The sequence below is a fragment of the Liolophura sinensis genome, chromosome 10 (genome assembly GCF_032854445.1).
Source record: "Liolophura sinensis isolate JHLJ2023 chromosome 10, CUHK_Ljap_v2, whole genome shotgun sequence".
Classification (NCBI taxonomy): Eukaryota; Metazoa; Mollusca; class Polyplacophora; order Chitonida; family Chitonidae; genus Liolophura; species Liolophura sinensis.
Window position 1 is genome coordinate 22,542,061 of NC_088304.1, and position 144,179 is coordinate 22,686,239.

General features: G+C 39.3%; 2 protein-coding genes across 2 annotated transcripts; one reads left to right on the forward strand and one right to left on the reverse strand.

The window, feature by feature from the left end:
* Positions 1-13,809: 13,809 nt before the first annotated feature.
* LOC135476243 (G protein-coupled receptor kinase 3-like) lies at positions 13,810-109,553 on the reverse strand. The gene is made up of 19 exons (XM_064756194.1): positions 109,309-109,553; positions 107,838-107,914; positions 96,418-96,491; positions 70,867-70,968; positions 61,316-61,402; positions 60,082-60,143; positions 54,629-54,680; positions 51,718-51,809; positions 50,036-50,135; positions 42,066-42,278; positions 31,714-31,808; positions 30,943-31,050; positions 26,762-26,828; positions 22,114-22,214; positions 20,147-20,309; positions 18,854-19,013; positions 17,111-17,265; positions 16,083-16,199; positions 13,810-15,016 (listed from the first exon to the last, which is right to left on the reverse strand). The coding sequence occupies exons 1-19, from the start codon at positions 109,419-109,421 to the stop codon at positions 14,837-14,839; spliced, it is 2,118 nt and encodes a 705-aa protein (XP_064612264.1). The 5' UTR covers positions 109,422-109,553; the 3' UTR covers positions 13,810-14,836.
* A 21,491-nt stretch (positions 109,554-131,044) lies between these two features.
* LOC135477000 (ankyrin repeat and SOCS box protein 8-like) lies at positions 131,045-137,590 on the forward strand. Its single transcript, XM_064757147.1, has 3 exons — positions 131,045-131,175; positions 135,281-135,547; positions 136,955-137,590. Exons 2-3 carry the CDS (start codon positions 135,308-135,310, stop codon positions 137,588-137,590), a joined length of 876 nt encoding a protein of 291 aa, XP_064613217.1. The 5' UTR covers positions 131,045-131,175; positions 135,281-135,307.
* Positions 137,591-144,179: the final 6,589 nt, after the last annotated feature.

A 144,179-nucleotide genomic window follows, 5' to 3' on the forward strand; every position in this document is an offset into this window, starting at 1 on the left:
ATACACTCTGGGGTAACTTGCAAATACACTCTGGGGTAACACATATAAAACGCATCTACAACCTATTGTCATATTACAAAAACGCGCCATTCGAACGATAAGCCTATCAGACCGCCTGACACACACAGCACCAATATTTGCTAGTCTCCAAATATTACCATTGTCTCTCTTGAACACTTACTCGATATTACTCCTTTCCCACAGATTTTTTTATCAGCCTTTTAGAATCCCCAGAAGTCTACATAATCATCTACTGAAACTAAATTTAGTAACGCAGCGAAATACCAGACGTCATGCTCTAGATTTTTACAGACCACTATATCGTTCTAATTTATCTTTTCGTTTGCTCAAAACAGCGGGGCCTAGGGAATGGAACATGCTACCAGATAAACTACGTTGTATCGAGTCTATTTCACTATTTAAAACTAAACTAAAACAACATCTCCTGCAGCAAATAACAAATAAACGTTGTGCCTAGGGTATTGTTTCATTGTGTGTCGGCTTTGTTAATGATGTTATTCACTTTCTCTGTCCGCCATATATAGCATGTATTTGTATATTTCTATCGGGATAGATCAAGCTCCTTGGAGCTTTACTCCCGCCATATGTTTCTTTAATCTTGTATTAGCCTTATGGCATTCTAATATTCGTGTGTCTCGAGTAATATTTATAGCATGGTTTTGTGAGTGTCTGTTCGGGTGATCTCCGTGCTTTGATAAGAAAATTACAGAGCAGACACGAACAGCCGAAATTGTGTTTCCTAATATATCCTATATATTTGTAGTTACTATAAGTTAAAGCGATAAGGCAAGATTTATGCATATGTATATATAGATATGGTGAATAAAGAAATCTGAAATCTGAAGCCTGAAAACGGCAAAGCTGGCAATTGCTGAGTCCATGGCGTCCTCCATCTTTAACACCCTGTAATTTATGCTGAGGGTGTGTTGCCTCTCAACCAATGAGATTCGTTAAAATTGCCGGCTTGTTCGTGTAAACTCGGAACCTACGTCCAACATTCCGGTTTCCTGATCGTCAAGCGGAATCCGAACTGTACTGTTCGCTACCTTCTGAGTTCTACCGGAAATGTACGAACCGCACTTCGGCTGTTACGAACCGCACTTCGGTGGTTTCCGACGGCAATTCTCCTCCTAACACAAAAGACTTCAGGACTAGTTCTTAGGCAAAATGGAGTCACCCACAGCGGATGTTGGCGCTGACTTTATTTATAATTTATCAACTTGAGGTACATATTAGAATTTTTAAATTAAATATTAAAATTTTCTACTCCTTTAAGGGTATTCCTGTAGACCTATTCTCTTAATTATATTACACTTGGTCATGTGAGGACATTGAGCACCACTCCTTGCATTATCCCGGAAAACCTATTTTCTGCAGCACGTGCATGAACACTGGTCAGTTTTCTTAACAGCTAATTCTTTGGCCCCTTGCGACTGGTATTCTTCAGAGCGATATATGTACGTAGTTCCTGGTTTAACTAGAAATCCTGTACCAGAACAGGAATTATACATTTTTATTTATTCAGCGGTATGAAATTTAAATTCATTCTCAGGATGAGTTCGTCATCAGTTTACAGAAAAGGACGCCTTCTGGGGTGGAGACAGAAAGGTCCTTTTTGTATAAAATACAGTGAAAAAAACTGTTGAGGCTGCGAGAGATTAACTCACTCACTCACTCACTCACTCTTGTTTCCGGCTGGTCTTGATAAGAATTCCTGAAATCAAATTGATTTATGGTTATCAAGCACGTCAGAGAAAATGCCTGTGGCCGTTTACTTTTCTTTCCACAAACTATTCCTAAATAAATCATATTGTTTTATTTATTGTCTATTCTTTTAAACGAAATCAATCTTAGCATATACAAAGGAGAAGAGCATTTGAATCAGATTGATATTGATAAATAATGTTTACGAGATAAATCACATCGTATGAACAAGTGATTTGTTTTTCGACGGGTTCCTCAAAAATTGGCCAAATTTATAGATCAAAACGTGGAAGAAAGATTCCACCGTTATTTCCGGTTTTTGGACGTTAACAAAGATCGCGACATTCGCTGGGAAGATTTCGACCAACTGATGAAGAACATTTGTTCGACATACGGAGCAGGTGATGAGAAACTTGATAGATTAAGAGAAGACACCAAGAATTGGTGGACAAAGGTGGGAAGATTGGAAGTCGACGAAGAACTATCTGAAGACAGATATCTACAAACTATGATGGATTTCTTAACCACGAATTTGGCTAAATTTGTCGAAGACTATCGGGAAAGTTGTTTGACGCCATAGACCGTAGGCCTACCCGTGACGACAAGATGTCAGCAGAAGAATTCCACATGTATTTCAAACTATTCAACGTGACCGACTCGGAGGCTCGGAACGGTTAGTCGGTATCCGACACCTGTGATGAGGAGTGTAAGGGCTTACGGGGAGATGCTAGGACCTGGTGGACAAAGTGTGAAACTCTAGCGGTAGACAGACAACTGGCCGTGGATGGATAAGCACCAGCTATGACAGGAATGTTCATCGCGGATTCGACCAAATTCCTCGATGAATATGGTAAACCTTTCTCTGCCGTGTTTGACGCCATAAATCATAACTATGACGACAGGATGTCAGCAGAAAAGTTTTTAAAGTATTTCAAAGTTTTCAACGTAACTGATTTGGAGGCTGTGGAGAGGAATTGTCAGACGATTGACGTCACAAAGAAAGGAATCATCACGCGAAAGGAATGGATCTTGGCTAGTATTAACTACGCTACTCGACAAGACCCAGACTTCGATCATGGCTCCCTGTGCATGTTCAGGTGGTGACCGAGATGTTATCGCACGTCCATGGTATGTTACTTTTTGGTGACTTGGTGCCAGTAATATACACTCCTCAATACCCCCATTAACAGCAGATTCAGTTACAGGATAAGGTAGTATATGTTATAAGGGGACAATAGTTAACGTATATCAGGGGACACAACTCTTATGACCTCTTAACACTACTGGATAGTCTCTCTTGACTTGCGCATCTGATCAGTTTTCTCTTTCTTATAGCGCTTACTACGCATTTAGCAAACTGTGAATACTCTTGAAGAGTTCTACTCTACTTGCCAACATTTTGGTATGTGGTATACTTAGGCCATTTAAAATCGGCGTTTTGAACAGGAAATTTGCAAATTGGTTGGTGTTCAGATCTAGCTTTGGCAGATTCACTGATTTACCCGTTCATGTACATGTGCTGTGTTTCCCAGATAAACCTTCCTGTATATGTGCTGTGTTCTCAGAAAAAACTTCCCGCATATGTGCCGTGTTTCCCAGGTAAACCTTCCTATTTATATGCCGGGTTTCCCAAATAAACCTTCCTACATATGAGCAGTGTTTCCCAGATAAACCTTCCTGTATATGTGCTGTGTTTCCCAGATAACCATTCCTGTATATGTGCTGTGTTTCCCAGATAAACCTTCCTGTATACGTACTGTTTCCCAGATAAACCTTCCTGTATACGTGCTGTGTTTCCCAGATAAACCTTCCTGCATATGAGCTGTTTCCCAGATAATCCTTCCTGTATACGTGCTGTTTCCCAGATAAACCTTCCTGCATGAGCTGTGTTTCCTAGATAAACCTTCCTGCATATGAGCTGTGTTTCCCAGATAACCCTTCCTGTGTATGTGCCATGTTTCCCAGATAAACCTTCCTGTATACGTGCTGTTTCCCAGATAAACCTTTCTGCATATGAGCTGTGTTTCCCCAGATAAACCTTCCTGTATACGTGCTGTTTCCCAGATAAACCTTCCTGCATATGAGCCGTGTTTCCCAGGTAAACCTTCCTATTTATGTGCTGTGTTTCCCAGGTAAACCTTCCTATTTATGTGCTGTGTTTCCCAGATAAACCTTCCTGTATACGTGCCGTGTTTCCCAGATAAACCTTCCTGTATATGTGCTGTGTTTCCCAGATAATCCTTCCTGGATATGAGCCGTGTTTCCCAGGTAAACCTTCCTATTTATGTGCTGTGTTTCCCAGATAAACCTTCCTGTATACGTGCTGTTTCCCAGATAAACCTTCCTGTATACGTGCTGTGTTTCCCAGATAATCCTTCCTGGATATGAGCCGTGTTTCCCAGGTAAACCTTCCTATTTATGTGCTGTGTTTCCCAGGTAAACCTTGGTATAAATGTGCAGTGTTTCCAAGATAACTCTTCCTGTATATGTGGTATGTTTCCCAGATAAACCTCCCTGTATGTGTTCTGTGTTTCCCACATAAACCTTCGTGTATATATGTTATGTTTTCCCACATAAACCTTCTTGTACATATGCTTTGTTTTCCGGGTAAACGTTGTTGTAGGCTCATTTTGAGTAATTTTAGACCAGCGAGGCCGTGTGGTGCGCAACTGGCGCAGTTTTTTCTTGGGTGAGCCATAAACATATATCTCTTCAGTTAGCTGGGTAAACCTTCCTATAACCGTTCTGAAACTGGGTGAATTGCAAAACTGCTAATGCGACAAGTGCAAGTTTGTACATTCGGCTCTATTTTATGTTTTTTTTTATTGATTCTTCATCATTGGAGTTTTGGCGATTCCAAAAAAGAAAACTTAGATAAATCGTGATTTCGTCTAACATGAATGCCATCATATCATCCTCATAAGTGTTAACCCTGAAGATGCATCGTCAGCGCGATGTGGCTTCTTCCTGTCTGTCTAATTTGCATGACAGCACGGTGTTGGTGATCTGGGGCCGATTACGCAAAGAAATCGTACCTACACTCAATTTCAGACCGAACAATTATGTTTACAACTGAAATAAAAAAATAAGCTACGCCACTTGCACAAAGGATTTGTAAGGCAATTGTAAATTTTCAACGATTTGTAAAGTTACAATCGCAATCGTAGGAAAATTTGAACAGTACATAAATGGACATTATGAAATGAATTCTACAGCATAAGGATTCAGGAGCTAACAGCAACAGCGTGGGGGGGGGGGGAATGCTTGTAACATCTTTTTGAGACAACTACATTGTACATCTTGGCAACTGAAGTCGAAAAGTACTAAGTCTACATAAGGCAAGTATTTAAAGTCAACGCTTATTTTGGGGGCGACTGTAAATATTTACATCAGGATCAACCCGATTGCAATTTTTAACTGTAATTTACAACTGTGGTAGCTTATAATCCATTCGTGCAAGTGTGAGTGAGTGAGTGCTTGGGGTTTAACGTCGTACTTAACAATTTTTTCAGTCATATGACGACGAAGGAATCTTTAGGGTGCATGTACGTGTAATGTGCCTCCTTGTAGCAGGATGGATTTCCACCGCTCGTTTATTTAGTGCTGCTTCACTGAGACGACTTACCGAAGGCAAGTAAGCTGCCCCGCCTGAGCCATTATACTGATACGGGTCAACCAGTCGTTGCACCTATCCCCTTCATGCTGAACGCCAAGCGAGGAAGTTACAACTTCCTCTTTTAAAGTCTTAGGTGTGACTCGATCAAGGATTGATCCTGGATCTACCGAAGCGGACGCTCTACCAACTGTGCTATCCGGGCCGGTACCATTCGTGCAAGAGGGTGTCGAATGTAAGCTAAGGCCACGACCGTCACTCGAGTGATACACAATCAAATTGGGATTAGGATCCTTTGTGCAAGCGGCCCCTCATCTTTAGCATGTATCCTCGCTATTAAGGGAATACATTATCAAGATACGAAATACCTAAAAGAATTCGTCAAATATTTTCAGATAAATTAATCACTGTCTTCCTTCAATATCGAAGACAAATGACCAGTGGAATAAGTCAGCACATAGAAAACAGTGTTTGAAGAGGTTAAACGATGAACCGAACAGATAAAGTGAATCAAAAAAAAAAAAAAAAAACAGAACAACACAAAATGAATTTTAACATGGCTTTATTTCGACCGGAAAGTTCAAATATATATATTGCACAAGAAGACCTCTATAATGAAGTACAATGATTTGAATACGAACATTTACATGCTCACAAGTAACACAAGTGGGCCAAGCCTTCGACGACTCTGCGATCCGCAAGTGACAAAATACAGAAATACTAAGAGGATGAGAACAAGAAAATAAATAAAAATGAAAATGAAAACGTCACAACGAACTAAAAGAATTTAAATTAGTTTTGTCACCGAGTACATCTATTCATGGCCGAAATGCAGAATTTCGTAAAAACCTGAAAGAAATGACATTCAAAAAATAACATTTTCGAAAATGACTTAACTTCAAAAAAGCATATTGCTATGTCCAAGAGAGCTGAGGGTCATTGGGCGGGTTGGTTTAGGTATGTCGGGGTCTGGCTGGATGTGAGGGTAGCTAGGGGTGGGATAGTCGGGGATAAGATTCAAGAATCATTGAAAAAAATGAAGTAAAACAACTCTCTCTTAGGCGACCAGTTGGTCTTCATGCTGACTGACATCCATGCCCACCACACTGTATTCTTTAGTCACTTCTAGCGCATGACAAAGTACATGTACGTAATGTACACATTAGTCACTTCCAGTGTAAGACAAAGTATGTACATAGTGTACACATTAGTCACTTCCAGTGCATGACAAAGTACGTGTATGTAATGTACACATTAGTCACTTCCAGCGCATGACAAATGACATGTACATAATGTACACATTAGTCACTTCCAGTGTATGACAAAGTGTATGTACGTAATGTACACATTAGTCACTTCCAGCGCATGACAAATGACATGTACGTAATGTACACATTAGTCACTTCCAGTGTATGACAAAGTGTATGTATGTGGTGTACACATTAGTCACTTCCAGCGCATGACAAAGTACATGTACGTAATGTACACATTAGTCACTTCCAGTGCATGACAAAATGTATGTACGTAATGTACCCATTAGTCACTTCTAGTGCATGACAAAGTACAGGAAAGTAATGTACACATTAGTCACTACCAGCGGATGATAAAGTACATCTACGTAATGTACACATTAGTCACTCCCAGCGGATGACAAAGTACGTGTAAGTAATTTGTTGGTGCCAGCGGATGACAAAGTACAGGAACGTAATGTACACATTAGTCACTACCAGCGCATGACAAAATGTATGTACGTAATGTACACATTAGTCACTTCCAGTGTATGACAAAGTGTATGTATGTGGTGTACACATTAGTCACTACCAGCGCATGACAAAGTACATGTACGTAATGTATACATTAGTCACAAACACTGTCATGAACACTATTGTTAACACTATCAAAAACTTACCTCATGACTTGACATTTGTAGATCAATGTTTTCTACCTTGTAAATCGATATACCCAAATGATTATGATCCATCAAGTTCTCTCAAGGGAGACCGATGTCAGTCACCCGGACAAGGAGGTCTTCTCATGGCTCAACATATGTTAAATCTAGACTGAGAAATGTTTTAAGAACTGCAACCACCCTGAATTAGAGCAAAGAAACGTACCAACGACTGCAAATACCAAGCCATCAGGACCAGGAATGTTTCAAGACCCAAAATAACAATCAAGAAACCCGGTTTAAGAACGGTGCACGGACGCGTGGACAACGAAATGTTTCGACTCTGCCAAAAACTGAGAAATGTTGGCCAAGAAATGATCTCATATGTTCTAAAAAGTACTGTAATACATGCATTAAATACTAGTAGCTGTTCCATGGAAATGACATAAATCTGTACCAGTGTGCAGAGCTAAATGTACATGCAAAAGTACCCGATAACCACTAATCCAGGCTTGGTCATCAAGGAGTTTCTTATTGTAAAAACAGTATTAAAAACTAATCTCCAAACTACACAGGGGTTTTTTTTCTGGCAGTGAGATACACAAACATTTGTCTTCTAACACTGGTACTGTCTGTGCAATCTCTGCCTTATAGACCGTAACTTCATTGCTTTTGCGAGTGAAGGGAATAGATACTATATGTGTATTGCTGTCAATCAGCGCACGTTTTGATCAAACCTGCCATTAGCCCAGAACTGGTATCCGAATATATGTAAATTTATAACACAAAACAGGAAATTCATCTGTTCTACTCTCGAGAATATTTGACAAGCTGCAATCTCACTCATGCTATTTACCCGTCCGGACAATAAGTCACCGATACTCCCTTGAAGTTTACGTCTGAAACAATCAACATCTTCGTTGGATTCACTTGCATGACATTTTTCGTCTATACTTTTAACCATACTGACATCTATTGCCACATGTACAACCAACAACTGGTCAAATACTTCTTAACATGTCGTACACAAACTCAACCTAGTGATAACTTGTATTACTTTCTTTGTTTATACGGCATAACCAGTCAAATATTCTATAACATTTTTAAACTTACAACCAGCTTTTAACACATATTTTTTTTACACTTCAGTCGCTGATTCCAATACACCTTGCACAGGTATGATGAAGAATTCTGTGCTTTGCTTACATCTTGCAACAACACCAGCGTTCATGAAGATTTTAAACAACCTACCATAAATGATCCCAAACACTGAATGGATATACAATGCCACATTGTAACACGACAGCATGAGCTGCTGTACTGTTAGATCAAGTTATATCCAAGTCAAGTGACAGAACCTAATGCTTGTCTTCAATTATATATATATAGGATTTCACTGTGTCCACATTCACAGTTTTCAGGAAATTCTGAATGGGTCAAGCCATCATTAGATTTCAATAGGGTCTTTCCAAACAGGTCCACTAATACAAATTCGTGTTTGTTACTAACTCCTCCAAATAATTCTTTTAAATAATACATTTTGTAGTTTCCACCGAAAGCGTGCACATCTTATGTGATCTAACATATTAATATTGTCATCAACAAAACCCCTACCTATTTGACTAGATGTTGAATCAGACCATGAAGAGACTAGTCGTGCATCCAGAGGAAGAGGTTCAAAACCAGCTCTCTCTTTTGATTCAGAAGCCTCAAAGACGACATGGACATTAAATACCTTTGGCGTACTGCTTAGTCAAAGAAAGAAAAATGCCCAGAAATATAAAAACATCCAGAGGTTCCTCATATATCCGGTCAGACAAGACCCCAATAAATAAGTCATAAATAAAAACATCTACTTTGTACACTGAATAATTCGATTATCTCTTAATGGAGGAAGTTGCTGTGAAGACAGTGATATATTTACACGTAGAACTAAAACATACATTAAATAAGACCTTATAAAAATCTACAATCTATCTATAAATGTAACATAAAACTGTGCAGTAAATGTCACGGCTCAAAGGTTCACTTTCACTCATGGGATTGTCCGTTAACTTTTATCATCATATCTGGGATGGGGATATTCTATCTAACTGGCAGTACAGCTCTACATGGCCCAATACACAGCAATCGTAACTTTTCTGTTTTATTCACACCACAACAATACACTACAGTATGGACTGTGTTCTGTTCAGTGAGGAAATTAACACCGGTAACCTTCTGCATACACAGAACCTGTTGGATGTGATCATCAAACTCTACTACATTGGGTATCGGTTGGGTATGTTCAGAACTGTGTCAGTTATTCCCTATGAGCATATATATTTTACCCAAATAGAGGAATACTAGCAATGCATTAGTGGTGACGAACAGTGCAGGCAGTATGTCGAGGGTAAGGGGACCAAGGTTTTCTGTCTTGCCCACAGTGCTGTTTATATTCCAAATACGCAGGCAAATCTTATCGTCATTGGGTGTACAAGCCCGGAAGGTATATTTTTTTACGAGCAATTTAACGAAGACGGCACTTAAACTAACATGTGCACAGGTGTTCTGTGATTCTATAGAGAGGTAAGCGGTTCACAACTATATCGTGTCACTTTTTGACACCATTTTTGCCTCTCGTATTAACAGAAACCAATGTGAATTTAGTCGACCTTTTTGAATTAAAAATGGTATTTCTAAGATAAAGATCCAAATTACTAGCAAACAGCCACCTACAATCATGTGAACACAAAACTTACATACATTGACTGAGAACACATTTGACAGGCATCATTACAGGGCTCATAAGTTTGGGGAGCTGGCAACACTGTCAGCAAGGAAATCTGCGGTGATATTTGATGCATCGTCTGGTAGACCTTTCAACATATATGGTGACCCGATGAATTCAGTACCAGTCAACCACTTAAAAAGGCAACTCCATGAAAGCAGACCAATTCTGTAAGACGAATCGGAAGCTAGACACGACGTGATCTCCTTACTAACAAACGGCGTGGGTGAAGAAAATGGTCCTCCGAACGTTATTGCACAGGATATTCAAGACCGAGGCCATCTGGACACCTGCCGTTTTACTCGCGCATACATGCCATGTAAAAATCAGTGTACGTATTAAAAAGTATTGTGGTTACTTGGGATTTGCATCAGTTTGGTAGAGCTTAGATTCAATTTTGGTGACCACTCCGGGATTCGAACCACTGAGATGTAATGGTGTGGTAGTTTTAATAAACCCAGCATAGGACCGTTTTGTGGGAGCGCGTTTACACTAAAAAATTCATCTGTTAATTTTAACAGAAAGTCTGCTGTTTAAGTGATACTAGAGTATATTCGGCTACTGTAACCTAATACTGTATCATGTTCAACATAATATTCTGTTAGTCTAACAGAATATTTGTGCCATATTTAACAGAATAATCTGTTGCAATAGCAGAATGCATTCTAGCGTCAATCAGGAAAAAGACTTTCTAATAAAATTAACAGATTAATATTTTGAGTGTAGGTAAAAAAAGGATTGGACATGACGCGATGTTCAATCTGTACTTCTACATAAAAACGCAGTTCACGGACAGGTTTATCACATGTACATAGCGACCGCTGTAAAAACTTTCATTATTACCATATTAAGTGACCTTTGTGATCTAAAATAGCAGTTTTGTGCAATAATCCACATCTCACTTATTCCTGTGAAATTCAATAAAATCCTTGCAGAAAATGAGACAACTGGTAAATGCAGACCAATTCATGATAAAATAAGCAAGCGTTCAATAATCATTGCTGTAGACCTCGGTAACATCACTTGTGTAAATCAACATCATGAAAAGCTGTTTCCTTATTATAAAAATTTGGTCCTTTGCCGACATAACAAATATTATGACTCACAAAATAATTTCAAAATAAAATATAACAAAACAAACAATGTTAAATCCTTTTAACGCACTATTTCCTGATGTAATTAAAATCTATGCAACTTACGCTGCCTGGATTCAGGGCACAAAGATTAAAAGTTCAATAAAACAAGATGCCCATGCGAGTAGTTTCATATTCTAGAAGTTCATCTCGTATCAAATGAACCACATGGGACCATCTGTATACATCCCTTGTTATCAGTCATCGAACAGGGCTAAAAGTTGAACACAGTTTAGGCGTCAAAACCAGCTCAAAGTTGAACACAACTTGTGGCGTCTGGTCCTTATGCGTATGGGTCTATGGAAACGTTTACACTTAATAGGGATTGCCATCAGTGAAATGCTGTATTGAGGGAGCTAAACTTTGATTAACTTCTGTGCACATTGAGATGGTGTTGACATGGTTTGATGTTAGCTGTCAATGAATTACAATCAACATCTCACTACCAAGAGATGGTGGTGACATGACAACATTTCACGACCTAGAGATAGTGGTGACATGACAGCATTTCACTACCAAGATATAGTGGTGACATGACAGCATTTCACGACCAGGAGATAGTGGTGACATGACAGCATTTCACGACCAGGAAATATTGGTGACATGACAGCATTTCTGCCGTGAGTGACCTATTACTTAAGGGCAGATACAGCATAGTGTTTGCATGTCATTTTAAATATTAATGGAGTGTTGGTATCCTGTCATTTCAGCTGTCAATGGACTATTACAATCAAACATGTCAAAACATACAGATAAAGTGTTGACATCATGTCATTTCTGAATTGATTCAATAATTATGAACTTCTCACACTGTTAACAGAGAGAGATATAATAGTGCTGACAACAAGCCATTTCTGTGAGAAAGCTATTATAATCAAATTCTCAGTGTCAGAGAGAAATAGAGATGCCATGTCATTTCTCCTGTGACAAAAAATATTATGATCAACTTTTCACTGTGAGAGAGAAAGAGTGGACATGTCATTTCTGTTGGGAAAAATCTATTATGATCAACTTCTCACTGTGGGAGAGAAAGAATAGATATGTCATAACTGCTGTGAAAGAAAAATATTATGATCAACTTCTCACTGTGAGAGCGAAAGAGTAGACAGGTCATTACTGCTGTGAAAAAAAAAAATATTATGATCAAGTTCTCACTGGGAGAGAGATGTACATTGCATTGTTGACTTAATATCATTTCTTCTTTTAGTGGACTATTTATGATCAACTTCTATATCAATCCACTTCTGCTGTGAGAAAACACACATCATGATCAACTTCTCTCACGACTGACTGACAAATAATGTTGACTACTCGGCGTTTTAGCCACCATTGGCTTATTATGATTGCCTTGTCCATGTCTGACAGACAGCTGTAAAATTCAACCTCAGAAACTTTCTTTAACTTGGTAACATACATGATGTACACCTGTAACATTTTGACACCAGTATAAAGTTGTGAAAACTCTATTAACCTACTTCACGCATGCAGGTTGTGACTAAAAATTCTATACAACATGTGACTTCTTCTAACTTATTATGTAATGTTGATGTCTGATGATTTAATCGAATTTAATTATTAATCAAAGAAAGTAGAAAAACATGGTCAGTCTCCACCTGAAAAATTTGCAGACATTCCTCACATTGCTTTAAGAAAGCTGCTTCAAGACTTGTATCAGTTGGGATAGTCCATCATTCTGACACTCAAATACCTGAAATATGTATATACTGCTTGCTATTAAAATTACACCAACCTTCGTTATGACATAAAAAAATCCCTGAAAAAAATGAAATTAAAAAAAAACACAACAAGAAGAGAAACGAAAGCAAAAATAAACAAACATAAAATCGAGGAGAAAAAAAAAGTAATACAAATATAAAAAAAAACATAGACTGTCCCTTTTCATTTTAAACCATAGACACAAATTTGCCCAACTAAAGGTCGATTTCTCACCTGCCCAAGTCCCTAATCTGATAATCCGTATCTCCCATCAAGTCCATAAGAAAACGAATGATGTTCCTAACAAATACACATCTATATAAGTCCATGTGGTGAGGGTAAACAGCTGGGCAGGTGTGAGTCAGGAATTAATAGCCCGACACACCCAGACTAGTCAAGTAATGTTACAACACGGACTGGACATAACACAACACAAACCAGGGAGGGGTCGAGGAGAGACACACACGGGCCTGCACCGCAGGCTTGAATCCCAGATGTGCCACGCCTTGTGACATGCACACCAGAGGTCACCACCCCATATGTCACAATAAATACTGCAGATCTGCATAAAGAGATGAATTCTGAAGAAAAAATCACATCACAAAAGCTTTGTTTTCTCTCTGGTTATACCCTCCAATATTAATGACTTCTTTAGTACAGATACATGTGTATACGCTGGGACACCCTAGCTGTGGTCGTAAAAAGGTGCGCACAAACGCCCAACGTAAGTTTCAGGGTAGAACACAAAGAGCACTTGATCTGAAAGATCTACTAACAACACATCGCCCAACGCTGAATGGCTCAGTGACAGTTTTGTTTGAGCAATATATATATATATATATATAATTTATATATATATATTCATATTTATATATATATATTTACAAGATATATGCATATTTACATGTAATTGTGGATGAATATCCGGCATCTGTTAACAAATGTTTAATAAATATTACACCTCTACTGTTCGTGTTTTTCCTCTGGAAAACCTTGGTACAAATTCACATTTTATCAATCATGCACAGCTACTGTACTGAAAAAAATGAGGGAGGGGTTAAAAACAGCCCCCACTTCTAATGAACTAATGTTCACACCGATGAGCATTGTATATCATTGACTGTGGACAGCTTGCCAACATGTGGCTTTTCCCCACTTGGCCACTGCTTGGGGTTACCTCCCCTGATACCAAATCAGGTGGCTAATTTGCCTCGCGTGTGAATTCCAGGGCACTTTGGCAACACATTGCTCCGTTCAAGAATAAACACAACGACTGGTAAAATCCTCATCTCCTTCAAAACAACTGAGGAAACCAAGGCCCTTTCCCACGATGACATCTCAGCCACACAATAACCCATGGATCACTTGCAAGAATCGAGACAAAACAAGACAGGACGAGACACGGGACGAGGTCAGAGACAAGTGCCTCTGCACAGAGTCCACAGCGTAGACTGGATTTCTGAAGAAACATGTAGAAGAAAGGAAAAAACAAGAAAACCACTTGTTGTATTAAAAACACGCCATAAATTAAAACTATTCCAGAGCTAAACGTAGCCGCTCTCTGGGTCATACTGCGACAAGCATTGACTCTACTGTGTGTAGCCCAGCGTCGCGATGCTCCTCACACGGCGCAGAAGCCACAACCTGGCCCACCACAGAGACACTGATGTCACTATTGTTAACTACCACTGCTGACAGATCTGCCCTAGGGATTGGTGCTACCAGCACTTGTGCCTGCCTGTCATCACGAGTCAACACGCACTGCACTAACAACTTTGGTCCTCGTCCCTTCGGCTTGTCCACCGCAGGCTCTGACATCCAAACAACGCCCAACGGATTTAATTTGCAGCAATTAAAAAAAAAAAAAAGTGTGGGTTGCCGACTGTAAGGGGAAACAATCCTTGCTGGATACCACTTCTCTTCATACTAGGCTGGGCACAAATGTTACCAAATGTCTGCATATAGTGAGATCTGGGATAGGCTTGGTTCTCCTAGCTGCCGTTGCTATTTCGGTGCTCGAGAGTAGGTTTGAAGTTTTCCGTACTGGGGCTATTTGACAGGTCTGCCCCATACATTCTACTCGCCTTCTTGTTCATATTTGCCATGATTTCTGAGGACAGCTTAAAGCCACTGATGATCTCATCTTTCCACTGGTTTATCAACACACGATCCTGCAATGAAAAACAATGGATAGTATTTTTGACAATTATAGCAAGGAATATACGCCTCTCCTAATTACCCAGCTCCATCGCCCTCTGAGTTAGCTCGAGATAAATTTGAGGTGTAAAACCTTGACTTTTGAGGTACGTACAGGATGTAGACAAATGTTTTCTCGGAAACAGAAAATAGAAAAAAAAAGATGTTAAGAAATCTTCAATGAATAAAGTCGATGTTTTTCAGTTTAGGTATAGCTTATAAATATTGGAAAGAGTTAGCTAAATAAGTCTGTTAGAGGCCTACATGTAAACGTATTTCATTAGAACTTCATTAGCTCCCTACGGGAAATCCACGACCCTCTGCAGGCTGCTGGCAGGCCTTCCCACATACGGTCGGAGAGGAAGCCAGCCTGGGCTGAACTTGAAATCACAATGACTGTATTGGTGGGAGGCTCCTGGGTCATTGTGACGCTAGGGCAAATGGGCTAGGTGTGACAGAGTACTATGTGTAGATGTGCCACCACACAGCCGACATACCAAGACAGACACACATGATCACCATCAAGGCAAAGAAAACACTAAAATTGAGTGCATATCAGATGAAAGACCATCAAACACTGTCAGAAAAATTAGTTTATTTATTAGAATTTTTCCAACTGAGTAACATAGGTTTAAAACATCAGTTTCTACGCTGGTCTGTAGTGATGCCTCTTTGGGGTTTTTGTAGTGACCCACAGGGTATCAGTATTTTCAGGTCCATATCTCCTGAAATAGTTCGTTTCAAGGTCCATTCAGCAAAAGCCTTCAGGTATTTGCATTTTGAAAGAAGAAATCTAACAGTCTACGCATTTTAAGCGGGAAAACCATGATACGCAGTGGTCAGAAAAGGCCACCTTTAAAAACCAAAGTTTTAAATACATTCCACTAATTTCTAACAAACTACATTTCAAAAAATGTAAAGAAATATATCAAACTATTTTTATGACCATAAACATTCTTGCCTACACATGTACTTGTATTTTACGTCTTTGCCCCTTTAAAACTTCCTTCATCAGAATGATGAAAATCAATGTTGACTTACCGGAGATGTTATGGCCAACTTGGTGTCATTCTTCAGTAGTATCACAATACAGTTTTCAGTTTTGTTTAGCTTTTGGAACTCTGGGTAAATTTCCTTAATATCCAACATTGACACGAGCTGAAAGAACAACGCAAATCAGGGCATCATTTTAACACCATTAAGATATGTAACACATAAGGCACATAAATAATAATAATAATGATGATGAACAATGAATAATAACGATATAATAATAATAATGAATAATAACGATATAATAATAATAATGAATAATAATGATATAATAATAATAATGATTCATTTCTGATGCCAAGGCCCACATGAAAAGAAGAATTTAACAAAAGAAGTAAGAGAAATGCCAAAATATCACAAGCATAAATCTAAAGCTCTGAGCTTTACAATGAACAATGCAATGAATGTATGCAATATTCAATATATTCTTGGCCAGTTTAACTTTTTTGGTTATTCTTCTAGTGCACATGATTGAATAATGGGTGCTTTATATGCTGATCAGGGATATGCTGATCAGGGATTTGCTGATCAGGGATATGCTGATCAGGGATATGTTGATCAGGGATATGCTGATCTGGGATATGCTGATCAGGGATATGCTGATCAGGGATTTGCTGATCAGGGATATGCTGATCAGGGATATGCTGATCAGGGATATGCTGATCAGGGATAAGCTGATCAGGGATTTGCTTTAACGTGAAACTTGAGAATTCCTGACTACAGATTTCAAAAACAAATGTGACACCTTTTCAATTCCATTTAAAATATTTATTGATTTATTCATTTATTTGACTGGTGTTTTAATCATTAACCTTCATATGTTTTTTTGAATTATTTTAGCTGAGATTTTACAATAACTTTAATACCCAGAATTTCACATGTCAAGCAATATTTTGACCTTGTTACATTAGAAATAAGAAGTTTAAAGTGACTTGAAAGTTTGGCTACAGTCACAGATTGCTTTGGGACCCCTGGACCTGGGACTTGGTCAGCTGTCTTTGTCAGATGGATCTTACCTCCACTCCCTTGCTCTTCACGACTTGTCCATCTCGGTTCTTGTGGTAAAACTCCAATCTGTTAGGATACAGCTTCAGGTGCTTCTTCTGCCAGGTTTGCAAAAATGGACCACCAAGTTTGAGGACTTCTCCCTCCACAATACAGTCAGTAGGACCTAAAACATCAATCCCAAAATCACTCTCAACCATTCCCGATATCTGAACTGCCATTTGTAGGTGGCAAATCTCCACTTAACTAAACAGCAGCCAGATGCCTGTCATCCCTCTATTAAAATACATGTATCTAAACCGCCCTTTCTACCTGTCCTGTCAAACCTCCCACTTCCTTAGACAGCAGTCAGATACCTGCATCACACCTCTCGTACATGTATCTAAAACGCTCTTTCTACCCGAAAAACCTTCTACTTTCCTAGACAGCAGGCAGATACCTGTGTCACACCTATCATACCTGTGTCTAAAATCCCCATTTTACCCGGGCAAACCTCCCACTTTACTAAACAGCAGCCAGGTACCTGTGTCACACCTCTAAACCACCCTTCTTACATGGGCAAACCTCCCACTTTTCTAAACAGCAGCCAGATATCTGTGTCACACATCTAAGGCATGTATCTAAACCGTCCTTTTTACCCGGGCAAACCCCCCACTTTTCTAAACAACAGCCAGATACCTAAGGCACACCCCTAAGGCATGTATCTAAACTGCCCTTTTTGTGTGTGTGGGCATGTGGCTCAAACTGGAACCCAAACCATAGCTCTGCCGAACAAACAGGCAGTTGATCCATCAGTTCATGTCAGAGCTTCTTTCTTACACGACACCGACACCCCACCTAGTCACATTATACTGACAGCGGGCAAACAAGTCATGTTTCCTTGTTCTAAGTCCTCAGTGCTCAGCGCCAAGCGAGGCACCAAGTACCATTTTTGAAGTCTTTGGTATGACCTGACCACACACAAAAACGCCCAACAGTCACATAATGCCAATGGTGAGTGTGTTTCTCTTGCTTATTTTATTGATGATTGCGTGGCTGTCTCCCACTACCCTACTTGTCCTGCTGGTTTGGACAGTTGCAGGGACAGCACTATTGGTTGTGTTGTTGTTGTTGTTGCTTTTCACACGTATGACTGCACACATGGATGTATGTAGCTTCACTTTTCCAACTACACGATGCTTTGTCTTGTTTTATATATGATGTCTTTTTAGATTGGGCTCTGAAGTGCAGGTTTCCTATATATTGTTTTCTCTGTGAAAACTTTGGAGGAGGACAGTTTCATTATAAATCGACCACGCTACCTTGGACAAATAAAAATATTATATCACTGACTTTCTGATTGTATCATCTAGCTTAAAACTTATTTAATTAATTATCCTAATTTGAATCAAATTTAAGCAGATTTATCACAAGAAAATACAACTACGTGTATGCTTTTCTATTTTGGCACACTTAAGGTCTATATGATAGTGGCCATTTTTATGGGTGGAGGAAACTTGACCGCGTGGTGTAAGCTATCGACCCTTTAGCAAGTTACTGAGGGGTCGTACAGATATCCACACCATATCGGTGGAAGGCAAGTGGTGTTCGAAGCATGTTAAGACTGTGCACATGGTGACATTGCACATTGCTATCAAACACTTATTGCTACAAGCAGTGAGAGCAGCGGAATTCTTTTGCATTTGTGATGAGCTTTTTTTTTTTTGTTACCTGATAACAGAACTTTCCATATCTTCGTGTCGACCACCACTTACCAACATCTTCATCAATCTTAGGTTTCTGCTTCCTCTTCTGCTCAAGTTTGTCCGTGTCAGAGTTGATTGTTTCGAATACTGTTTCGGCCACCTCCTGCTGCCATCGCTCCGAAACGACCAATGGAAAATTTTTGTACAATTCTTGGTCTGCTTCTGTTAGCTGTAAACAGAAAGAAAAAAACAAAACTAGTACAGAATTATTATAAGAAGATTAGATTAATTTAGCAGCTCTACAGACCCGTTATCCTCATGTCAGTGGCTAAGCATTCTAATTTCATTAGTGTTACAAGTTGAAGTGTTTGCTACAGATTACTTAAACTTACAGTCAAACCTGTACTTACCAGCACCATAATGCTTACATTTTTTGAGATATAATATTAGTATATCATTGTTCTATATATCTGCTACATGTAGGCATAAACACTGATCATATCTGAAATTAATACCAATTTGTTATATTAAGACATATATGTTATGTGTTGGTGCGGTCTTTTACCCAGCCTGTGTTATGTGGCCACCTGCTTTGAGCGGCCACTACATTTGTCTCCTGTCAACAGCCACTTACGACACATCTGACTGTACAATTTCAACACTTTTGAATTTATTTATTGATTTGATTAAGGACTACTGACCTCTGAACTCCCAACCTCTTTACTTTATAATACACAACTGCCAGCAAACTGACCTTTTGGCATGTTTAATACTGACGAACTTGTCAGCCATACTGGTAGGAGATAATTGGTCTAGCTTTAACAGGAGTGCACAGACTGCTCAAATAGCCTTGTGAGGGCCACTGACTGATGTAATATTGAAACCAGAGTGAGAATGAGTGGAAATGAGTGAAGCTACAAAAACCTCTATTCCTGCACCATGCAGTTTCACGTGCACCTTTATGAATCATATTTGATTTGATCTGATTGGTGTTTTACGCCGTACTCAAGAATACTTCACTTATACGACGGCGGCCAGCATTATGGTGGGTGGAAACTGGGCACAGCCCGGGGGAAACCCACGACCATCCACAGGTTGCTGACAGACCTTCCCACGTACTGCCGGAGAGGAAGCCAGCATCAGCTGGACTTGAACTCACAGCGACCGCATTGGTGAGAGACTCCTGGGTCATTACGCTGCTCTAGCTTGCTAACCAACTGAGCCACGGAGGCTCCTAATGAATCAGAGATGGATCTGAACACAATGCCTGGTTCACGTCATTAATTCAGGGCCTGGCTGTCACAGCTTACTAATGCTTTAATTATCTGGGCCAGTAGCCAGTCACATCCTGACAAAGCTCACCTTAATTCCTTTGGTGTCTTCCTCATCGAAGGAACCAATATCAAAGGCATCGGCTGCATTGACTTCACCTCGGGGAGGGATAAGAGGGGGCCGATACTTCTGTAGGTAGACCTGCGTCCAATCCATCCCCTTGAAGAACGGGTACTCCCTAACTTCCAGGGCCCTACACAACAGCAAATATAACAATATGAACATGAGGGCTGGTCCAGCAGTATTTATTTATTTATTTCATTGGAGTGTTACGCCGCACTAAAGGACATTTCACTTTTATGATGGCAGCCAGCACTATGGTGAGAAGAAACCGAGTAGAGCCCAGATAGCAGACACCCACTACCATCCACAGGTTGCTGGCAGAGCTGTAGCTCCCCACTACCATCCACAGGTTGCTGGCAGAGCTGTAGCTTCCCACATATAAGTACGACTGGAGAGGAAACCAGCATGAGCTGAGTTTGAGCACACGACCATTGCCTCGTTGAGAGGCTCCTGGGTCATCGTGCTGCGCTTGCATGCTCAGAACTTGGCCACAGAGGCCCCCTTATCCAGCAGCAGGCCTACACTTATTACAACCTGTCTGGCCGATATGAGTAATGGCTATGTGCGTGTTTCTTTGTTTGCTTTGAATCTACTCTCTGTTTCAGAATCTATCACCAACAATCGTTTATATACTGTAGCAGACTGACCTCAAGGCTATAGTGTTTTTTAGTGCTGCCTCACTGGATTGCTCCTACAAAGACACCACTGACACTGGATGCCAGTTATAAAAAAACGATTACGACAAATGCCCAGAGTACAGCCCCAGAGATTCACTTTTTGGTACATTTGTAATGATATGACGCTTGATACATAATATTTCCTACTTTTAATTCATATGGTTTCACAAGTATCACCCTTCATATTTTGACTTATAAGTGGGCGCAAGGTCTAACTTGACTTATACCTAAAGTAGCCTTTCCAGCTTTCTACCCTGCAGTCACCCAGAAATGTACTCTTAGATATCATAAAGCATATTTAAGGTGCAACACATGCCAGTTTTATGATTTGAAGACATTACAGCTTGCCAAGTACATGTATAAAACATGAGAAACATGTGGGACATAGGCCTACATGAGTTTACCTGCTGGTGGCAAGGCTGTGACATGTTGGCTTATCGCAAAAAACATTGTGGCAAATTCTGAGAGGCCAAAATGGCATTTATATTAAAACCTTAATAATTCATTTATTGAAATACACGTAGCAACACCTTGTGTTAGACAGGTGTTTTTATACAAAAACAAACTTTTACATTATTACAAGGTGAGAAATGAACAAACTGTACATATACTATATACATGTTCGTGTAAGGGACCATAGAATATGTAACGTTGTCTTTCCTTATATAAAAAGAGAAATGCGCTGCAGTAAGAATAAATTTTCAGTTCACTAATGATGTTGTCGAATGTAATACCGTCAAAGCAAAGATTTAGAACTTGACAAGATCATTTTTACAACCAGTAGGCTATATAACATGTAAGTAAGAGTTTAAAGATGCTATACTACGGAATTTTTGGCAAAAAGTTGATTAGCGCAAATCCAATCAGATTCTTGCTATTATTGTAGAATAGCCCAAATAATTACCTTTCACAAAACATCAGCTTCATCTTAGAATGTGTTAGCTTTCAAAATCAATAGCTTCATCTTAATATGTGTTAGTTTTCAAACCAACAGTTTCATCTGAGAATGTGCTAGCTTTCAAAATCAATAATGATGTATGTTAACTTTAAGAAGTGGCTCAACAGCAAAATGTTTTTTCAAACTTTAGAATCATTTTAACACTATAAACAGTAAAGGCATCTCTCTGATATCTCTGGTTAATGTAAATTAGAAAATTTTTTTTTATTTCATTGGCGAATATAATATTTTTTGCCTATAATCTCTGGTCCAGTCTTTTTTAGCTTAATAAATAAACTCTTTAGTACACATGTACTGACCCTCTGCCCTGACAGCCTAGCCGGTCCTCAACATTCCGCTGCAGCAAACCTTCCAATAAACTCTTCATTTCAGGAGACATCGAGTCCGGCAACTCCACCGTCTGTAAACAAACAGTACATCCATCCAAAATACAAAACACATCATACATTTATCCCACAGAAATCAAGAAAGGGAAACATCCCTCAGAGTTTTTCTCACACTCCACGGCCAGTCCTTGTCATCCTAGAAGATTACAATTTGTATACATATATTACACCATAAAACAAGAGCAATATGTTAACAATTCTCAGCAAAAATACTTTTCCGAGAACAGATCGTGTTGTCAGCAATAATGAAAGCTCGGTTAGTTCACCATCTGAAAATACAAAGTACAAAGTGAAAATATAAACTCTACAGAAGCCAGGGAAAGTCTAGAGAGCAAATTCATCGGGTAAACAGTGTTGCCTTGGCGTAAGAAATGGACAATGAACTTCTGTGCCCTTTTGGCTTTGTGTTTCTACTGACAGTATTTCTTGTGCTGATTTATTTGATTGGCGTTTTGTTTATACGTCAACCAATTCTGATTGGTGTTTAATGCCATTATTTGTATTTTATTTATTTATTTGTTTATTTATCCGACAGGTATTTTACCCTGTACACAACAATATTTCACTTATTTGATGGCGACAATTGGTATTTTAAGCCGCACTAGATTTGTTCATGTTTTCATTTGACTGCGGTGATGAAGCACTCATGCATACTCGACTCTAAGTACATATACACTTACAGAACATGTAGTAAGACCATGGTCCTCTTTATAGGTTATTTGAGATAACAGGCATTTAACCACTTTTCTACATACATGTACTAGTGCATATTCCTTGAACATAACACTGGTGAGGTTTATGGGTAGAGCATACAAACAGCACAATTCCTAATGCGTACCTGACTTAAGGAAGATGTTTTACCACATGTTTTTATTTATTTATACGATTGGTACTGAAAGCAGTACTCGATCAAGAAAGTTTCAACTGTATTATAGCAGCCATGGATTACATGTATTCAGAGAGTTTGTGGAGATCAAAGTTCTGGCCAGAGTAAACAAATGCCCTTCCCAAGCTATCAGACACAAGGTACGAGTGTCAGAGACAAGGTACGAGTGTCAGAGACAAGGTACGAGTATCAGAGACAAGGTACGAGTGTCAGAGACAAGGCACAAGTGTCAGAGACAAGGCACAAGTATCAGACACAAGGCAAGAGTATCAGACAAATTTTATAAAATAAAAAAAAAATCAGTAAAATTTTGACTGCTCTGTTAATGGAATTCAATTAACATTGTGGACATGGCCCTGACGGACATTTCACTCTGAGTAGTCTGTACGGACTTGGCGAATCACTAGCTGCGTTGAGAGCGACATTTTATATCTGTGATATTTGGCTGTGATGTCAAAACATTCATCAGGTCTTGAATGTTAACATGGCTTCTTGTGGTGGGCATCGGTGCAATGAATCAAATGTTGAGCTTATTTTAAGTGTTAAACTCAATCATGTTTGTCCAACCGGACAGTCATATTTAATGTGGAACAGGCAGGGGGCTGCAGTACTTTGTACGAGCAAGCTAAGATTTCGTTGCACAATTCTTCCTTAGCAAACCCATATACACTAAGAAAATGTCTTTTGAACATCAGCAGGAAAGATAATGCAGTGTACGTCCACAAAGCTTACCACAGCAAAGCGTCAAGCTCAAAACATTCTGCCCTATGAAAACGTAACAGAGCTGAGTTATGTGACATCAAGCTAGCTAATATAGCAGAATGGCGTAACCAAATGCATGGCTAAGTACTGACAATCATTTTCCATAAACATGTATTCTGGTGGTAAGTGTTTTAGATTTTTTTAAAGCACCTCACCAAAAACTTCTTTAGGAATTACTTCGGATTTAGTGGCTGACTTACCATTCCCCTTAATGCAGGAATTGAACCAGTGACCTAATTGATGATAGTGTCAATCAGCTGTGGTTACACAAAACATTTAGCTTAGTGGGTCAACGCGAGTCTTCTCCTGTTTAGAAGCATAATTTAGAAAATTAATATCATCACAGACAAGGCCGTCTGGAAGAGCAGGTGCTTCAGCAGATTTTTTATAACCATCAACCAGCAGTTAATTAGATGTATGAGATGCTTTAAGGTGGCTTACATAATCCAGGTGATTTCGCACAAACAACGTGAACTGTTTTTTCTTGTCTTCAACATTTCCCTGTGCTAATTGCTTTATTTTCTAAAAGTAAAAGCCTCTTGTAATTTAAAAACCAAGAGTTACATCATGCGTAGGTTGTATTGCAGCCCAGCACACTTGTTCTACACCCAAATGCTTTCTTTCTTTTAAATGATTTTAGACCTTGTTCAAATAAGTAAAAAAAACATTTAAAAAGAGAGAGGAAAAAAAACAACCTGTTACATGTGCAGCAGAATGTATTACTCTGGGGTTAATAAGCTGTTTGTCATATATATGATTTGATAGGCTAAAATAGCTATTATACAAATATGAAATACATCTGGCATGATCACCATGCTGTCCAAAGACTGTATATATATATACTCACATACATGACATCAAGTCAATATCACATTAGATTCCTAGTTTCCCTGACACTGCCCACACACTATTTTACCTCCCATACCGGAACACCTTTTTCATATTTTGCCAGAAATGGTCATAAAAAGGCAAGGTCATCATGAACCATGGCAAAAATAATGGTTATGAAAAATGAAAATTATTCTGCTGCCTGCACCAATTTTATAAAATACTGTGCGGAAAACAAGGAATCGAGTGTCCTTGACCTAAAAGACAACTGTTTCCTTTTTCTATATATTATATGTACAAGCCAATGCACTGTTAAGTTATCATATTCGTGGTTCAGCATTTAGGTAGCTTTGGAGACGAAGGCTAAACAGAATGATGAAGCACCCAGTTTCAATTGTGAAGCTCCTGGTGTTTAATACATATACTCAACAAAAATATGAATGCATGAAGCAATTTTAGATTAGTTTCTCTCAGTATTAAATAACGTGTTAACTCAACAATTAGGGTAATTATTCATTATCAGCTGTGGCTTCCATTTCCACCAGATTTTCAAATTTTAAGGCAATAATCCACCTGCTTGATGGTAATGTGAAAACAGAGTGTGCGGTTATCAGAGTTTGCGCTCTTCATGACGCTAATGGTGGACACACTTGGTACTGAGTTCTGTGATTACTCATTGTACATTTTTGTTGAGTACATTTACCTGATTGGTACTTAATGCGTTACTCAAGATATTTTCACTTAAATCAAGGGGTCAGGTATATGGTTATAGGAAAGCGGAGAATCCCGAGTAAACCACTGCCTTTCCCCCAGAACCTGTTAATTTATTTATTTATTTGATTGGTGTTTTATGCCGTACTCAAGAATATTTCACTTATACGACGCCAGCCAGCATTATGGAGGGTGAAAACCGGGCCGAGCCAAGGGGAAACCCTTGCTGCCAAACCTCCCAGTACCTGTTAAGCCTCCTTACTTATACCCACAGATGAAACAATGAGAGCTGATTCAAACAAGATACCTCCTAGGTCAAGGGCCTGATAGTCACAAGGAAACTGAGCTCTATTAAACAGTCTGAGCCAATAAGGCTTCTTGGCTTTTCATAATATTAAGCTTTTTTATTATTACATGGTAATTAAATTATACATGTACGTAGATGTGAAATATCAAAGACAGGTTTTTCATTCAATTCTCAAAATACAATTTAATTTTAATAGATGCCATTCTAACAACTGATGAAGGAAGCAATGAATTTGTACTTAATAAAATGTATAAATAATTTTAACACAAAAATGAAAAAGTTCTTTCTAATAAGAAGCAAATAACATGCTTTGAACACATTTTACAGCCAAAAAAATATATATATACATATATACAGAATAAATGCAAAGAAAAAAAAAGTAACAAATTGCAGAAATCTAGGTTTAAGCTACTACGCATACTGACTGCATCATGCGTCTAAACTAGTGTGTAGACTGCGATCACATCACTTGATCCAGCAGCAGAACACTATCTGCTTTAATATGGAGCTGTCAGGAACTCAAAAAGTTTCAGTACACATAGATCCCTGACTCGGGATTATTAAAAGAACACGAGAAAAAATTCATATTTGACATCAAACGGAATTTTAAAAAGAGTACTGCTGGTCTGGGGCTTTTGTGATCTCAGTTTGAAGCTGGACAGGGTTTATTAAAACAATAAATTAAAATTTGAAACACAAATTTATTTAAGTTCTACTGAGTGGGTGACTGAAAAATCATATTAACAAGATAAATGTCAACAACTTGACAATATTTTTTTATATTTATGTCACAAATGTAGTGATTATCAAAAAATTGAAAAAAAATTAAGATCAAATCAGTATATACTACAAAAACTTGCCAACACTTTCAAGCAATATTCAAATTTTTTAATAAAAGGAAAATAAATGAGAGATGTGAATCGAGGCTTGTACGCCAGCTGTATAGTCCTGTCACCCGCTCTCTAAAGCTATGTCTGAAATGTTCACGAAATGGCATGTAGTCCAGCTTCAACGTCTAGCACAAGACGACCAATGAGAAGTTTTAGTAGCTTAATACCTACACTTACCATGGTCATCGTCATACGGTCAATCTCATGCTTGTCTTTGGTTTTTTGCTGTCGGAACGGACTGTGCCTGAAAAAGACAACAAAACGTGACATTTGTGTTGGATAAAGAATTTAGAAATAAACAAACAGGCCTCCATGGCCGAAGAGGTCAGCACGCCACCATGGTGCAATGACCCAGAAGTCTCTCCCCAGTGTGGTTGCTGTGAATTCAAGTCCATCTCATGTTGGCTTCCTCTCCGGCCGTACGTGGGAAGATCTGGCAACAACCTACGGATTGTCGTCGCTTTTCCCCCCGGGTTCTGCCCAGTTTCATCCCACCATAATGCTGGTTGCCATTGTATAAGTGAAATATTCTTGAGTACGGCGTAAAGTACCAATCACATACATGTAGTAGACAATGTGACATCACAGTGGGGTACACACCAGTAATTCTTCGTGTTCTTAGGACAAACATTAGGAGCGCTGAAAGCTAAACACTACATTTATATCCCAGCGTCTGATAAAAGATATTGGTGTGTTGTTCATGAGGGCAAACACACCAGACTCCTAGTTTTCTCAAATCGATCACCACCTGCACACCATTTTACGTACCGGAGATTAAAGGTATGCCAGCAACTTGTTGACAGTAGTGGGTTTCAGCATAATTCTTATGCACCGTGTATAAGTGAAATACTCTTGAGTATGACGTAAAATACCAATAAAATAAATAAATGAATGAATATTTGGCTGTAATTTTTCAAGGTACACATCAGCTACAACTGATCGTAAACTCTTCAAATGACATTAATTGCACCACTTGGACAGAGAGAAATTGTAAGGTGACATTAACTTCGAAGTTTTAATCTGATTCTAACAGTTTGTATAAATGGACAATGTACCAGTCAATAACTTTAGCATAAACTGGAACAGTTTCTGAACAATGAATATTCATACGTGATGAGAATATCTCATGTGATGAGATCATACACTGTATGCATGATAATCTCAAATCTGGGAAAATAACACTTGATCAACTAGTACAGTTACAAACATAGGAGAAACTTAAATTACTCCATTACAACAAAGAAGTTTATACTTCACCTGTTTCATCATCAATTCTTAATAATATTAACCAGCATAAAGTGTTCGAGGACCTGCTTCAACTCGGATCTGATATAGGTGTTTTCAATTTTGGCGATTATGCGCTCAAACAGCGCGCTGCTGTTCAGACAAGTGTAATGGCAGTAATAACATGCAATGAAAATCTCTGCTACGACTGCTGTACGCTAATTACTTGAGATTGTCTTTTCGCTGAGCTAGACATCATTTTCCTGCTTCATATGTGGGTTTGCTTCAACTCTAAATGTACGACCAACATCCGAGGGAAATGATGGGAGAGCAGGAAAGCGTAAATGTCATGTCAGCTGGCCGTTAATCTAGCGTCAAGCCAATGAGGAAATAAATAGAGCTCCTTGGATCTGCCCTGTTGCTGAGTTTTACTGAGTGTTGCTGAGTGATCACATGACGAATTCATTCCGAGCAATTTGACTGGCTAATGCGCCTGTGGAAAATACGATCAATGCCATGCCTGCCAGGTAAAGGACTCTTGTACATACGTGCTTTCGCTGATCATTTAACCGGAAAACAACATTATCCCAACATGTGTTCTCTCCCAGAGTTTACAACTGCTTCATTTGAAAAAAAAAAACAACAACCCAAACCATTTTCATCATCTGGCATTTCAAAGCAATGAACGCTCGCGATGAACTGTACGCTCCACTGGGTCGAACCTTATCCTTGCTTTTGTGAATTACCCCACTGTTAACAACGGCATTATATCAATATTACAATTAACGTCTTAAACATGCACCATGCATTTGTGAAGTGGGTTCGCTTCATATAATGTTTAACAGTTCTTCAAACATTTATCACCTCATTTATGCATGGGCCGAACTTGTACAAAGTAAACTCGTCAGGTTAAATTGACTGGTGCATGCAAGCGCAGCTCTGTGATTGCACTCGGGAATTGCGAGTTGTAAGTGCAGCTATAAGGTCACACATTACTGCATAAAGTGCAGCTCAAGTAAACCTACCTGTGTATTCATTCCGAATGTTCGTTAAGTGCATGCACAGTAGGTCACACGCTGCTGCATAATGTGCAGCTCAAAAAACCTACCTGTGTATCCATTAAAAAAAATGTTTTTCTTTTTTGTTTTTTTTTTTTGATTGGTGTTTTATGCCGTACTCAAGAATATTTCACTTATACGAAGGTGGTCAACATTACAGTGGGAAGAAACAGGGCAGGACCCAAGGGAAACCCACAACCATCTGCAAGTTTTCTGCCTGACCTCTCTACGTACGGTTGGAAAGAAAGCCGAAGATGAACTGGACTTGAACTCCCAGTGACCACTGCTGGGTGTTTTGCTTTATCTGATTGATGATACATGTATATCTTGGGGAAAATTCTGCTGACACATAATAACTGAGCCCAAATACATTATCCTTCCATGAGATATGATTCGCGCAATACAGACATTAAAGATCTAAAAACATTAAAACTGAAAAACTGTATACCCTTCTTTGTTTTCGTTTCCATAACAAAGTACACGTAGATTTTCACTATCTCTAACTTTAATCGTCACGCTGCCTCACTGTAAAACAATGCCTGACCGCCACCAGAAAATGGAATTGCCAAATTCATCCTGCTGCGCGTGGAAAAAGTTTACAGTACAGCTCAGGCTAAAAATCAGTAGTTTACCACTTGTATCATGCTCCAAGATACTGAATAACGCTCCACTGGTGCATGACAAACCTTCTACTGAGCTGTGTTGGAGACATGCTGAGGTGGGCAGAATTATTGTCCCGGGTGTGAGTATAGTCAGGTCTACTGACTAATCCCAGCTAGTTTGCAAGTGAAGGTGTAGTCCCCATGTATTCAGCTATGTGAACATAGGCTAGCCGTGAAAAGCGGAAAGTTAATCTTCCAGTATGTAACCTACTTTAGCAAAACAAAATCAATTCATCCACTAGATTAAGCGATTTAATTAAGGGAGTAAATATGCAATCAAAGTCATTAACTGGTATCGGCTGTCAGTTTGAATAAGCATTTATGTTATGCCATATAGAACCTTACAGCAGCCATTTTATAGCATACTCGCCAAATCATCACATAAAGTTTACAAAGCAACATGATTTTCTTGTGAATAAAGCATGTGCAATACTGCACGCCTCCCGCCCCGGATATCGCCCAAACACAGGCAGACAGCAGTCTTGTGTGGCCGTACCTTTGTGTGATCCTTCAGTCATGTCATTTGTCGCATTTGTATAAAAAAAAAAAACTAAATAATATCATGTATTTACATTAATGTAAGGCTCTTATCTAAAGAACTAAACAAATCTTGTTTCTCATTTTTTCCCACGTTTGTATGTGAAATTCGTATTGAAATACCGTGATGTTGTTGTTGTTGCATGGCATATCAGGTTAGAGTGTCAATTTTGTCTGCTAAATTACTGAGTGGGATATGATTTTTCGCTGGCAAATGAGCCCCACAAAAAGGGAAACCTTCAACGGTAGAAACGAAAGATATTTGTCCACTTTTAAAAGAGATGAAGGATGAGTTAGTTTTAGCAGACAATTATCATATGGACTCGCTCATAAATCATTACTTTAAAAGAAGATTGTCACATTGCAATCAAAAAGACACACACCAGATATTTTACTTCATGTTTCATGTACGGTGTTAGTCTTTCAAAAATTCTTTTAAATCATTCTAATAAAGAACTAAATTTTCGCCATCAATGTCCCGGAGCTCTCTACAGGCGCCCTACAAAACTCTCTTAAAAAACCTCTAGGGTCATGCTAATCTGCTGGATGGTTTTGCCTTTTACCCTGAGCTGAACAGCAGTTCAGAGTAGTTTATAAAGCATGCTGACCCAGGAGCCTCTCACCAATGCGGTCGCTGTGAGTTCAAGTCCAGCTTATGCTGGCTTCCTCTCTGGCCGTAAGTGGGAAGGTCTGCCAGCAACCTGCGGATGGTCGTGGGATTCCCCCGGGCTGTGCCCGGTTTTCACTCACCATAATGCTGGCCGCCGTCGTATAAGTGAAATATTCTTGAGTACGGCGTAAAACACCAATAAAATCAATAAATAAATAAAGCATGCAGGAAAACGTGTGTTGAAAACATCTTACTGAGTTTACTTACCCTTTGAGTAGTTTATAAAGCATGCAGCCGAATGAGAACCAGTCCGCACTGGAGTCATACGCTGTGCCCTTGGATAAAACTTCGGGAGCCATGTAGCCATGGGTACCGCTGGAAAAAGTGAGCATATCTAGAATTAGGAAATGCAAAAATAAATATGAATTAAGAAAAATGAACTTTCTATACTACTGTCTGTAAATTTTCATTCATGCGGCAGTGTCAATATAGGAGGTCTCAATCAACGTATGTCTGTCTGTCTGTCTTTCTGCATGTATGTCTGCATGCCTGACTGTCTGCCTGTCTATCTGTATGTCTGTCCATCTGTATGTATGTATGTCTATGTATGTCTGTATGTCTGTCTGTCTGTCTGTATGTATGCATGTCATGTTCAAAAACTTTTCAAGCTAATTTCACTAGAGGCCTGACTGATGCATGTCAGATAACACAAAAATGACAAATTTCTGCAAAACTAAACGTACAACAATTTTGTCCTCCTCAGTAAGATGTTTGTATAGGTAAATGCTCTGGGTATTCATGAAAAGTGACCGTGTTGGAGTCATCATCTACACTGATGAACCACTGTATCCAACGGGAATCTACAAAAGTCCTGGTCCTAGTCTGGGGTTGAACCCACATCTCTTTAAACTCTTGTAAATACAGTATGAAATGACTCTGTCTGGAATCTGTACATCCCGTTCATCAATAAGACACTGTATTAAAACATATCGCCCTTCCCCCATCAACACTTTATAAACACTTGAGGGAGATACTCACACACTTGCATGAGGCTTCTTCTTGGAGAAATCACATGCCAGCCCTAAATCTGAGATCCTTACATGTCCACCCTCATCCAGGAGAATATTCGCCGGCTGCAAAAACAAAAACATACACCATGTTAACACTAACCAAGCCGAGTACATACATGTACATTAAAATGTACTTATATGATCACAGATAAAAACAGGCCACACACAGGAACATAGATGGAAGTGTAATATGCATGCACGCGTCATAACCATGTCTAAGATCATCAGTGGAAATGTAATAGATAAGACCACAGATGGAAATGTAATATGTGTAATGTATGATCATCCACACAGATGCATGGTCATCAACCACCTTGACTAAACATTCCTCGTTTTAAGACATCTTTACTATAAGCCAAACACTGTGAGAATCATTGATTTATTTTATTTATTTGATTGGTGTTTTACGCCGTACTCAAGAATATTTCACTTATACAACGGCGGCCTGCATTATGGTGGGTGGAAACCGGGTGAAACCCATGACCATCCGCAGGATGCTGACAGACCTTCCCACTTATGGCCGGAGAGGAAGCCAGCATCAGCTGGACTTGAACTCACAGCAACCGCATTGGTGAGAGACTCCTGGGTTATTATGCTGCGCTAACCATGAGAATCCCATGAGGCCCCCATGAGAATCACTGAGAATTGAGTTGAAGTCTCAATGCCGCATGGCCATACATATAAATAAGGTCAGGCAACTTTAACCTTTCAGTAGGGAATTTACTGCCCGCCCCTACATGTAAATTACTATGTATGATTCTGCTGGATGTGAAACCATGATTAACCTGGCCCCATCAGGCTATCACCTGAATAATTAACATGTAGGACAGACGAGCTAACAGGCTTAACAGACACCTGGGGTCACCACAAGGTCATCCTTATACCCACATGAATCTCAGTATCATTACAGCCAGCTTACATATCAACCTGAGGCACTGCCTGGGGGCAGCAGAACCTATTTCCTCTGCGCTACATGAACTCCCATATGCAGCTTGCAAAATCCACTTCCCAACATTTCACCTGTTAATTTATTTATTTATTTGATTAATGTTTTGGTATTTTAAAAGAGAACATGTATTATCACACTTTCAAACCAATATTCAATATACAATACACCAGTAGTGTTTAGGTGTGAGTATATATGTGCATGCATAGTGTCATAAGCAATAATATAGTATTATTTCAGCAAGTACTTGGGCTTTTATGTCATGCTTAACAATTTTAGTCTTTAGAGTGTGTGTAATGTGCCTCCTTGTTGCATGACGGATTTCCACCGCTCTTGTATCTAGTGCTGCTTCACTAGAACGACTTACTGGAGGCAAGTAAGCCATCACGCCCGAGCCATTATACTGATATTGGGCAACCAGTCGTTGCACTATCCTCTTCATGCTGAATTCCAAGTCAGGAAGACGCATCTTCCTCTTTGTTAAGGTTTTAAGTGTGACCTGACCCTGGATCTACCGCTCCAGAAGAGGATGCTCTACCAACTGTGCTTTCGGGGCTGGTATCAGTGTTTCAATCATGTACCAAAAATATTGTGCACTTGAAACCTCTCGGCCATGAGCAAACTGAACGAATAAACTACATGCTGTTTTAAGATGTGCAGAAATCTTCAAGCATAAGTCCTAAAGCACTAAGCTGGTAACAGGTATGCACCTGTTTCCCTGGAGACTAACAGCATCTCGGAAAGGTTGTTTCTTGGGTACCTGATTTTTAAACTTGTTCGTCTTGCATTTGATGTGGTCAACAGTGCTAAAATGATTCTTATGTTTGAAAAAGTACTATTGTGACCCACTTCGTAAGTTTTAACAGGAGCTTCATTACTAATTTCTAATCTGGTTTTAAACATGTCCAAACATTTGTTTCCATTTTTGATGTTCTCACCACCATATCGGAAACCTCACCAGTCTCGTGTTTCGACCTTGCTCTTGCCACGATATGGCTGAAATACTGCCGATGTGGCGTTAAACCATAATTCATTACTAATTCTGAATGGATTTAAATATGTGCACGGACAAGGCTGATATTTTGTGAAAGATAACTATCTGCACGATTGTAAAATAGCAATATTCGACCTCTGGTATAGTCTCTTTAAAATATGTCCAACTCAGTGAATACAGTGTATAGCGTGTTGACATCTAGAGTGATCCATAAACCCATCCTTAAAACATTGAACAGTTTTTTTCAATCAAAAAAAAAAAAAAAAACCACACACACAAGGAAAGGTAGTTTTCAAAATGGCTGAAAAAAGAAAAAATGAACCACATGAATTTCAGCCTGAGATCAGCAGCCTTACATGGATACGTCCCTCAATCATGGTCTTTTTTTTTTTAAGGACAGGGTAGCAGCATTTATGTCGTGTTATGTAATCAATCATGGATTTTGTTGAAATGAAAAAACCATAAGAAAACAAAGGAGAAAAGAAAGCACTTGTATTAATTAAGATCCTTTGAATTTCATCGCACAAACCGAGCTAGCTTATCTGAGGCCTTAGAAAACCCTGACACTCTTGTCACGAAATCCTGACCAGTAGGCTGGCCTAGGCGAGGCCGGATCAATACTGTAAGCCATGGCAGTAGTGTTATAAACTTCAGCCATATGCATACGCATGCTTTGCGTAGGAGAGCTGATGTAGCACGTTGTGCAAGGTGCTTCTTTAAAAGGCGGCCATCCTGGACAGATGCTCCATTGGGCACACACACACACAAGCCTTCTGGTATCGTTTTCCAATCTGTCACCGCTATATTATTCGATCAATTTCAGGGCCTGATCGGTAAAACCAAATATTAACTATTTGAACAGCAGCCATTCAGACAAACACAAATCGCTCATTCCTCCCTTCCTCCTCCCCCAATCCCCCCCCACCTCCACACCCCCACTAGACCCTGATCTCAAACTCTTCCATCATCCTCATCGTCATCAGCACAATCAACATCAGCAACGGGATCAGGGTCTCAGAAACCAACAGCTTAACTTTATCCTTCCCAGGAATCATGTAAGCCTGTCTCTTGTGTCAGAAGAACACCATCAAAACCAGTTCAGCCTCATAACAGGATCACGCTAAAACAAACAGCTTATAATAGAACCTGGATTATTCAAATACTCTCACATGTGCTGGCCCTTCTTTATAGAAAGCACTGAAAAGCCAGACTCCATGGATCTCTTTCAAGACTCAAACACATTGCCACAAATTTGGGCTACCTACTGTATAGAGCGCTTATAATCAATCCTTGATTTTCATTAAATCCAGCAGAAAAGCTTCTCTGATTTTTAAAATCCTTATCAAAAAAAATAAATTAATGGGTAATTCATTCCTTCCTGTATATACAGTGACATACATTTGTAATTTAGGGCAAAAGGACACCTACAGTTTGGTAAGACCTTCTCAACACTACCCTTGATATTAAGTTTCTTGATTTTGACACTTCCTACATTTACCCTAATTCCTCAACCTTTTCGCATTTGAATTTTCTTCATCATTTCACCTGACCTATCAACCTATCAACCTACGTGTAAATGGATCTTGAGTTGAATTTCTCCAATTGCTGGTACACCACATAAGATCCTGAAAGATGTCTAAATGCTTGTATGGTAGTCCTTAATTTTTCACCAAACTTTTAGTGACCACTTTTTCCAACTGAATTTCAACTCCACAGACTGTTTTTCAAACATTCCCATGGTGGGATTCATACATGTATGGCATATAATCTGACTCAAATTTCTCAAAAATTTCCATACATTTCACAAGCATTCCCACAAGTTCATCAAAGCCTGCCATGACTGTGACAAGTTTCTCAAGCATTCCAATAAGTTTCTCAACTATTCCAACAAATTTCTCCAGCATTCCCAGAAGTTTCTTAAACCCTAACATAATTGTGATAAGTTTCTCAGGCATTCCCACAACTTTCTCAAGCATTCCCACAATGCTCTCAAACCCTACCATAATTGTGGACAGTTTCTCAAATATACCCACAAGCTCATCAAGCATTCGCTTGAGTTTTTCAATCCCTACCATAATTGTGGCAAGTTTCTCGATCACCATGAGTTTCAAGCCGGTTCATAAAAATATTTTCTAAACTTCTGCTCTTTCTTTATCACAACCGAATGACAGCATTCCTACATCTCCACATACAAGCATATTACCCTAACTCCTCAAACTTTTCGCATATTAAAGAGCAACTTTCAGTGCAATTTACCCTAATTATTTTTTCCAAACTTTTCCAAACACCTCTGCAGCCAGTATGAAACATTCTGAGAGAACTATGGGGTGTACAGAAATAATTTATGTTAATAATAATTTAATAATAACAGTTTTATGAAGCTTGCATTTTAAGTGACACAAACAAATCATTTTTCTGAAAAAATTTTCATAACAACTGTATGCAACTGTAAGTTCCGCTTAAAAAAAATACCGTTATGGCAGACAAGGTTGAAGATTTACAGGATGCACATTAATAATGTGATTTTGGAGACAAAACTATATTGAATGGATTGGCAATTTTCAGGGCCTCACAAAAAGTATTATTTCATCAATTTACACAGAAATATGCTTGACTGAACAGATGCAACCTTGCAGCAAACATTTGAAAAGGCTGAAGAATTACAGTAAGCAATGAGGTTATATTTTCCGCATACACACACCATGTAGACGTTCACATTCGTGTGAACCAATCTGCTTCCGTAATGACTGACCATGTCTAATCATCACTGTTTACAAATTGGTTTTATGTGCTTTAAAAGGCACACGTATGAAAAGAGCGCCGACAGCCTTGTTCATTACTGAAAGCTTTGGAATCGTCTAACAGTATAATGGCGAAGAATTGATTCAGGAACCAGTGAGGGCCAACATCCATGCCGCACACACAGCCAATGTGTCAAGGGCAAAGTGACCTTGAAGTCGTCTGGACAGTTGGAAAACTGCCTGATCAAAATCCAATAGTCTGCTATAAAGCCTGATACTTGTCCTGTGGGACAACCCTGCACTCTTAAGACACGATACCTTGATACCTTGACGTGCATGGCTTGTGCCAGAGAGAAAGGGTATCCATGCAGCTACATGTACAAAATACACTGAGATCACATAAGATACATTCAATCAAAAAGTCTTTACCGCTCACGTTCATTAATTTGATTGCAGTTTTATGACATACTCAAGGATGTTTCATGTATACAGGAACCAGGCATCGTCTGGAGGAAATCAGGAGGAAGTCAGGCAGCATCCAGTGGGCACCCACCATCATCCACAGGTTGCCAGCAAAACTTCCCATGTACATCTAGCGAGAGGAATCCAGGATGAGCAGGTGGGTGATAAGTGAGGATAGGATATCCAGCACATCTTCTCTAAATAATCTGTTCTGACTGCATTTAACACCATTCAGTATTCAAAAACAAAGTCCCTAAATGGTGTCTTTCTAAGTACAATTCATATCATACTTGAAACTGTCTTCACATATAAAAAATAGCAGGAAAAGATTCAGGGAATTTGAATTTTGGAAAGTGCAGTTAATGGAGCTGAATGACCCAAAAAATTTTTTTTATATTTTTACTGTATTTTTTTTTTATTTTGAGTAAAAAGCCAAGTAAATTTCATCAAACTTTTGATCATCAAAAACTTTTAAGCATCAAAGAGAAAGAAGAAAACTGAAAACACCTAATATGTGTATTATAAAGGGTAGGGCTAATGCAATATAAAATTTGAATCCCTGGAAATTTTATCACACTATTCTGAAACTTTAAAAATACAGCCCTGTGAGACTGGCCCTAAAATCTTTCAAAGTCACTTAATCAGTATACGGAAAGATTAAATCACAGGATGCCGGAATAACCAACAGTGAAAGAAGAGACAGAAGAAATGACGAGTACATTATGCACTTTCAAAAGACGTGACGATAATTACGATGACCCTAGAGAGACAATTAAATATCATCAGAAAGGCCCAAGTGTCACAGCTGAAGGGCAGTGCTTTTAATAACGCATATTTACAATTTAGGCTCAGAATATATATATGGTTTTCTGTACGTGTAGCAATAATGATGTGGTAATATCGAGTTGAAGTTAAGGACATCACTACCGTTACCACAACCAGCTGTGGAGTCCTAAAAAAATCCATGCAAAAGTACCATAAAAACGTATGGTTTTAGAAAGAAAAATAAAGAAAGATATGCAGGGAAAAAAAAAAAATTCATCCTTTATATTTCTTAATAGCCCCTCTATTTTATGCAAATTTTTCGTCTATTATCGGGAATATTCCAAAATTATGTGATCCATGAAAATACTGGGAACATGGGTCCAGGTTAGCTCCATTTATCTGATCGGACCCTCAATCCCAAGATGCTCAACTAAGTTGTTTTGACAGCTATCACCACTGTCGTCCCCACAGCAGTGTACCTAATTTTCAAACTGACCATTAAGGCCTTAGAAAAAGTGTAGCTTAAAGTGATTCTTACTCCCAGAGGAAAGTAGACAGCCTTTTTTATACATTAATATGTCAGTCCGAATCATATACTCCATTTTTAGTGAAAAAAAAAAAAAACAAAACAAAAAAACGACAGGCATTTCATGTATCCTTTAAGTGTGTTACTTTTGTCAACATAACCAGCTGTAGGGTTCTTCAGGTCTACTTCTGGAACGTTTTGCTGAGACCATTCTTCTTATGAAGTCAAGGCCTTATAAGCCATAGTGAGAGTAAATGTGTGTCGTAAGTAAAAACCATCAGTCAACGGAAGCTGGAAACAAACCACGAAGCGAAACACCAGTAAAAACTGACTGGACACTCTGACAGAAGCATGTGTTACCTAGAGGCATTAGGGGTTCTAGTTTATTACAGTGAGTGAGTTCTGGGGGTGGCAGAAAGAATGAACTGGTGGTGGCAGAAGGCAGAAGGAATGAAATGGGGGTGGCAAAAGGAATGAACTGGGTATTTCAAGCGTTATAAAAGATGCAGGTTGACGATAAGTTTACATGGATGGATATAAACTCTCATGTACAGGTTCTCAGTTAAACATGCAGAGTGCAAGGCACACATATATGTAGTTTTAATATGCGCACCCGAAATCAATATCTGAAGGCAATTCTTGCATGAACTGAGCAATGTGGTGAAAACCTTTCCTAAATGTTTATACGTGTGCTTCAGCCAGCATACATGTGTGGGAGGTAAAACATGTCAGCATTATTACCAATATACCTTTCAATATATGAACTGAGCAACGTGGTAAAAACCATTCCTGAATGTTTATACGTGTGCTCCAGCCAGCATACATGTGTGGGAGGTAAAACATGTCAGCATTATTACCAATATACCTTTCAATATATGAACTGAGCAACGTGGTAAAAACCATTCCTGAATGTTCATACGTGTGCTTCATCCAGCATACATGTGTGGGAGGTAAAACATGTCAGCATTATTACCAATACACCTTTCAATACATGAACTGAGCAACGTGGTAAAAAACCTTTCCTGAATGTTTATACGTGTGCTTCAGCCAGCATACATGTGTGGGAGGTAAAACATGTCAGCATTATTACCAATATACCTTTCAATATATGAACTGAGCAACGTGGTAAAAACCATTCCTGAATGTTCATACGTGTGCTTCATCCAGCATACATGTGTGGGAGGTAAAACATGTCAGCATTATTACCAATACACCTTTCAATACATGAACTGAGCACCGTGGTAAAAACCTTTCCTGAATGTTTATACGTGTGCTCCAGCCAGCATACATGTGTGGGAGGTAAAACATGTCAGCATTATTACCAATACACCTTTCAATACATGAAGTGATGAAAACCTTTCCTGAATGTTCATATGTGTGCTTCATCCAGCATACATGTGTGGGAGGTAAAACATGTCAGCATTATTACCAATACACCTTTCAATACATGAACTGAGCAACGTGGTAAAAACCTTTCCTGAATGTTTATACGTGTGCTTCAGCCAGCATACATGTGTGGGAGGTAAAACATGTCAGCATTATTACCAATACACCTTTCAATACATGAACTGAGCAACGTGGTAAAAACCTTTCCTGAATGTTTATACGTGTGCTCCAGCCAGCATACATGTGTGGGAGGTAAAACATGTCAGCATTATTACCAATATACCTTTCAATATATGAACTGAGCAACGTGGTAAAAACCATTCCTGAATGTTCATACGTGTGCTTCAGCCAGCATACATGTGTGGGAGGTAAAACATGTCAGCATTATTACCAATATACCTTTCAATATATGAACTGAGCAACGTGGTAAAAACCTTTCCTGAATGTTTATACGTGTGCTTCAGCCAGCATACATGTGTGGGAGGTAAAACATGTCAGCATTATTACCAATACACCTTTCAATACATGAAGTGATGAAAACCTTTCCTGAATGTTCATACGTGTGCTTCATCCAGCATACATGTGTGGGAGGTAAAACATGTCAGCATTATTACCAATACACCTTTCAATACATGAAGTGATGAAAACCATTCCTGAATGTTCATACGTGTGCTTCATCCAGCATACATGTGTGGGAGGTAAAACATGTCAGCATTATTACCAATACACCTTTCAATACATGAAGTGATGAAAACCATTCCTGAATGTTCATACGTGTGCTTCAGCCAGCATACATGTGTGGGAGGTAAAACATGTCAGCATTATTACCAATACACCTTTCAATACATGAAGTGAGCAACGTGATGAAAACCTTTCCTGAATGTTCATACGTGTGCTTCATCCAGCATACATGTGTGGGAGGTAAAACATGTCAGCATTATTACCAATACACCTTTCAATACATGAACTGAGCAATGTGGTGAAAACCTTTCCTGAATGTTCATATGTGTGCTTCAGCCAGCATACACATGTGGGAGGTAAAACATGTCAGCATTATTACCAATATACCTTTCAATACATGAACTTTGCCTCGATATGGCTGAAATATTGCCGATGTGGCGTTAAGCCATAATCATTTATTTATTTATTCAATACATGAAGTGAGTAACGTGGTTAAAACCTTTCCTGAATGTTTCAATACATCTCGCAATGTGCTGAATACAATTTTAATTTTGACCTCAAATGCAAAATCCGTGGGATGATCTGCCAGCAACCTGGGTTTCCTTCGGGTTCTGCCCAGTTTCCCCACACCATAATGCTGGGCACCATTGTATAAGTGAAATATTCTTGAGTATGGTGTAAAACACCAATCAAATAAATAAATCAAATGATAGACTGATGCATTGAACGGTCGTAAAATGTACAGGCTGATAAAGTATTAGATGTACACAAGTCCGTGCTGATGTAATGACAGCTAGCCATAAAGGAATGACTAGATAATCCCCCAGTAGATTAACAGGTTGTTAACTAGTAGTGTGCATAAACCTTAACACGCATTACACAGGTATTAGTCTCTCTGGCGGAATATTCCTGTTGAGTCCATGTGTGATATGAACCATAGTGCATCAGAACATATAAACTGAGGAAGCTGTTGGTCCTTGCTGCTCCTATCATCTTTTACTCAAAGCCTCTCCCACAACTCCCCTACCATCACCACCCCCTCCCACCCATTCACAACCCATTATTATCACCTCCTCCCATATTAATTGAACTATGAGCAAAGCTTAGGAGCTACATGTATATCCATATGCTAAGACTTGCAAATCTGAAGTCTGGCATACTGGAGTTGCAATCAAGCCTATTGATGGGTTGATGAGTTTACTGGGTGGAAAACAGAAATCAAACAAATTATTAATGAAATTGTTTGTTTGTTTGTTTTTTTTTTTTAATGCATGAATATCAACCTTCGTAATTTTATAATATTACTGGTGAACCAGAAAGATCTGGTTGTATCTTGTCTGTAGGTCAAAGTGAAATCTCAAATCACATTAAATTTGGTGTGTTAGGTCAGACATCACGCCCATACATATGTTGACACATCTATACCACGCAGTGATGAGGTCACAAAAAGTAAAAGTATAACCTGACTTCTCGTTACAATAAGTGAAGGCTTACCTTTACTTATTTATAGCCTCTGTATACCATGCAGTGAAATGAGCTCGCTAAAAGTGAAGGCTTACCGTTACTTATTTATAGCCTCTGTATACCATGCAGTGAAATGAGCTCGCTAAAAGTGAAGGCTTACCTTTACTTATTTATAGCCTCTGTATACCATGCAGTGAAATGAGCTCGCTAAAAGTGAAGGCTTACCTTTACTTATTTATAGCCTCTGTATACCATGCAGTGAAATGAGCTCGCTAAAAGTGAAGGCTTACCTTTACTTATTTATAGCCTCTGTATACCATACAGTGAAATGAGCTCACCAAAAGTGAAGGCATACCTTTAAGTCTCTGTATACCACAAAGCGATTGTGCATGTGCTCCAATCCTAACATGACTTCTGCTGCGTAGAACCGAACCTCTTTTTCTGAGAAGACGCCGTGTTGAGATAGATGGTAGTGGAGGTCTCCACCATTCATTAGATCTAGGATGAAGCACAGCTTCTCAGGTGTTTGAAATGCGTAGGTCATACACACAATAAATGGACTCCCCTCCTGAAACAGATAATGGAAGTTGTGATGATAATGAAACAACAACAACAACATACATACATACATCTCTCATGGCTTCAGCTCAACACCGAAACTGATTTATCTTCTTGGGAGTTCCATTTTGGGACCAGGTTACAAATACTGGCTCATTTACAAATCAAGCACATGCAAACCAACAACAATGTTGAATTTTTACATACTTATTATGTATTTTAATAACATAAAAAATAATGACACAATCTTTTCATCAGTAAATTTCCTAGCAACGATAGTAGGAAAGTCTAACAGAGACTGTTGATTACATCTAGTAGATAATGATTTCCTGTGTTGATAAACAGAGACCAGCAAAAACACCGGCTCAAGCGAGACTCGCACTCATGACTTAGGGTGTCGAGCCAGATGGGAATGGCTTGTTTGTTAGAGTGAGTGAGTGAGTGAGTGCTTGGGGTTTAACGTCATGATCAACAATTTTTCAGTCATATGACGAGAAAGGAATCCTTAGAGTGCATGTAATGTACCTCCTTGTTGCAGGACGGATTTCCACCACTCTTTTATCTAGTGCTGCTTTACTGAGACGACTTACCGAAGGCAAGTCAGCCGCCCCGCTCCAGCCATTATACTTAAACGGGTCAAGCAGTCATTGCACTATCCCCTTCACGCTGAACGCCAAGCAAGGAACTTACAACTTCCTCTTTTAATTTATGTAATTTAAAAAGACCTATAAATTTACAATTCTGTTTGCTGCCAAAAACACAGTTTTTTTTTCTCTGGCAGGTCAAGGCAAACATTACAAAACAATGCAACAACAACATGTATTATCTATATGGGAAAAACAATTATTGATATTATTGCTGTTTATAAATATTCTACTCTGGAAACGATGTATTAAAAAAAGAACGCTCAAATTTTTTTTTTACCCTGTAGGAATCAATCACGATAAAGTAAAGTTGTAAAAATGAAAATAAAATTGAAAATCAAGGGCACTATAGAGCTTGTAAGTTTCTGAACCAGTTCACAATAAATCTTGTCTGCCAATCAAGGTTTGTTCCCCATCTGGCTGTCTAACTGGCCTCTCTGTGCACGGGCGGGCAATCTATTAAGCTGACAATTAACTGTTGGTGTGTGTGATGTGTCAGTCAACACTGGCCGTAAATCACAGTTACAAGCTGTTCCCAACTGTATTGGCTTCTGTGTTCACACAGAACGTTGTTAATAATATAAATTGGGCACATGACAGTAGGGATTTTAACTGGTCAATACAGTAATGATAGGGACATCAATAACCATAAAAAATGCAGAAAAAACAATTATTTACTTTGGGAGAAAAATGAATTTAAATAAGTAGGTCAGTCATTATTTAAAACTTAATTCCAGAAACTGTACAACAGGCCTTTTTTATTGATATGTATGACTGAATTTAATCAGTCCAAAAATCCTTGTGCATTTGGATCCATACTAGATAAATGGGAGAATTAATCAAAGGTACATGTACATGTAGCCTCTCCTGTTGAGCTTTACACCCAACAAGGAACTTTTAGGGATGGCCTAAATGAGTGGGAAAGCTGGATAAACCAAAGTACACGTAACCACTTCCATTGAGCTTCATGCCAAACAAGGAATTTTTAGGGATGGCCTGAATGAGTGGGAAAGCTGGATAAACCCAAGTACACGTAACCGCTTCCATTGAGCTTCATGCCAAACAAGGAATTTTTAGGGATGGCCTGAACGAGTGGGAAAGCTGGATAAAGCAAAGTATATGTAGCCTCTTCCATTGAGCTTTATGCCCAACAAGGAACTTTTAGGGATGGCCTAAATGAGTGGGGATGCTGGATAAACCAAAGTACACGTAACCGCTTCCACTGAGCTTCATGCCAAACAAGGAATTTTTAGGGAAGGCCTAAATGAGTGGGAATGCCGGATAAACCAAAGTACACGTAACCGCTTCCATTGAGCTTCATGCCAAACAAGGAATTTTTAGGGATGGCCTGAACGAGTGGGAAAGCTGGATAAACCGAAGTACATGTAGCCTCCTCCATTGAGCTTTATGCCCAACAAGGAAATTTTAGGGATGGCCTGAATGAGTGGGACAGCTGGATAAACTAAAGTACACGTAACCGCTTCCATTGAACTTCATGCAAAAAAACAAGGAATTTTTAGGCATGGCCTGAATGGGTGGGACAGCTGGATAAACCAAAGTACACGTAACCGCTTCCATTGAGCTTCATGCCAAACAAGGAATTTTTAGGGATGGCCTGAATGAGTGGGGAAAGCTGGATAAACCAAAGTACACATAACCGCTTCCATTGAGCTTCATGCCAAACAAGGAACTTTTAAGAATGGCCCTGAATGAGGGAAAAGCTGGATTAAAACAAACGCACACTTAGCTTCTTCCATTGAGCTTCATGCCCAACAAGGAATTTTTAAGGATGGCCTGAATGAGGGGAAAAAGCTTGATAAAGCAAAGTACATGTAGCCTCTTCTGCTGAGCTTTATGCCCAACAAGGAATTTTTAGGGATGGCCTGGATGAGTGGGACAGCTGGATAAACTAAAGTACACATAACTGCTTCCATTGAGCTTCATGCCAAACAAGGAATTTTTAGGGATGGCCTGAATGAAGGAAAAAGCTGGATAAACCAAAGTATATGTAGTCTCTTCCACTGAGCTTTATGGCCAACAAGGAACTTTTAAGAATGGCCTGAATGAGGGAAAAGCTGGATTAAAACAAATGCACACTTAGCTTCTTCCATTGAGCTTAATGCCCAACAAGGAATTTTTAAGGATGGCCTGAATGAGGGGAAAAAGCTTGATAAAGCAAAGTACATGTAGCCTCTTCTGCTGAGCTTTATGCCCAACAAGGAATTTTTAGGGATGGCCTGAATGAGTGGGACAGCTGGATAAACTTAAGTACACGTAACCGCTTCCATTGAGCTTCATGCCAAACAAGGAATTTTTAGGGATGGCCTGAATGAGGGAAAAAGCTGGATAAACCAAAGTATATGTAGTCTCTTCCACTGAGCTTTATGGCCAACAAGGAACTTTTAAGGATGGCCTGAATGAGGGAAAAGCTGGATTAAAACAAATGCACACTTAGCTTCTTCCATTGAGCTTCATGCCAAACAAGGAATTTTTAAGGATGGCCTGAATGAGGGGAAAAAGCTGGATAAAGCAAACTACATGTAGCCTCTTCCATTGAGCTTTATGCCCAACAAGGAACTTTTAAGGATTGCCTGAATGAGGGAAAAGCTGGATTAAAACAAACGCACACTTAGCTTCTTCCATTGAGCTTAATGCCAACAAGCAATTTTTAAGGATGGCCCTGAATGAGGGAAAAGCTGGATTAAAACAAATGCACATGTACATGTGGCCTCTTCCATTGAGCTTCATGCTAACAAGGAATTTTTAGGGATGGCCTGAATGAGTAGGAAACATTCACCTGGTACATGTATTACTTTACTTTTTTGCTGAATGGGTTTCATGGCACACCCAAACAAAATTTCTGGTTCAAATGTGAGACAGAAGTTCTGTTATTGAGAGGGGCAAAATTCGTTAGACCTTCCTGAAAATCACCCCCAATCACAGTGTACCAGATAATCTTCTTGACCAAAGTGGCAGTTGAACCATTCGGAACCGTCCGCAGATCACTGATGTCACTGGTCAACAGTCTGTCATTCAAGCCAGTCATGCCTTACAAGAATTGAATGACCAATTGCTGCAGTACATGTATGTGTAAATTTATTTACTTGATTGGTGTTTATGCCGTACTCAAGAATATTTCACTTATACCATTGCAGCCAGCATTATGTGGAAGGAACCCACAACCTTTTGCAGGTTGCTGGCCAAGTAAGGCCGATGTGTGTAAATTTAATTTATCTGAAAGTATAAGTGAGTGAGTGCTTAGGGTTTAACGATATATCGTTACGAGTATATCCTTACATTCTGACCTCATGTTATTCTCACCTCCATCAGTGATGGATCTAGGCCCTTTGTCCTATTCTTGGAATAGTCCTTATTGAATTTTTTGAAATATTTTTCGCCCAGTGCAGCGAGGTAAAACGGGCCAAAATAGTCAAGGGTTCTGAAGCCACAGATTTTGTGCATGCTTTCTGTGCATGTATCATAGTCGATGTTTGTATAAAATGTATATCACTGACATCTGAATTTAGCAGAGACTTGGATCAAACAATAGATTTAATATACATTTAAGTATTTATAAATAGATTTATTTTTCTTTCAGAAAATGCAAATTTTGAAAGTCATTAGAAAATTAGAAAAATTAAAGGTTGCCAAGTTTATTTGAAAGAGTCCATCTGACGGGCACAATGAGACCCTGTTTCCATCCTTATCCATGTACAGGTTTCACTGTACCAAATTGACAGCTGACAGACAATTATAGGATGCAAGAGTGTTTAGAAAGTAGACAAGGAAGAAAGAATAAACTTCTGTAGTCTGTGTGTGTGACCTTTAAACAAGAATCTTGAAACTTAACTTTTGAGAGGAAAGAGAAAAAAAAAAAAAAAAAAAAAAACAGCCCGCACCCTTAAACCACTGGACAATCAATTGTTAAACTAATTCCAAGGTCAAGAAAATCTTTCAGCTAGAAATCAATTTGATTGTGGTGTCAATAGCAAAGCAGTTTATACAGTATGGCTTTCAGTGTAAAGTCCACCTCCTTATGGCAGCACATAAAGAACCAATCTAACAAAGCCATACTCTGCCAGCCGTGTTCGGTTCCAGCCAAGCAAGCGCCAGTCGCAGCTTTTGGGCGACTCATGACTTCTGCCAATGGACTCTTGGAGGAAATGCTCATAAACTTGTGTATACATCTTCCTTACTTCTTTTCACCATCACCCACTCAATGCCATGTGACTTGGTCAATTTTACAGTCCAAAAAAAAACAAGAAAAAAAATAAAGATTGCCTTCATTCTCATAAGAACAACCAATTCCAAGGGATCCACCTCTCAGAACTAAAATGGATTTTTCTTTTCAATGAAAAATTATGATGACGGAGACATATCTTAATGTAAACTGGTTTTGAATGAAAAGCCCTCTGAAGACACTGCTCACATATCAAGCAATAAAAGAACAATTCCGTAATGTGGAGGCAGTCATCTAGTTTTCTTTGAGTACCACAAATCAGTGTCCTGTGTAGATGTCTACTGATGTGGCACATGAGCTATCAATAAGCCTGGAAGACTAAAACAGGAGTGAATCAATACTAAAAGTACAGAGAACACGAAGCCAGACTACTAGAGCATCACTTACACCGTGTTTTCTGATCTACATCCATCTTCTCAGCCTTTGAACTAGAGGCGGACAAAAGCAGAAAGCCTTAAAACCGACTGTCCTCTACCACCACTCCCCTCCCCACTTCCTCTAGTAATCAGAAATCCATGGAAGCACAGTCTTTTTACACTGAGCGTGTTTATATTATGGGGTAAAGGTTTTCACTTGACAGGTCTAGCTGGCACAAAGGACAGAGTGTACAATGCCTGCCTTATACCACACCATTATTAATAGTTATCACCTAGGAGAGTAGGAACAAAAGTTCACCATCAACTTATATGCCTACCAAAACTCGACTGTTAGTCCAAGACGGCTATGGTTATACATGAATTACCTCGACAGGCCCTCAGAAAGGCACCCAGCTGCACCAAGTATGGGGTCACTCTTAATGCGTATGGCAAACATAATTAATGGAAGTCAAATAAACACTCATTCAGCATCATACAAGTACGGTACACACACCTGTAGGACATTTAGCACTGTTGTGTCCAGGCAGGCTTAATTCTCTAATACATGAAAATCTGATTACTGTTTTATGCCGTACTTGTGTATATTTCACTTATACTTATGACGGTCAGCATTATGGCGGGAGGAAACCGCATTGAATGCACTGAATGTGAGGGGAGCCCACAACCATCTAAAGGCTGCTGGCAGACTTTCCCACCTACATCACGCCCCTTATTTCATGGTACCACTTCCCACAGTACCACTTCCCACAGTACCACTTCCCATGGTACCACTTCCCACGGTACCACTTCCCACGGTACCACTTCCCACTTCCCATGGTACCACTTCCCACGGTACCACTTCCCATGGTACCACTTCCCACGGTACCACTTCCCATGGTACCACTTCCCACAGTACCACTTCCCATGGTACCACTTCCCACGGTACCACTTCCCATGGTACCACTTCCCAAGGCATCACAAATGATATGATCCAGTTTTACTTTTTGCCCTTTCAGGATTTTTCCTAAAACATTTTACACCAGTAAGCACCTCTGCCATCATCTGACAAAAACGAGCCATCTGACAACAAAACATTTTTTATCACCCTTTCCTATAAAAAAAATGACATCACTGTTGTATTGTTTACTGGGGTTCACAAGACAAAATATCTGTCTCACATCATTAGGGGTTCACAAATATGTGTTTTCTCATGTATGATCTATTTGTCGTTTGCTTTCTTTTTCCAAGAAAGAGCAGAATTTGTGTTGACCATCCAGAAGTTTTTAATGTCTCGGGTATTATCAATTATCGCCTTTGAATCCCTGAGGAGCCATAATCTGCCAGCACAAGAGAACACCCACATTTTTAGAACACCACAAGGATTAGCAGACACATATTCAGGTAGAATGTCAAGGCTCAAGGTCGTTTGAGGGGTCAGGTACAAGAGCGCTTCATCAGGAAATCCCTAGGGTAGTGGCAACAATCCACTCTGGGTGTTAAAGTTTTAATGTTTTGTATGTAAAGGTCAGGCATTAAAATGTCCAGCCAATGTTCACATGGCAGATAGAGTTTGGTTATAAAAGGTAAAGGGACACTATAAAGATCACCCATACAAGAATCAATAATTTCTATTCACCTACATGTACAAACAGACAGTTTGTCCTCGAGTGAAGGCACTTTGGTTTGCACACATGTACACGTATGAATGAGGCTTCCAACATTGTACTGCTGACGTCACCACCAGTTTGATTTCTCTTCAGACCGTTTAATGCCTTACTAACTTTTGTGATGTAAGATAATTTAAATCAAAATTATGCATACATTTAATATCATAGTTTAAAGTGGATAAAATTCCATTTAAACCTAAATTCATTTCTATATTAAATCTGATATTTTTAAACTCTTTCATATGTATACATATGTAAATGTACATCGCACATATTCACATGTCTGCCATCCTTTGAAGATATACATCTATACTATCAGATGCTGGCAATGTTTTACAAGTATACACATTTCTTTTTCAGGCATATGAATGTTTTGTATAATTGGCAGGTGTGTCTTCTGAACGATTCGTGCAAACTGATAACTGTAACGGTCTTTCACTTCCTGTTTGTTTACCCACCTCACACAATGAAGAGTTACAAAATACACCTAGCAACATGGGATTACGCGGGAGGATGACGTCCGCGCAAAGTGATGAGAGCGCTCAGATGTATGTACTTGGGTGCACGAAAGTAAATGTTGTCAAGTCACGTCAAGTGTTCATGTTCAGTGATTAGGAGAAGTAACACAAACCAGTATGATATGTTTCTTCATCAAGATGCCGTACCGAAAGCGATATGTACCTACATGAGGACAAGACATCCAACAATGCAATTCCGCAATAATCATAATCACCAAACCAAACTCACACCATGCATAAAGACAAACACCAATTGACAAATACGTTCTTAAACAGATACCAAACAACACATACCTGTATATTATCAACAGACAGCAAGTATACTGTCATACAAGCACTTACCCCTGTACTAACAAGAGAAAGCATTATTCTCTCATTTAAAGCTAATGTTTCTCCGCCCCTCATTTTGATTCTTTTCTTATCCAGACATTTCATTGCATACCTGGAACAAGTCAGAAACCAATACAGTACATTACAGGACCTGTAAGTTTTGCATATATACATCAATCGTATATTTATTACACAACTTCCTAGCTGATTAAATCCAGAATATTTCAATCATATTTCAATCAACAGGCCAGTCAGGTTTGAGGATGAAGGGAGTGGGTAAAGTTGGCCTGGAGCAAACTGCAGGCACTTGCCAAGAGCCCCACAACCTTGCCCAGCACCTGACTAGTTTTGTTATTTTGTTTGATTGGAGGTCATCACTATTTAACAATATTTTGGTCTCCTTATTTCACGTTGGACCCAGTCCCGACATTCTTACAGCGCTGCCTCACTCAAACCCTATGCCAAAGACACCAAACATGTCATCCCACATAATCTCATTATACAGACACCAGATTGACCAGCACTTGGTCTATACTTCTTATGATAAGCACTTGTGACACAGTACCCTTACTCCTCAACCATTAGTAATGGTAATTTATTCACGTTTCATTATTTGATTTGGGGGATAAGACTACATCAATTGGGTTGGTCAGATTCAGCGCTTCACAAAACAATGCTCCCAGAATTTATTTATTTGATTGGTGTTTTACGTCATACTCAAGAATATTTCACTAATACGACAGCGGCCAGCATTATGGTGGGAGGAAACCTTGCAGAGCACCGGAGCAAACCCACGACTATCCGCAGGTTGTTGACAGACCTTCCCACTTACGGCAATGCTCCGAGAACATGCTTTAACAAAAGTCACTGGTTTCTCAGCGTTATGCATAACTTGACACCGGATTGAACCACCATCTACCCCTAACATAGCAGTGGCTTCATTTACATGTACTATACCATCATGACCATTGCGACAACTACGTTTTCATAGGCATGCAACCTTATGTGATCGCTGGTGAGGGGGCTATTAGTCTTTGTCTAGAACGGAGCTTTAGCGGAGTAAGCTAGCAATGCCCGTCATAAGGAAAGAAAGTCCTATACAGCTTGAATCCATCTTGCCATTGTGTGGGAACCTCCATTTTTTCCCCATTTCAGGAGCTCGGAGTTCAGGTTTAAAACAAAACCTAGGTGTGCTGGTAAGACAGTCACCTGACAAACTCAAAGAGTCTGGGGAGAATGAACGGTTTGTCTTCTGTAAAATATCAAGGCCTTGCTACGATGTCGAAATTAAACAAAAGTGAGGTAATTTTGAAATTTCGTATCTGTACACCTATACAGCAGTTAATGCACATATTAACACTATCCAATACTTTTTGCATGGAGACAGAAAGGGTAATCTTTAATTGAATTAATACTTAAGTCACCTGATATTCTTGAGGGAAAGATGAGGCTATTTCAAAATGGCCTAAAATTTCCACCACGACTAACTTCCAAAACTTGACTGATCCTGAGAGTTTAATTGATCTTTAAACGAAAAAGTTGATCTTTAAATGGAAAAGTGTTTAGAGGTTTGTATAAAAGGCTGGATGATATAGTAGTTGAAAAATGTCAATTTCAGCACCAAAGTAAAATTCGATTTTTTACATGTACACCTGATTCTATAAATGCAATTTTGGGGGGCAAAGAAGACTTACATTTTGCCTGTGTCAGCTTTCCTGCAGCCATACACTTCACCAAATCCTCCCCTCCCTATGATTCTATGTACACTGAAATCATTCATGGATAGCTGCAAAAGAAAAAAAAAAAAAGGACAGAGTAAATTTGTTCATTTATTAATTTACACCATGTTTCACTTATACGCCGGCGGCCAGCATTTTAGTAGGAGGAAACCAGGGAGAGTTCAGGGGAAACCTGTAACGATCCGCAGGATGCTGGAAGACCTTACCACATGTTACCCGAAAAGAAGCCAGCATAGGCTGAACTTAAACTCACAGCTATCCCATTGGTAAGAGGCTCCTGAGTAATTGTGCTGCTCTAGTATGCTAACCACTAGGCCACGGAGGTCTGCTAACAAAGTAAATAGAAAATATGGTCACAGGATGACTTGAGGTGTTCATTTATTTATTTCTTTGATAGATGCCTTATACCTCAGGGTGGTATAATTCCAGGGCACGTCCCTGGGGATACCACTGCATCATGTCAGATACATTTGTTAGCTGACATGTACATTTACCTGACAAACCATATGACATAAAGCTGGAGCTGAAACAGCGAAATTCAAGATTGGAGTAATGCAACCACCTCCGTCAGGGTTTAGTTGTTTGAACTGAGCTAGTGCACACATGCTACATACAGACGACACAAACCTTAATTCTTTAACCTTTTCAACCACCTCTACAACCAATATCTTGAAATATTCTATAAGAGAAATATGGGGCGTAGAGAACTAATTTCAGCATCTTTTCGATAATAATTCTATGCATAAATTCCACTTTTAAAAACTGCTTTAGGGGTCGAAAATGTTGAAGATTTACAGTAGCCAGCACATATTTTACCAGTTCAACATTCGCGTCTAACACTGAGGAAGTACCAATCTAGTTATTGTTCAAAAGCAGACATTTTCTTTACAAACATACACGTAGTGTCTTTACAACACTTCTTTCCATCTAAATGTTAGTTTACTTATTTGATTGGTCTTTTACGCCGTACTCAAGAATATTTCCCTTATACGATGGCGATCAACATTATGCTGGGAGAAAACAGGGCAGACCTTCCCACGTACAGCCGGAGATGTCTAAATGTTAGAGAAAATAACATGACAGTATATATTGTCATGAAACTGCCATCAATTTCCCAGATGAACATATTATTATCAAATATCTGGTTGGAAAGACGAAACATGCAGCTTCCATAAATCATACTTGCTGACTTAAAGAAAAAAAAAATCCATAAACATTCAACAACAAAAACAAATATCTAATTCCAAATGAAGATATTTCATGACTTGTAAGTCGTGTCAGATGACAAATATATTTCCATTATTCCTTTCGCGAAATATTCCAACAGATAGATCAGACATGAAAAAAGAAAAGAAAGAAGCAACTAAATTAGTCTTGGAGACCGATTGGATATTGGCGATTTGATCAGGCGTTATTGATTAGTCGTCATTGGGTGCAGAGTAAAGCAGTTCAGTGTCTGGAGCCGGTGACTTGCCAAAAGCCGGCGTACAAAAGACCACATAAATGGCCACCCTATAATAAGGTTATGGGATTTCCATGGTCACTAAAGCCATATTGCTTTTGCTGTAGTTTACTCCAAATAATCTGCACTGTAATGAAATAATGCAGGCCAGTTTCCGGGTGGCGGTTTAACAATGTAACATGTCAGTGTGAGATCTAGATTGCCGAGCGGCTGCCGCAGAAAAAAAAAACCTCATTCATCAATAATCCGATTATGATTGATCTGCCGTTGAACAAACCGAGCCTGGCGGGCACTGCTGGTAGCCTACAGAATCAGCCTTTGGTAGACGCCTGGTGAGAACCGATCGAGCTAGGCTCAGACAAAATATGGCCTGCTTGGAGACAAGATGGCACAAAACTGGGAGAGAATTGACAGAACCATTCAATACAACCCACTTCTAACTTCATGCTATTCGTCTGCGGACGTCCATGTCTGTATTTTCCTGAGGAAGTCAGGACATGTGGTCTCATCTCTTCAGATATGTGTAGCAGCCTCAGCAGTACAATTATTCGACATAGCATGATCATACAGGTACAGGCAGAATACATAATAATGCCTTGATCTTTGGCAAGTAGGGGGTAAAAGTCAGTAGGCTTTCCTACTTTTTTTTGTCTTCCCTGATTATGACTGGAGTTCCATACGGGTTCCTCCCAACATAAACGCTGGTCGCCATCACACATGTATCAGTGAAATTGTTCTTCATTACAGGGTAAAATTCCCATGAAGTATATGTTTTGCACGGGCACAAAAGTTTGTTTTCTGACCTTTAATCTGGTCTGTTCATCGTGTTCATAAACTTTAAATGGAGAAAATGAGCAAATCTCAAAACAAATCAGACCATTTTAGAACCAGATTCCTTGTAAACTAATTCCTCCACCTTTCGCATATGAAAGATCAACTTTCAGTGCAATTGGTGCACATTTATAATTAGATTTTGGAGACAAAACTTCATTGCTTGGATTGGCCACTTTCAGGGCTTCAGAAAAAGTATATTTTTTTTCAGTCTACACAGAATATTGCCTTCAGTATATGTTTGAATAAACAACTTGCAAACATGCGAAAAGGTTGAAGAATTACAGTAACACTTCAGGAAAATGCATCTATATGTATGCACCCTATTTCTTCAAAATTCCCACATACATTCATTTACCTAGTGTCTCTTCAACCATATTTTCTGTTGCAAAAAAAAAAAAAAATCAAATTTTTTGTGGTGCTACGATGATGCCAAAACCCATCAAACATATATTATCACCATAATCAAAGTATTGATTCAATGTTATTGAAAAATGTGACAAGGCTGAAGAAAAAGGGTACATTTACTATAACTGAATAGCTATACTTGTACATGTCACAGGTAGTCCTTACTTGAATATTGAGCTCTAGATTCTTCCACTGACAAAACCTGGTATACTTCTCACTGAAAAAAAAATCAAGAGAAAACATTCAATGAAATGAAATATTCAAAACCAAATAACCCGACAGCAAGACAATCAATCATATTCTTCAAATTTTATAGGACTCGAGTAATGGCTTCACTTGTGTTTTATTAGAATATTGATTTTATCTGCCTTATTGGTGTTTTACGTCATACTCAAGAATATTTCACTTGTACGTCGGCAACCAGCATTATTGTGGGAGGAAACCGGGCAGAGCCTAGCAGAAACTCACGAACATCAGCTAGCTGCTGACAGACCTTCTCACATACAGCTGGAGAGGAAGCCAGCAACAGTATTAGAATATCGAATGAATTGACTCTGAGGCAGTGTTTGGGGTAACTATGTCATAAATGTATTAAACATGGCATCAAAATCCTGCTCTTATGATCTAGTGATTGGGCTGTAACACAGGCACCTTGCTTCCAAATTCTGAAACTGGCATAAAAGAATTCCGCTCAACTCAAACTTGAAGCTCCCAACCCAACAAACTTGAGCTTTTAACACCAGCCAACCAGCCAGACTTCACAAACCTATACACTGCATTTTGCTGTGCCAATTCAACCAAAAAGTAGTAGAAACATGGAAACAGTTGCAAAATACTACAACAGAAAACAGGCAATAATTTTCAAAACAATTTTCTACCAAAATTTTGCCTGTGGGCATATTGGGAAGAACTCGCTCACCTAAAACTAACCTATTTTCTTTATTTGTTTGTTTTCATGTTTAAAAATAAGTAGCAGGAAATATTTAAGTCCCTCACGAGAGGGAAAGGTTTCATTCTAGACAATTTGGAATTCTCAAATCAGTAACCCTGACTGCCTTCATACATGTACAAAGTGAAAATTAATTGAGTATGACATTGTACTTCAGAACCAATCAAATACATAATTCCATATACAGAATACTCATGCAGGTGCAGGATATGACATTAGCACTAATTGGGCCTCCACAAACTGGCTCTGCTTTACTCAATCTGCCCTAACGGCTTTAAATCACCAGTCATGCTAGTGCACCTCCTAAACGTGGTTCATGGACTTGAATCGCAGACAGTGATCTTTTATCAACTAGCATGAATAAACATACATGAACACAACTAGGCCAAGTAGTTCTATGAAGTAAGTCTTTATCACACATCCATGTCTTAAAGGATGATTTTTATTGTTGGCAAGGGCAACGAGTATTACAGACAAAACAGAAATTGTATTTTCTCCCGCGCCCAATAAATACTTTATCCGTCCATCAGCAGAATGAGGCATACAGGGCTATGAACCAAGGTGGGGTGTCACTCCAGGCGTTCACAGCACAGAAGAAATGACTGATTCTATTGGCAAGAACAAGTGCTTTGTGAGCCAAATGCCGGCTTTATACACTTTATTCAATCAAATCCTTCACAAACTTATCACCCCCAAACCCTCTCCAGTGCCACTGATTTAGTTTCTCACTGAATGATCAGATTATTACCATGGCAACCACAGCCATTGGTTACCGTTGCCGTGGTCCCCAGATAGCTCCGCTTTTGTCAATAGCCATTTAAAATGTTTATACTGTCCTCTAGACTATCACAAATAATTAATACGCATAATTCCATAGCACTTGCTAAAATGAACCAATCAGTTGCCATCAATATCACGGCTGCTGGATAACCACTATGTCCCATGGAGTTCGGTGAAAAATCAGAGCCGAAAGTCTCCAGAGAGGTTATCGTGCCACTGATATGCCTTGAGGGAGGCCAGGGCCAATGCGCCATCATAATCAAAATGCATGGCTAAATTCCTACAGCACAACAATATAAAATCTGTAATAGCATCTTGCTAATAAAGCCTGAGCCCATTGGGAGCGTACAGCCTGCCTCACTCCATACAACCAACTGCAACCTGCTTCAGGCTGTGATGATCCATATCATTGTACAGAATACGTTATGTGACCGACATAAATATATTTAAGCCCGATGTAAACTACGTTAAATGATTTAAAATTCTGCCCGTGACTCGCTTGCACATTTCGCTCGATTCTGTGAGTTCTGTTGATCTTATTTCAAAGTTGTTTAAAGGTTTATTGGGAAGTTAGGATGATTTTCTTACATTTTTTTTAAATGTCGCCATGTATCTGTAATCCTGACAGGCAATGCATGTGCTCACAAAGTGGATGACATATTTGTGCCACTGGTGGTTTCAATGCCCGAGGCCCCGATTCACAGTGGTTTACATGCATATAATTACCATGGCAACGTAATGCTGAGAATACTTCCCTATGGTGGGTCATTCATTTATCCATGTACGCACAGTGCAAGAGTACAGAGTGCTAGAGGCAAACTGTGAAATCAGAGATCCATATATTTCTGATACTCGACATTCACACCGATCGGAAACCCATCGGGGGTAGAAAGTACAGTGCCTTTTGTATCTTTATAGCTCGTCAACACGCAGGTGTCTTAATTGATCGTTCAGTGGTGAAATATGACAAAACAACATTACCGACCAAATTTGCTTTTCTTTATTAATGCATCTATATTGCTGTTTCAGTTATTAAATTGCCTTTGATCATCTTCTTTTCAAAGTGTGAGTGATATTACAGTATTGCATATGTCCATATTTATTTATTTATTTATTTGATTGGTGTTTTACGCCCTACTCATGAATATTTCACTTATATGACGGCAGCCAGCATTATGGTGAGAGGAAACCGAGCAAAGCCCGGGGGAAACCCACGACCATCCGCAGGTTGCTGGCAGACCTTCTCACTACGGCTGTAGAGACACATGAACCTGCACACAAATCACCCGATGACCTGATATTTGTACCACAGCCTTGCCTTCAGCATTGCATAGGTGTATAACATCTAGTTATTGATCAGTATATACTTTCATCTAACAGCTCGACGTCTCGCCATTACATGTGTACAGATGGAACATAATTACTGTATTACACCTGAAGTTTAGTAGGTAAAAATTCCCTTTCAGAAGCACATGAAGGGCTTAAACTAGCACTTTTGATGCCAACACTAAGGTTTCTCCCCCCTCCCCCACCCCACCACCACCCACTCCCACCCCACTACACCATAAAAACAAAAAATTAATCAAACTTCAGATATCACTTTCTGGTGGTCATACAAGCTGGATGAATCAACTAGAAACAAGAAAAAATGTATGTGTCTCTTAAAAAATTCTGAACTTTTGGATGAAATTTATAGAATTAAATTACCAAATCAGTGAGACAAACTGCTGGTAGCCGTTATCCCCCATTTACTGCTTTGAAGGTGGATCCTGAATTTTGGTCACATAACGATTTCAGACCAATGAAGAATTTTCCGCTTATACGATGGTGGGCGGTTTTTTTTTTTTTTTTTTTTGGTAGTGAAAGATAAGCACTCCATACATAGAGATATGCACACCACAATGGCGAGAGACAAACAATTTACAAGGAACATTAGACTGAGCAAATGGACACAGAGCATCATCAAGCACCTGCAGTCATCAAGATCCAACAAACAGACAGAATCTCCCCATTGTCACTTTTATTTATTTATTTGATTGCAGAGCCCAGGGAAAACCTATGACCATCCACTGGTTGCTGGCAGACCCACTCACTTGGTTTTTTCTCTGTACATGTGTGTATATGAGGGTTCCAGCCTGCAGGAGGGCAGGAAGGGGTTAGTAATGGGCCGTCTCCCACTAGCTTACTTCTCCTGCTGGTTGGGACAGTTACGGGGACAGCACTATTGGTTGTGCTTTCACGTGTATGAATGCATGTTAGCTTCACTTTTCAAACTACATGATGCTTTATCTTGTTTTATATCTACTGATGTATTTTTTGGATCGGACTCTGAAGAACATATATACTGTTTTCTCTATGAAGGCCTTTGAGAAGAACACTGTCTCATTGTAAATTGACCCAGCTACCTTTGATTTATTTATTTATCTGATTGGTGTTTTATGCTGTACTCAAGAATATTTCACTTATACGACGGCTGCCAGCATTACGGTGGGAGAAAACCGGGCAGAGCCCGGGGGAAACCCACGGCCATCCGCAGGATGCTGACAGACCTTCCCACGTACGGCCGGAGAGGAAGCCAGCATGAGCTGGACTTGAACTCACAGCGACCGCATTGGTGAGAGACTCCTGTGCTAACTGAATAAGCCACGGAGGCCCCACTACCTTTGATAAATAAAGATATTATTATTAAATATGGAAATCTGCACATTAACTGTTCAACATGTTCGAGGTTGGAATTGAACCTGTACCCCATGTGTCGACCACGGCCTGCTGCCTGTCGAACTGAATGATTTATTTATCTATTTATTTGATTGGTGTTTTACAGCCCGCGGGTGAAACCCACGACCATCCGTAGGCTGCTGACAGACGAACTGAATGAAGATTTGAATAGAAAAAGCCAGGGATGAACCCTTGCTGCCACCAGCGAAAGTACACAGTGAATGTTGTATATGATAGTCCACCAGAGTAAAAGTGGATAGCTCAGTCAATTACGTAGTGATGAGAATGAATCTTCAGATTTCTCTTATCCCATAGAGTATGTCTGTAGGGATTGTCCTTTACCCATCCTTCCCTCCTGTCAATACTAAAGTAGCCAGCAAACCAACAAAAGATGCGTCCGTTTTCACTCACCTAGCACTCACTCTACAACAACATGTTATCATTTCCTCAGGGGTGCCATGCCTCTAGTTGGGCTAAAAATCAATAGCCTCTTTAAGCAGACGAAACACTTAGCGAGCACTATAGCCAGTGATTCGGAGCCAGTGACGACCTTTCCCCAAACACAAGGTCGTGGCAAAGGGCTTCCCAGAGAGGAATTCATTTTGGGCCAATTTGTCATTGTGTAGGTGATGCGTATTTGATTTGGATCAGGGGTCTAAAACACGGCTTCAACAAGCCGAACATCAATCCGATCCCGTATGAAGTGACTCTTGTCTGAATCCAGAGTCTTGTTCACATCCATGTGAGAGTTTACACATGTATGCTTTTACCATATCTAGCTACAAGTACAAGCATTAAATATGATGACTCCACATAACCATTTATAAATGGATTCCAAATGTACCATTTTCATTTGCATGCTTATTTTTGAACCCCAGAAGATCAAATCTGAAATAAAATCTGAAATACCTATAAACAAAATTTAGGGCAGGTCAGTTTTTCATTTTGTCTGAAGTTGGACTTTCTATTTGTACTCAAGTGAGAGAATAATTTCCTGTAGGGAGTACCCGATATATCCGGGTATTTCATCTCTGTCAGACGCAGCTGCCTGGATGACCTTTATATATATATATATATATATATATATATATATACATATATATACATATATATATATATGCATATATATATATATATATGTGTGTGTGTGTGTGTGTAAATCATACTTTACCTTTCTATAAATTTTTTAAATATATCCCCCTTTAATGAATTTCGTATTTCTTCTATATATGGCTGAAAAGATAGAAAAATAAACATATATACACTGACTGTCACTTCAATTCATACCCACATGCAAACAACTCTTCTCAGAGAATGTTTAAGATTAAACAATGAATTAAACCTCACAGCTGTCCTCGGCACAGATGTACATTTAACTCCATTATTGATTTTAAATTGTAACATACACAAAGAATGCTTATATTTTGTGAAAGGTGATTATTTGGGAGATACTACAATAAAAGCAAAAAATCAATGGCATTTGTGCTGAATGATTTTTTGACAAAAATCTCCAATATAGCTTTTTTAACAGTCCGGTGTATTGGTGAAAGAAACTGGATTGCCCTCCGGAAACCTCAGCCCTTCACTTGGTCCCCTACAAACCTCCTGAATTTGAAGGCGCAGCCAAAGCAAAAAGACCAGCATTTGAACACACCACAAAGGTCAACAGTCAGATAATCGCAGCAAGACAGCACCTTAATCATTTGAGCCAGTACTAAAGACTAAAACCTAACAAGTGAAAGATGAAATATACCTCATTACAGATTCGACCAGACAACATGTATACCAGATGTTACCAACTAGGGCCAGCTGCTGTCTCCCAAGTCATTTTAGAATGACCCGCATGATTCGATAGGACTGGTGTTTTATGCTGTTTTTAGAATAACTCGGAATATTATTTCTATGAACACATACTTTCCACTAATTTTATTCAGCAAAAAAAAAAATACAAGTACTGTACATCTATAGGAAAGTATACACTGACACAATTGGCAAAAACTGTAAAAAAATAAAATAGTCAATACATCAAACAGTACTATTCCTGGTAAACTATGCAATTGTATTTCCTATTATCAGCTGAGAAAATCAATTCATTACAAGTTTTTTTATGAATTTGTTTCCACAAAGTGCTTACATCTACATGCACTTTGTTGAATATAGATTCACACGCTCCCTAATACTTCAACATTTTAAAATGCCTCTCGGGACAATATTTTGAAACATCTGAGAAAACTTAAGGGTGAAAAGAAATACTTTGCACAGTTTTATGAAGCTTGCATCTTTAGTGACACAAATAGATCATTTTGTCATCATTTTCATAGTAATTATATGCATACATTCCCGTGAAAAATAGTTAAAAAGGTCGAATAGACTGAAGATTTCCAGTAGGTCACAAGTGTACTTACAGTAAAGATATCAGGTGCTAGTTTTTTTGTTTTCTGGGCCTGCGTCAGTGCTTCCTGTACATGTTCCACAGCTGATTTGGAGTACGTCTGTAAACAAACAAATGCAAATTATAAAACCTGAAACATCTATAAAGGAATGAAAACACTTAAAAATGAAGATCACCACAACTATGTCCATGTACCCAATGTACACGGATTCCTCAACCTCCTCCCATAGGAAAGAGCAGCATTCAGTGCAATTTATGAATACCCTGTATTTTTAGCTTGATTTCAGAGACAAAACTACATCAGTTGCATTGGTCAATTTCAGGGCTTCACACAAAGTCCAATTTTATCAGTCGACACAGAATAATGCCTTCCGAATATTCCTGAATAAACACCTTGCAAACATGTGAAAATGTCGAAGAATTACAGTATGTGCGTTTTCAGGAACCTGCAGGGGAAAAAAAGAGAAAATCAAATCATCAAATCAAGATAGCTGTATTTATTTATTACTTTGATTGGTGTTTTACGCAAATTTTTTCACAAGAATATTTGACTTATTCGACGGCGGCCAGCAATATGGTGGATGGAAATCAGGCAGAGCCCGGGGAAAACCCACGGCCATCCGCAGGCTAAGATGGTTGTATGTCATAACACTAAACTGACATGACAATCCCGGATTATAGGCCATTATGAAGTCATGGACTGGTGTTGCAGCAATGATAGCCAACAGTAAGGCAGACACACACTTTATAACAGCAAAATAAGTAATACCAGTCAAGGTCTTCGCTCAGATGACATCTGTGGCCTACTCTGCACTGAGCATGTCAAGTGTAAAACAAGTGGATTATTTATTTATCTGATGGGTTTTTTATGCCATACTCAAGAATATTTCACTTATATAACTGCGGCCAGCATTACGGTGGGGGAAAATCAGGAAGGGGAAACCCACGACTATCTGAAAGTTGCTTGCATACCTTATCAAGTGTTCTGGGGATGAAGCCAGCATAGTTTTAATACCTGATGGCCATGGGTAAAGATTTACCAAATACCAGTATGACAGAAAATGTGATGCAACTGGAGGGGACATTAAAACACATCTGACAAAAAAGTAGTCAAAATGAAATCTGGTGAAAATACTTCAGAGTAAAGAAAATAAACTTCAATTTGGCACACTCTTAGTACAAGGTTGAAGGTGAATACCACAGTACAAGTATGTAATCATCAGAATTTTCCAGCTGTGCCAAGGTTGGGTTTGAACCCACACCTCACGTGTCTTAAAGAAATAAAAAAAAAACAAGCAACATACTACATAGCTTAGCTGCCCTTAACAGGCAAATAGGAATTCATCCAAATGAAAGGAAAAAAATCCTCCAATTCAACATACATGTAACAATATAACATTTTGTGCAAACTTTGATGAAAAATTTTGACAGAGTCAATGTGATCAAATCGAGCCAACAGGAAATATGATGAAATTTGAGGGCAACAAGCCACTTTGTGAAATATCTAAAACAACTGGCAACATGGTTATACTCGACCACAACCGCTTTCATCATAAAAGCCAGTTGCTTTTATGATGAAATTCAGGGTGGCCAGCAATCTTATAATTGTCAAGCAATGAGGCAACCTGCTCAGACAATGTCAGACGGCCTAATCAGAAGATAATTTTATCTAGCCCTTTCATATAAAATTGACTTTTCTTGTAAGAATGAACGTCGCTAGCATCCTCCAGCAAGACAACAGTGACTGCAATGTTGACAGAGTTATTAACCTCAGGGTGATGTATGGGCTGCCGGAGATGATTTATACAGCTTATAACTCACTTCATTCCCTCTGTCACTAACAATTTGCTGCAAACTATGCACCTATACAACTAAAATGACGATAAGGCTGCCCCGTCACATTCTGCCAAAAGCTGAAATGAAGATGAGGTTTCCAATCCAATCCACTTTTATAGAGTGAAAATCCCCTGGGGAAACTATTAACCTGCCAGGTACAAGTCTGAAGAGACAGGCCAAACTGTCCTAGATGTCAGACCCACAAAAAACAACCCCCAGTTTACATGCACTTATCCTTGGTGATATTTGTCCACTGTTTGGTTTTGAGAGTCATCTGGTTACAGTATGTGACGGCTTTGTCATAGCTCATCCATCAGACACTGACCTTGGGGCCGACTTCCATCCTCAAGGATCTACTACGATACAAAAAGACAAACTTCGAAAGGCTCTCCTATATCTGAAAATCTTTCTGATAAGTGGACATATATGTACTAGTCCACTTTTATGCATTTTCTTCTATATACATATACATGTATGTAATGATGTTCATTTTCTATAAAGATGACCACTGTAGATGGTCGTGGCACTGCCCGTTTTTCTCCCACCATAATGCTGGACACCGTTGTATAAGTGAAATATTCTTGAGTACGGTGTAAAACACCACTTAAATAAATATGGAGATGACCAAACCAGTGGCACTGAAAACCCTACAGTAAAAAATCCACATGACATACTGGGGGACTTTGATTGGAACAGATAAGAAACTGTAAATCTGAAATAATACGTAGTTGAAGAAACTGGATTTTGACTCCTGCGCTCTGGACATTTCCACGTTAATGCATGTTGAGTTCATCACTTACACATAAGTATAAATACATATATATGTTATGCTCTGGCAATATGTACATGTAGCAACTACATAATGTACTATGTGATCTTGATTTTCCCAAAATATAGTATGAGGCACACATTTTGTACAGGAAAAATATACCTTGGACACTTTCCACCTTAGTCAATATTATTCTCTCCATTCTGATTATAATGCCTCAAGAGACTTTTACTTAGTCTAGAAATACCTCTAATTACTTCAAATGTGTTAAATTGATTGTGACACTGTTTTAAAACAGAAAATTTCTGGGGATACAGGCCAAATGCCATCCCATAACTGGATCACAATGCAAGGCACACAGGACTTAGCTTTGTCCATGAAGGTGCTCACAGCATTAGAAACTGGAAACTGGGCTGGATAGGGAAGGTGGCAATGCTAACATGAGAAGAAACAGCAACATTGCTCTGGGAATTGGGCATACTGAAGGAGAACCTGGCAATGCTAACATGAGAAGAAACAGCAACAATGCTCTGGGAACTGGGCATACTGCAGGAGAACCTGGCAATGCTAACATGAGAAAAAACAGCAACATTGCTCTGGGAATTGGGCATACTGAAGGAGAACCTGGCAATGCTAACATGAGAAGAAACAGCAACAATGCTCTGGGAACTGGGCATACTGCAGGAGAACCTGGCAATGCTAACATGAGAAGAAACAGCAACATTGCTCTGGGAATTGGGCATACTGAAGGAAAAGCTGACAAAGCTAACAGGAGAAGAAACAGCAACACTGCTCTGGGAACTGGGCATACTGAAGGAAAAGATGGCATGGTTGATATGACAATAAACACCGACATTGCTCTGCAAACTCAAAAATATTTCATTGATACAACGGGGGCCACCATTATGGTAGAAGAAAACTGTGGGGAAATCCAGGACCATCCGAAGATTACCCATCAGATCTACGCATGTACGGCCGGAGGGGAAGCCAGCATGAGCTGGAGTTGAACTCACAGCCCCTGCATTGGTGAGAGGCTCCTGGATCATTGTGCCGTGCTGGCCACCAGTGGCAGCATGTTAACAACCTCAACCATGGAGATCTCCCTCTGAGAACTGGAAGGGGAAGGAGAAGTTGGCATTGCTAAAGTTGGCATCGCTTGAGGTTCTGAATGCTGAAAACTCATACCTTGATTGGCTTGTTACTCAAGACACAACAGTTACAAATGCGTCTGCAGTGTTAGTTTATATATGGCTTGAGGGAGTACATCCCCAACCAGAAATGACAAGTGAAGACAACAGCTTGAGAAACGGTCTCCAACGAGTGTTCTGAAAACAGCTAATAGACTCAATCATTCTGTTTTACCTATAGATATCTGGAACTCATAGGTCAAGCAGACAATGTTAGTCATCAGACATCCACTCAACATAGCCATTGGGACAGTGGCCGGAAAATTAAGATTTAGGTCAATAGGTAATTTTCTCTTCTGATTCTCGAGAGAGCTTTGCCAGAAGCCATGAAAGTGTACAGGCATGGAGACTCACTGTTGGAGAGCATCATGCAATTATAGTACAGTTAGAAACATATATGTATCTTTGGTATCTCGATGCAAAAGTACGCCTTACATCGGTCAAAAAAGGACACACTGATTTTGTGTATCTCTTATAATGCTATTCCATGAAGTGAATGAATGAATTATTGATTATTGGTTTGTATAATGTCATATTTGAGTTGTAATATAGTGAGTTAATAACAGGAATTAATATGGTAAACTTTCAGTAGGACCAAGTGTTAAGTGTAAAACACAAATAACAATGAGGAAGTGGTAAAAAGTAGATTAGCATTTTGTCACAAATACGTTAATTAAAACAAGCCAGTGAACCCAAAGTAAAATTGCATCTCACTTTGTTCTTCAGTGTAACTCAAAAAAAAAAAGCAAATGTAGTCAACTACAACATATATTTATTGCAGAATTGGCATTCACAATCTGGGTCAAGTACATACGCATAAACCCTTATATTGTATAAAAATGAAAATGGCTGATGTAGTATCTGATTAGGATCAGCTGGTCCCATGGGATTTCATGGCATCAAATGCATCATTTTAAAGCTTTATATGCATCCAAAAATGCATTTTTACATACCTAACATTTTATAGGTGAAACACAGTAAATTAGCACGCATTCTGCAGGCACAGCTTACTGTTAAAGGTACCTACTGTAAATCTTCAACCTTTTCGACCTCTGTTTCAGTGAAATATATACATATAATTATTATGAAAATGATGCTACAAATAAATTGTTTGGGCTCTAAAAAATGCAAGCTTCATAAAAGTGTGCAAATTATTTCTCTCACAATCTATAGTTTTCTCAGAATGTCTCAAAATACTCATCAGAGAGGCGGTTGATGAGTTTGACAAATTAGGGTAATCCATTTCAACAACACACAGTCTACTTATGTAATCTCATCCACACAATTAGCACGGTTGTTTCAACATCCTACAGTTTACACGTGATAATATCCACGCCATTAATTAGCACGCTTACGGTAGGCCCAGCTTACCATGCCCACTAATCAATTCTCCAATTAACTAACAAGATCGGATTGCACCATTTACAGCAACCCTAGTAAGTCAGTCTAAAATAGTGCAGAATCTCTGTACCATGGGAGATTATATATGGAAACCAACAAGAGCACGTGCTTACGAATCAATGCCAGTGACAAGGTAATAAATATGGAATATTTCGCCACAAACTCTGAGTGACCTTTATGGCCGTGGAATCAGATTCGAATGGCAGATGCAGTGTAATGCTGTGCAATGGCTGCCCTCTTTTTGAACTTTATGAAGCAATCTGTGTTTCATCATGTTCAAAAATGCATTATCTGCTCTGCTTGTATATTGATTTATTGGGTTTTTAATAATACAAGTTTTATTCATATCATATTTCATACTACATGTAGGACTATAAATGTTACTGAATTCAGAGGTAGAACTTTCTCTAATGCAGCTATATATGTACTTATATATGTATCAAGTATCCATCAGAGATCAAAGGCAAAGAGAAAACATACAGCTGTGCAATCACAGCTACATGCACAATTCATAAAACTCACGGCAGAAAATGCCACCATGTTTGTCAGCAAGCTTAACAGTACTACATGTATAATGAATGTAGGCCTACCCATATACATGTACGGCCAGAGTATATCTTTAATTCACAGAGATATGCCTTCTGGCGAGGATTAATCATCATTTAACCTAGACTTACCCTTTCTTTATGATTCTATGACCAGTACAGGTCACCTGAAACTCAGAGATTTTTAGGCCAATTAGTATCTTGATATCCATCACACAATCTCTGATATTTTCTTTCTCTCGTTATTTCCAAGACAGCACTAGGTCATAATTCTGACAATCCGATTCAAATTAGACATCTGTTTTTACATTTGTCTGAAGGATGTAGCATAGCAAGATATTTTGCTGGAAAAATGTAGTAAAGTTTCTGCACCAAAAATGAGAATTGATGATTTTATTTATTTCACCGGAAAACAGAATTCAATTTCACATTACAAATTTATTTATCTTCCAGTACCTCTGTTTATTTACTTGATAGGTGTTTTATGTTGTATTCAAGAATATTTCACTTATATGACAGCGGACAGCATTATGGTGGGAGGAAACCCGGCAGAGCCCGAAGGAAACCCACGACCACCTGCAGGTTGCTGGAAGACCTAGTACCTCTACAACACAGTGTCAATGTAATTACACACAGCACCATAAAAAACACAAAAAATTCCAAATAAAAAAAAAAAGCGCCCATATATTGAACAGACAAGGCCTTCTTTCAATGAACCGATGAAATCCTGAGACAAAACAGCTGCATGAACTTGTACAGATTTGAACCCACAGCCCACTCTTGATACTTTAACATTTCAAACCACCACTTGATACATTATCAATGGCTCCATGATATCAGGTCATGGACAGGCAGTTGAGCCTGCCACTCTATCTCTCTGTGAAGAGTGTACCTTTGTGCACAGCCCCAATGTGACTAATCTAGCTACACTGTCGGAATCTACAGTCCTCAGTTTTTGCAAGGCTTCTATGATATTAAAGAAAACAGCCACTAGTCATGTCGAACACACACATCTTTCTCAGCGCAGTTTCGTTCCGCAGGTATTTTTAGGAGATTTAATGCTTAAGGATGCTGTAAATAACTTTGAGGCAGCCTATTATGAGCAAATCTCTCTGACCAACACGCGCAGGTGAAATAATACTCTCTGACTTTAGCCCACTCCATCAATATTCTCAGTATCAAATAAACTAGGCCAATGTCAGTGAATGTTAAGTTGTAGCCACTTGGAGATTTCTGTCAGCTCACTGATCAATATGGTGAACATTCATGTGCATGGAACAAAAGACACTCCCATACCTTCCTCTGTTGCTGCTTTATTTCTCCATTTTATTGGTGTTATATGCCGTACTCAAAAAATATTTCACTTACATGACTACGGCGAGCAATATGGTGGGAGGAAACCAAGTAGAGCTTGCTGGAGGAAACTGAGTAGAGCCCGGGTGGGGGAAACCCATGGCCATTCGCAGGTTGCTGGCAGACCTTCCCATATATTCCTCTATTACATGTTGAATGTAAAAGTGTTAACGGCTGGAACTTGAAGCGGTGTTGTTGTGTGCCCTCTCCAGCAACATGCCATCCACATTAAATTACAACCACAAACCTCATATCATTTCCCAGTTACAATGTCCACTACACTGTCCACCTCATACATGTTGATATGCACCTCATCTAACAATATCAGAATACTATTAGAATATCTCATTCCAAAATTTCACGCAAATCTCTTGCCCAAGCCCTAGTCATGTACATTTGGCAGTCTTACTCTACAAATGGCTGGCTGGTGTGCAATTCCCTCAATTTACAGTAACGAAATGATATGACATTGGTTCGGATAAATGTCACAGCATCTTTACCTGGATTTACCTGTGTGCATCCATCGATTGATAATTAATACATGCATACTGTATATCACTTTAGTACACACCAATTTTAATTATCCACTTTGTTACTTTTTGTGTGTTTCAAATTTGCATTGAAAGAGCTGTATGTCACATGTTCCTTTAACAATAATGTAGTACTGCATGCTTTGAATTCCTTGATGTCCTTCACAAAGTATCGTATTAACAATGTACATACATGCACATGTACATGACATTGAAAAGCTTCTACATTTCCCCCCCCCCTCCCCCAGTCCAGGTGTCACATATAGCTCTCAGTTTCTCAAGTTCTTGGACACCTTTGCATTCGCATCTCTTGATAGCCCTAGTCTGAGCAGCATGGCTTCCGGGCATCTTCCTGCGGCTTCCTTAATTGGTCTAAGTTGGCATCCTTCGTTTCAAGAGCCCGCACATCTTCACCCGCCTCTCTTCCTATCCAGCCTATCCAGCCATGCAATTTTCCCTTTTTCTCCCCTCTATTCTGCGTCTGTTTCTCTCTGTTTCTTTCCTGTTTTTATGTCTTAAGAGATTGCCTGAAGGCATTCTCCATTAAATTAATAGATGAAGTGTTCTTGTACGTCCTTGTTCAGATGGCATCTCAGAGCAAGTACATTCTCTCCAGGAATGAAAATGCCGAGACACACGGCCACCGAAGAGGACCAAAATACTTCAAGGTCAGACAATTCCAAACCAGAAATGTCACAGTGATTTTTAACACCTCAGTTAAAGCAATCACAACATCTGATTCAAAATTTCTTATGTGACCAATTGATACCGGTAATGCAAATGACTTCTATTGACCTCAGATAATACATAGGTATTTGAAGATTGTTTGCAACATACATGATGGATAACATCCTACTAGAGAAATGTCAATTTAAGCATCCAAAATATTATTTATTACCTTTATTTGCCTCCAAAAATCTACCTTTTTGGCGAAGTGTTATGTTTAAGACCATCTACCTTTCACATAAGGTGATTTCCAGACTAGAACTAAATATTCATAAATACATCAATTACTAACGTTTTGATTATTTATTTATTTGATTAGTGTTTTATGCCATACTCAAGATTATTTCACTAATACGACAGAGGCCAGCATTATGGTAGGAGGAAACTGCGCAGAGCCCTAGGCAAATCCACTACCATCCTTACGTTGCTGAAAGACCTTCCCACTTACAACCAGAGAGGACGCCAGCATGAGCTGGACTTGAACTCACAGTACCGCACTGGTGAGAGGCTTCTGGGTCGTTACGCTGCTCTAGCGCTCTAATCAACTGAGCCATTAACTTTTTGAGAAAATACCAGACAGTACATATACATTAAACCATTTTATACACGTGTCATATTCATGTTCTTTGATGGAATGTACAGTGTCAGAATCTTCCTTTAAGCCAAGGAGCAATATTCTTCAATTTTTACTTGAAACATAAACATCACACTGCATGGCGAAATCCTTATAATGCAGCTACATGTGCCTACGACACTAAACTGCTTTCTCTGCAGCCTGCACTGGGGATAGCAGGAATACTGGAATTCTGTGCATTAAACTCATAACTGTTATAGCCAAGGCAGATGATGTAAACTGGCCGTGCAACAGTTCCATTATTGTATTATACAGACCCAGGCCAGGCGCCATATTCAAAAGCCGTTTATGGCCTTGGTATCTCATTTAAAAAGCAACGCCCCCTGCCCTTAACAATCAGCTGTAAATGTAGAGATTAAGGTAAGTACTGGAGTACACAACACTAATCAGAAATTAATAAGCATAAATCACAGCTTTGCGCCACCAGAAAATGAGCTGTGCATTGGACAGCACATTTATCAATCTGTGAACGTAAAAAGGAAAATTGCCGTCTGCTGTAGAGAAAGGACACACATAAGTATCATCCAGTCCATTTCTAAGAAAAAGAAACTTTACAATTGACCAAGACATTAACTCTACTCACGTGTGACTGTGATAACAATTCCTTCATGATAAATTGGTCATATATTTCTTTGCCTACTTTGATTCTCTCTTCGTCTGATTCTAATTTCTCAAATTTCTTCACCTGTAAAGAGATAAAAGCAATGGTGACATATTAGAACAGGTGGATAGCATAGAATGAATCCATGGAAACAGAGACAGATGATCAGAGAAACTAATAACATACAGACACCTTAGAACAGTTAGAGCAGACTCCTAAAGTCAAAAGCAAGTCATTAAACCTCAAGCATTCATTCATTCATTCATTCATTCATTCGTTCATTCCAATATGAAACAGTGACACAGCCTTTTAGTAATGATGATCATACCCTAGTTTCTCAACATTTTCGTATATGAATGAGCAATTCCCAGTGCAATTTACGCACATTTTTCATTTGACTCTGGAGGACAAATTACTTTTGTTGAATTTGCCAATTTTGGGGCTTCACAAAACGTATAATTTTATCAGTCCACACAGAATAATGCCTTCAGAATATTAAGCTTGCATAAACACCTTGCAATCATATGAAAAGGTTGAAGAATCACAGAACTTGAAGTGATAAACAGACATATACCTGTTCTTTAAAAGTTTTGAACTGGCTGAAATTCCTCAACACTGTAATTAAGTACTGGTCATTTGCACTTCATATACATGTATTGCAGTGGTCAATTGCTATGGAAGGCAGATAGCGGAATGCCTGGAATAAGCCACAGGACTTTGGCAAGTAACTGAGGAACTTTTATACCTATCATGTGATACGCTGACATGTATATGTACAGCAGGTTCACCAGGTGTACCCTAACTCTTCTAATTTTTGGGACGCCTGGTCCGCTCTTTTTAGCCAATACACATGTATTGTAGCGGTAATATTTAGTTTCTTTTCTTTACATTGTTAGCTAATCTAATAAACATATTCATGCTCTTATTATTGGTCCAAAAAAAAAAAAAAAAAAACAAACTGGGAGAGAAATGTTATTCTTTGCATTCAGTACTACTAATATCTGTCCTAAGAAACAGAAGAATTAGATACGGTACTTGGTGCACCGTATTGGTTGGTGGAAAGTAAGTGCTTTCTAATATTTGTGCACATATATATGTACTGGTAATGCCCTATGGGTAGCACTGTATGGCAATGTTGACAGTTTTACTGCCCAGGATCTGCCCAAGGAGCAGTTACAGTACTGAGGTAGGAAAATCCAGAACTCCTTCTGTATGGCAATGTTGACAGTTTTACTACCTGGATCTGCCCAAGGAACAGTTATAGTTCTGAGGTAGGAAAATCTAGAGCTCCTCCTGTATGGCAATGTTGACATTTTTACTGCCAGGATCTGCCCAAGGAACAGTTACAGTACTGAGGTAGGAAAATCTAGAACTCCTTCTGTATGATAATGCTGACAGTTTTACTGCCTGGATCTGCCCAAGGAACAGTTACAGTACTGAGGTAGGAAAATCTAGAACTCCTTCTGTATGACAATGCTGACAGTTTTACTGCCTGGATCTGCCCAAAGAACAATAACAGTTCTGAGGTAGGAAAATCTAGAACTCCTTCTGTATGGCAATGTTGACAGTTTTACTGCCAGAATCTGCCCAAGGAACAGTTACAGTACTGAGGTAGGAAAATCTAGAACTCCTTCTGTATGGCAATGTTGACAGTTTTACTGCCTGGATCTGCCCAAGGAACAGTTACAGTACTGAGGTAGGAAAATCTAGAACTCCTCCTGTATGGCAATGTTGACAGTTTTACTGCCAGGATCTGCCCAAGGAACAGTTACAGTTCTGAGGTAGGAAAATCTAGAGCTCCTTCTGTATGGTAATGTTGACAGTTTTACTGCCAGGATCTGCTCAAGGAACAGTTACAGTACTGAGGTAGGAAAATCTAGAGCTCCTTCTGTATGACAATGTTGACAGTTTTACTGCCAGGATCTGCCCAAGGAACAGTTACAGTACTGAGGTAGGAAAATCTAGAACACCTTCTGTATGACAATGTTGACAGTTTTACTGCCAGGATCTGCCCAAGGAACAGTTACAGTACTGAGGTAGGAAAATATAGAACTCCTTCTGTATGACAATGTTGACAGTTTTACTGCCAGGATCTGCCCAAGGAACAGTTACAGTACTGAGGTAGGAAAATCTCCAACTCCTTTTTCAAGGCTGGGACTGAACCTCAATGAAATAAAATCTTTTATTTTTTAACTTGTATTGTATACACATATATACTTATTTTTTACTGGACTTGTTTTATGCCACACTGCAGGAATATTTCGCTTATACTACGATGACAAGCATTACGTGGGGACCCACGACATCCACAGGTGGCTGGCAGGCCTTTCCAAGCAGATGTACACATGTATGTATAGAATAAAAAAAAATCAATGCTTTGAACCTCATTTCAGTACAAAAACAGAATACATATCTACATGTACATAAACATGTACATGTATAGACTGCAGTCACTATTGAAATATTTATAAGCTTTTACTCCAGTCGACAAATTATCTCTCTGTACCCGAGCCCAACCTCTGTTGACATGTTTATTGAGAAGCTCATCAGTCGCCAAAACACGCCGAGATGATCAGCAGACAATTACACCAGACACGCACACATAATCTGCACTCAAGCTAATACATTTGCCTACAGATTACTCATATAATCGTGGGGACAGTAATTAAAACTACCTGGATGCGAATCCTTCAAAGCCAGATGAAACCACGTTGATTACAGGTAATAATGCCACGGTGAGTGGGTTTATAGACTAATTTATCCAACACTTCAGGTTCCAACCTGTATAGAACTACCTCTCCAAGGCAACCCATTTGTAACTTCTCCATATAATGTCCTTCCTGATTGATTCCCATCAATTAACAGCCTAGCTTTACGTGGATTTTTCCATCCCACTTTTGGATTACCAACCTCAGCACTACCACTTCAGGATCAACATGGCTGCACCCATAAAGCTAAAAACATCATGCAATGAGCTGGAAGAAAATTGAAAGCTGAGGTAGAGGATACTTTTTGGTATTTATTTAGAAATTATTTATACAGGTACGTGTAGTTGTACCGTTTGATTTGTATTTAAGGTGATTCATTTTGAATTTAATGTTTACATTAGATTTATGAAAACTAATTTTATTGGGAACATATGGCTAACTTACAGCCGAACGTGGGAAGGTTTGCCAGCAGTCAAATAAATAAATAAATATATAAATTTAAATTAATGCCAACAGGAACGCTTGAGTTTTGTACTACCTATGTGTACATGTAATCCTGCCCATAAGACAGTGCTCTGCTATGATTGGTTACAAATCAATCGACTCTAAGGTGTTTATATCAACAAGGCTGTTCGAGCTTGAAACAGATATCATTACTATGGCTGAATGAACTCTTCCCCCCCACACCCTATCAAACTCCCACCTCAAGACACATTCCCGCCTCCAGATAAAGACACACAGACATGACACCATTTCAGCCATCATGGCAATGCTGAACAAGGTCATTTTGAACTTTCAGCCATCGTGACAATGCTGAACAAGGTGAAAGTTATACTGTGCCTATTCGAGACCAAAGAAACCCTTTCAGCCATCGTGACAATGCTGAACAAGGTGAAGGTTATACTGTGCGTATACGAGACCACAAAAACCTTTCAGCCCTCATGACAATGCTGAACAAGGTTAAGGTTATACTGTGCATGTACAGGACAAAAAACCCTTTCAGCCATTGTGACAATGCCGAACAAGGTTAAGGTTATACTGTGCATGAATGAGACAAAAAAAAAAAAATCTTTCAGCCATCGTGACAATGCTGAACAAGGTTATGGTTATGGTCTGCATATACGAGACAAAAAAAAAACCTTTCAGCCATCGTGACAATGCTGAACAATGTGAAGGTTATACTGTGTGTATACGAGACCAAAAAAAACGACTTTCAGCCAAAGACCATTGACAGACAGTGGTTGTGGAATAGATATATGCCTTGGCCGAGACATCCTGGCAAGACAGATTGTGTCCACAGAGAAGCCTCGACCATGCTGTCCATACGCTGCTTTGGTTCGCAGGGATATTACTGCCGCTAGTTTTCTGCTGGCTTTTCCAAAACGCTCAAGCCCTACTTAGTCAGCCGATAAACCCTACTTATTCAATTGGCATTACACGCTGTAGCTGAGCGAAGAGGCTGGATGCCTAGACAACGCCAGGCAAAACCAATTAAGGTGTGACATTGGAGGCAAGTCTAAAAATCCTCCAATCAACACAGTCTCGATGCTTTGCAAAACCAATAGGGTGTGCATTGTACAGCAAAAAGGTCGGCCATCTCCACAGCGGGATAATCCTGTCTGGAAAATGTCTGCACTGATCACTATTGATCTGTATTGATAGACCTTAATGGCTCGTCAAATCAGCCTACACATATATACTTCAGCCTTCGTACGATCCACCACCTGAGGCCTATCCACCACAACATCGAAAACACGGCCGGCTCAGCAACCTTCAATGCATTTTACCACAGCTTTATAACAATATCCCTCTGCGTTTTACCCCAGCTGTATAACAATATTTGTCAGCAGTCTTCATAGTGTTTTATCACAGCTCTACAATAATATCCCTCTGCGTTTTGCCACAGCTCTTATAACAATATCCCTCTGCGTTTTACCCCAGCTGTACAACAATATTCGTCAGCAGTCTTCATTGTGTTTTATCACAGCTCTATAACAATATCCCTCTGCGTTTTGCCACAGCTCTTATAACAATATCCCTCTGCGTTTTACCCCAGCTGTACAACAATATTCGTCAGCAGTCTTCATTGTGTTTTATCACAGCTCTATAACAATATCCCTCTGCGTTTTACCACAGCTCTATAACAATATCCCTCTGCGTTTTACCACAGCTCTATAACAATATCCCTCTGCGTTTTACCACAGCTCTATAACAATATTCGTCAGCAGTCTTCATTGTTTTATCACAGCTCTATAACAATATCCCTCTGCGTTTTACCACAGCTCTATAACAATATCCCTCTGCGTTTTACCCCAGCTATATAACAATATTCGTCAGCAGTCTTCATTGTGTTTTATCACAGCTCTATAACAATATCCCTCTGCGTTTTACCACAGCTGTATAACAATATCCCTCTGCGTTTTACCCCAGCTGTATAACAATATTCGTCAGCAGTCTTCATAGTGTTTTATCACAGCTCTACAATTATATCCCTCTGCGTTTTGCCACAGCTCTTATAACAATATCCTTCAGCAGCTACAAACTGGTTTTTCATTTCATCCCCAAAGGCAGAAAACGTGACTCTATTTTTAAGACTGAATCTACAGCCAAATCTGCTGATGAAAAATTATTAATTCTGCGATAATTTCTGTCACTCAAGACATAATCTCCCTACATGAAGATTCTCCTAAACACTCATACTTCTGCGGGGCTTGATGCAATAATACTTTTGCCGGTAGGCCATTTCTTCATCCATTTCAAACTAGCATTAGTAAAATGCAAAAAAGCAGATGACTAAAATAAGTTCCTTGTTCTGCACATCATTTTAAAATGTTTGCAAAACAACATAATAATGCATTGTCACAGTTAATGTATTAAAACGTAAGATGAAATGTCCAACCTAAAAAATCTACATTGATCTGAACAACCAACTATGCTAAACATTTTACATGTATTTCATATTGAGTTGATTTGCATGTAGAGTTTGATCCACAGATATTTGTAGATCAAAACGTGTAATGTCCATATACGTGTATGCTGTTTACAATTGACATGTTATAATATCAAGGTGTTCAAAATGGCCAAGTAGTAGGCTGCAGACAGCTGTCTTCTGTTGTCCCTGTAGCAGGCTGCAGACAGCTGTCTACTGTTGTCCCTGTCGCAGGCTGCAGACAGATATCTACTGCAGTCCCTGTAGCAGGCTGCAGACAGCTGTCTACTGCAGTCCCTGTAGCAGGCTGCAGACAGATATCTACTGCAGTCCCTGTAGCAGGCTGCAGACAGCTGTCTACTGTTGTCCCTGTAGCAGGCTGCAGACAGCTATCTACTGCAGTCCCTGTAGCAGGCTGCAGACAGCTGTCTACTGTTGTCCCTGTAGCAGGCTGCAGACAGCTATCTACTGCAGTCCCTGTAGCAGGCTGCAGACAGCTGTCTACTGTTGTCCCTGTAGCAGGCTGCAGACAGCTGTTTACTGTTGTCCCTGTAGCAGGCTGCAGACATTTGTCTACTGCTGTCCCTGTCGCAGGCTGCAGACAGCTATCTACTGCAGTCCCTGTAGCAGGCTGCAGACAGCTGTCTTCTGTTGTCCCTGTAGCAGGCTACAGACAGCTGTTTACTGTTGTCCCTGTTGCAGGCTGCAGACAGCTATCTACTGCAGTCCCTGTAGCAGGCTGCAGACAGCTGTCTTCTGTTGTCCCTGTAGCAGGCTGCAGACAGCTGTCTACTGTTGTCCCTGTCGCAGGCTGCAGACAGCTATCTACTGCAGTCCCTGTAGCAGGCTGCAGACAGCTGTCTACTGCAGTCCCTATAGCAGGCTGCAGACAGCTGTCTACTGCAGTCCCTGTAGCAGGCTGCAGACAGCTATCTACTGCAGTCCCTGTAGCAGGCTGCAGACAGCTGTCTACTGCCGTCCCCTGTAGCCGCCAAGCCGCCAAATATTCTCACTATTTAAATCAGTAGTAATTGTGACATAATTACTTTCAATTCAGCCGCCTACTTTTGAACTCTGACCTCCTTCTCCAATTTTAAATGAAAACCCTGCAGTAAAGATCCTACACCCATGCACGTTGTTTTGACAAAAGCCCTTGGGAGTCTGTCTTGGCTGGAAATATAACCTTGCCATATGGATGTTTTATTTACCCAAACGTTTTATTCCTCAGGATGGCATTTTGTTTTCACCATTTTTTCTCTCGAAGTTCAACAGACATGATTACACCAATCCAGAGATCTTTTTGGAACTCTTCTGTGCATGGTGCACCAAATGTCCTTGCAATGGACAAACTACGCATGAAATCAAGATGTTAGGGCAAAAGAAGTGAGCCAGACAGGCTTACATGTATATGTCACCTGGAGAAGCTGTTCTCTACATGTGACAGCCACACCTGATGCCTCCTGTGAACCCCAGACAGCTCTGACCCTTGTCATGCATCAGTAGAACGTCCAGGCTTCACAGCTGCAGTAAAATAACCTACATGTCATATGTAAAATTTCGCTTATGACTGAGTTACACATTTTGTCTGATTCTGATGGTTATATTGAACTGAGAAAGGTGTTTGAAGTTTGTTTGAAAAGTATATCTGATATACTACTCGGAAAATAAGTTTTAACACCAAGATTAACCTATTTATCTGCTTCTAAAAAATGCAGTTTGTTGGCAAAATTATAAGTCATTTACACTCCACAAGGGCAACATGTAAAAGCCAAATCTAACACAAAGACGGTAAAAATTACAGTTTACCCTGTAAAATTAATGAGAATATTGTAGCATTACCTTAACCTAAGTATCTGAAAAAATTCCACATATCTGTGTGTGCTCACTGTACTTACATTAACTTAAACATCAATATTTTGATATTCAAGCATTACATTCAGGTTCCTTGATTTCTTAAATATTTTTTCTCAAATTAGCTTAATTGCCCAACTTAAAAAGCTAACTTTTGCTCTGAAACGTACAAAAGTGCAAAGAAATAAACAACAACACTCTGCTAGGCACCATCCCATTGTAGAACAAACATATGCATTTATGTATAGTCTAACAAAGGTGAAAAATCGTTTCAAAAATTCCTGGATGTGAATCACTACCAAAATGCTATGGATTGGTTCTTGGCTCAAGTCCAAGGTGTGAACAAAATTTCATCCAAATCAGAGAGTGACTTTTTCTGTAAAGCTGTTGGAGGATGGGAGGGACAGATATATGAGCGCCTGAAAAAAAAACATGGCCTCATTGCTGGTGGCAAACATACAGACAACTTTCATGTACAATGTACATGTATGTATGGGCAGAGTTCCCAAATCATAGGCTTCTAATCTAGATAAAAATATAATTGCTAAAAAGATGTGTTTGAAGATGTATAAAAGCCTGTCTACAAACACATCTCCAGAAAGTATGACACAAGCTACTGGTATTGTACATTGACAGTTGCTTTTTTTTTTATCAGTTAAGATATCTTTAAAAACTATAATGGGTTCATCCTTGTGTTTCTTTTTATTGTTTTGTTTTCTAATTCCTAAACATAAATAGAATGATACAAAATAAAATAAAATAAAAAGTCTAGCAGGTTTATGACATAATGAGGCCTCCATGGACTGAGGTGGATAGCATGCCAGGCGGCACGATGATCCAGGAGCCTCTCAAGAGTCGAGTGGGCGGATGGGGTTGGGGGGAGGGGGAGTTGAGTGGGATGAGTCTTGTTAATAGGAGGTGTAGCACTGATCTATACTGCACCAACACACAATCAAAGTATACAATTTAACGGAGGGAATCAAGTTGAATACTTTATATTATAGCAGCCCCATGCATGTACCCTGAAGGTAGATGATGAATATAAACATCCTGCCTGAGGGTCAGACTTAGCTTATCCTGACATTTCATATCAGACCAATCTGGACACCTGCTCCCAGGGTGGATCTGAACACTCTAGCGCCAGCATCGCTCTATACCTAGGCCGAGCAGTAGCGCATCATACGAGGAGAGCGCATCAGACTCCGGGCCATCCCCATTTCATAGCGTGGACGTATTTAACCTGTGCTTCATATGTCGCTCAGGCTGTACCACATAGCTGTTGGCCTCCCTTCATACAGAAAAGCATCTCCCGTTCTACATCCCAAAGTATAGAAACCCTATATTAAGCCATCTTGCTGGCAGCAGCAAATCAAGAATGCTCTGGCATCAAGGTTTAATTCTGTCAGCCAGCAATCCTAATTCCTTCTCACAGAACCATGAAATTCTCAAGTCTGGCAGGGTTCCATTGAGCTAAAGCATCAGTCTCTGTATGTCTGCTCCAGGGACAGGGGGGGCTACTGATAAGACCCAGGACAGAGACTGGTGGAGGGGAAACTTGAGCATTAATTTGTTCTTCCTACATGTAGTTACTTTAAATCCTCAATAAATTCAACCAAAGACAATGTATATATTGTTATGTGGTAACAGAGGAACATTATCTCATCTTGACAGGTCACATGCACTTTACAATCTCCATGTGAACCTACCTGAACTGTTCATGTGCATTTTCGTTTTCAAAATTTGTTCAGATTGTAACTACATGTATTGGTCAAATTTGCAGAGTATTTCAATATGATAGCGCATATAACTTTTTTATTATTGTTATTTATTTTTTGGTTTGTTTTACTTTTCATTCACATGGCATAGACTTTCTTTTTCGCTTAGTCTGCACGCCATTGTGAATACTATATACCCTGAACGACCTAAAAATTCAACCACAAAAGTGCATTTTTTGTGGCAAATAATGTCATGGGAAATTACTTCTGGTGCATAAATTTACATTTTCCCAGTAGGATATTATTATACCTTTTAAACACCTTTCAAAGCATCTTTCTAAAATCTATAGAGCTCCCATAATCTGGAGTCATTGACGAAATTTTAGGTCAATTAGGTTAGTTCAAGACCTGCAGAATCTGGCTACTAATGAAAGCAATTAGCAGTTGCCAAAGCATGAAGAGAGAATATTGCATTGGGGGTGGGGGAGGTGCTTTTTTTTAGTATTTTTATTTTACTTTTGAACCAATTAGGTTACACCTGAATTGGCCTCGAACACTGGTAAAGACTGTTGATTTCCTTCTCCTGCCAAGAGTCTTACCCCCTCTCAGGGAAAGGTAAACAAACCATACCCACCCCCACAGGCAGTAGGTCTCTGACTTCCTTACACTGTTAAGATACACACAGCATTAGTGAAAGACACTTTAATACCCACCATCATACACGTACTTCATTTTTTTTAACATGAAATAATATTGACTGAGTAGGCAATTATTCCAGACTTCCAAAAAACAATTTTCTGGGGGCGGAGTTTGGGGGGGGGGGATGGGAGATAGGGAGAAGGAGAGTCAATGTTCATGTTTAAATACACAAGATGTTAAAGTATGTGAGAACCATTGAAGGATAGAGTATAGCACCCGCATGTAGTTACTATCAACATGTTCAGAACCACATATAAACAAACACCCTGATAGCTAATGTATACAGAACATCAAGGTCTACACACAGTGTATAATAAACCCAACAGCGTCAAACCAAAGTCAAGGATGTGAGTTTCCACAGAATTGCAAGCACATGCTTCTCTCATAATATAAAATGAGGGTAATTACTTTCATCCAAAAATAAGTTCTAGTTTGTTTCTAACATGTTTTCCATAGACGGAAAGGTTTCGAATAAAAAGATAATTCTGATATACCCTAATCCCTCCAACTTTTCGCACATGAAGGAACAACTTTCAGTGCAATTTATGCATATTTGTAATTTGAGTTTGGAGACAAAACTACATTTACTGGATTTGGTCAGTTTCAGGGCATCGCAAAAAGCATAATATAATCAGTCTACACAGAATAACGCCTTCAGAATATGCTTGAATAAACACCTAGCAATCGCACAAAAAGGCTGAATTATAAAAAGTTTAAATATTTTGATACTGAATAATGGTTAAAAAAACCAAACAATTTCCTCTCCATAATGATCACCTAAATATGAATTTACTGAGGAAGATAACTCTTGTCACCTAAATATGAATTTACTGAGGAAGATAACTCTTGTCACCTAAATATGAATTTACTGAGGAAGGTAACTCTTGTCACCTAAATATGAATTTATTGAGGACGATAACTCGTCACCTAAATATGAATTTACTGAGGAAGATAACTCTTATCACCTAAATATGAATTTATTGAGGAAGATAACTCTCGTCACCTAAATATGAATTTACTGAGGAAGATAACTCTTGTCACCTAAATATGAATTTATTGAGGAAGATAACTCTTGTCACCTAAATATGGATTTACTGAGGACGATAACTCTTGTCACCTAAATATGAATTTACTGAGGAAGGTAACTCTTGTCACCTAAATATGAATTTACTGAGGAAGGTAACTCTTGTCACCTAAATATGAATTTACTGAGGAAGGTAACTCTTGTCACCTAAATATGAATTTATTGAGGACGATAACTCGTCACCTAAATATGAATTTATTGAGGACGATAACTCGTCACCTAAATATGAATTTATTGAGGACGATAACTCGTCACCTAAATATGGATTTACTGAGGAAGATAACTCTTGTCACCTAAATATGAATTTACTGAGGAAGATAACTCTTGTCACCTAAATATGAATTTACTGAGGAAGATAGCTCTTGTCACCTAAATATGGATTTACTGAGGAAGGTAACTCTTGTCACCTAAATATGAATTTACTGAGGAAGATAACTCTTGTCACCTAAATATGAATTTACTGAGGAAGATAACTCTTGTCACCTAAATATGGATTTACTGAGGAAGATAACTCTTGTCACCTAAATATGAATTTACTGAGGAAGATAACTCTTGTCACCTAAATATGAATTTACTGAGGAAGATAACTCTTGTCACCTAAATATGAATTTACTGAGGACGATAACTCTTGTCACCTAAATATGAATTTACTGAGGAAGATAACTCGTCACCTAAATATGAATTTACTGAGGAAGATAACTCTTGTCACCTAAATATGAATTTACTGAGGAAGATAACTCTTGTCACCTAAATATGAATTTACTGAGGAAGATAACTCTTGTCACCTAAATATGAATTTACTGAGGAAGATAACTCGTCACCTAAATATGAATTTACTGAGGAAGGTAACTCTTGTCACCTAAATATGAATTTACTGAGGAAGATAACTCGTCACCTAAATATGAATTTACTGAGGAAGGTAACTCTTGTCACCTAAATATGAATTTACTGAGGACGATAACTCTTGTCACCTAAATATGAATTTATTGAGGACGATAACTCGTCACCTAAATATGAATTTATTGAGGAAGATAACTCTTGTCACCTAAATATGAATTTATTGAGGAAGATAACTCTTGTCACCTAAATATGAATTTATTGAGGACGATAACTCGTCACCTAAATATGAATTTATTGAGGACGATAACTCGTCACCTAAATATGAATTTATTGAGGACGATAACTCTTGTCACCTAAATATGAATTTACTGAGGACGATAACTCTTGTCACCTAAATATGAATTTACTGAGGACGATAACTCTTGTCACCTAAATATGAATTTATTGAGGACGATAACTCGTCACCTAAATATGAATTTATTGAGGAAGATAACTCGTCACCTAAATATGAATTTATTGAGGAAGGTAACTCTTGTCACCTAAATATGAATTTATTGAGGAAGATAACTCTTGTCACCTAAATATGAATTTATTGAGGACGATAACTCGTCACCTAAATATGAATTTACTGAGGAAGATAACTCTTGTCACCTAAATATGAATTTATTGAGGACGATAACTCTTGTCAATAACAAATGCCTTTTCGCACAGCTAGCCTACATGTATACCTTACAGTCATGACATTGAACCAGTATCTGGAGTTGTGCAGGGTGATTCGCTGACTCGCCGATCAAAACCAATTAAAACTACCATCTGATTTATGATGTGCACAGCTGGCAAGGCACTCTCATAAGATAAAATGTACCTTACAGGTACACAGAATTGATCACATATACATGTAGGTGTTGTCAACACCTTTACATGTTGAACTTCACTGTTTGGCAGCCAGGATATAGCCCTCCTTTACACAATCAATGAAAACCTATATGCACAGCGGCACCATATATACAGTACACCTATCAGGTCTATACACCACTGTACAGGGTTACGTACTGTGTATGAAACCTATTGGCTGTGTCGAATACTTTTAGAAGACTGAAGACAACAGGCTTTTACAAACACGTGTGCATGTATAAACCTGTTAGTCTACAGTGTTCGGAGCACATGTATATAGCACAGTATATCTGCTTCAAGCATTATATACTTCCGTTCAACCCCAAGCACTCACTCACTCACTCACTGATTATATACTTCCATTAAACCCCAAGCACTTACTCACTCACTCATTACATACTTCAGAAAAGTAAGAAATAAAGTAAAAATTTTTTTATTCTGATCAAATGTTGCACTAGGCATTAACAGAACACATGTGTCCTCCCTCACCCATAACCCCAGGTAATCATGGGTAACACTGAGAAACATTCAAGTCCACATTCTGTTCATCAAAAGCTTTGTTGTTCAAAACTTGGTATGGTATGTGTACTTATTTGTAAATTTATAATTTATTTATTTATAAATATTCACCTACAAGGTGCCTACCAGCATTATGGTGTGAAAAATACATAAATGTACCCCTAAAACTCATCTGTAGAGTGATAAGAAAAATACATGCATGTACCACTGAAACTCATCTGTAAGAAGAGAAGAAAAATACATACATGAACCTCTAAAACTCATTCGTAGAATGAGAAGAAAAATACCATCACTTATATGGTTACAGAGTGACAGGATACACAAATATACGATGTCAACTATCCTCATAGAGGCTGAGCCTAATTATACTGACGCCATATATTTCTGTATCTTATCAATGAGAAACCATGTAACGAATTTATCCTACAAAGACCCATCAATTCAGTGCAGAAGATCGATGTAAAAGTGAATTACTTCAGCGATGTGACCATTGTATTCACAACCCAACAAAGGGGGATAACCTACTCAAACAGACGCATTAGTCGTCTGCAGGATTCGAGAATATATCTGTACCCCACGTCACCGTTGTTGTCCAATGAAAAGTGGAGCATTTTTTCTGATGCCAGATAAATACATGTACACATATATCTGCGACAAAGTTAAATTTATGAAGGTTTCCTAGGAGCATGTAACTTGAAACCATAAACTAGGCAGGAATTTATTGCGCTTACTTGACGCCTAGGTCACCGGTCGTAATCAATGTTTTTATTACAGGTATTTATGACCACTTCTGCACAATGCGTAGTTTTTCCAAATAAAATTCATTTAACTCTAGCCATAGAAATCCATAGCAATTGAGAAGGCAACAAAACTGTCAACCAGTGTGTTTTACCTTTGACACTTTTCAAACTTTTTACGACTGTTTGAACAGATTGAAGTTAATGAGGGTGAAGGAGGGCATCAGGAATGTCAAGTCACGCTGCCCATACAGCTATATAGTTTCAGCCATGAACACTGGTTATGTAGTAGCTGTTGCGTCAAGACAACAAAACAGCTGCTGTAATTTTCAGGAAGCAATAAAAGGGCCTCTTTTCCTTGCCTTAACGGCAGCAGCACATCAAGCTACCAATCTGATGCTATATGTAATACCCTACATAACCTAAAATTTCGCCCCCAAAAGCGTATTTTTAGAAGCAAATAAATGTCACAAAATATTATTTTAGGGTACTCTACCAGTCTGGGGCAAAGACAACCTCTTTATCATAGGCCTAATGACTACCATAGACAGTCTATTAATATATCCTTCAAAAACATCCAATACACACACTGGAGTTCTTCAATGTGTTTTCTTTCTTTCTCTCTCCTTCTGTCTTTCCTTGACACACAAAACTGAATGCCCTCTACCTTTGTTGAGAATACTTTTTCTGGTTTAATTTACCAATTGAAGCCATCAGTAACTTCTGGACATAAATGTGAACTTGTCCCAAGATATTAAAAAAAAAATGTGGTGGATTATTGAAAAAGTTATGTATGTAACACTGAAATATCCGCCCCTCTCCCTCGTAAAAGGAAGTCGTGTTCAAAACTAAAATGGTTGTGCCCTCTCAAAGCTGATCACTTAACTGCACAATCACGTAATTGTTTCACACAAAAACATTATCTTACAGGGCACTGACAACCTAAATAACTAACCTCACTTTCTCCTCTTACTCCCATAACGCAAGAAAGTATAGTATAAAACATAAATTTTCATTTAATTGACTGTGATACACTCCCCATGTGTGATGTACACTTCCACAGGTGACATACACTTCTCCATGTGTGATATACACCTCTCCATGCGTGATATACACTTCCAGATGTGTGATATACACTTCCATATGTGTGATATGTACAAACATTTTCAAATGTGATCTACACACTTCTACATGCGATCTACACTTCCATATGTGTAGTGTACATGTAAACTTCCAAATGTGTGATACACACTTCTACATATGTGATCTACACTTCCATATGTGTGATGTACGTGTACACTTCCAAATGTGTGATACACACTTCCACAGATTGTGAAATTCTTCCATGTGTGTGATACACGATTCTTTTTCCATGCAGGAGGTATAATGTTTTTCCCTAGTTAGGCTACTGCTGGTGATGGACAAATTTTCCTGTATAATGACAGACGACCTCCTGAGATCAACAAAAACCTCAGGCAATGTACAATTACCATTAACTATGTAAGTGGAGCAAAGCCAATAAAATGTAAATTCTCACAAATGACAGCTTGCTGCAGATACAGTTTACACAAGTGCCAAACCAGCCATGCTGTAACCATTACACACGCCGGCACCCAACCTTTACCCAAGCAAACATAAAGTTCACCAAGTGAGCGTTACAACTCCCTCACAACAATAATTTGCAATACATAATGGTAACATGCATGTGTATGTATAAACCCAGTTTACCCTTTACATTAGCTACACCATAAACTTAAATTTTAGTACTATGGATTAAAAACTTCACACTACAACTGCACTCTTAATGGCACTAAATGTCATAAAATATTACTTTTGGAGCTGATACAAGCATTTCTCCAATGGGACATTGTGTACCCCTTGCTTCCTAACAAACCTCAAAACACCTTTATCAGATCAGCAGAGTTTGCAGATTCATGCAAATGTACAAAATTAGTCACTGGGGAAATTCCAGCTTTATTACTGCACCTGGTTACTTGTCTTGCTGACAGAGCAGTACAACATGACGCTTGAATTCCCTGCATCTCCTCTGTCAAGATCAGCTGGACATTTTCCGTATGATGTACAACTCTACGTGTATGGTAATGCACAGTACTCGATTCCACTGTCCAAAAAGCGATGAGTAACCAAAGGTTTGAATCCTACATGTGCTCCTTTGACATGATCGCAGATTCCACAAAACCAGCTTTGATTTAAGTCAGAATGTGAAATATGATTTCAGAGCATATTTTCAAGCTCTGTAAATTAAATCTTGACCACCTCATCAATGTTATCTTCAGACAAACGTGTAACGAAATTCTGAAACCATGAACTAAGCATTGTGACAACATTTTAAATTTTGACTTAAGCCTGACACTTTAATACTGGTGAGGTGTAAAATAGGAAATAATTTTTTAGAATAGTGCAAAACAATGCATGCGGATCATGACTTCAGTTCAAAAATCTCAAAGATTAACACCAGGCATGTTTCAAACATTTCAAATTCAAGTATATATTTTGTTTTATTTTATTTCCGCTGTACTCAAGCATATTTCACTTATATTAGGGAGGCCAGTATTGTGGTGGGAGGAAACCCAAAACCATCCTGCATGTTGCTGGCAGACCTTCCCATGTACGACCAGAAACCAAGCCAGCATGAGCTGCATTAGCGAGAGGCTCCCAGGTATGTCTAATTCAGATAAACCCCAGGCATGTCTAATTCAAATAAACCCCAGGTATGTCAAATTCAGATAAACCCCAGGTATGTCTAATTCAGATAAACCCCAGGTATGTCTAATTCAGATAAACCCCAGGTATGTCCAATTCAGATAAACCCCAGGTATGTCCAATTCAGATACACCCCAGGTATGTCCAATTCAGATAAACCCCAGGTATGTCCAATTCAGATAAACCCCAGGTATGTCCAATTCAGATAAACCCCAGGTATGTCCAATTCAGATAAACCCCAGGTATGTCCAATTCAGATACACCCCAGGTGTATCCAATTCAGATACACCCAAGGTGTGTCCAATTCAGATAAACACCAGGTATGTCCAATTTAGATAAACCCCAGGTATGTCCAATTCAGATAAACCCCAGGTATGTCTAATTCAGATGAACCCCAGGTATGTCTAATTCAGATAAACCCCAGGTATGTCTAATTCAGATAAACCCCAGGTACATGTATGTCTAATTCAGATAAACCCCAAGTATGTCCAATTCAGATAAACCCCAGGTATGTCTAATTCAAATAAACCCCAGGTATGTCCAATTCAGATAAACCCCAGGTATGTCCAATTCAGATAAACCCCAGGTATGTCTAATTCAGATGAACCCCAGGTATGTCCAATTCAGATACACCCCAGGTATGTCTAATTCAAATAAACCCCAGGTATGTCCAAATTTAGATAAACCCCAGGTATGTCCAATTCAGATAAACCCCAGGTATGTCTAATTCAGATAAACCCCAGGTATGTCTAATTCAGATAAACCCCAGGTATGTCTAATTCTGATAAACCCCAGATATGTTCAATTCAGACAAACTCCAGATATGTTCAATTCAGATAAACTCCAGGTATGTCCAATTCAGATAAACCATGAAGAACATAACACGGACTGCATTGATTAAGACGTCTTGGATACGTTTATTTTACCCTACACTTTCTTAAGATGTCGCCATCACTCACGCACCTTCCTAAGATCTCCTTCACCTTCGCCTCACCTGTCAGATTCTACCTCCTCTTGCAAGACACACATACCTTTCACCAGACACCCACGCAATATCTTTCAGTGCGAAGAACTCTGCTACTGTAGCTTCTACTTAACCTGGTTTACATGTACTCTACACAGAACACTTTCCTCATTTTCATTTTCTCTGTTTTCATTTCCTATTTTTTGTTTTCTTCTACCAACATAATAACCATTTGGTAACAGTTGCTGAAGATTAATGTTTTATTTCAAAATCTATGACGTTGTGTTTGAGAGTAATCTTGCACTGAAGTGTTTCTTTTTATTGTCGCACTTAAAAAAGGAACCAAAACATATGTTGGATGATATCGGGGCGTGACTGACTGGCTGGGGAATCCTGGCGAGCAGGCACCCTGTGGTTTTCTCCTTAATCTACCATGAAAACCAGCCTATGAAGCAGAACCCAAAGCTGCCACCACAACTTACCAACAGGCAAGCTTCAATAATATTTACCTCGGGCAATCTAGGTCATGGCTCTAAATATCTGGGGGAAGATAAACCATAGTGACCTGACCCTGTTGTCCCACTTCAAATGTCTTCATGTACACATGTAAAACAATGTGGTGGCTTCACAACTGTTCAACAATGCACATATGTAAAACAATGTTTTGGCTTAACATCTGTAACAATTTACACATGTAAAACAACATGGGGCTACACAGTTGTAACACTGTGCACATGTCAAACAACATGAAGGCTTCACAACTGTGTAACAATGCATATATGTAAAACAAAGTTTTGGCTTAACATCTGTAACAATTTACACATGTAAAACAACATGGGAGCTACACAGTTGTAACAATGTACACATGTCAAACAACATGAAGGCTTCACAACTGTGTAACAATGCACATATGTAAAACAAAGTTTTGGGTTAACATCTGTAACAATTTACACATGTAAAACAACATGGGGACTACACAGTTGTAACATTGTACACATGTCAAACAACATGAAGGCTTCACAACTGTTCAACAATGCACACATGTAAAACAATGTTTTGGCCTAACATCTGTAACAATGCACACAAGTAAAAAAAAACATGAGGGCTACACAGTTGTAACAATGTACACATGTAAAACAACATGAGTGCTTCACAACTGTAACAATGTACACATGTAAAACAACATGATTGCTTCACAACTGTAACAATGTACACATGTAAAACAATAGTGGGGCTTTACAACTGCATCAAAGTATACTTGTACAACAAGAAAGGACATACATGTACTGTATAACGCATATGATACGTCACAATAAAAACTTGGAAATGAACAACTCTTCCAAGCTTTGTCTTCCTTGACTTTCATATTCAGTAAATACTTATTCTGTTGTTGTTGTCTCACAGTAATCAGTGCAGTAATGAGGAACACGTTGTTCAGCAAACAAATCTGCGATTAAAAATTCGCACAAAGCACGGTTTGGAAACGCTGGAAGAAAACTTCACACGGGAAATCATAGTAAAATTTATCTTTTACCACTTGATGCTGTAACAAGAATTAGAGACATACAGCATTTTTTTAGGACAGTAAATCAGGTAAAACTTGACTACAATTACACATCAATGGATGAAAGTGGGTTTTAACACCTATTTATCTTTCACAAGAGTATGACATTAAACCCCAAGCACTCACTCCCTCACTCTTTCACAAGAACAATATTAAGGGTATTCAAACATCATTATGCAGTATTCTACTTATCATTTATACTAAATTTTATACCATTAAGATTTTATATTAATAATGTCCTAGAATATTTGCCATAGAATATTCTGCAGAGTTTGTTTCATTAACAGTAGGGAGTTAGAATACCAGAGAAAAATACACAAATAAATGATTACTAGTTTATAATGGTTGTCTGTATTTGTTTATCAAAATAAAAGTCTAGCAAAGAATTAAATTTCATACACAAGTGAAAGTTCTAGCATGCACACACTATAATTTAAGTATAAAAGGAAATGATGAAAGGGGGCAATAATGTACACAAAAATAGATTGATGGAAATCTTTAGACAGCATTGTGTGAATATGGTGATAGCAAAACACAAACTGAGTTCATGTGATTTCCCCGTGGCATACTTCATCATCATACTGACTGTATTTGTCAGATAACCGTTCAATGTGATAATATCACAGAATGCATGTACTGTGTTGTAACAGCCAGACGTGTCAGCAAAACAGCACTACTGAGTATGTCTGGATGGACGGCCACAGAAACTATATTGGGGTGGGGGTGGGGGAGGGGTGGTTGGGGTGTGAAGGCTTTAGATAAAAACAGCTTTCTAACTTTTTTTTTTTAAACTTTCTAATTTCCAACAACAGATAGAAGACGTAACTACTCCAACAATACTTGTTCTCTTAGTCAACAAGAAATAACTATTGCTAACAAAACTTGCTTTTTCAAGCACCTGCAAAATGGTTGAAAACTGGGTATACATGTACGTGCATGTAGTACAATTAGTACAACTGTACACGAACCTTAAATAAATAAAAATATCATCTATGACTAACCTGCCCATTTGTCCTGATTCTGAGAGTTCTGTTGAGTTTAGAAAGGTGTCCTGAGGTTTGCTAGGAACATGGAATGATACTCTACTTGATAATTGTAAGTTTCAGCACCAAAAATAAAATTTTGTAACATTTATTTGCCTCCAGAAGGGCACTTCTATGGGCGAAATTTTAGGTCATTTAAAGTATTTCTGGTCATTCATACTGCTGTCTATATGAATACCTGGGAAATCAGAATGTTTACATATGTACATGTATGCTTGGGGTATTACCTCGTACTTATCTGTCAGTCAGTCATATCTGCCAGTCATATGACGCCGAGGAGTCATTAGGTCTGAGTACATATATTGTGTCTTCTTGTGGCAAAGCAAGTCAGTGCCACCAAAGTGCTGCCGTCACAGAAGTATCATGCCAAAGATACCAGGCATGACAATCCAACTAGTCCCATTACACTGACACTGGGCCAACCAGTCCTGTTTCCTTGTTCCAGCCTCGCCGTGCTGAGCATCAAGCGAGGCAGTACCAAGTCTTTGGTATGCCCCAACCAGGGATTGTGGGAATCAGAATAAACCTGACATGTTGTCATGTCTGTGAGGCCATTTCCAAGCGCTCACCTGCTCCATGAGTTTGCCTTCTCTTACCCATGACAAAATGATCATCCACCCACGCTAGTAGAGTTTGGAAATGTCACCGCCAATTAATGTCGAGCTTTAATATATCTAGAAAGTCAGCCGATTTTACATGAAAGTTTAAGGCCAAGTTCAGATTTTAGTAGGTGGGTAAAGACAGGCACTGGCTCTTCAGATCAAATGACAGGAATAAATCAGTCAATGACACCAAAACCAGGTCAGCATGCACCCTACCAAGTTTGATTCATTTCTAGGAAGTCAACAAAAACCAGGCAAAGGTTGATCCACGAAATATCAAGATTTTGTCTGATAATACATTGTTCATCAGGCTAACTAAATAAATGAAAATAAATCAACTACACGTAAGGCAAAGGAGACAAATTCTTGACCTTTTACCCAGGTTTTTTTTTTCATGAAATCAGTATATTAACTTTAGACAAAACTTGTCATAAATCTCCCCATTTGGATCACAACAGTGATCTGTGACTCAAAAATTCATACCAAAACTATTGTGAGTATTGTAAAATTTATTATATAAAATGAGTTCAAGTCCAGCTCATGCTGGCTTCTTCTCTAGCCGAAAGTGGGAAGGTCTGCCAACCTGTGGATGGTCGTGGGTTTCTTCGCTTTCCTCCCACCATAATGCTGGCCGCTGTTGAATAAGTGTATAAGTGAGTATGGCGTAAAAACAACAATCAAATAAATAAATAAATAAATATTATATAAAAAGCTTGTCAGTAAAACACAATATCCTGAAAACAATCCTGAAAGTGTCCATCAAAATTCACAAGTTATAGCACGTACAACAGATCGCACATTTCAGCACGTCCTTCATGTACTTGACATGGAAAGACTTGGGATTACAAATGTAAACTGGAATCTCTCTGTATATGTACACTAGATCTGTATTACAACCTTGCTGGAACTCTCCAGATAAAAGTATTTGAACTTTGAGAAAATTATAACTCAACCGCATTACAAAATTGCTGGAACTGTGTATTCAAACTGTTCTGGAACTGTGGGAGAACCCTCCTGGAACTGTGTTACAGCCTTCCTTGAACTGTTAAAGCCTAGCTGGAACTGTGTTATAACCTTCCTTGAACTGTATATCATTCCATGAAATGTTACAGCCTAGCTGGAACTGTGTTACAACCTTCCTTGAACTGTATTATATCCTTCCATGAAATGTTACAGCCTTGCTGGAACTGTGTTACAACCTTCCTTGAACTGTATCATATACTTCCATGAACTGTTTCAGCCTTGCTGGAACTGTGTTACAACCTTCCTTGAACTGTATCATATACTTCCATGAACTGTTACAGCCTTGCTGGAACTGTGTTACAACCTTCCTTGAACTGTATTATATACTTCCATGAACTGTTACAGCCTTGCTGGAACTGTGTTACAACCTTCCTTGAACTGTATTATATTCTTCCATGAACTGTTACAGGCCAGCTGGAACTGTGTTTATAACATTCCTTGAACTGTGTCATAACCTTCCTTGAACTGTTACAACCATGTTGGAACTGTGCTACAATGTTACTGGAATTTATAATAACAGCATGGCAGTCGGACATGAGAATGGTCATGGCAACTGCCATCTTGTTGGCCTGGCCCCAAATGCCTCCACGCACTACATACATGTACATGTATATAGTTCATACTGTACACCCTTGGCACCCCAACCGCAGGTTTGATTCCTTGTTACCATGCATCCATTAAGCCGTCCATAGAACAAGATAAACTGATGTAGAGAAGACGGCTTAGGGTCAGACTTAGGGTCGACTGCTGATCGTTCTACTTGGCAGGTCTCAAGCATTCAATGCAGTTCCCAAGCCCACTCCTGCGCTTCCTGATTGATACAGTTAACCAGTTTTGGCCCAGCGCAGTTTGCTTATTCAATGAATGCTCGCTGATCTCTGCTCAGGCTAGCATCCCAGACACAAACTATTCCTCAAAGTAAACCTGTTTTTGCGCAGCGACAAACAATGTTGCGAAAGAGTTTGCTATTGATTTAATGCAAAGTCGTCAACTGTCTTCTCTCTCCAGCAACTGGAGATCTGTTTTGCAATCAACTGAAAGGCGCAAGCTAGGTGGGGTCTGACAGCGTTAAAGACCCAGGGATGGGACAGCGCTGACAATCGAAGTCCTGACTCTCTTCAAGACCAGACAGATGACCCACAGCAGTACGTTATGTAATCAATGAGTTTGCCCATTTTATGACTGAACACCAGCGACACAGTTTCTATGAACTGACCGATTGAACAGATGGACTGGGCCAATGAAATTACTAATGCTTTTAGATCCATGGAGAAGCTGATGCATACAGATATTCGCTAACGAGCAAACTGGACAACCCATGATCACAAAATTCCTTTTAAATATACAACTTTACTCTCCAATATTGCCCATGTATTAAACACTGACCTACAATATATATCTATACATCCGATTTAACATCAAGTTTCGGCATAGCAGAGATACTGCTCATGGCCAATCAAACTGGCCTGGATTCACTCAAAGAAGCCTGGCTTTCTTGTGCAAGGAGAGCATCTTCTGGTGAAGCCTGTCTGGGATTTTACCCCTAGGGGAAGTAACAAGTGCTAACCATGTACAAAACCAAAAGAATCACGAGGGCACCAGGGCTGAAAATGATTGGGACAGCCCTTATCAGCTGTGTCGTAACAATTCATAATGACAATAAAACTGTATATATACACTTTTTTGGGTGTTGTTTAACTATTTTGTGGGGGGGTGGGGGGGGCAGGGTAAGATGTCAAAACAGAAGCTGACAACATTTTAGAAAATATTTTTTTCACTGGAGTACTATCAACATTTATGAGCTTTGCATCAAGGAAAAAAAGACAGCAATGAAACTGCTTCAGTGGGTATTTTACATTTAGAAAATCATTTTTAATTAATTAATATAAACATTTGCTGCGGACAAAAATTAAACTGATTTGGCCTTAATCTACTGTGGCCGTATTGAGCACTTCCACCAGTGTCAAGTCTAAGGGACACAAAGTAATTACTAAATGGCCGACTTTATGGAGTGCGGATCTTCAGATGTTCCCCTAGTTTTATCAATGCTGCCAGAGATTCCAACAGACGAACGTCAACACCAAATAGGCCATCCCCTTCCTATGATGGAAATAGCACTCTTTTTTTTTTTCAACTAAAATCTCCTAGAATAGAACCTCTCTAATATAACAAAAGCGGGTAATCCACTTTTGTAAAATTCAGTAGAGATATAACTTCTGGAAAACGTCAGTGCTGACACTTTGACCAATGGTTGAAAAATTCATAACGGTGAAGCTGAGAAATTCTTTAATTTTTTGCTAAAAAATGAACACCTACATGTACATGTATGTATATGACATTTTGTACCTTTCTACTCAGTGTGTATATATATATATATATATATATATATATATATATATATATATATATATATAGACACCAGATGGTTTCTCTCTATTACCACCTGTGTCTCATAACTTTTTTAGCCGCAACTCAAGTTCTCACTCGCAGCTTAAATTGTAACCCGCAGAATCAGCTTAAGAGGAGTTCTATATTCACAATACTGGTAAAATGTAAGTGATCTCTGAAGACCTTGTGTAACACCACCTACATGTATAAAGTACTGTGGACAGCCACACAGGGTGCAAAACTAGTGACCGTAGTAGAATCTCCTGCAACCTTATTACTGATGACAATTTTACACGACTTCATCTTGGTAGGTACAAGTATTCCCATTGAGACAGACATAAATTCCAACAACTTCGTGATGTTTACATCGAGGCCCAAAATCTTATGCCCTATTACTCGTCATATGAAGAAGGCTCACAGGAATCAGAGCAGTAAAGAAACTGTTCAAATCCTTCAGGACCACATTACATATATACCCTAAATGACTTTTGCCCACAGAAGTTCATTTTTATAGACAAATAAATGTCAAAAAATTTTATTTTTGAAGCCGAAACTTAAATTTTTCCAGTAGAATATCATCCCGTGTTCAAAAAAAAAAAAAAAAAGAAAAACTCAAAACACATTTCTAAAATCAGTAGAACTCGCAGAATCAAAAAAAATGAGGAAGTTAGTCATGGAAGAAATATAGGGTCATTTAGGGTATATTTGATTTGATTTGTTTAAAAGTCTTTTACTCCATACTCAAGAATATTTTGGTCATACAAGGGCTGCCAGCATTATGGTTGGAGGAAACCAAGCAGAGACTGAGGAGTGAGTGAGTGAGAGTGCTTGGGGTTTAAGGTCGTACTTTCCAATTTTTCAGTCATATGACGACGAAGGAATCTTTAGAGTGCATGTAATGTGCCTCCTTGTTGCAGGACAGATTTCCACCGTTCTTTTTACCGAAGGCAAGAAAGCCGCCCCACCTGACCCATTATACTGATACCTGTAAACCAGTCAATGCACTATCCCCTTCATGCTGAACGCCAAACGAGGAAGTTACAAATTCCTCTTTTAAGGCCTTACGTGTGACTCGACCCGGGATTGCAGAGACTGAGGAAAACCCACAACCAGTTACAGGCAGTCATGTATAATTGCAGGGTAAACATAGCAGACTACAAGTGTACATCTACACTGAGAACAGTCCTAAACAGTCCTAAACGTCCACAAGAACCACACAGATACGTTCTTAACAGGGATTATCACTTACCTCTTCGTAGAACTTCAGCTGAGGTACTGGCTCCTCGCACACATTGTTACAGAAATCCTTGAATAGTAGAAATCCTGCAGCAAAACAAAAAATACCAAACAGTCTTTTATTAAAGAAATCCTTGAATAGGGTACTGAAAAAAGAGTATTCAAAAAAATTTTATTCAGGAATACACACATTGCAAGTATCATGCCACAAGATCAACGCTGGTGTTGAAACACATGGGCATGTATAGTTTTAATAGCTACACGTATTATAACAAAATCCACTAAAATTCTTATACAGCAATAAATGACAACAGGCATGTATATTGCATTGGGAAAAACAGTGCATGCAATTATAGATATATAAGTGAGAGGGTCGACCAGCAACCTGCGGAAGGCTGAGGGTTTTTTCCCAGGCTCTGCCCGGATTCCTCCCACCATTATGCTGGACGCCGTAGTATAAGTGAAATATTCTGGAGTACAGAGTAAAACACCAATCAAATAAATAAATTATAGATGTAAACCCATGTTGCAAAGTCTATCCATTAAAAACCACATCCTTACATGTATGTAATCCCGATGACCACGACATCATCAATTAACTATAGAATTCATTTCATCCATGTAAGGTGTTCTCAATTCTCAAACCAGAACGCCGCAGTATATTCGGGACCAGTATTTCCAGCAATAGCAATTCTCTTTTTGAGTATTACATATGCATGTAAATGCATCTTATGCTAAAAACATTATATGAACTTTATTCCGAGACAAATATGTCAAGGAGGAAAACAATCTCAAGGAAAATGTTCGAGAAACCTTAAGGTCCACGATCTGGGACCTGTTTCACAAAATCCATTTAGTCCACAACCAAAGGCAGGCTATCAAAAAAACTGAGCACACTGTTTCACAAAATTAAAACTTTCTAAACCCTGGCTTATCAAAGACAGCTTTGAGACCTCTCAACAGCAACTTGATCGGCAGAATGCATGATGATAAATATATTATCAACACAAAAAAGATAATTAAACTTTTACATTTTCGTCTTTATCCACCATGCCCTGTCTTTTCTCAAGCAATAAATTTCTTGACTTCTTGTTGCTGCTGACAATTTAAGCGAATAAAATCCATTGAGTGGCTGCCACTGTTTGTTATTTTAACCAATGAAAAGGCTTGATGACCCAGAATCCACAATACATGATATCTGATACATGTATATGTACTGGTATATTACATACATGGTTGGTAGTATTAAAAGAAAATTTTTCTTTTTGAGCTTTATACATGTAAGTGGGATATGTATTATTCTGTATGATAGAAGGGTTTTGCCACACAGACACACAGACATACAGAGGGTACATATCTTCCGAGTACTTTGCTTCTATCAAACTGTATAATTTAACTTCCACTTTTCAATTCAGTAAGGATATCTCATGGTTAATACCCAGTGTGACACAACAATAGTAGGGTCAATAACTTAACCAGTAAGAGCAAAAAAAGGTATTGCGGGAAATGGTTGTTTGCACATGTATGTATCAGGAAATACACAGGGTTTAAACTGAAGTATTTGTAATCTTTGTAACATGCATGCAAGTTTGAAGGTTGCTGTATTAGGTAACTTTTCACCTCTTAATGTGAATATTAAGCTACACACACCTCAGCACATACTGTATACCAAAAGCACCTGTGTCTCTTCAGAATAATAATAAGGTTTCAAGTTACCATAAGGAGCAGATTTACCGGTCTGTGTGGATCAGCAATGCAGCAGCAGTGCAACAAATGAGCCAAGCTGACAGGACACCCTGGGCCACAGGGGACAACATGGGCCATAAGGGACAACATGGACCACAGGGGAAACCCTGGGCCACAGGGGACAACATGGGCCACAGGGAAAAACATGGGCCACAAAGGACACCTGGGCCACAGAGAACACCATGGGTCCACAGATGAACCAATGAGCCACACCGACAGGACACCATACTTCACACAGGACGCTCTGAACCACAGATGAACCAATGAACCACTCTGACAGGACACCATGCCTCACAGGGACACCCTGGACCACACACTCTGAACCACAGATGAACCAATGAGCCACACTGACAGTGTCGGAAACTGGGGGAAACCCACAACCATTCACAGGTTGCCGAGAGACCTTCCCACGTATCATTCTGCTGATTAAGAATTCTGATAGCGGCTGAATGTTTCCACAAACAATCTGTAAACAACTGGAAATTTGCCGTCCCTTCTCGTATTCTGGTGTTGCATGTACCGTGCAGGTGCTATACATTATTAATTAATCACTGGTATACAAATCTACAACAAGGGAAAACCTACAGCCCCATGTGCTGTATCTAGCACTGATATGGCATCTGCTCATGAATAATGGTTATCTGCCCAATAATCAGGTTATTTATTTACTTAATTCTTGTCTAACATTGCACTCAACAATTTCTTATATGGTATCTACATGTACAATTCAACACGCACCAGCACTGTGTAATGTTCTACCACAAGGGCAGGCATGTGCCAGCATGCTTTGGGCAGAATTATACAGCTAAATTACTGGCCAGCTATCACCTGCTAGAGTGATTGTGCAGCTTTCAGGAAGCTACAGAATCCCCAAGCTTGTGACTGTCAACAACACCAGATACCAATCTGAATCAGCTGCTGCTGTTACTGCTTCCCAGCCATGCCGGTAAATAATTAAGGCTACAAATTCGTGCCTGGGACAAGAGGTGCTGGTATCCAGAGAGCTGAGGAAGCACTAAAATATACATGGTACTGTGTCACTTCCAAGCCAGCAAATACCATCAATTAAACCATGTGGTAGTTCATGTGTATTTTGTTTCTTGCATGGATGGATCAAACCACTCACTCCTAGATGTACATGTATAGCAGTTCTATGATATTTTTCATCTACAGAAAAATGTTCAATACACATTTTCATCCATTACAACAATACAGAAACAACAGCAAGAGATGTACAGGTATAAATCCTGTTTTAGGTATGAAATTTGTACCATCTCCTGCTTTCACTGTTTGTGAGGCCTTAGTGATAATAACTGGGCAATGACGCTCTAACTGCCATTCGCGCGTTTTAATGTTTGTTTAAGACCACCCATATTCCATCACATATATCAAAAGTTGGTCCCAAATTCCCACCATACAAAACTTATTTATCTTGCAGAAGATAAATTTTACGGTGGAACTGACGAATCAGATAATAAAACACAGTTGTTGAGAAATGAAGAAACAGGGAGTGTAGAACCAAAGGCCCATATTTTCCAATGAGTGGTCATTTTAGTTGGGCGATCTCCTGGACTAACACCTAATTTCAGGCATATGTGCATAAATTGCACTGAAAGTTGCTCTTTCATATGCAAAGATGTTAAGGAATTAGGGTATCCCTCATCCTCAACTTTGGAAATGGTTCTACAACTTTGTGTGCGATAATATACGGGATGGTTCAGCCTTAATAACTACCGGATCAAAGATCAAAGATATTTATTTATCTCATTGGTGTTTTATGCTGTACTCAAGAATATTTCACTTATACGACGGCAGCCAGCATTATGGTGGGAGGAAACCGGGCAGAGCTCGAGGGAAACCCACGGCAATCCGCTGGTTGCTGGCAGACCTTCCCACTTATGGCCGGAGAGGAAGCCAGCATAAGCTGGACTTGAACTCACAGCGACTGCATTGGTGAGAGACTCCTGGGTAATTACGCTGCGCTAGCACGCTAACCAACTGAGCCACGAAGGCCCCTACCGAGTCTAAAATCTGTCAAACTCAGACTTGGCTCCACGGATGCATGATCAACTGTTCTGACACAACAAGATGCCTAAAATCTGTCAAACTCAGACTTGGCTCCATGGATGCATGATCAACTGTTCTGACAAAACAAGAGGCCTAAAATCTGTCAAACTCAGACTAGGCTCCAAGGATGCATGATCAACTGTTCTGACACAACAATAGGCCTAAAATCTGTCAAACTCAGACTTGGCTCCACGGATGCATGATCAACTGTTCTGACACAACAAGAGGCCTAAAATCTGTCAAACTCAGACTTAGCTCCATGGATGCATGATCAACTGTTCTGACACAACAAGAGGCCTAAAATGTCTTATGTGTCTTTCTTTATGCATATTCTGAGGGCATTATTCTGTCTAGACTGAGAAAATTATACGTTTTGTGAAGCCCTGAAATTGATCAACCTGACCGAATGTAGTTTCTTCACGAAAATCAAACTAAAAACGTGTACAAATCACAATGAATGTTACTCTTTCATATGAGAAATACATGTAGTTGAATTTGAGGAAATTGAGGAATGTCACAAGGAACTAGCTCTTAGTTCTGCATGTACCACACCTGTTATCGCAACTAGTTCTGACATTTAACCATTCACTTTGTTGTAATACAGAGGAGTAGAATTTGTCCTCTAAAGTGTGTCCCTAAAGCATATGGCTGTCATTAGCAGATAGCCGTCTTCATCACCTGGTACCGTCCCCGGGTATGAAACAAGAAGTTAATTATTAATCCACCATACATGCGGTCATAAAGAAAGACGGCAGTGCCCAGAGACTGGTAACAGCTCTGAGAGAACCCCCAGACAATGGAATGTTACGTGCACATTGTGCCTGACATGCCAACACAGCCTCCAAACATGCCAGGTGCCCACAGGCATGTAAATATTCATCAATGTACAAAATCATTTCACACGAAGAATGAATTTTATTGATTTTATAATACTTCTGCATGCGCACCATGTTCAGCGCAACATGTTCAACGTACCTGTTCAGGAATATAATGGGGGCACTAAAGGTTTACGCATGAATGAAGGCCATCTCAACATGGATAAAGCAAACCTTCCATAAAGTGTGTTCTTGAGTACCGCGCCAAAAGCACATAAATAATGAAATCCTATACTGTGAGTAAATGCAGTAAAACTAGCCGGGGCTCGATTCGAACATTCAACCTCTTGGTCAAAACGCTCACCGATCTTTCTGGAAAATATATTAAGAGAATAATACAGGACTTTCATAAAACCAGACCAATAAAGGCCTAAAATAAAATGTGTTATAAAGGCAAATCTGGAATGGCCTTGAATGAGTGAGTAAGTGAGTGCTTGGGGTTTGAAGTCGCACTTAACAATTTTTCAGTCATATGACGATGAAGGAATCCTTGCATGTAATGTGCCTCCTTGTTGCAGGACGGATTTATCTACTGTAGTGCTGCTTAACTCAGACAACTTACCGAAGGCAAGTAAGGCGCACCACCCCAGCTATTATACTGATACGGGACAACTAGTCATTGCACTTCCCCTTAATGCTGAACGCCAAGCAAGGAAGCTACAACTTCCTCTTTTAAAGTCTTAGGTGTGACACACCCCAGGACTGACCCTGGATCTCCCGCCCCAGAAGCTGATGCTCTACAAACTGAGCCGTCAGGGCCGGTGGAATGCAGCTGAACATGCCTATACATGTATAATGCACAAGTAATTGTGTGTGTATGAAAATCTGCTGAAAACATCTGCAGTGCTGAATGCAGCAATTAAATGATAGCATCTACAGTTACCATATTAATACAAATCAGAAGTCAGATTGATGCCTCTGAGTACGCACACGCACATGCACACGTAAATGCAAGGCCAGATGCTGCGGTGTTAGCTGTAGCCGTGTACGTGGGCAGACACTGTCATCGACTTAGTGCCAGACAAATATGAGAGAATGTATTATAAATAACAGTGGGCGTGAAACCAATGATGAGACATATTGATGCCCCTGAGTCATTAAGTCTGAATACCAGATGATCACACCTGGTTTTAAACAGAGCCGTTCACCGAGGCTCTTTCCATAGAGAGTGGTAGCTCTGGTGGTAGGCATGAAACTGAATTTGTTTGTTTTCAAGAGCTCAGTGATTTATGGGAGCTTGCCCTTAACACTCCAACAGAAACTCCACCTGTACAGGTGTGCCTCCTTGTATGCCACTATTAACCCCTGATGGCTTGTCCACCACTCTCAAACAGACCACGGTAAAGTCACCCCTGGAACCTCAGCCAGCCTGCGACATGTTCACCACTGATGGAGAATGGTGCATTGGCATGGCAACAGTCAGCAATATGGTGGGAGTAAATCAGGCAAAGCCAGAGACAAACCCATAACCATCTGTAGGTTGCTGACAGACATTCCTGCATATGACTGCACAGAATGCTGAGGTTGGCTTGAAATCATAGCAACCACATAGGTGAGAGGTCCCAAGGTCATTGCGACGTGCTGGCGTGATAACCAGTCGGCCACAGAGGCCCACTGAGGAAAAACATTATAAAAAGGTGGACCATTTTTGGACACTCTATATGACTATTTATTTCATACAAGAATGTTTCACTTAGAACAGTGGCAGACAGCATTATGATGGGTGAAAAAAGAGTCCGGGGGAAACCCAGACTCCACCCGCAGGTTCCTGTTCTGAATTACCTCCCTTATTACCCGACACATGACATAACACAAGGCTAGTTTTTGAGAAGAAAACAAAATATTTGCAGCTGAATGTTCCAACATGGCTGTCATTCTACTATCACTTCACAGAATGAGCAGACAACAATATTACAGACATCATGCAAATATCTATAAGTTTGATTTGAATTAAAATTTTAGTCTATTAAAATGCCTGAAATCGCTTTGTTAGACGGGCCCCAGCAATGTTCCCAGAACTATGCACCAGTTTAGTAACATCTACGCATAGCTCTTGTATCCATGAAATGCTGAAATCGCAAATTCACTCAGCGATGACTATTTTTTATGTTTCCATGTGCCAAACATCTTGTATTTGTGACTTTCATCCTCTGTGTCAAAGACATGGCTGCAGACATTAGTACTGACACAGAAGTGTACATGTAAAAATTTGTAGTCTGACTGCAGATAAAATACATTGTACATGTTATTGTATCCAATGTAACAATTCTGTAATAGTCGATGTTTACTTTGTTGTTTAGACAGATATAAAAAAAAATAGGGTTTAAAAAACATTTCCACCTGTACTGAGTTGTGAAAGAGACAATGACTGAGAATGAATGTGTTATTGGCAAGCCCTAGTATGACAGATGCAAAATTTGAAACAATCTCCAACAATGTCGAAGGAAAGTCTGTAATTGTTTTATCCATGTATTATATTTTTGGGACTTAAAGAGGGTATAGATTCTCTCCAAAAGCTTTTTTCTTTCTTTCAATCAATGCACAAGCAGTCGAAAAAATATTAATTTCAATCCGCGCAATTTTAATTTTTTTTCAGGCCAGCCAATCATCAGTTATTAGTTGTCTCCTAGCAACAGATTCAGAGGTGGCTACAGATTTGACAAACACTGTTAACTAATCATACATAAAGAATCATCATGGCCCTTTTTTTCAACTTCACATTTATTTCTCAGGATTCTGGAAGAATCACTACCCCTTAGAGTGTATGTACAGTATTTCATATACCCTATTTCTTCAACCATGTCCACCACCTCAGCAACCAATATTTCAAAACATTGTCAGAGAAAATATACATGTAGGGTTGAAAAATAATTTGCAGTTTAATGAAGCTTGCATGTTTAGATACACAAACTAATCATTTTAGTGGCATATAAATTCCACCAAGAAAAGCATTTTAGAGGTTGAAATGGTTGAAGATTTGGAATATGCAGCTGTTTTTCAAGAGCTGTTTTTTTTTTTTCACACATGAAAATCATGGTAAGCATTGTACAAAGCACAAAACGAAAGAACTGACCGTTTGTCACAATAAACAAAAACCTGTAGAAGACAGCTCCATCTGAAGAAATACAGACCCCCAGCTTATGATTCATATCCATTTGTCAATTGATCACACCAAATCTCCGAAGAAATTAAGATTTTATGGGTGATTAATGCCCAAGGAGACGCATCATATGTGGGACATGGAATGTAACAGGAACTATTCAAGAATCCATGATTCTTGATGGAAACATCGTTTATTAAAACACTCTGATATCGTAAACTTTTAAACACATCAGGAGCTAAATGAATTCCATTCCTTGAAACAATCCAGGAGACTATAGTTTGTCATGTAGGGACAATTTCATACCACTTATCAATGTTGATTTTCTACCTCAAGTTCATGCAAGCGCTCACATTTTACCTGATCTGACCGAACACAAGGCGTGAGTCTTGCTCAATCAACTGTGCTCCAAGAAACAATCTGAGACAGCAGTTTGTCAGTCTCAATCAGCCTGAAGATTTACATTTGAAGAGCTCACATTTTAGCTCTCCAGCAAGTAAATTACAGTATTTCACCTATTAAATTTCAGCATTTTTGAAGTGACAAACTTTACTTGATAGTGACTGATTTGTCCACATTATATGGAAACTTAAGATTTTTTTCTTTTTTGGTGTTTTTTTTTTCAGTAAAATTTGCTTAATTTCTTATCCGAGAAACTATAAGTGTTGCTATCATTTTACTGTATTTATATCCTTCTGATAATGCTTTGTTGCATGCCAAACTGTACATGATTGAACGATTATGGTTTAACACCACATCATACCGTACATGAACCTCAGTACTTATTAGAGGCTCTGTTTCACTGGAGACAGCTTATTCAATCAGGCTCCGTAACGAACAAGAAAACAGTAATCATTTCTACACCATACTCAAAAAATTAATGTTATGTTTAACACAAAGTCTGTTGTCTGAGTGATACTAGAATGTATTCTGCTACTGCAACAAACCACTACTACTATCAAATATAACACATATGCTATTAATTGAATATAAAGATTCTAATAGACTGGGTTTACCGCAGACTCTGCCCTGTTTCCTACAGCCATGATGCTAGATGCTGTCTGTGATTATCATACCTCTTGCTAAATACAAGAAGGTTGGTCGGATTACGCCCAACGCACATATAATTAGTGATGGTCTACACGTATGTATCTGCCAAATCACCTGTGTGAGTCACACTATATCACAGGAGCCCGCTGGCTGGGGTCACAGGTGACATCCAAGACAGAGATGACATGCAATCTTGTCTAACAGACCAGGATGCTTAATTTCTATTCCATAATCAATGAAAATTCGAATGTGTTCATAATGAAGACCAGCGTAATGTCACCCTCACTTTCTATGTTGTTGTGACAGTATGCTGTTAGCCACAGACACAGTGTGAACTCTTAACCTTGTTGATATTTTTACCTGACTGAGCTTTAGTAATGTACTGAAGCATTTTTCACCTATGCCATCCTGGTTGCTTTATGGCTGATAGAAAAATACCGGAGTGTCATTCTGAACCATCAACCTCTGGCAAATATCTGACTAACTGTTTATTCAGTAGAGAGTGTATGCTACACTGGTGGCAGGCAAATGATATTGAATGAATGGTTTATTTATGTGAACGGTGTTTTACACCATGCTCAAGACGTCAGCCAGCATTATGGTGCAAAGAAACTGGGCAGAGCCTGGGGGAAACCCATGACCATCTGCAGGTTGCTGAAAGATCTTTCTCCCGTACGGCGGGAGAGGAAACCAGCATAACTGGACTTGAACTCACGAGGCCGCAGTGGTGAGAGGCTCCTGGGTCATTACGCTGCGCTAGCGTGCTAACCAACTGAACTCAAATGAATAAAGCCCACGACAGAATGCCACACAAACTGTGAATACATGCAACTGATCTCCGTGATACGACTGAAATATTGTGATCACTGCGTTAAGCCATAACCATTCATTCATCCAGAACAACTGAACACGTTCACCTATAAGTTTATACTGGTACACAACATCAGTGTAAAGGGAACAGTAGTGGCTTGCCATGTGTAGCCAGATATATCCGTGAAGACATTTAGAAGTTGGTACCATATAATATGATGTCGCAGGTTACCTAAATCTATACTTGTGAGACCAACAAATGAATGTTCTTATATTCATATCCCTGCATGATAAATGCTGTTTAATTCATCTGCTAATTACCACAACAATCTCCACCAAAAAATGGACATCAAAAAAGGAGTCTCAAGGGTTCCGTGCCCAAGGTTGAGATTGAACCATATTTTTGTATATCAGTGCGACAAGCATCCTTTAGAGTGTTGGTGCATCCCATCCCTGAAAAGTACAAGACCTTAAAATAGACAGGAAATGAAAAGCGCCTCCCTGCCCTCTTTTTTTTTCTAAAGAGAGTACTTATACTTAGGCCCCTACCCTTTTTGATTTCTAGCTCTGGGTCGATGCCACCTATAGTTACCACTTCGGTACAATCGGCCACAGACTTTCACTACAGCAGCAGACGAGTTCTGTCCTCATCCAAATTTGTGAAAATAGGGGAGTTTCGGGTTGGAACTCTTTTTGTCATCAAAGGTAAAAACAGTCCTACTGTGTCACATGAATGAGGAAAAAAGTTTGGCAATCTTTGTTGACATTAATTTACTAATCACATGTCTTATCCTTTTCCAGAGGTACAAATGACACCTCGTTCCTTCAGGAACTTCTGAAGTTCACAAACATTCAGATTCTCAGCCTTCTCTATCATTCCTCCACCCGAAATTACTTATCATGACACTTTTTACAGATGCCTATGTTATAATGAATGTGATCAAATATAGTTGCCTAACAATTTTGACAGGTCACATGATACAATTGGACTTTTTCTACCTTCAACAATGAAAGAGTACAAACTCGAAACTCCCCTGCTATCTGCTCATGGTGTATCTTGCATGTCAACCTTACAGATCATTGACAGTAGGAACAAGGAAGCGGTAAATGTGCGACCCACGCACAAACCACTGATGCGTATATATACATACATACATACAGGTACATGTAAGTACTAGAATTGTATTGTTACTAGGTAGGCATAATAAAGACACCCTGAGGCTTAATCTGACAAGGAAGTCAAACACACAGTTGTCTATGGCTGTTTTGGGTGTTTGGCAGCACACTTGGATTACCTGTACAAGTGTATCACTCCAGTGATGATGGTCAGATTTAAGCCTGCAACTGTAGCTAAATATATATAGGCCTACATGTACAATATTATATATACATATATTTCTTTATATATACACACACCTGTGTTCATATAAATTTAACTGCTGGGATTACTTCACTCAAATGACTATCAAATAAAGGCCTGCTACACAACATGATGATACCTGTGGTCCAAGCTGAAAATGTTATGTATCACATACATGTATACAGTATATACATATTAAATAAGTATACATATATACATGTGTGTATATATATACATATATATATATATATATATATATATATATATATATATATATATATGTACAGGTGTGCGTTCATGTATGTATAATTTGTACTGTTGTCTTTATAAACATAACTATGTTACACATGTGTAATACTCTCCCATGACTTATGCCCACAGCCGCTGCACCTTTAGAAATCACTTATATATATAGGTATACTTACCAAGTTTTTGGTCGAAGATTTTATCAAAGGTTACTTCCACCATTTTCATGAGGTGTTTATGCATGACACTGCGAACACTACAAGAAAGAGACACGTTTATTTATTTATTTGCTTGTTGTTTAAGTTACGCCACACTCAAGAATTTTCAACTTATACAATGACAGTCAGTATCATGGGTGGACGCAACTATAGCACCAGGCTGCTCTGACATTAGAATTGGCAAAATTTTGCTTGGCAAAGGATGGCCCTCAAACCAGCGTCAGAGTGGACCCCATTTAAAAACCTGATGCAGTTACCTGCCCTTGTCAAACACTTTCAGGATGCATGTCTATACAGTCATTGCCCAGAGCATCGCCAAGGAATCTCTGGAAACAGCGTAGATTAGGAAATAACTGACTTATGTAGTCTGGCAATTAAATTAACAGATGAAAAGAAAAGGAACTCGGAGATGTATTAGATGTGTAATTTTAACCTTGAACGCTGTGACAAGCTGCCATGGGAACTGCATCAGGTATTTAAATCGGGCACACTCTGATGTTGATCTGGGACCATCCTTGGCAGAACAAAACCTTTGCCAAGCCTAACGTCAGAGCAATCAGAGCGATTAAGACAACTAGAGTGCCCGGGGAGAACCACTGGCCATTGGCAGGTTACTGATGAACTTTCCCACATGTAACATACAGACGTGGAAGACAACTGATTTTTTTAGGAACGTTGGGCTGTGCAAATTGCCAAATGAGAGGTGTTGATGACTTATATTGTCACATTCTCACAAGCTTTGAAAGGAGAGGGTGGGAAGGGGCAAAACGAAAACCGGGATAATACTTTTATTACTCATGATTTCATCCATAGAAGAGGGTTAGTAAACATACACATGACAATTTACATGCAGAGCTAAAACACACATGTAAGTAACCATAGCCCAAGGCTAGCCTAATGAAATGGATATTTTACACCAACAATATCACTGAATAAAAGTTAGGTAAGAAATGTTACGCAAGTTCAACGTGCAGTTAGGAAAATATCCAAAATTTGGAGAATGGATCTTTGTTAGACGTACTGTCTAACTGACTAGACAAGGCCATATACATGTAATGAGCAGTGGGTGTAGAAAAATTTAAATGAAATGCAGAATGACTTCGTGGAGGCATTTTTCCTGATCATATGTGGTAATGTCTAAAGCTCCTGTATGTACTCCCTCTCTTTCAGTGTACAGGACGATCTCACACAGGCTGGTGTAAAATCAATGGTGATTGAGGGTTGTGCTAAGGCTAGTTGCAGAGCGGATCGTACATCTTCCCAGCCCGATCCTAGCAGGCTAGCCCACTACATCGCTGCCAGCATAAGCTGAGACAACCGAGCCTAGCTACAATAGCTCTACCCTACACCACTGCATAACTACCGTCAACTCTGCCACCCCTGTGACATAACCCCACATCTATGTGTTCCATCACCAAGTCCTTTCACTTACCTGGGGTCTGGCAGGACGATTTTCTTACTAGCTCGATTGGCAGGAGTCGATTTACTCTTTTCCATGGCCATTAGATAGCTGACGTCGGCCAGCACAGCTTCCAAGTCCGCCATTTTGGCTAGCAGAAAGACAAACTCTTACGACCACTGTTCCCCTTGAAATTTACAGCTTCACGATCCACGCAGCCGAGCGAATAAAATATTTGCTAGAAGAGGAACAAATCACGATCTCAATTCCATGGTATACACGGGAAATCCTGCCTGGTAAACACAGCAGCCATGGGTAGACACACAAGCACGATATGGTACCCTACCAGTGCACAGCAAACCCAGAATCGCAATGAGCTCCAAACTCATTAATATTCATGTCGTAGGCTCTACCAGATTTTATATATTTCCGCGTTGCCGTAAAATGGACTTGCTAAATTTGGTAGTCGCGTACAGGAGAGATCGAGGCCAAATTGTCATTTCTTCTTTGTCAAATCTTCAGTTATAAATAGCTGTCGGCTCTTTGTGTTCTAGATTTCGTATTGTGATTGTGATATTTGCTCGGCCTTATAATGTATACTCGCGCTAGGGTTGTATATATACAGATTGGTGTAATGTTATGTGTACCAACAGATCGGGGATATATATGTATATATATATATATATGTCTACTACAGGTCATTACGCACAACTATAAGTATGTATACTGCACGCGTAATTCTACCAAATCCACCATATAAGCCTAAAAATTCATAATTGAAAATTTAATAAATAAAAATTCAATAATTCAAAATAAGTGAACGGATTTTTAAATATTAGGCTCCTATTAATTCTAATAGATTCGATGGTGGCAGAAAAAATAAAATCAAAAACACTATGCAAACGGATATGCATGAAGGCCTATTCTGATATAATCACAGCACGACTAAAACAAACTGAGCGCATAACTCACACTATGTTAAATAATTAATTTCCAACAAATCTATTCGCATATAGGCCTACCACGTTATACATATCCAGGCTCATGCAGCCGGATATAGTGACGTCACCTATACTTCTTCTTGCGACGATGACATCATTTACTTCCTATCACCAAGGGGCCTCCGTGGCTCAGTTGGTTAGCGCGCTAGCGCAGCGTAATGACCCAGGAGTCTCTCACCAATGCGGTCGCTGTGAGTTCAAGTCCAGCTCATGCCGGCTTTCTCTCCGGCCGTATGTGGGAAGGTCTGTCCGCTACTTGCGGATGGTCGTGGGTTTCCCCCGGGTTCTGCCCGATTTCCACCCACAATAATGCTGGCCGCCGTCGTATAAGTGAAATATTCTTGAGTACGGCGTAAAACACCAATCAAAAAAAAAAAAAAAAAAAAAAAAAAAAAAAAAATCCAATCACCAATCCCATTCATGACACAGTTTTACAAACCAGCATTCGTGATTAAGAATGTTTTGCTTTCTGAACATAGGTCTATCCGTGACATGAGTTTCTCACAGTCTTTATCATAGGACTATCAACTTTATGGTTGGAGAAAAACGGAGTGCGAAGACGATATACACAGCCTCATTTGTCAGAGCTTTATCAGCTGTTTGAGCCAACCAGCCATGCAGTTATATCCTAAAAGGGAAATTATGTTGAACATAATAATAGATTACGCATCAGCGGGAAAACAATTTAAAAAAAATGTATCTGAAAATACACCTTCAGTTATTTATGTTCAGGTTTTTATTATTATTTCTTTTTAATGCAGACAAATGTTTGGAATGGAAGGGTTTATGGACTATATTTAATAATGCATGTTACCAATTATGTTACAGCGATGTCTTTTGTGGCCCTATTAAACAGGTGCTTAATGCCAGATCCACGTTTTTGTTCACAGGCACACATTACATGAGTAAAGTTCACAGAATTTGAAGAAGAGTTGTGTGACGTCATTGACGGTTGACATGAACATCCATGACTTCTGTTTGAATATAATATATCACCTTCTTACAGCACACAAAACTGTTTTTTAAAGTTCGCAAACCAACGAAACGCATAGATTGTTGTTGCTTCTCTTCGATCATCTGGTATGAGAATTATTGCCCTTAGTTAACAAAGTGTGCCAAAAAGTAAAGTGAAGGAGGCATTATCACCTTTTTTGTTATTTATACATAGTAATTTAATATATTAATATACTGGATACAATTATCAGCATTGGCTAAACCAGTCAGACTGATGCAGATCGGCTATGGTAAGCCTGCTAAGCTTTAGACAGTTTTATTTTTGTGAAACGGCCTAGTCAATTTTTTTCGTAGCCCACACACAGTGGTCGACTAAATGACACTTAGCCGACCAACAGACCGTAGACGGCTACAGAAGTTTTGTGAAACGGGCCCCAGACTACCATGACTTTTGTAGAAGAGTTGCGTGACGTCATTGACGGTTGACATGAACATCCATGACGCTGTAGAGGAGTTGTGTGACGTCATTGACGGGTGACATGTACGAAATCAATACGGTCCATAACTTTACATTTTGACCGCGTTTAATTCAGTGAAAAAATAATACTTTTTTATATAAAAAAATTAATAAAAACTATTTTCATAGGTGGGTCTTAATGAATTGTCTCTACTGGCGCTATAGCTTTATTCTTCATTTATTTTGTTGTTTGGTTGATTGTTTGTATACAAATAACCAACACACACATATTTGTTGAACGAACTCGACACAACAACAACAACAGTCTTACAAATAGCGCTTTACTTTCATGATATTGTGCGGATGAGTGAGTAAATAATTAAATGGTGTCTTCCTATAGGCTATTCTGATAATACAGATTTGTTTCTTAAATTTTACTGCCAAAAGAAACTTTCGTAAGGTTTTTGCCTGATAGAAACAGTGTAGGCTAATGATTATAATTACATGATTATCATAGATTACGGTGATAATTCTTTTAATGAAACGTAGTCTAATTAACAGATCAGGCGCCTTCATTCAAGCTTTTCAATTTTTTTCAGAACATACCAGCCATTAATTACAACTGACAAGCATAGCGTTTGAGGTGTATGGCGTTGTGCTTTGTGGTGCATTGTACATGTAACTAATTCCGATGAACCAGAGGTTATATAGGGTCGGTATAAACCGTGTGTTAATATGAAAAGTTGCAATAAAATCCTAACTGTACGCGCCCCCCCCCCTCCCCGACCAAAAAAAAAAAAAAACCAAGAAAAAAAAGAAACAAAAAAAATACTCCCACAGAAAGATCTCAAGGCCCCGACATCATAAGCCAATCGGATTACGCCCTTTGATGTGTCTCTCACTTAGCTCAAATCCATTGTTAACACAGAGCATATGTTGTATTTGTTTAATCTGTAGCCGTAACTCAAAGTAGCCAGCGATCGCCTCACTCTGTGTATCTAAATCATTCATGCTTACTAGCGAAAAGAACGGGGGAAACCCACGACCATCCGCAGATTGCTGCATGACCTTCCCACATACGGCCGGAGAAGAAGCCAGCATGAGCTGGACTTGAACTCACAGAGACCGCGTTGGTGAGAGACTCCTGGGTCATTACGCTGCGCTAGCGCGCTAACCAACTGAGCCACGGAGGTCACCGCCTGCAAAAGAGGAAAAAAATTTTAAAAACGCACACTGAAGAAAAAGAAAACCGCCATGTTCCTTTTACGGCTCCGTATAACTGCAGTAAATTTTCTTGCTTTATGGCAGGTTAATTACTGAGTGTAATAGAAGCGTGAACCTTTTAATGTTATACGGTTGTGACCTATAGGCCTACGTACTGCACGATTTGACTCTTAGAATATTGCACATGCATATATAACATTATTGAAAACTTGACCGATTCTACCTGCGTGTAACTTTTTTCCGTTAAAAGTATATATACTTTCTTGAAATCTTCAGGAATTTGGCTTTGATTTATTTGATTGGAGTTTTACGCCGTACTCAAGAATACTTTCACTTATAATGGGAGGAAACCGGGCTTAGCTTGAGGGAGACCCACGACCTCTTGAAAGTTGCTAGAAGAACTTACCACTTACACAGCCAGAGAGAAAAACAGCAAGTACTTTCCTTTGAATATTGTGTTCAAACCATTTTGAAAGAGAACTTACTTTTTTGCGTGTCGTTCTACTCTACATGACAGCTTAGCTGGATTTTTGTTCTTGCAGCGCTCATTGCCAGTTGCATTGTTGGCTGATATGCTACATGTACCTGCTGCGAACATTTGGTCATTGGCAGCTCTCACTATGTCAGTTACAGATTAATTCAGAATTATGCCAGGTTTCCGATTAATTTGAGCTTCTGTTCAAGTAACCCATAAACCAATCCGCTCATATAGGCCTATATTTATACATAAGTGAAAAATTCATGTCAACGTTGTTAAACACCAATTAAATAAAAGTTAAATACTTTGTTCAAACACGTCATTTTGACCTGTTAACATGCCATGATTATGTATGGCCTTTTTCAAGCTATAGTACTCGACTTCGTCATCCTAAATGTATTAGGGCCAGCGCGAAACGGATATATCTTACACTTTAGGCACTCCAATACTGTGAAATTGTGTCCAGGCGTTATACGAATATCGACATCATAGCTAATTATACTATAAGGACTCATAACTATAACAACGACGACGAAAGACACATATACCAACATTAACAAGGCCATAAGCTTATTAAACTATTAGCATTTGAAAAGTAAATCGCCTTTTGAAAAGCTAACATTATTTAAAACATGCCGGCGAAACAGTCTAAGGCGGGACAGTAATGGACTATCGACGTGGTAGAATTTGTATTACTACTTTAAATTCATTGCTTGTCGATTATAGACAACGTATTGATTGAAGGGAAATCTTTGCACATGTAAGGAAATAAATTTAAAATATATATATTAAAAGCTGGCACAGCATATTCAATGTACATAATGACTGTTATACCCTGAAAATGTCCAAAAATTAAAAACTGTGCCATGGAAATGATGAATAAATGTGGAAAACTATTGACATGTATAAATTACTGAACCTGTAGGTCACCATGGTCGTGTGGTTAGTGCGCAAGCGCAGCACAATGGCTCAGGAGAATCTCTCAAATGAGGACGAAAGTTCAGCTCACCCTGGCTTCCTCTCCGGGTAAACCTTCTGTGCTTCAAAATATCTAAAGTAATACACAAGCAATCTATTAACAAAACACGAATGAATAATATGTCAAATAACATAATGTACGAATATTTTACTCATAGAACCATGATTGTGTGTTCACAGGGGCAGACACTTTACTCATAAAATCAAGACTGTGTGTCCCCATGAGAGAACACTTTACTCATGTGTTCGCAGGAGCGGATATTTTACTCATGGAGCCATGATTGTGCGTTCACATGAGCGGATACTTTACCCATGGAGCCATGATTGTGTGTTCACATGGGCGGATACTTTACCCATGGAGTCATAATTGTGTGTTCACATGAGAGAAAACTTAACTCATAGAACCATGTTTGTGTGTTCACATGGGCGGATACTTTACCCATGGAGCCATGATTGTGTGTTCACATGGGCGGATACTTTACCCTTGGAGTTATAATTATGTGTTCCCATAAGAGAAACTTTACTCATCGAACCATATTTGTGTGTTCACATGGGCGGATACTTCATTCATGGAGCCATGATTGTGTGTTCACATGGGCGGATACTTTACCCATGGAGTCATAATTGTGTGTTCACATGAGAGAAAATTTAACTCATCGAACCATGTTTGTGTGTTCACATGGGCGGATACTTTACCCATGGAGCCATAAATGTGTGTTTACATGGGCGGATACTTTACTCTTGGAGTTATAATTATGTGTTCACATAAGAGAAAACTTTACTCATCGAACCATGTTTGTGTGTTCACATGGGCGGATACTTTACCCATGGAGCCATGATTGTGTGTTCACATGGGCGGATACTTTACTCATGGAGCTATGATTGTGTTCACATGAGCGAATAGTTTACTTATATAGTCATAATAGTGTTTACAAGAGAGAATACTCTAGCCATAGGGCCTCGATTGCGTTTTAACATAAGCGGATAGTTTGGAGCCATGAGTGTGAAAACATGAGCAGATACTTTGCTCATGGAGTCATGAACTTGTGTTCAGATGTGTGGATATTTTACCCATCGCACCATGATTGTGTGTCCACATAAGTAGATCGTGTCACGATTGTGTGTTCAGATGAGCGGACACTTTACTCATATAATCACGATTTTGTGTTCACATGTGCAGATACTTAACTGATGGATTTATGATTTATTTATTTATTTGATTGATATTTGACGGCGCACTCAAGAATATTTCACTTATACGACGTCGGCCAACATTATGGTGGGAGGAAACCGGGCAGAGCCCGGGGAAAACGCACGACCATCTGCAGGTTGATGGCAAACTTTCCCGCTTACGGCCGGAGGAGGAAGCCAGCATGAGCTGGGCTTGAACTCACCGCGACCGCATCGCTGAGAGGCCTCTGGGTCTTTACGCTGCGCTAACATGCTAACCAACTGAGCCACGGAGGCACCAGTGGAGTTAAGTTAGTGTGTTTATCTCAACATATACTTGGCTGATGGAGAGGTGATTGTGTTCACGTGGGAGAATAGAGTACTGGTACTTCACTTAGGCAGCACGACTGTGTAAGCGGACTCATTGAGTCATGGTAGTGTTTACGTGACAAAAAAAGCTCCATTTTCCGTTTGGGTTTATATTCGGACCTGTAATAAGGCCTTCTGTTTCCAGTGTGATTTGGACAAAAATAGGTTTTCCCGAATATATTCAAGTGTCACCCGCAATAAAGGTACGACACAGTGGGCAGAGTACGAGTCTAAAGACTGGGTCGATGGGAATTTCCATATATTACTGAGTCTAAGGTAGCGAGCATTTCCTGGTGGCATCAGAAAGGTGACTGTGGAAGCAGAAGTGCCTGGATATTGAGGTCATTGCAGGATCGATGTCGGTCCGACGTCACGGGGGTTATATCGGCCTGCATTTTGCCGCGACAAGAATAGAATTGCTATGAGAACAGGTTGATGTCAATAGCGCGCAAGTTATTTCGGACATAATTCGTCTATACTTAGATGAAGAGGCCCTATTATCCGCGACGACCCATAAACACAGTCTGGAAAGCCACGAGAATCCAACAAGGGACGAGCTATACCGGTGATTGTTCTTTGCTAAAAGACACGATGTCTTTTCTTCTAGTGCAGGCCCTTTTCGCAGCGCGTGGCTTTACACGGAAACGAGAAGCCGTTATTAACTCTGATTCGTGCTGATATTTCCCAGTGTGCTATTCTTTGAGTGCACAAATCTTAAGACTCCGAGGAGTATAGTCTTCTTTTCGCTCAGAGAATTCAAGAGTCTCGTGTTTGTAGAGTGATTACAAAGCGAAACCCTTGGAGAATTTCGTTTTTCTATCATGCTTAATTATCTACCCTTTATCGTCGCGCTGAAATTGACTCTCTGTGTCGCGAGGTCATAGGGATACATGTACGTTTGTTGATCCACGGCAAGTAGTATGGTGGTTGATAGCATCTAAACCGCAACATGAGCGGCTCCGCGGAGGGCGTGGAATTTTTTAATCAAAACCTCGTCCTCCGCGACCTCCGCGCCTCTGCCAAACACGTGGAACACACGCGTTCTCCGTGGGGTGTGCGGTTCGCGTGTTTCGATGGATGCGTAGATGTCGCGGAGGACGTGGTTTTAATTAAACCGCGACCTGAGCGCCTTCTGCAGTGTCGCGGAAGAGGCGGATTTTGCGAAATCACGGATTTTGTTTTGCTGTAACCGCGACCTCCGGGAGGGCTCGCGAAGGCCGCGGTCAAAAATGAACGATATCAATCACAATAGTCAACTCCCTGACGTATTAAATACAGACAGCCTAATTTCGACGAAGTTTGCCGGAGTTTGCCGGAATAAGAGTGCAATTTTTAGTTCACAAATATTTGTGTTGCAAACTACGCAAGAATGCGTCTTACTGCATGAGCTGTTCACTAGCCACTATCAAAGCAAGGCTTTTCTTAATGAACCGTGAATCAGGTAACTGGTTACTCCTATTCACTATCAATAGACACTTGATTTTCTTTGCAATCAGAGAAAAGTGACGTAATCAGGGTTTGTCAAGGACGAATGAACTACCTTTGAATATGATTACAACTTTCCATTCGTCGAAGGGTGTATGTGTTAATATTTATATTCACATAACCGATCGGCAACATGTAAACCCATTTGGCACCACGATGGAATTTCGTAAAATTTGTCCCGTATTCCCCATCCCTCTTCGTTCTGTTATGTGGCCGCTCCATGTTGTCAGCGAATAACTGTACAACAACAACAACATGTTTCAGTTTGCAATGGCACGGTCGTTCCCTGTGGTCATCTGAATCAGGTTTCCGTGCTCTTTCAGTTGAGGTAGTACGCAGAAGACCACAGACTTCTTTATGAGAATAATAAAGTAGCATCTGGCGAAGTCAGGCCTAGTTAATTTACTCCGGGCACTTCAGTGTCCTATAGCTGTAAATTTGACGGCCTTCATACAGGTGAAAAATTCTTGATCACGGCGTTAAATACAAATCAGTTAATCAATCAGGCAATCGATCAATCAATAATTAACACCATTTCGGAAGTTTAACTTTCGCCGTAAGAGAGTTACGTCTGCATGCTTATATAGTCGATTGTGCATACAAAAAAGCAAACAAAAGCAAAACCCAATCCAGTGAAAGCAGTTACGTTTTTATTCCAGTTAGTCTCATAGTTAGCCCACCAAAATGTGAAATTTTCGGTCTATCGCGTCGCAAATGCACGACACAACATATAAATAGACAGCTTACTCTGTCATCAGATTGCTACGATGTTCCTTCACGTGATACGATGATCTTTGGCCAATTCCCTCGCGTGTGTCATTCGGAGTTCAAGGAAAACTTTAAAGACAATAATATCGATAAAAGTGCAAGCTCGTGGGGTGGTGGTGGTGGTGGGGTGGGGGGGGTGGGGGGGTGGGGGGGGTGGATTTATGCTGCAAGGAAAAGCCCGGTAGGAGGTTTTTGGAACGAATAAAATCCGTGCTTCTGGTATAATGTATAGTCTGACAGCCGTACTGCGTCGGCGTTGGTCCAGAGTACTGTTCGCTATATAAACGTCAGAAACTCTGCTAAATGCCAGATCTAGACGAAAAGAAGCTGATAAATCTGTGTTACTCTCGGTTGACGGGGATGTATTCAGAAACCACAGGGGGGCCGCAAGTAGTATTTGACTTTGCCTCAAGGCCCGTATTTACTCGCCAGTGACCATTGTGCTGGCGATCGAACATCTCGGCTCTGAGTCGATACGTATTGGGAATCTGGCCGGCGATTCCTCGGCGTGGCGTGAGTCTGGAGACTCGGCGGGAAGATCTAGCTGGTGTATACTGGATTAGCTTCTCAATCATTCAAGGGATACACATGAAAGGCTTATACACGTAATGATATACCCATGCACACAGGAGATACCGGGGTTCTCCATCAACAATTGTACACACCGGGGTTACAGAGGTCCTGCATGACCAGCCTTACAGGCTGAGGATACAGAGGTTCTGCGTGAACACCCGTACAGACAGAGGATACAGATGTTCCGCATGACCATCCTTGCAAACAGGGGTTCTCCATAAATACTCCTATATACGTATCATCCATGAACACCCGCACAAACTGATACAAAGGCTCTCAATGTACAGGGGATACAGTCGATCTCCATGAACACCTTTACAGACTAGGGATACAGAGGTTATCCGTGAACACCTGTACAGACTTGAGATACAGAGGTTATCCGTTAACACCTGTACAGACTTGGGATACAAAGGCTGTCCATGAACACCTGTGTAGATATGATGAACATCCTCACATACAGGAGATGGAGAGGTTCTCAATGAACACCCGGACAGGGAATACAGAATTTCTGCATGAACATACGTGTAGAACGCCTGAACACCTGAACGGATAGACGATACAGAGGTTCTCAATGAACATAGGGCAGGGGATAGAGATGTTTTCTGTGAATATCAGTGCAGACTGGGGATACAGAAGTTCTCGATGAAGATCCGTGCAAATGGAGGGCATATGTACAAACCTTCTTTACCAGCACTCGTGCAGACAGGGGATATAGTTGTTCTGCGTTATCACCCATGCACACAGGGGATAAGCACGTTCTGTAGGAACACCCGTGCACACAGGGGATACATGCACAAATGTTCTGCATGGGCACCCATGCAGACATGCCGGTGATGCAGGAGTTTTGTGTGATCAGCCCTGTACACAGGTGATACACACACCTACGACAGTACAGGGACGGTGTACGAGTTATATGGAGTCAAATGTTGTACACGCTACTCTCCGTATATGAACCGTAGTTGGATGGGATACATCCCCCTCACCGCCCACGGGATATACGTAGTTGGTTGTAATGCATTGGATGGAGACATCTTAATACTTTTGCTCATCAGCTATGATTTAGATGGGTGGGATACTTTCCGCTCTCTGTTTATGCGCTACACTTAACTGGGTGTGCTGAAAGTAGTTTCAGTATTATGTTTATTCAAACTTTTCACGAACACCCGTTTAAGAAAACTTTATTCCATATCCACAAGAAAAATAAACTAAAGAAAGACCCACTTTTTGTTGTCACAGTTTACACTGTAATATGATGGCGGTGGGGTTTATGAGTGGAGGAAAGGGTGGTGTACCCGGGGGAAAACACCAATCTTAGCAAAGTACGTGCACCTTCCATAGGCGCAGCCAAACCGGTTGGCGATGAATTTGAGCTTAAACCGGTTGGCGATGAATTTAAGCTTAAACCGGTTTGCGATGAATTGGAGCTTAAACCGGTTTGCGATGAATTGGAGCTTAAGCCGGTTCTGGGTGAATTTGAACTTTAAACCGCTTCACCATGAATTGGAGCTTAAAACGGCTCTCGATGAATTTGAGCCTAAACCGGTTCTTTGTGAGTTTGAGCTGAAACCGGTTCTTGATGAATTTCAGAATGCGACTCCTTCTGAGTAGCTTGTAGAGGACCGAGGGAGAAGAGTCTTCACACATTACTCAGTATGAGTGATATACGTACTTGTAATATCATCCCATTGAGTCTTGCGGCAACCTGCCGATGGCCGTGGGATTCCCCTGGGCTCTACCCGCTTCCCTCCGACCATAATGCTGGCTGCCGTCGTATAAATGAAATATTCTTGAGTACGGCGTAAAATGCCAATCAAATAAATAAATAAATAGTTCAGGATTAATAGCATTTCACATCATTTTGCCTGGGAAAAGTTCGCAACACTCAATCTCAGATCCAATATTATATTGCCACAATTACTGAGAATCATTTGTACCTAATGGTACATTTATCCAACACTTTCCCTCATATAATAGTAGGTATATCGAATATACATTACACACATATCAAATACCCCATACACCAAATATAACATGAACCCAATGCCACGTCATTGCTGATATAATATCCATCCAGCATGGGCTCAACGCCATCTCAAGGCTGTACTATGCGGCATTCACTATAATTAGTGTTTTCTATACCTTTGCGCAAATAACAAAAGTCAATTACACTTTCATTTGTATAGAAAAAACTAAGGATGTACTGTGCATTTCAATCATGGCTTGATGTATACAATTATGTGTCTTTGGACACAATCTAAACTCGGGTATAAATGGAAATAATTATATACTCCTCGCAGAGAGAAACAGCTGTTCAAGGAATATGGTGACGTCAATATGCCGTGTGTGTCGCGTGCGGGAGGCCGCATGTCGTCTGCTTCTTCAGTGGAAATCTAAATAATTAATGAGCATTGTATCATCGAGGGCTGAGAAATGTTCGAAAAGGATCTTTATGGTACAGCGATAGCTTACACTCTATTAGCCACATAGGAAGACAACCTGTAGGCGTAGTGTTGTAAAATGGCAGTTTGTCCGCCTTTTCGTCGCCAACAGGCCATAACGGCTTATGGATCCATTTGGTCTAATCAAGACCGGGCCAAGCCAGAATTCTTCATCTGAAGTTTTATGAGACAGGACAATGAGAAATGTACAGTGAGTTGTTAAATGAACGATTTGCTGAAAGACTCATGGGTTGTTTTTGCTGTTAGGTTAGCTGTATGACTGTACTTAGGCCTATTTATTTTTTAAGTTTAGCTTAAGACCATTAATGGCTGCATTTTGCTTACTCAAAATTATTTTATTGTTGTTAAACGCCATACTCATGAATTGTTCACTACTACTCTTGTAGTCAGTTTTATTAGTGGAGGAAACTCTAGTGACAGGGGTAAAATACTGACCCTTTGCCATGTTGCTGACGAACTTTTGCATATGTGACGGTCTGTGTAGGCCTAGGCCGTATTTTTGGAAGGTAGGGTGTCTTCAGTGGATGTCAGACTGCGCAAATCAAATGAGCAGTGTTTAAGGCTAACTAAACGACTGCTCCTTGTTATACCAATGTCCTGCGAACAAACAAATGAAACTCTATGCTAACTCCCTGACCATGGCTGGGTTTGAACGTGCGCATGGTATCTACTAGCCAAGGACAGAGACACGGCCGCTCCCCACTCTCAGTACTACGTTTCTTGACTGTGTATTTGCTTCTGTTCACTCAGCACCTCGTTGCATGGCTAGATGATGATTCCTGATAGATGTTTTAGTTGTTTCTGAATTTGCAAAGTGATTTATTTTTGAATTTTTAAATTGGTGTTTTACGTCGCACCAAAGAATATATCACTTACACGACAGCGGCTATAGCATTATGGCGGGAGGAGCCCGGGAGTCCGGGGAAACCCCACGACCATTCGCATGTTGCTGTCAGACCTTTCAACCAACAACCGGAGAGAAATTGCAAAGTATAATATGACGGTCATTTAACTAGTTGTGTTTGAACTTTAGTTGTTTCATCTCAGTTTATCATTAGACAGTACCTTGTGAAAAATAACAGATATATAAACGACTATAACATGGAGAGTAAAACCAAGCAGTCACACGTAACCGGTGAAATACAAGCCTTTTATCAATTTATCTTCAGACATGCTGGGTTTTATTCTAACTCTATATGTATGTATCCCCCTGGCTTAAGCTGAATTCGGTATAAAAGAACACAGTGATGTTAAGAAATAATCATTAAGATATTATGCGGAAGGCACGTGTATAGTTTTAGTTTGTCTTGCAAATGCATGGGTCTTGGCTTTTACTGATTTGTAATGTGTTCAACGAGATAGTGTAAAACCTTTAACTATGACTTAGCAATGTATATACTACAGAAATATGATTTATAACGGATTCGTTATAGCTGAAATCACTGAAGGTTTCCAAAGAAATATTGCTGCACACTTTGTTGTTTTAGTTATAATGTGGATTATCGTATACACACGAAAAAGGAAGGATATGGAAAATGGTCGTCGGAGTAACACTGATTCCAGGTGCACCAAGTTTCGTTTTAAACTGAAAAAACTCGAGCTAATCCACAACAGCCGATAATTCATTAGACTTATTCTGTCAATAAGCTAAAAAAAATGCTTATTTTTTTATATATATATTACACAATTACACAATGTTTATGAATTTCAAAGTAGGTGACAGTTAAAGAGGTTTGTGCAAGAACGTTAATAAACATGGATGACGTATCCAAAGAGACTTCAAGCGTTTACTTGTGCCAAGTAAAATGTTACTGACAGAAAATATCAGGGTCTCCGGGGTGAATTTCAGCCCTGTAGGCTTGGTTTAAAAGAGTCAGAATAAGTTCAAATCTTGTAAAAAAAAGACTTTTGCTCTCAATAGGATATGGGGCTCTAAATGTGTTCCGAATTACATTTGACAGTGCTTGAATTGTTTGACAGTGTTGCTGTAGTTAAATATTTAACACATACTGTTAAGGGCGTACTGTATATAGCTGAAATGCTGCTAATGAGGCGTTAATCCCCTAACATTCATTCATTTAAAGCAAGTAGGCATGGACTCGCCCTGCCACAAGAACACACAAAACATATACACACGTATCACATGGTGGAAGTGTATACTTTTTAAAATTTAATCTGCGAATTCTCCTAATGCAAACTATCTCATGACACAAGACAGCTATAACGTAAACTGATTTCACCCTTACACATTAGATGCTTGGCTACGCTATTTCTGCTTCACATCAGTATTTAACATTACTCTGATCACATAACGACGTGTACTGCTTACAGCGCTGGCGCCACTCTCTACCCTTGCATTACGTCACTGCCACACTAGACTAATTTCACCTTTTGCAACTCTGGTCTTCTTTAGGCTTAGCCACACTACTAATGTTCCCACGCAGAACTAATATCACTAATATATATCGATAAACTTACTTAAGTGTCCTTTCAAATCAAAGTTGTCCATATATATTCTAGATGAAGAGATAAAACATTAATACAAGACTTAAATTACAACTAAGCAGTAATTTCGTTTTTTTTTTTAACACTGCCTACCTCATCAAAGTGACCTCAGTGACCTTGGCGTTGTTCAAGATTTTTGCACAAAATTTGCAAGAGGTTGGGACGATGCAAAGCCAGCCGTTGTTAAGAGTATGAGTGTCTTAGTAGCAGGTCGTTATCATTGCCCACGTAATAATGTAATATCGATCCAAGGAAATATGTGTACACGTATCATGTACAAGGCACCACACATGACACCGTCCTTAGCTGAAAGCTGTACTAGTATAGACCCCGGGCGTTATTTCAACTTTTGGGAGCTGAGAAGCCCGCGTCCTAAAGCAACTTTTTGCCACTGATCTGTTTTATTCTTCCATTCACTAACCTGGAACTCGGTCTTTTCGAGTATGCTGTCTTCAGCATCTTAAAGATGTATCGTGGTACAAAAATTTTCCCTTTAATCTCGCTATTTACCTCATAAAGAGGTGACATAAATTCAGAATTCCTCTAAGATAACCTGATTTTGTCGCGTACAGCTTTGGCACTTTAAGGACAGGCCAGGCAATAGGTCCCGGCTTGTGAGTGTAAAGATTCAGAGTGGTTGATGTGGAAGGTAAGCTCAGGATATGGAAAAATAGTCTCAGAGATAACATATCAGCAGCTTCCATGCAGAAGTATACAACTTCCTAGGTTTTACAATGGACAAGATATGCAGTTCTATGCCAGTAACGCGACAGGACGTTGATTAGGATGCAATTACTAGAACTACGTCTAATGTAGTAATGTACTCTCAAAAGCAAATGAGTACCGTTTTTTACACGTGATTGTGTAACTTGTGATGTAAATAATATGTGCATCATAGGTGTACAATTTGCGTCACAAAAATGATGTATGCAAGGTACACATGAATGTTTCCGTGCAAATTTGTCATCATTAAAGGGAAAGACAGCACCTAACAAATGTTTATGCCCATTGAAAGACTACCATTCAAAGTATCTTAAACATGCATTAAATATTTTTTTAAGATTTTTTTTGCAACCCAGTAAAAGGTTTAATGCAAGTCCGTCTGCACACAGCTTCAGCACGTCTCCATTACGCAGGGCAAGGTGACGTCACGTTTACTCTAGCTACTCTAGCGCCGAAGGTATTTTCCGAACAATTGTCTAAGCAGTAGCCTATAGCAGAGTTGTGGACTTCGGCGATTAAGGCCCAAGCGATAAATAGCTTTCAAGGAAATTGGACATATTGTGTATAAGGCTATTTCTTCCACAGCTTGAACTGTTGATACAGCAGGCCTACCATATAATTTACAAGGAATTCCAATAACCATGTTTAAATAGCTTACAGATGCAAGACCGTAGTACATCTGGTTCTGGACGTAGCCTACGGAGGGGTTTGGTGGTGATTAACATTTTGAACCCAATTCAGATGTTTACAAAATTACAATAAGATTGTGGTACAAATAGATTCATGCTCAATTCTGAAACAAATGTAAATAATTCTAAGCACCACAGAGGCTGCATGATGTACGCAATAGAATGTCGCTGGATTTTATGCTTCAATTTTGTAAGGATGGCTTCAAAGATGAGAGCACTGCTGACGTAGTTATCGCGGGCGTCAAAGAAAGCACCTCGGCTTGAACAATTCCATAAAACAGAAAAAACATCCCATTTAACTTCTTCAATTCGAATAAATGGAGACAAAAAAAATACATCATAAGCTTTAATTAATTTAAAGCGTTGTTCGGTGAGATGCCGTCCTCTCATTCCCACAAATCTTCAACATCCCGGGTAAATTTAGCAGTGTCTCTCATATTTGTTATTTAGAAACTGCTGACTAAACGCTCAAATGAACGACAAAAAATCTATTTGTATAACGTGACAAAGTAGGCCTAGAGTCTATTGGCTGATGAATGCGGTTTGAACCGAGATGGTATGTTGCTGTACTTACTGTCTGACATAATTTATCATACCGTCGTTGAATATTACACGGCTTGTAAATCAACTGATTTTACGTCTGTGGTGGTTCGTAAATGACACAAACCTGTCCCACAGTTAACTGTGTGTGAAATGGACATTTCGACTACTGGTTACTAAATCGTTGTAAATGATCTCCAAATGAAGTTTTATGCAGTAGTTCTGTGTTATCGGCGACGTCACAGCTTAAGACGTGCAATGATAGCAACGTGTTCGCTTGGATAAAATTCTCAAGATGGCTGCCTCGATTCACACCAGCCATTTGTGCAGTAGGCCTACTGTCATTTTGTTCTTCATGTTGTTCAGTGAAATCTCATTAAATAAATGAAATGTGATACTTTTGAGAAAGCTTGAGTAGCCTGCTTTCGATTGAAGTATGATTTAGCCAGTTGCTGTCTTGTCCTGTGCTACATATCTTGTGTAGTTTGTTTATAACACAATTGCTTTTAGAGAGTAATCTATTTCTAGTCACGCTCATTGTTCTGTGGATGCACACGATGCAATTGGATAAAAAGTAGGCGACATGCAGAGACAAATTGGACGGGAGAAGGGCTGCTTAAATAATTAAATATGAATTTCGTTGCCAAAAGGGATAGTTCTCAACTATAGCGCAATCGATCAACTCTGCGACATGCGCAGTTTGTTCATAAATACATTTAGTTCTCCATGGTATGCTGAAATCAGCAGATGGATCCTGTGAAAAGAAAATTGTCGGGATCCCAAGCTGCAAGCAACGCTAAATCCCGCTAGGGCTATACTGTGCTGTATGAATTACTTACATATACTTATGAAAAACTGCTGCCAGAATACAGATGCTTTGTCTAAATCGGATCGCAACAGGAAAGCACGACTCAGACGAGTGCTCTACTTGTTCTTCAGATAATTTCCGTTATTTATTCCAGCCAACACGTGATAAGATCCGCCAGCAGCGTGTGGATGGTCGTGGGTTTCCCCAGGGCTCTGTATGGTTTCCACCCGTCATAATGCTGGTCGCTGCCGTATAAGTGAAATATTCCTGAGTGCGGCGTAAACACCAATCAAATAAATATGTAACTAAATAAAGCCAACGTACTCATGTTAAATTTCATGGAGTGACAAGAGGCATGATAACATTTTGAAGGCTAGTAAACAACCACAAACGATCTAAACTGATTTGCTTTAGGTTGGGGCCACCTGTACTTCTGAGCCTTTTTAATGGTACATTAAAGAAAACTCCAAAATAAAGTATTCATCACATGAAAGGCCAATAAACACTGTCCAGGAAAATAGTATGATTCAGTTTTTATAGAAATTTTCTAACCGGCTAAAAATGGCATGCATTTAATAGCGCTATTATTTAGCGGTTAGGGCCCTAGTGCAGCGTAATGACCCAGGAACCTCTCACCAATTCGGTCGCCGTGAGTTCAAGTTCAGCTCATGCTGGATTCCTCTCCGGCCGCACGTGGGAAGGTCTGGTAAGAACCTGCGGATGGTCGTGTGCTTCCCCCGGGCTCTCCCCGGTTTCCTCCCACCATATGTAATGCTGGCCGCCTTCGTATAATTGAAATATTCTTGAGTACCGCGTACAACACCAATCAAATAAATAAATAAATAAATAAAATGCGTTTAAAACATAGGATTCTATCTTGGTTTGTTGGGGCCCGGAGGGTATCATGTACTTTAGTATGTTCTTTGCCTTTAAGAAAAAGGCTAGTCAAGGGAGATAACTTTGGTGGTTTATAGGAACAAGTTAGCATCAATGCAATAAATAGTCCAGGTATTTTCGAGTAAATGAAGAAATGGCCGATGTGCGGTCATAAGCCACCACGCATGCGCATTTCAAAACTGCACCCGGCCCTGAAGAACAAGAATACCATCCCCAGAAACCAAAACAGGAACAGTGCACCGGCGCCGTCGGTCCTCCAATAGGGCTCCACGTCGTACGTGTGTGGGGTTTTTTTTCAGCTTAGAGGAAAGAAATCTATGTAAAATCAAATTTTCTGTATTTACCCAAAATGGCTTAAATTATAGCCTTTGTGTATATGTCGGACTCGTGCCTGTTTTAGACAGAATCTTAATCATGGATGTATCTGATATACACCCTAGCATAAAATGTTCCCGCCATTTCAGTATTAAACAATGCTACAACTGAGTCCGATCACGCGACCTTGTTTGTTAAAGGCTAGATATCTCATTTGAAAAATTGTCAATGGACTATCAGGACAGCAAGATCCAACAGGATGGAATTTACGGGACAAACGTTGACAGATACGCAATGCGTGTCTTTATTATACTCAGTAGATCATGCATGGATTGTGCCGAAGCGCGTCGAAGTCGGCAGATGCGAGACGTAATTCTATACTTTAGCTTCGATAGCTTTCCTCTGGGGACGAATGAATTTCGATCCGTACAGGCCCTATATATACATACATATATGACCAGAAAAGCTTACCTCTTTGCTGGAACAAACACAAATCGATGTACGATCGAGCAAAGAAGATTGGCATCGATCGTCTGGCAATGTAAGTAAGCTATATTCACTCTGCTCAATTTGTCAGCCCGACTTAAAAACCCACAGGCCGTCGATATCTTTTTCTATTACAATCCCAAGCAAACAGTAATGGCTATATGGAACGTGGGTCTCATACAGGAGGACCCACGTCGTTAAAGAAAAAAAACATATACTGAGCTATAATACGGTTGGGTGGGGCAGTAAAATAGTGTGACGCAAAGCACCAGGAACGGGACGATCGAAGTCCTTTTGTTTGGAAATGATTATGGCCTTTCCTGTATTACATAAGTTTTCTGAGAAATGTAAAAATTAACTGAATCGTGATTAAGGGCTGCTCTATTTCTGGTCTATAATCAAAATATATACACAGTCCAACTGGCTGGAGGCAAGTTTCCTTACCGCTTTCTTAATGCCAGGGAAACATCGATTTGGACTTGACGAACGAAACACTGTAACTCACTATCCTTTTTACATCGACTGGTATTGCCATTACAGGTACATGTATCAATCCATGACTATATATATATATATATATATATATATATATATATATATACACGCTTATATTACGCTAAATAGTAGAATAGAGAAGCGGTTGCAGATGCCTGCACTAAATGGTGGCAGATGCCTACACTAAATTGTATTTATTTACTTGACTGGTGTTTTACATTATACTCCAGAATGTTTTACTTAGACGACGACGGCTCTAAATGTAGGTAGGTGTGTATATATCTATAATATCTATATAGAGATATCAACAATAATAACAAATGCTTACTGACTGGCCATAGAGAGCATGTGCGCTCGACTCAAAATGTCTAGGTCCAAAAGTATGATAAATTCCAGTATATGTGCATTTGCTGGGAAATCTGCAGTGATATATAATTTCTGAGGATTGTCTTATTTTAGGAAATTCACTGGGGCATAACACAATCCAAAACTCAGAACAGTCATAAGTAGTTGCTGTTGTACTAAGTTTGTTTTCATTTGGTGTCTGCACTGTTGGTGCAGCCATCTTGTTTAGCCACCTAATAGAGGCTGGGGTGCTAGGATGGGATTAACAACAAGGGTCATCAAGGGCAATAGATGCCAAGGCGGAGTTAATCCATATCAGATGTGCTGCCACCTCACTTACATACACTGAGGCAATACACATGTCTGTAGCTACTGGAGCCTGGAATGGTCAGCTGAAACAAAGGAATTCTTCTTGACCATGTGTTAACCAATGAAAGATGAACTATCTGCTTTGGGAGATGGCAGATCAAGTTAAACATAGACAGAGGCTAGAAGTTGATACTTATAATCCTTATTTTCCAGATTAAGTTAATAACAGTGGTTACTTTTTACAACTAGTAAACTTTAATGGGTTAATAGCTTCAATGTGGAAGTTTACCCCTAACTAACACAGCTAACCAAATATTTTCACTGTAAACAGGTTGATGGCTGTGTGTATCTCTTTGTAGAGAATGGCTAACAAAAGCAATACTAACTTAAATTAATTAAGAAGATGTGAATAATCTATCCTATATGGCACAGTCAGTCAAGTGCAACAACAATAACATAATTCAGTTTAGGGAAGTGTTCTGAGACAACAAGGGTTAAATTCTTACCTCGGTGAAATGTATCAAAATAGACTGGTTGAGATCTTGGCAAAACAAGATCCTTTGTAGGAGGGAATGAGGCTAAAGCAAAAGGCCACATGACAAGGCTAGGGTGTGAGGCTAGGGTGTGGAGATCATGTGACCTCCCACCCCTTCTCAGAGAGTAAGGAGAGTAATTCTCAAAATAAAACAAACACAACGGATGGCGTTGCAGTGGGTAAATACCACCAAATCTATATGAGCAGCACCTACCCAGGGGCTTCTTAATAACAAACCGGCAAAAGAATAAGTGTACATGTGTAAAATAAACATTTATTGTACATATGACAAAAATGTGTATACATACGGTAGGTGGAATTCCTTTCTACATTTGTGGAAATCTTGTGGACATATAAGGTGCAAATAAAATTGTATTTTGCATATGTTTGAAAGATTTATACCTAATAAGTATAAAAGATTTCCACACATGTACAAATAAACTGAGGCTTTTACACATTTGCACAAATTATTATACATATGTACAAAAGAATCGGATATAGGCCCCTATGCACCTGTGTTGTTTCACACGTTTTATGAGAGCACGAACTATACCAAAAGGTATATAAATGTACTGGTAGTCCAATAGGGCTATGTATATATTGGCCTTCTGATACAACACCAGTCAGTATCTAGTAATCAAGGTAAATTGTTAATGATTGCTTTCGGATTATCTGGCTGATTTTAGCTGAAAATTAGGTCTACATGTACACCAGGGAAAGCCTTGGAAGATTGTATTCCAATGCTCTTCCCAGATCACTCCCAGTCCACCCAATATTATATCTAGCTTATCATAAAATATGAACCACTAGGCCTATATATGCGGTTTATGCTTTAGGGTTTATGCTTTAGGTTATATGTATAAATATAAATCATGTACATATCTATTTTGCCCACATGTCTTTTTCCGTGAATATGTAGGCCTATGCACGGCATTCCTCAGGCCACCACTACAGCAGATGCACTGAATTTATTCAATCCACGACAAAGGCCGCTGCAGCCACTTTGTCCATTATTTCCCACTTCAGCAAACTTTATAGAATTAAAATCTTAAAAGCGATAAATTCGCCTACTCAGCCAGGTAGTAATATCAAGTATGAAATCAACATAGGCCGACAAATGCATACTTGTACGCATACATGTAGCCGTCCATAAATGCAGCGTGAAGAGCTCTCTTGCGTGGAGGGTTATTTAGTGTCTAGGTTTGACAAGTGCCCCCCGGACGAAAACTGATGGTTAATATTTGATTTTCTTTCCTGGTGCGGTGTCTCCGTCATCTGAGGGTATTCTAGGCATAGATCAAAGGACCTTCTGAAAGAGCAATCGATTGTCGCTTCTGGTAAGTCTTCTCAGCACCTAAAAACACTGACAACTTTATCGCAGACTGGAAAGGTGACGGAAAACAGGGCCCCAGTAATGGCTTTGCACAGTTTTTTTTTTTTAAATATATATTTTTATTTCGTAGGACACTAAACGTTTTAAAGTAGATTTTATTGTCATCATACATTGTCATTAATTTAAAAAAAACGTATCAGTGCAATGGATAAAAGAAAAATAATCCACTCGGATCAGGCTCCACATTGAAGTATAGTATGAGTATGGAAGGAGGAACAATTCGCCCAGTCAGCCAAACGAGCAGGCCAGACATAACTGCTGTGCCTTTCTACTCTGAATGGAATCTCCCGTGGCTATGCAGCCTTTGATGTTCAGTGTTTGATTTAGCCAGTACGCCAGCCAGGCTATAAAAGGTGAACTGCCAGGAAATGTATCCCATCATGCGCACTTACTTTGAGTAAAAAATGTCAACTCCAAATTCTGCGCACAGCAAAGATATAGTACAGTCATATTTTTTTTGCATCTAATTCATCATTTTAATCACATCTATATAACTATTACATCGGAAGATATAGTGTGTATAGGACAGTGATATTTATTCAGCTATCGAGAACATTTTCTAATATTTTGCTACTTTCCAGGGAGCTTAATACAATAAAATTATGTTTTCCAGTTAGCATTGGTTTGTGCGATGACAGGTTATGGGTCCCGGAGCTCAGTTTTTAAACAAATGATGATTGAAAATTGAGAAAATTGCCCATTCGCCTTATTAAAAAATATCCTAAATTGCTCATGTTTGAGTTCCATATAATCACATTTCCGCTCTACTAACGGTGTACTGTTTATAAAAAGATCAGGGAAATACTTAACTGAATTAGCCCATGTGGCTATTTAAGGCCTCATAAGCAGTTTCTTACCAAGTTTGATTTTTGTGAACAGTACATTCCTGTATTTCTCAAAAGCACTGATGGTCGACATAGGTGCACATGCATAGTCTCCGCTGTTTAAGAGAATTGCTAAAGAGGTTTAACAGCTGTTAATATATGCCTCTGCTGAATGTTCATTAGCTTCCTGCTAATGTTGATCTACATAAGTTGCAAACCGCTGGTTATGGAGATTTTGTAAATGCAGTATTCATTGTAGTGTAAGTACCATTGTATGGTGCATGGAGAACTTTATATGCACACAGTTTCCTACTGCTTTCTATGTGTACTAGTTAAATATTGGGAGGTATACACAGGGCTGTGTGAGGCTCACCTTACTGGCTAATCTTAAAAAGTCATATACAAAGGCATAAATGCACAGTGCCGGGCGCTACAAAAAGAAACAGGCGGTCGTAAGTTGGTGACATGTTGGTCAGTAACCAAGCAGTAATTCAGTACGATAAATAGTTTGAACAACTGTTAAAACCAAAAAAATGACAAAACTTTGGCCTTAATTTTGTTGAAAATGAATACGAAACAAGAACTTGACTTGTATATCGTCATTGTGAAACAATGCACCATGAGTTCGAGTGTGTTTTTGTTTATAATGTTAAATGAGTATGCTTTTAAAGATGATATTCCTAAAGAAATTGCCAATTTCTTCTGCTGCGATACATGAATCGAAGTGATCTGACATAGGTTATCCTATCTTCATTGTTCGCTTCCTGTACAGGAGGCCTAAGTTGTGAGCAAGCGATGATTGACTGGGAGCTTAGTACCTTTTACAACAGGTGTCAAAAGCTGCTGGTCTCGAGAATGCACGCTCTACAATTGACCATAGGGCAGACAGGTTAATCCCCTGTTAAAACAAAACCCAAGTTCTGCTAGTCGGTATCGTACATTGAACACTTTAAAGAGCCTGAATTGTTTCTTCTTCAATATAAACCTCCATGGTATAAGGCATTTGTCTTGGAATCTTGGCCCACCTGATGTATAATGCATTATGGTGGGGAGAGCGGGGACCTACGACCGTCTTGTTTGCTGATAGACCTTCCCAGGTAAGGCCGAAGTGGAAGCCAGCATGAGCTGAACTTGAACTCATAGTGATTAAGTTGGTGAGAGGCACCTTAAATGATGTCCCGTCAGGCAAACCACTCTTCCACAAAGTGAATGTGTGCTTTACCCCCTTGCAAGTTGTAGTCCAGTACAACTGGGCCGTATGTGCTCAGTATATAATGTAAAATTAAGGGAAAAGACAACAAATAATTTAATGATAAATAATATATACATATATACATGTGCATTTCTTTTTAACATTTTCACGTCATTCATATTAAATGCTATCAAGTGAGTTAATGTTTCAGATGGTGTTTTATCTTGCGGATACAGTATGTCTTAAATCTTGCGGATACAGTATGTCTTTTATCGTGTGGATAAAGTATGTCTTTTATCTTGCGAATGCAGTATGTCCTTTTAGGAAGCACTATGCTCATTGGTAACGTGCAGGTCTCACATCCTTATTCACATGAGGTGTGGGTTCAATCCTGGGAGGTGCCAGTGAGTTTAGAGGTTCATTTGGACATCCCTTGTTCACTTGGCGTCAATTACAATAAGCATCAGTTGCGATGTCCTTTCATTTGTTGAAGTCTACTTTGTGACGCAACAACTTCATAATTAAACTTTGATCACAGTTTTATAGTAGTTTATTACGAGTAAAGTTGTGACCAAAAAAAAAAAAAATGCCCTTGTGACTTCCGCCAATGAAATGTTCATATGTGACCTGCCAAGGTCAAGGACCTGTTGATATATCTTGGGCACTCATGTTTCCCCCACCAATAAAACTGACCACCATTTAAAGGCATACATGATCCAAGCAATGTGCGTTGACTTCCACTTTTTTTGTGTTTTGAAATCGTAAAACTAAATGTAATTTATTCATTATCATTATATTTTGAATGTGTGTAGGACTTTGCACAGTGAGCTGAGTGAAGTTTGAATAACATGAGTTATACTGCACAAAGTAGGTTAAATTCTTTACACTCCCTGCAGAACAACTTGTGGTACTTACCATTTATATCAATAGCGCCTTCCTTTTACTGTTCATATCAACAGTACCTTCCTTTTTCTATTTATATCCAAAGTGCCTTCACTTACAGTTAATATCAACAGTGCCTTCCTTTACTGTTTATATCAACAATGCCTGCCTTTTACTGTTTATATCATCAGTGCCTTCCCTTTACTGTTTATATCAACAGTGCTTTCCCTGTACTGTATGCCTTTTACTGTTTATATCAACAGTTCCTTCCCTTTACTGTTTATGTCAACAGTGCCTTCCCTTTACTGTCTGCCTTTTACTGTTTATATCAACAATGCCTTCCCTTTACTGTTTATATCAACAGTGCCTTCCCTTTACTGTCTGCCTTTTACTGTTTATATCAACAGTGCCTTCCCTTTACTGTTTATATCAGCAGTGCCTGTTGAACAAATTGATATAAAATGTCATTTGCATCATAGTTCACTGCCCCCATCTAATACCATAAGAACAATAACAAATCTGATATTAGATATAATATATTTTTTGTAGCTGTGACAAACATTTCAACTTTATTAATTTATATTCTACAACATGCTGGTTTAGACCTTAGGTTCAGTTTTATCAGGGCCTCCGTGGCAAAGGCCGTTAGCACATCAGTGTGGTGCAGTGACCCAGGAGCCTCTCACCAATGCAGTCGCTGTGAGTTCAAGTCCAGTTCATGGTGGCTTCCTCTCTAGCCATACATAGGAAGGTCTGCCAGCTACCTGCGGATGGTTTTGGGTTTCCCCTGGGCTCTGCTCAGTTTCCTCCCACTATAATGCTGGCTACTGTCATATGAGTGAAATATTCTTGAGTACAGCATAAAACACCAGTCAGATAAATAAATCAGTTTTATCAGTAGCATGTTGAACTCTGTTTTTGTAGATCTTGCAATGTTGAAGAATTTAAGAGATGAAAGTTATGTCTCCTTTTATGCAAAACGCATTGTTTTGGGGTGTTGCAAGGCTGCAGATTAGCAGCCTGACAAGCACATGGAATCCCATCTTGTCAGACATGAGCCATGTGATCCCTGGCAAACTTCGCATGTAAACAACATAGGGTATAGGGTTTAAAAGATGAAATAGGAGACTCATTTGTTATTTTGTTTGCAGGTGTTTGGTTGCTGTCTTCTCCGTCCAATGCCATCAATGTGGTACATCATGGAGAATGTACAACAAGCTCACCACCTGTCAGAGCGGTTGATAAGAGCCATTTGTAACTGGCACCACACCCAGGACGGACGAAATGACACCATAGAGGACGTGATCAACCAAGGGGCGGAGGTGAATCGTGTGCATGGTGGGTTGCTCCCCCTGCACTGTGCCGCAATGATTAGTGACAGCTACAGTCTCAGGTTACTTCTCCAAAAAGGTGCACAGGTAAGCTGTCAGTACTAGTAATTAGAGCTGTCATTCTGCAAAAGCTGTCAGAATTTTTGAGGTATTTTTGAGATGTGAGCTGATCAGTGTGTTTAGCTTGACAGTTTGGAACTTTGGTGAGTTCATGCGTTTAGATGGACACTTTAGGAAGGTGGACAAGTTCAGTGTATTAGTTGGACGGTTTGACAGTGCTTGTTCATATGTTTAGTGGGGGCATTGGGAACACAGTTGAGCTCATGTGTTTAAAAGGCTGGTTTATAAGATCGCAGGTGGGTTCTTGTGTTTAACTGGATAGTTTGGGAGCCCGAGTGAACTCATGTGTTTAGCGGGTCAGTTTAGAAGCAGAGATGAGGTCATGTGTTTAGAATGACAGTTTATGAGCACAGGTACATATAAATTCATGTCTTTAGCTTGACAGTTTTTGGAGCAACAGATGAGTTGATGTGTTTAGAATGACAGTTTATGAGCACAGGTTTAGCTAATTATTTAGGAGTCCTTATAAAGCTCTTGGGCTAAAGTAGGAAAGAGAACTTCATCCATTTATTTATTTATTCATTTATTTGATTGGTGTTTTAAACCATACTCAAGAATATTTCACTTATTATGGCATTATGGTGGGAGGAAACCGGGCAGAGCCTGGGGGAAACCCATGACCATCCACTGGTTGATTACAGACCTTCCCACTTACGGCCGGAGAGTAGGCCACCATGAGCTGGACTTGAACTCAAAACGACCGCATTGGTGAGAGGCTCCTGGGTCGTTACGCTGTGCTAGCGCGCTAACCAACTGAGCCACGACTTCATCCAATTATCAAAGTACTGTCAAATATGTGGATACCAATATGAGCTGTTCGGACTATATTGATCATGCATACTTGATGCCAGTGACATCACACATTTTCTACAAGAATAAAACACTTGTGGAATTTATCCGAATAATGTGTACCTTACTTGTAAAAAGAAATATGCGAATCTGGACATTGGTGACATAGATTATCAAAACTTTTGACAGCATTTAATTCCGTGAAAAAAAACCCCAGAGAATTCAAGAACTGTAATTCTTCAACCTTTTTGCATGTTTGCAAAGTTTTTATTCAGACATTCTGAAGGCATTATACTGTGTTGACTGATGTATGTATTCTGTGTAGACTTTTTGTGAAGCCCTGAAATTGGCCAATCCAACCAATTTTGTCTCCAAAATCAATTATAAATGTGCAAAAATTATGAGCACTGAACGTTTCTCTTTCATATGCGAAAGGAATTTGTGTAGATGTATTTTCAACTACAGTTTTAAATGGCTCTTCTACTGATTTAAATTTTCTGATTGATTGATTGTTTGACAATGATAGTTTGAATCAATCTGGCTTCTTTACCTTTTGTTTTCACCTTTTTTGTCTCTTTCTGTCAGGTGAACCTTGCTGACGGTTACGGCAGAATGGCGATCCACTACGCTGCTGAGAAAGATGTGGAATGTTTGGAGATTCTTCTGCAACATGGTGCTGATGTCAACAGCCCAGACCTTAATATGGACACACCACTTCACTGGGCCACATTTAAAAACCACCTGGGCACCGTCATGCTCCTGCTGCAGTGTGGTGCTAACCCTGATGCTGCGGATTACAACAACGACACGCCCCTGAGCTGGGCAGCACACAAGGGACACCTGGGTGTGATTCGGCTTCTGCTGGACTACAACGCCACAGTGGACGTCCGCAATCACAGCGGCCACACACCGCTACAAAGGGCAGCCTTCATGGTGGCTAGCGGCCTGAACTCTCACCAAGAAGATGCATGCTTGGACCTTCTAGTCAAGTCCTGCGGCCAGTTTGACGTTCGAGATGGTGATGGTCAAGTGATACGGCTGATAGCAGAGGATAATAAACTGACCGATGTCCTTGTGCCTCTATGTAACAGTCCTCGGACTCTGTCCAGTCTGTGCCGCTACCAGATACGCTCAAGTCTAGGCAAGAAATACTTGCCCAATGTGATCCCTAAGCTGCCTGTGCCTAGAAGCCTGGCTGCTTTCATTTCACTGCAGAGTTAAAAATATTTTATCTGTTATTGAAAGGTTACTGCCTGAGAAATGCGTCAATGTATGAAAGTTGTATTTGGTCCATTTCTGGAGTTCGCCTATCTTTGAATTTGGTCTATTTCTGGATTTGGTTCTGGATTTGGTTTTGGCCTAATTTCTGGATTTGGTTTTGGCCTAATTTCTGGATTTGGTTTTGGCCTAATTTCTGGATTTGGAATTGGTTTATTTCTGGATTTTGACATAGCCTGTGTCTGAAATCAGAAATGGTCAATTTCAAAATTGGGAATGGACATACTTCAGAAATTGGGTTCAGTCTACATTTGGGATTTTCAGTGGCCGATTTCTGGTTTTGGGTTTGTCATGGACTCCCTTCTAGATTTGGATTAGACTTGGATTGGACCCTTTTGTGGATTTAGATTAGATCCATTTCCGATGCTAGATGATGAGATTACAGTTCTGGCTGATACAACTCAGCTGTTTCCTTTTAGGGGTCAGTTTGTCATGAATGTGACCATTTATCGTACCTCAATACATTCACATGTGCATGTGAGATGAGTAGTTGACAGTTTATTGAGTTAACCAAAGGTAAGAACTAAATATGTCACCAACAGCATGATAGCAATTGTGAAACTATCAAGTATATGTATACTGTCTTTCCAACTTTCTCGTAGTAACTTACATTGCCTTGTGAAGCGATGCCATATGCAATCAGTGAAGACATGTGGATTGTTTAAAAAAGAGTTGAATGAGTTAAAATGTTTGATAAGCTTGCGGAGCTTTTAAACAAGGACACATCAGGTTATTTAGACTAGTATAGTTCATTAAAGTGCCTGTGAAGTTTTATAATTTTGTTTTCTTTCATAATCCTAATCAGAGCCTGTCTGACTGCGTGGATTTAGTTATATATTTGATTGGTGTTTTACGCTGTACTCAAGAATATTTCACTAATACTATGGCGGCCAACATTATGATGGGAGGAAACCGGGCAGAGTCCGGAGGAAACCCACAACCATCCGCAGGTTGCTGGCAGACCTTCCCACGTACGTTGGCTGTTTGGAGGAATGCATGCAAAGTAGTGTGTGAGAAAACATAGACTGTTGTTTCAGGCCTCCAAATCAGAAATCTCAAGTCCTATCATTTGTGAAAAACTTGTTTGAAATTTTAAAAAATTGAATGACCAATCAAAAAATTTCAGTGAAAAAATTTGTGGTTCTCATTTTGTTGCATTTTATAGTGTCAGCCATCCATGGCTCAGGGTTTATGATTTTAGTGCCAGTGCTATATTTGTAATTAAGGTATGTAGTGCCAGTGCCGTATTTGTATTTTAGGTATGTAGTACCATTGCTGTATTTGTGTTTTAGGTATGTAAATTTAAAGTACATATATTAAAGAATTATTATATTTAAAGAAGAGTGGGAGGTGTCACAAACCAGTGATATCTGTGACGTCATATAATAGCGATGTCAGATAACAGTGATGTCAGTAAACAGCCAGTGACATCACAAACCAGTCATGTCATGTTCATGGGTCCGTATCACAAAGCACTTAACCAGTCATGTCACATATTTGTGACGTCACGAGTTATCGTGGCCATGTATAACAAATATATGTACTTCCAGAAGTACAGAAAAGTAGGAATTTAGATACTTCGATCTTGAGCAGTTTGAAATATCCCAGCATGCAACTGTCAACATTTTTAACTCCTTGGGGAAGAGTTTTAAATGATATCAGATCATGTCTTCAATGGGAAGCCTTTCAATCACCAGTCCCATTTTATACCGTATGGATTTGGTCATAATCGGCAGTTGCAGATTTCTGATTTCATAGACCTCTGCATGGGGGCTAAAAGTGTTCAGAAGTGTATTAGAGTTAAACCAGGCTTAAATCTAAATACCAGTCTCGCTTTAATACACATTAAATGACACTTTAGTCTAGGCTAAAGTTAATACTGGGCTTAAGTCCTAATACACTTTTAAGCAAGTTGACTCTGATATTAAGCCCTCGTGATTAAAGATTTGTAGTTATTTAAACCCATTTAGAGGAATGTAGACTTACATTCACTGACTTAATCAGGGTTGAACATTATCAAGTGACAATGTTTACATAATTGTTTTTTTTTTATTTTAAGTCACGCCATGTCCAGTTTAATGGTTTTATTTTGTACAGAGCTTGCCATACTAAGCTGTACACGTATGTAAATGTTTGAAGATTACACTTTTAATACCTATTATGCATTCATAATGTTTGTGTATTTACCTTACACTACTTACTTTATTTTGTTATACCCAATCATTTTTTTATCAGCTACATTGTACTGTTTGTTTTGCTTGTTAATCCATACATATACGCTGTATGCTTGGATATTTTATCAGCGTTATTCCTACTTTTCACAAGTCAAATGTGTACATGATTTTTGTACTTGTGGGACACAGAAGTCAAATGTATACATGATTTTTGTACTCGTGGGACGCAGAAGTCAAATGTATACATGATTTTTGTACTCGTGGGACACAGAAGTCAAATGTTTGCATGATTTTTATACTCGTGGGACACAGAATTTTTTTGGACCAATATGTGAAACTGGAAAAGGGGATACACTTTACTTGTTATGGTTTTGATTTTTTGTGATATATATATATATATATCTGCTTTATTATATACGAGTGTATACACCAGCCAACTTCCTTGTTTTCTGTTCGCATGAAATGAGTTGCTCCATTCTCAAACGACACTGGGTAGAAATGTTAAAAAGAAATCCTGTGGAACAGAGCTAGCGCCAAGCATTAAAACATTTACAATGAATGACACTATCTAACTCTTATTATTGAGAAATAAATAAATAAATCAATCTTCTAAAGTTTCAGTACAATTTTCCTAGTATGGCGTGATAATTTTCCTTATATGACGTTGAACCCAAGCAGATATATGACACCGAGTGTGGCAGTTATGCAGTAACCTTTGAAAGTACAGCATCATTTGTGACCTTACCTCAGCGATGGCTGACGCCATGCGTGACGTCACACCAGGCAAAAACGGAAAGGGCAGAAATTTTTTATTTCCATATTATCCCACGAAACGTGCACTAGTGGGTGTAATGCACTGTAATTTTTGTACAATTGTGGAAACCAATTCAAATTTTCTCAATTTTTATCGACATGCTTTCGGGTCTTTACATTGGTGCAGCTCTTTGAATGTTTGATATATGCACATGTATGTCCACAACGAAACCTGATCACCGCCACTGAGATGGTGTGTACTCCTTGCAGCGCATGTGTCGCTCTCTCGTTTGATCAGTTGCGGCTTTTACGATCAAATAAACATACATGTATATAAATATAACATTAATCAACATATTAGAATGAATGAATGCTTGGGGTTGAACGCCATACTTAACAATTTTTCGATTATGTGACGACGAGGAATCAATGTGACTCATACAGTCACATCATATACTGACACCGCGCCAACCAGTCCTATTTCTGTGATGGCTGATATAAGGGCCACAGCCACAATATGTGGTAATATCAAGGGCGATGAAGCGAACGGGCAAAGTTGCGATGCGAAGAGGCGAGGTTGCGATGCGAGGCTGCGATGCGAAGGGGTGAAGTTGCGATGCAAAGGGGCTATGTTGCATCACGACTTCGCCCCTTTGCATGTCAACTTCGCTCCTTCGCTTCATCGCCCTTGGCATACTGTGGCCATCTTATGTTTCCTTGCTCTAACCGACTTCGAGGCCGACGTCATAATCATTGGGCCACTGAAGTGGTGAGCATAATAGATCATGCTGCGGGTAACTGGCATGCATGCACTATATGTGGATAATTGGGCATATCCCAGTCAAGCTCCCAGTGATTGTCGGTTGGCTGCAGTCTCAAGTCAGGAACTTTGACAAGTACATTGCGAAGGCCGGTAGTTTCAACGAGTTTTCCCATTACTTCTTCTTGCAATAACCACCTTCATATGTAATTGCAGTATTCTTTTAAAGTAGTACAACCTATAAAATTTCAAACAAAATCACGAATAGATAAAGTATCGAATATAATAACAGACTTACAACGTAGAGCGTATTCTAACTACGCAAGTGCTTAAATAGTGCAACATGCACTCCGACCCCCATCACAAGGACTCAATCATAAATAGGTTAAAAAAGCAATTTATGGGACCACACTGGTTTAGGATTACTCAAAATGCTCTGTTGTCCTCACATTTACCATACAATAACATTTAAACAATGCAAATGAAGGGAGCAAGCCTTGGGAATGCTTAGTCCACCAGCAGAATCCTGGTTTATGCAGGAATACAATAGAATAAAAGTTTATGCGTCGAAATAGACATTCGTACACCAGGCATCAACCGAGATGGACGTTCCGGTCTATAATTGCAAGGTCAATTCCCAAAACGACGTTTAACACAAACTATCAAAGAGCTAAGAATATACATTACGAAAATACGACGGATTCATACAAAGAGAAGCAGTCAGCAGTTTTCAATGACATTTTCAAGACTACAGCATAGAGAGTAAAAAAGGCACTCCGAAATTGCAAACCTTCGCCACTGCCAAACGCAGGCGTACAAAGCGCACCATGGGTTCCAAAATATTAGAGACAATATTTGGCTGCATGTTGACACCATGACAATGTAAAGGGAAAATATGTACGTTTCTCACCTGGGATGTCGTGGAAACTCACATAAACACTGGCAAAACTATCACACTATATTCATTTATTTATTCATTTATTTATTTGATTGGTGTTTTACGCGCCGTGCGATACTCAAGAATACAGTATTTTACCTATACGACGGCGGCCATCAATATTCATGGAGAGAGAAAACTCCGCAGAGCTACTAGTATACCTCCTACAGGTAGAGATAATGAATACAGTTTACCGATAGATCTAAATACGGAAATTGTTGACTACAACTGGTGTGTGTTTGTTGCTCGAATAAATGCTTGACTATAAGATGAGAATGCCCCATGGCATAGGTCTCTTTTCAAATGATTCTTTGTGATAAGAGACAAACATTATCATGCAGTCGTCACTCTTTTGGTATAAATTCCACTCATGGGTAACAGTTTGTATACTGTATATTACACATAGTCATTTGTCTCCAAACCGACATCTCTTTACATGTATGCAGATCTCGGAATATGGTTACCGTATTGAACAGAGCTGCATTCTGATCGCATGATTCATTTATTATATAATGTGCATGGCGGCGACGAACAGCGGTGCATATATACTATACTATATACACAAACGCTATACCAACGCAGCCACAGTACAAAGAGCTTTGCTCCAGCTATAAAAATACCCGCCATATACATAGTTTAAGAAAAATTCTTACTATGACGTTCAGTTATATATATATATATATATATATATATATATATATATATATATATATATATATATATATATATATATATATGCAATATGGTGCGCATTGACATCTGTCTATCAGGTACGTCACCTGCGGGAATATTCCGCACTTCATTTCCTCCAACCGTGACACTAACTGGACTTGACTCAACTTCTCGAGAGTGGCTTTGAAACAATAATCAAATGAATAAATAAACCAAAATACTATCACGTGAGTAACTAATTCTGTAATTTTGAGCAGTTTAAAGGGATTAAATGTAAAATAAATATGTATATATGCTGATTATGGCCTAAATGTAAACTTCATGCTTTTATGTATGCATGATGTATATCTGCTGCGGATCAGTAGTTTCTTGAGTATATTTACACATGTTCTACCAATCATAATTGATTAATATAGTGTCCGTCAGTCAATCAAAACAACTTTTTTTGTAAACGCTGATTTTTGTAATTTTGCCGTGTACTCTCGTAAATGCCTCAAGGTAAAGTGACCTATATACTTTTTTCGCCCTACATATTTACGGAATTTACGCAAATTATGATGGGGGCGTGTAGATTACCCAGGTCAGCCACAGGGTCTTTAGAAGTCACGTGCTCCTTGAAACTCAACTACCGCTCATGCGGTTTATACATAGGCCTGCATGTTTTATTATATGCACGCGCAAGTAGGTCTGGGTGTCCACACGTGTGTTAGGCAGCAGCGAGTCCAGTTCCAAACATCGGCTTCCACAGGCTTTCACTCCTCTACAGTGAGTGACTATTAATTCGGTTTGTGGTGAGTAGCAGACCGCACCTTAAGTTAACAGCTAATGTCCATCACTATGCATAGGCCTATGCACTGCATGCACACGTTCGTGTGGAACGATGCAGTTCATCGCGAACAGTAGGCTAGGCTACAGTACATGGGGCCCAGAAGAATATTATAGGCCCATATAGGCCCAGCTATATACATGCTGGAATCATAATTAGACAGGCCTTCGTAGCCAATATTATAAATCAGAAAATACGCCTAGAAGCATAGAATCATTGCACTTAGTTTGTTTCCACCACATTACTCGTGTAAAGGGGGGCCACTCTGTATGGCGCAGGTGGACGGTCTACACTGCGCAGACTCAAATCTTGCATGCCGAAAAAATCTGCACATCTGTTCTCAAATACCCTATAACAGAATGTCCAGTGTACACGTATGAGTTTTTGTCCCTTACAAAATACCTGTGAAA

What these genes read in the sequence shown, in the direction of transcription:
- LOC135477000 (XM_064757147.1), top strand. Translation starts at nt 135,308, where the DNA reads ATGCCATCAATGTGGTACATCATGGAGAATGTACAACAAGCTCACCAC. An exon ending in TTCTCCAAAAAGGTGCACAG is followed by an intron (nt 135,548 to 136,954) that starts GTAAGCTGTCAG and finishes TCTTTCTGTCAG; the next exon opens with GTGAACCTTGCTGACGGTTA.
- LOC135476243 (XM_064756194.1), bottom strand. Translation starts at nt 109,421, where the DNA reads ATGGCGGACTTGGAAGCTGTGCTGGCCGACGTCAGCTATCTAATGGCC. An exon ending in AATCTTCGACCAAAAACTTG is followed by an intron (nt 96,492 to 107,837) that starts GTAAGTATACCT and finishes GTTTTGCTGCAG; the next exon opens with GATTTCTACTATTCAAGGAT. An exon ending in CTTTATAAACTACTCAAAGG is followed by an intron (nt 26,829 to 30,942) that starts GTAAGTAAACTC and finishes TGTCTTTTTCAG; the next exon opens with GCACAGTCCGTTCCGACAGC.